Source organism: Salvelinus namaycush, chromosome 3, assembly GCF_016432855.1.
Source record: "Salvelinus namaycush isolate Seneca chromosome 3, SaNama_1.0, whole genome shotgun sequence".
Lineage (NCBI taxonomy): Eukaryota > Metazoa > Chordata > Actinopteri > Salmoniformes > Salmonidae > Salvelinus > Salvelinus namaycush.
In genome coordinates, this window is record NC_052309.1 from 16,009,593 (window position 1) to 16,153,771 (window position 144,179).

General features: G+C 43.9%; 2 protein-coding genes across 3 annotated transcripts; both read right to left on the bottom strand.

Moving 5' to 3' along the window:
* Window positions 1-7,082: 7,082 nt before the first annotated feature.
* Window positions 7,083-108,387, bottom strand: LOC120045008 (PDZ and LIM domain protein 7-like). Of its 2 annotated transcripts, XM_038989813.1 has the most exons (13): window positions 108,281-108,387; window positions 88,603-88,708; window positions 51,960-52,111; window positions 27,418-27,451; window positions 26,512-27,038; window positions 20,644-20,798; window positions 18,121-18,151; window positions 12,201-12,364; window positions 9,242-9,425; window positions 8,341-8,521; window positions 8,060-8,180; window positions 7,847-7,962; window positions 7,083-7,377 (listed from the first exon to the last, which is right to left on the bottom strand). In XM_038989813.1, the coding sequence occupies exons 2-13, from the start codon at window positions 88,699-88,701 to the stop codon at window positions 7,288-7,290; spliced, it is 1,854 nt and encodes a 617-aa protein (XP_038845741.1). In that variant the 5' UTR covers window positions 88,702-88,708; window positions 108,281-108,387; the 3' UTR covers window positions 7,083-7,287. The 2 variants fall into 2 exon arrangements, with proteins under 2 accessions (XP_038845741.1, XP_038845742.1); XM_038989814.1 differs by lacking the exons at window positions 12,201-12,364; window positions 18,121-18,151.
* Window positions 108,388-117,401: 9,014 nt separating this feature from the next.
* On the bottom strand, window positions 117,402-143,661 carry LOC120044822 (melanopsin-B-like). Its single transcript, XM_038989493.1, has 10 exons — window positions 143,525-143,661; window positions 133,878-134,011; window positions 133,451-133,654; window positions 132,878-133,049; window positions 124,717-124,878; window positions 122,500-122,607; window positions 121,868-122,042; window positions 118,706-118,829; window positions 117,762-117,795; window positions 117,402-117,600 (listed from the first exon to the last, which is right to left on the bottom strand). Exons 1-10 carry the CDS (start codon window positions 143,659-143,661, stop codon window positions 117,402-117,404), a joined length of 1,449 nt encoding a protein of 482 aa, XP_038845421.1.
* Between the last annotated feature and the right edge of the window lie 518 nt (window positions 143,662-144,179).

The following is a 144,179-nucleotide window of genomic DNA, read 5'->3' on the forward strand; positions in this document are numbered from 1 at the left end:
CAAATTCGCCACTGGCGCCCTGTGCTCTTCACAGATGAAAGCAGGTTCACACTGAGCACATGTGACAGACGTGACAGAGTCTGGAGACGCCGTGGAGAACGTTCTGCTGCCTGCAACATCCTCCAGCATGACCGGTTTGGCAGGTGGGTCAGTCATGGTGTGGGGTGGCATTTCTTTGGGGGGCCGCACAGCCCTCCATGTGCTCGCCAGAGGTAGCCTGACTGCCATTAGGTACCGAGATGAGATCCTCAGACCCCTTGTGAGACCATATGCTGGTGCGGTTGGCCCAGGGTTCCTCCTAATGCAAGACAATGCTAGACCTCATGTGGCTGGAGTGTGTCAGCAGTTCCTGCAAGAGGAAGGCATTGATTCTATGGACTGGCCCGCCCGTTCCCCAGACCTGAATCCAATTGAGCACATCTGGGACATCATGTCTCGCTCCATCCACCAAAGACACGTTGCACCACAAACTGTCCAGGATTTGGCGGATGCTTTAGTCAAGGTTTGGGAGGAGATCCCTCAGAAGATCATCCGCCACCTCATCAGGAGCATGCCCAGGCGTTGTAGGGAGGTCATACAGGCACGTGGAGGCCACACACACTACTGAGCCTCATTTTGACTTGTTTTAAGGACATTACATCAAAGTTGGATCAGCCTGTAGTGTGGTTTTCCACTTTAATTTTGAGTGTGACTCCAAATCCAGACCTCCATGGGTTGATAAATTTGATTTCCATTGATAATTTGTGTGTGATTTTGTTGTCAGCACATTCAACTATGTAAAGAAAAAAGTATTTAATAAGAATATTTCATTCATTCAGATCTAGGATGTGTTATTTTAGTGTTCCCTTTACTTTTTTTTGAGCAGTGTATATATATATTTTATTTAACTAGGCAAGTCAGTTAAGAACAAATTATTATTTACAATGGCGGCCTACACCGGCCAAACCCGGACGACGCTGGGCCAATTGTGCGCCGCCCTATGGGACTCCCAATCACAGCCGTTTGTGATGCAGCCTGGATTCGAACCAGGGTGTCTGTAGTGACGCCTCTAGCACTGAGATGCAGTGCCTTAGACCGCTGCGCCACTCGATAGCCACAAGGGAGACGACCTTGAGGCATATGGGAGACGACAATCATTCACAGTGACAAACCAAATGTTTTGTTCAACAGATACCTGGCAGGTGCATTGTCATCACCTCTCTTCCCAATATCAATGTGTCTCATTTTCAACATCCTGGTTATTACCAGACTGCCCGTGTGGCCAGGCCTGTATCACACAGTCGTTTTCACACCGGAGACGAATACCTTTACACAACTACCATAACAAGACCCACACTCCGACGCCAGAAACACACAAACCTCAACAATGAAACACTCCCAGCCTCAGTCTGTGGTAGGTCACAAAAACACAGGCCTGCCAACCACCCTCCAGCCTCCCTCCACATCCCTGTAGGCTATGGTGTTGGTGTGTGTGTGTCTGTGGTGCTGCTGCCAATCCTGGGTGGAAGTGAGATCACTGTGTGTTTCATTCTTTACCACTCACTCAGGCTTCCATCAATGATCCTCTCTGTATTGAATAGGACTGCATGTTATATCCTAAATTAGAGGTCAACGGATTAATCGGAATGGCCGATTAATTAGGGCCGATTTCAAGTTTTCAAAACAACCTTTATTTAACTAGGCAAGTCAGTTAAGAACACATTCTTATTTTCAATGACGGCCTAGGAACGGTGGGTTAACTGCCTTGTTCAGGGGCAGAACGACAGATTTTTACCTTGTCAGCTCGGGGATTCAATCTTGCAACCTTTCGGTTACTAGTCCAATGCTCTAACCACCTGCTTTACATTGCACTCCACGAGGAGCCTGCCTGATACGCGAATGCAGTAAGAAGCCAGGGTAAGTTGCTAGCTAGCATTAAACTTATCTTATAAAAAATAATCAATCATAATCACTAGTTAACTACACATGGTTGATGATATTACTAGTTTATCTAGCGTGTCCTGTGTTGCATATAATCGATGCGGTGCGCATTCGCGAAAAAGGACTGTCGTTGCTCCAACATGTACCTAACCATAAACATCAATGCCTTTCTTAAAATCAATACACAAGTATATATTTTTAAACCTGCATATTTAGTTAATATTGCCTGCTAACATGAATTTCTTTTAACTAGGGAACATGTGTCACTTCTCTTGCAACAGAGTCAGGGTATATGCAGCAGTTTGGGCCGCCTGGCTCGTTGCGAACTGTGTGAAGACTATTTCTTCCTAACAAAGACAGCCAACTTCGCCAAACGGGGGATGATTTTAAAAAAGCGCATTTGCGAAAAAAGCACAATCGTTGCACGAGTACCTAACCATAAACATCAATGCCTTTCTTAAAATCAATACACAGAAGTATATATTTTTAAACCTGCATATGTAGCTAAAAGAAATCCAGGTTAGCAGGCAATATTAACCAGGTGAAATTGTGTCACTTCTCTTGCGTTCATTGCACGCAGAGTTCTGGGTATATGCAACAGTTTGGGCCGCCTGGCTCGTTGCGAACTAATTTGTTAGAATTTTACGTAATTATGACATAACATTGAAGTTTGTGCAATGTAACAGGAGTATTTAGACTTATGGATGCCACCCGTTAGATAAAATACGGAACGGTTCTGTATTTCACTGAAAGAATAAACGTTTTGTTTTCGAGATGATAGTTTCTGGATTCGACCATATTAATGACCTAAGGCTCGTATTTCTGTGTGGTATTATGTTATAATTAAGTCTATGATTTGATAGAGCAGTCTGACTGAGCGGTGGTAGGCAGCAGCAGGCTTGTAAGCATTCATTCAAACAGCACTTTCCTGTGTTTTGCCAGCAGCTCTTCGCAATGATTCAAGCATTGCGCTGTTTATGACTTCAAGCCTATCAACTCCCGAGATTAGGCTGGTGTAACCGATGTGAAATGACTAGCTAGTTAGCGGGGTGCGTGCTAATAGCGTTTCAAACGTCACTCACTCTGAGACTCGGAGTAGTTGTTCCCCTTGCTCTGCATGAGTAACGCTGCTTCAAGGGTGGCTGTTGTCGATGTGTTCCTGGTTCGAGCCCAGGTAGGAGCGAGGAGAGGGACGGAAGCTATACTGTTACACTGGCAATACTAAAATGCCCACCCCAAAAAAATAAAAAATAAAAAATAAAAATAAAATACTAAAATGCCTATAAGACATCCAATAGTCAAAGGTATATGAAATACAAATCGTATAGAGAGAAATAGTCCTATAATTCCTATAATAACTACAACCTAAAACTTCTTACCTGGGAATATTGAAGACTCATGTTAAAAGGAACCACCAGCTTTCATATGTTCTCATGTTCTGAGCAAGGAACTTAAACGTTAGCTTTCTTACATGGCACATATTGCACTTTTACTTTCTTCTCCAACACTTTGTTTTTGCATTATTTAAACCAAATTGAACATGTTTCATTATTTATTTGAGGCTAAATTGATTATATTGATGTATTATATTAAGTTAAAATAAGTGTTTATTCAGTATTGTTGTAATTGTCATTATTACAAATAAAAAAATATTTTTTTTAAAATCGGCCGATTAATCGGTATTGTTTTTTTTTGGTCATCCAATAAATCGGTATCGGCGTTGAAAAATCATACTTTGTCGACCTCTATCCTAAATGGCACCCTATATAGTGCACTACTTTTGACCAGACACCTATGGGACTTGGTCAAAAGTAGTGCACTACATAGGGAATAAGGTCCCATTTGACACAACCTCAGTCTCCAAGGTGAAGACTAGTATAAAATATAAGGCTGTGCACGGATGGTTGCTCTTGGGGTTCTGGCCTGGCCTAACTTCAGGAGCTGGAGGCCAGTGATGTTTTTGGTGGTCTACTGCAATGGCCGTGGGGCTGTTGACTTGAGACCCCATCAACTGGTGTATAGTGGCATGGGGTCAAGGGTAATATTTGATTGGACTGAAACCCCATTTAAAGACAGTCATGCCACGCCACAATGCTTTGTTCTGTTCACCAGTCTATCATAGAATTCCACTAGACCAGAGAGAGACACATATTTACACACATGCACCCAGTGTGATAAAACAGTACAGTAGGCCAATCTCTTGTACTGAACCCAGGTCCACTCTGTGTTAATGTGTGAGTATACTACAGTATATCTTCCTACTGAATATAAAATGCAATCTCCCCCCAGGCGCTGAGAAGACTGTACATACTGTGCGTCTTCCACAGCTTGGTTAATGGGGATCCTAATAAAAAATACAAAATAATAATAATGAGCAGTATCAATCCAGGACTCTGCCAGAGGCTGTATTTCAACATCACACAGAGTTCATTATTAAGAGACACTTTCAATGAGATAGCTAGCAAGGGGTGTAAGGTCATACTGGGACTATATTAATAGACAGTAAACAAGACTTCACAGGTACACCAAAAACACTCATACCCCTCTAGTCATAATTGGTAACATTTCTTGTATCATCAAGAGGAAGCATTATAAAGGATAATTTTCTATGATTACTCTCATAATATTGAAAATCAGAGTTGATCAAGTCTTACGGTATTGTGAAAGTAGACTTTTGCAAATGTATCCAAATATTAAGCTAAAATCTTAGGCTATTTGAGAAAAAAGTTTAATACGTTTATCATAGTTGTACGTTTGAGGTGTATTTTCTAGGGCTTTAGCCTACAGTAAATCACTTGATCTAAAGTGGCATTTGGAGATTTATTGTGTGGCGATAATTGCTAATTGCTAAATGCTGATAAACATCAACGCCAGCTACTGAAATCTCGGAACCAGAGCAGAGGAAGCAGGCGAATCAGAGTCGGTTGTTGATAGTTCAGGGGATGCTAATTTAATCCATCACCGCCGTCAAAACCTGTGTATCATGACTGAATTACATGACTCGCAAACAACACAATACCACCACTTTTACAATCTGACAGAAGTAAGGATACAAGCTAGCGACCAGAATTGATGCAAGCTAAAACTTCGCGCTTGCTATGAAAACACCTGGTTTTCTAAACAAACGTACCTTTTCCTCGCGTAGAATAGGATTCCGTTATGATGGTTTGGTCACAATTATTTTGAGAATTTCGTCTAGGCTTCTTCGTTTTTCTATGTTTGTGTTGTGTCGGATTTCTAACTTCTCCAAGTGAACGGGCTCTACATAACATTAGCTCCGTTTTCGCCGCCCGGTATAGGGCTCCCACCTCCGACGTCTTGGAGAAGTACAGTCCCCCGCTGCTCCAAGTGTCCCTTTCGTTTCACTTTATCTACGGATGGAAATCTTTATTGCATAATATGCAACCACTTGACATTTTCCCCTATAACTTTTTTCAGTCATTGTTTATTCAAAAGGTACATAATAGTCTGCACTTTTGTAGTGTCATAATGTCATCATTAATTTGAGGCAAGACAGGAGACTTGAGAGAAACGTTATCTCCCGTTTCCTTGGAGATCGCCTAGGTGAGCGTGTGAGGGGACTCAGTGCCTGTCTGTATGGCCTCACCTGACACTGAACAATATTGTTATATTGCTGCATCATGTCTGTGTAGCAAAGAAAGGTTGGTTTATTGAACACCAATCCTAATATAAATTGGCATAAAAGCTGTACAAACGTTTTGAGCTTCATCATCACGCTGTTGGCTACATATGGGGTATTAATGGAATCAACCAGTCATATTTAGACGTTTTGATCTGGGATCTCTATAGTGACACTATGACAAACAATGATAAACCATAAACATAAAAACACAAACAAAAACACACACATTACTGAATCCTTATTACTTTCAAAGACTTTATATGAAATTGTAGTTTTATTTTTACAAATAGAAGACCAATACACTTGAATTAATGTACTGTATTTCTCAATAAAATGGTGTTCTTCCCACAAAGGTCTAATACAAATCACAATAACACTGACATTGTAGAGATGTAGAGAACAATTGTAGCCTTTTTTGTTCTGTCGTTCGGATGAGTAACATCATGGAAAATACGATTGGTAATGGAATGAATTACACCAATACACACCACATAGACAAGCATTCATCAGTGGCAGCAAAAGAAAAATGGTGTCTAAGTTTAGGTTAAAAATGTATGAAAATTTAATCCATAAAAATACTTAGAAAAATCAATACAACAATAAACTGAGAAAACCCCTACTGCTAATAAAATAACAGCTGTCTGTCCTGATCGTCTGACTTTGTCAGTAAACCACTCTATGTGCAACTGACCCTAGAAAGCCCAAAATACAGTACATTCCTACATCCCCAATAAATATACTACCAGGATAAATACAGATCTGTCTACAGATTCAACCAGACCAGCAGACAGAGAGACAGACAGAGACAGATGAGGGGAGAGAGGGGGGGGGGGGGGGGGGGGGGGTGATAATTAAAGTGATAATTGATTTGAATATGTCCACTGATTAATATTAATTTGATAAGGTCCTCATTATATACTAAAATAAGACTTTAATTAGACTAACTACATACATGCTAAAGGATCATATGTAGTGGATTTTCATTTATGAAATAAATTCATGTTGAGGGCTTCAAGAAATGTCATGATGAGCCAGATATGGCCCCGGGCCGCTACTTGAGTATCACTACCTTATGTGTTCACCTAACTACAGTATATTCTTGTACTGTATGTAAAGAACATTTCAATCAGATATTTCATGAAAAATCATACCTCCCTTCAAGTCAACATACTTTCTCCCATCATGCACTTTGTCTGACTTCAACAAATCTCCAAATAACTAATGAATCTAAATCGGTAGAAAAGACACTAGGTACTTTTTCATACCTTCATTTTAGCAAAATATTTTCCCCTTTTATATGGCACAAGCGGTGAATGGTAAACTATACACACACACACCCACACCGCACGCACGCACGCACGCACACGCGCGCGCGCACACACACACACACACACACACACACACACACACACACACACACACACACACACACACACACACACACACACACACACACACACACACACACACACAGTTCCATTAACACACACACACACACACACACACACACACACACACACACACACACACACACACACACACACACACACACACACACACACACACACACACACACACACACACACAGATACATCAGAGAAGATGAAATAAAGCTTAAATCCCCATAACCAAACATCTCTTAATAAAAGTCATAATCAGATAAATCAATCTTTTAAAACTACCAAAAAATATCAACAACTCTGTTCTTCACTCCTGAGGGTGGGTCAGATCTTGACTGTATTGGCATGTTTCTTGCACAGAGCCTTGTCCTTTTTAGAGAAGAAGGCTTGGCCCTCCAAACTGGTGTTGCAGACCTAGAAATAGACAGACAGAGTACAGTAGTGTCAGTGCTACAACCCTTCTATTTTATCTACTCCTCTCTCTCTCTCCATGCCCCCTTCTCTCTCCATCCCCCCCTCTCTCGCCATGCCCCCCCCTCTCTCTCACCATGCCCCCCTCTCTCTCACCATGCCCCCCTCTCTCTCACCATGCCCCCCTCTCTCTCCATGCCTCCCTCTCTCTCTCTCCATGCCTCCCTCTCTCTCTCTCCATGCCTCCCTCTTTCTCTCTCCATGCCTCCCTCTCTCTCACCATGCCCCCCTCTCTCTCCATGCCTCCCTCTCTCTCTCTCCATGCCTCCCTCTTTCTCTCTCCATGCCTCCCTCTCTCTCTCCATGCCTCCCTCTCTCTCTCCATGCCCCCCCCCCTCTCTCTCTCTCTCCATGCCTCCCTCTCTCTCTCTCTCCATTTCTCCCTCTATTGCTCCATGGGAGACTGACTTACTGCACACACGAAGCAGGTATCATGCCAGGTGAATCCCAACGCCTCCAGAAACTTGTCTCCTGCCTCGATAGGAAAGTCGCAACCATGGCAACTGGTACCAAAGAGTTGATAGTAGTCTGAATGGGAGAGGGTCAGTATAATGTTACTTTCATGACGCAAATCATTTCACAGTGCCGTTCATTCCCTAAGACCTTGCTTGCTGTGACCTCTCACCTCTTTCACAGTATGGCAGCCCGTCCTCCAGGTGGAAGGTGTTGTTTCTGATTGGCTGCTGGCAGGACGCACACAGGAAGCAGTACACATGCCATGTCTGCTTCAGGGCATTGATGACTTCCTGTAAAAAAAAATACAAGGGATTATAGGGAATGATATTACTGTCATAATGCCATAACTTGATTTCAATATGTGTCTGTGCATTAGAAGAGGAAGCTAAGATAGTTGAGCAAGGTGGACAAGCCAAGATACTATACTGTCTCCTAAAGTATGTCACTCACCCCCAGGACCTTCTGCTGGCAGCTGGTGCAGGTAGGGGCGAAGAACTTCTCATAGCAGTGAGCACAGTACACTGTTCCCCTCTCCTCCACAAAGCCAGACTCCACCAGAGACGCGTGGCAGTGGGAACAGTTAAACTCCTCAGGGTGCCAGGACATGCCCATGGCCACCAGGAAAGGACCTCTGTGGAAGATAGGAAGTGGTCAGAGGTCAGGGTAACAAGACAAAAAGAGAGGTTGACTTTTTTGGTAAAATTAACTTTAAACACCACTTTATCAATTTCAGATGTATTTGAAAGGGACTAAACTAATCAGACGTAAACCCTTAGGATTAGGCTGTGTCCAAAATTCTAATATAGTGCACCACTTTTTTTTTTTTTTTTTTTTTTTATATCCCATTTTCTCCCCAATTTTCGTGGTATCCAATCGCTAGTAATTACTATCTTGTCTCATCGCTACAACTCCCGTACGGGCTCGGGAGAGACGATGGTCGAAAGCCATGCGTCCTCCGAAGCACAACCCAACCAAGCCGCACTGCTTCTTAACACAGCGCGCCTCCAACCCGGAAGCCGCACCAATGTGTCGGAGGAAACACCGTGTACCTGGCCCCCTCGGTTAGCGCGCACTGCGCCCGGTCCGCCACAGGACTCGCTGGAGCGCGATGAGACAAGGATATCCCTACCGGCCAAACCCTCCCTAACCCGGACGACGCTATGCCAATTGTGCGTCGCCCCACGGACCTCCCGGTCGCGGCCGGCTGCGACAGAGCCTGGGCGCGAACCCAGAGACGCTGGTGGCGCAGCTAGCACTGCGATGCAGTGCCCTAGACCACTGCGCCAGTATAGTGCACTACTTTTGACCATAAGTCAACACGTGGCTTCCCATACTGACTGTTGGTACTGACCTGATGACCTTGTCACAGTGGCCACACATGGGGGTGCGTGTTCCCGCTGCGATGTGTTCGGCCCGCTGTACCAGGGAGTTCTGGTCCTTGGGGTGCGCCTGGGGGGCGGGGCGGTCAGAAACTTTGGGTACTGTGGGTACTGGTGCAGTGTTGCTGACCCGCCCAGCGCCACCCTTAGAGAAACCTAAAGCAACAGAAAATACACCATGGGCCAGTTGTTTCAATCACACCATACAGAGATAAACAAAAAATCACATCCATTTGAGCTATATAAAAACATTCACAAACTGCTGTATCATGTAATCAAAACACTAACAACGTACTGCAGACAGGCAGAGCAGTACAGTAGCTATATTTACATGGCTGTGTGCATTGCTAGCTAAACCTAAAAACATCTTAGCTTAGGAGTGGGTGGGCAGGTGTGATCAGGTATGAATGAGTATGCTGCTTGCTGCTTGCTGACAGAATGTATTAGATCTAGCTGTGACCTCCCTGTCTTTAGCATGGGCCAGCTGTGTCGGGCAGATCCACTCCACACCACCCAAACAATGGATCAATCTTCCCCACCGGGGTGAAGAAACAACATTACCATAGCCAGAGGAGACACCTGACAAAACACCCCCAGCCCCTCAGAACGCGGAGTGGCGAAGAAGAGACAATTCTCCCCTTCTCGCCATTCTTCCCTCTCTCCTCTCTCTCTGGCTGCATAGAGACATCCAGGCTGAGATCAAAGATGTCTGCCCTCGGTGGGGTGAGGGGTGGAGAGCTACAGACTCTGGGGTGGGGTGAGGGGTGGAGGGATACAGAGACTCTATTGAAAAGGAGAACCCAATCAAAGAGCGGTGGACTGGGGGGTCAGAGAGCAAGTGCCCCCTCGATTTTCTCATAGTGGAGAGCAAACGAGCTGAATAAACATGACTGGGGACTGGCAGAGAAGGGAGAAGAGCGGAGAGGAGAGGACATCCATGGGAAAGACAGAGAGAGAGAGTTGGGGGGAGCCAGAGGGAATGAGAGAGAGACAGAGAGAGTGATGCGGGCGCCAGAGAGTGGATGAGAGAGATAGAGGAAAAGAAAGAGAGAGATGAGAGAGAGAGAGAGAGAGAGAGAGAGAGAGAGAGAGAGAGAGAGAGAGAGAGAGAGAGAGAGATGAGAGAGAGAGAGAGAGAGAGAGAGAGAGAGAGAGAGAGAGACAGAGAGAGAGAGAGAGAGAGAGAGAGAGCATAAACTGTATATGACATTGTCACTGTATGTTGGCTCTATGCTCTAACTAACCCCTGAAGAGGCTTTGGGCAGGCTGTAAGGGAACACTGGAGATTTTTATCTCTGTTTCACTGATCTCCACAGCAGGGCTGCAAAACCCCCTGGTCCAAACCATTGGTCCAGGTCCATCAAACTACCTCTTCAACCACATCTGGTTAAGTTGGTCTTTTAAATGTCCTGTTGAGTGACCGTTTAGAGGCAGCAGTGTCTAGCCCAGTCCCAGGGCTTAGGGGACATGTTCTTGGTTGACACAATGACAGGAGGGCATGGTGGCAGGGAGGGAGGGAGCAATGGAAGGAGGGAGGTGAGGGATGCTGGATAGATGAGTTTTTAAGACCACACTCATCTCTCAACACTCATCTGGGAGATGTATCACCTTCTGTCATCAATGCTGCCTGGCTTTTACACAGATGGCGGACAGAGGGCATAGTGCTCTCTCACACGAACAGTAACACACACACACAGACCCATGGAACACACCACAACACCTTCCTGGCCTGCCCAGTGGAGGCTACTGAGGGGAGAGCGACTCACAATAATGTCCGGAACAGAGCGAATGGAATGGCATCAAACACCTGGAAACCATGTGTTTAATGTATTCGATACCATTCCACTGATTCCGCTCCAGTCATTAGAACGAGATGGTTCTTCCCAATTCAGGTGCCACCAACCTCCTGTGGTCCTGCCTGCTGCTATGAAAATTGCCATGAAAAACATTACATATTTAGCACTAGCAGGGGGAATGGTAGAATCACACATAACACACCATGCATCTGGCCTGGTTCCACACAGTCAGTATGAGGTATGTGTTTGTGAACACAAGGTCATGTAAGCGTAAATCTGATACATACTCTATCTAACAGAGAGGTATCTGTGGTCTCTCATACACCCCCTTTCAGCAACTCTCACTTAAGAGGTCCCCAGGGAGGCAGTAGGTAAGCATAGGACCTCTCTCGCCTCACACAGCTCTGTAAAGGCCATATATTGTATATTCCTATTATGTATGAGAACATACTGCAATAGTAATCTTAGTAATAATGACTCCTAATGACTTCTACAGAGAAAACTACAGTTCTCACAGACCCTGAATCTTCTCTGTTTATTAAAGAGCAGAACATCTAATATATAATTCGACGTTTTCACTCAGGAATTGTGGAAAGGAGCCTATAATTTGAGCTCATTAGCTGAATACAGCTCGTTTTATAGAGCTTTATGCTGCTCTAATAAAAGCACTGATTCAATGGTCAGGGTTTCCAGTAACAGCACAGGTCTGCCCCCTGCAGGTCAAGAGAAGCTGCTACATGACGTAACAGTTACTGAGTACTGTTGCCTGTGAGTCTATGCAGCCATGGCATTTAAAGCCAGTGCCAATGGTTAATAAAGCTACTAGATGACCTCACATTTCAGTCATATACATAAACATTCTTCTCCTAAATAAATGTTTGAGTAAAGGGCAGAGCTCTCAACTTAGAAAAATACATATATATATTAGCATTTCTGACTCATCCATGTTCAACAAAGGCTGTAATATAACCCAGCTTCAAGCGAAGACGTTGTTTTATCTTAGCAGCAGGACACACACAATAACAGAAACATCATCAGAATGTGTAAACACAGCCAGGTGAGTGAACCTAAGCACAGAATCCTCTGGAGACAGTCAGGAGAACACCATAGTGGTAGTGTCATGGTGTTACAGTACCTGCTGAGCCTCCAGCTGGCCAGGAGGGTTTGACCTGGGCAGAGGGGGTCTTCAAGGCGGGTGGGGGGACACTGTTGCCATTCCTGGGGGCTCCTGGGACTTTGGTCATGGTCTTCACTGATGTTGTGATGTGGACACTGGGCGGGGCATTCTCAACAACTTTACTGGAGAACAGAAAAGTACTGCTTATAGGTCATTGTTCATGGACACACATGAACACCTTTGAACGCACACACACACACGCTTGTTTTACTATCCGTGTGGGGACCAAACAATTGATTTCCCTAACCCCGAACCCTAACCGTTAACCAGTGGAGGCTGCTGAGGGGAGGACGGCTCATAATAATGGCTGGAACAGAGCGAATGGAATGGCATCAAACACCTGGAAACCATGGAAACCATGTGTTTGATGTATTTGATACCATTCCACCTATTCCGCCCAGCCATTACCATGAGCCCGTCCTCCCCAAATAAGGTGCCACCAACCTCCTGTGCCATTAACCTAATCCTAACCTTAACTCTAAACTTAACCCTAACCTTAACTCAAAACCCTAACCCTAATTGTGACCCTAACTCTAAACCTAACCCCTAAGCCTAAAATAGCCTTTTTCCTGCGAAATGACCCAACTTGTCCAAATTGTCCTTGTTTTAATATCCTTGTGAGGACTTCTGGTCCCCACAAGGATAGTAAAACCGAAAAACCTACACACATACACACACACAAATATAAATACACACATACACACACTCAGACACTCCATCATACTTCAGAAATGCTTTTCCTTTATAGTATTCAAGGTTCCCAGGTTCTGGTAGGGTTGGTGTTGTTTATTCAGGACTATTCACATCACCAGGCTGTGCCAACTGAGGCCTGTCAGTCTCTCCCTCGGGCCCAGGCCATGTTTGTTATGGCAACCTCAGCCATGGTTACAGTACAGTATGAGTTTAATCCAGGACTCAGAACACCTCTCAGCTGTTAGAATGTCATTCCATTACAACACGCCTCCCCACTAAAAACTATGCAGACTTACTTCATTATTTTCGGCGTTAGTAAAACTCCCACATTCTGCATCCTCTCCTACCCCCAATATAAAATATGTGGTTCTCTTCTTGTTCAAGTGCATGTTTATGTGAAACAATGTGCAGACCATGCCCAAAAATAACGAAATAGTTGTTGGAAATAGAAGTGCATTGGAAGAGCTGTTTTGAAGACAAAAAAAACCCTGGGCTCATTATGTGAGAGTCACATCCAGCCCAGGCACTAATCATTACAATTCATTAGCATGAAGAGACACACTCAACCATCAGGCCAATTAAGAGGAGAGATGATTGGATTAAAAGCTGTGTCTGATGAAAACCATGGTCAGTATATCCAATAAGGATACATGATACAACCCAGTGTCCAGATGGCGCATCAATAAGGATACATGATACAACCCAGTGTCCAGATGGCACATCAATAAGGATACATGATACAACCCAGTGTCCAGATGGCACATCAATAAGGATACATGATACAACCCAGTGTCCAGATGGCGCATCAATAAGGATACATGATACAACCCAGTGTCCAGATGGCACATCAATAAGGATACATGATACAACCCAGTGTCCAGATGGCACATCAATAAGGATACATGATACAACCCAGTGTCCAGATGGCGCATCAATAAGGATACATGATACAACCCAGTGTCCAGATGGCGCATCAATAAGGATACATGATACAACCTAGTGTCCAGATGGCACATCAATAAGGATACATGATACAACCCAGTGTCCAGATGGCACATCAATAAGGATACATGATACAACCCAGTGTCCAGATGGCACATCAATAAGGATACATGATACAACCCAGTGTCCAGATGGCACATCAATAAGGATACATGATACAACCCAGTGTCCAGATGGCACATCAATAAGGATACATGATACAACCCAGTGTTCAGATGGCACATCAATAAGGATACACGATACAACCCAGTGTCCAGATGGCGCATCAATAAGGATACATGATACAACCCAGTGTCCAGATGGCACATCAATAAGGATACATGATACAACCCAGTGTCCAGATGGCACATCAATAAGGATACATGATACAACCCAGTGTCCAGATGGCGCATCAATAAGGATACATGATACAACCCAGTGTCCAGATGGCACATCAATAAGGATACATGATACAACCCAGTGTCCAGATGGCGCATCAATAAGGATACATGATACAACCCAGTGTCCAGATGGCGCATCAATAAGGATACATGATACAACCCAGTGTCCAGATGGCGCATCAATAAGGATACATGATACAACCCAGTGTCCAGATGGCGCATCAATAAGGATACATGATACAACCCAGTGTCCAGATGGCACATCAATAAGGATACATGATACAACCCAGTGTCCAGATGGCACATCAATAAGGATACATGATACAACCCAGTGTCCAGATGGCACATCAATAAGGATACATGATACAACCCAGTGTCCAGATGGCACATCAATAAGGATACATGATACAACCCAGTGTCCAGATGGCACATCAATAAGGATACATGATACAACCCAGTGTCCAGATGGCACATCAATAAGGATACATGATACAACCCAGTGTCCAGATGGCACATCAATAAGGATACATGATACAACCCAGTGTCCAGATGGCACATCAATAAGGATACACGATACAACCCAGTGTCCAGATGGCGCATCAATAAGGATACACGATACAACCCAGTGTCCAGATGGCACATCAATAAGGATACATGATACAACCCAGTGTCCAGATGGCACATCAATAAGGATACACGATACAACCCAGTGTCCAGATGGCGCATCAATAAGGATACACGATACAACCCAGTATCCAGATGGCACATCAATAAGGATACACGATACAACCCAGTGTCCAGATGGCGCATCAATAAGGATACATGATACAACCCAGTGTCCAGATGGCGCATCAATAAGGATACATGATACAACCCAGTGTCCAGATGGCACATCAATAAGGATACACGATACAACCCAGTGTCCAGATGGCGCATCAATAAGGATACATGATACAACCCAGTGTCCAGATGGCGCATCAATAAGGATACATGATACAACCCAGTATCCAGATGGCACATCAATAAGGATACATGATACAACCCAGTGTCCAGATGGCGCATCAATAAGGATACATGATACAACCCAGTGTCCAGATGGCGCATCAATAAGGAAAACAGGAACACAATTAGAGTTGGCATGGTCTCTATCTCTCTCTTTCTCTCTTTCTCTCCATCCTTACTCTCTTTCAGTGACATAATGTATGCAGTGGAGCTGCTCATAACAACACAATTGTCTTGTTCTTTCAGACTCTGCAACGTTGCCCTCCATGACATTGACGGTTCTATAAATAATGCTTATCTCTAGTGCCTGAACCACCATGGTTAGGTCTGTACTAGTAGTGGTGTTCAGACAATGTTTGGAGCAAGCACGCTCAGTATGGGCAAGCTGTATCCAAAACGTAGCTGGTTCGAATCCCAGGTGAGAAAGACTTGCCCTTAGGCAAAAGCTCATATTGAGTTGTCTGAATGTAAAATTGGTCAGCTACGCTGTCATTTAAATATGTCTTGAGGATACTGCCCTCTACAGATGATAAGGATCCATTGCTATAGACCAAGCATTTTTTAGCAAATGCTCTTATTCAGTGCTACTTACAGTAGTGAGTGCATTCATTTTCATACTTTTTTGTACTGGTCCAGTGTGGTAATCGAACCCACAACCCTGGCTTTGCATGTGCCATGCTCTACCAACTGAGCACCTACTGCACAGTCAAGTGTTTAGATACTGTACTTCATAGCAGAAGAAGAAACAGAAAAGGAAGCTCAAGGGAAACGGAGAAGGGGACAGGAAATGAAGAACAGCTGAGAAAAGGATACAACTTTATTGATATATAAGCAGTTACAATCCTCAAGCAAAATGAATATGGTTAGTGTATAAAATGAAACAAAATGAAGATAAAATACAAAGATACACACAAAGTATCAGAATGAAGTTGGAGGATAGTGAAGTTGGAACAGAAGTAGAAACAAACAGAATAAACACAAAAAGTTGTATATTACAGATGATAATGTGCAGATTTCATCTCAATATTCAAGATACACTCAGTGGCCCGTTTATTAGGTACACCCATGTAGCCAGGTCGCACCCCCATTTGACCCCAGAACAGCCTGCATTCTTCGGGGCATGAACACATTGCTCAATTTGTATTACGGGACTCAACATGTGCCAGGAAAATATTCCCCACACCATTACACCACTGCCACTAGCCTGTACCGTTGACACCAGGCAGGATGTGTCCATGGACTCATGCTGCTTACACTGACTCTGCCATCAGCATTACGCAACAGGAAGCGGGATTTGTCAGACCAGGCAATGTTTTTCCACTCCTCAATTGTCCAGTGTTGGCCTACACGATTCTTGCCATTCTACTTTGACCTCTCTCATCAACAAGCTGTTGTATGTTTTTTGTTTGTCGCACCATTCTCGGTAAACCCTAGACACTGGCGAGCGTGAAAAGCGCCTGGCACCAACGATCATACTACTCTCAAAGTCACTTAGGTCACTTGTTTTGCCAAATCTAATCCAACAGTTATTGAATGCCTCAATGCCTGTCTGCCTGCAATATATAGCAAGCCATGGTCACGTGCCAACGGCGTGGTACCTAATAACCTGGCCATTGTGTGTATGTACTAAGGCAAGGTAAACTAAGGGAGAGTTTTTAACTCAAACACACACACACTCACTCACACACTCACTCTCACACTCCCCTAACACACCAACAGGCTCACTGTACACACACAGACACAGCAACGTACTAACTAATTCCAGTAACTACTTAAAGGGATGTGGTATAGGACAAGGCACAGGTGGTGAGGTATAATGTGAAATCTCAGACTGCTATAATGTGAGATCTGAGACTGTCTTTCTAGTTAACTACAGGCTGATTGAAATGAATAAAACACAGGCAGAGAGATGTTACTGGGCACAGCAAACTACAGTCTACTGCACGTTGAGTGTGCGTGCCGAAACACTGTGGTGCCAGTCTCTCAGCTTGTTGTACTGTTGTCCCACAACCTTTGGATCCGGTTTGTTCACCCTAACACACCCCAAGACACAGGAAAGGAGGGGAGATGGAGGGAAGGAAGGAGGAAGAAAGGAGAGGACACAGGAGAGCAGACAGGAAGAAAGGAAATAAAGACATTGTAAAGAAAAAGAAATAGACAAGAAATGTAGAGGGAAAAACAAGACAATGTAGGAAATAAATGAAAAATAAAGAAAGAGTCAGATTTGCCAGTGGTTGTACTTCCTGACAGGAGAGCTCTGTCTGAAGGATGCTGTCTGTAAACCACATCTCTCTAAGAAGGAGAGATTGGAAGTCTCCTCCTGGCAGGCCCTGATTACCCACAATCCCACTTAATTACCCACAATCCATCTTCGTGACATGCTGATTGGCCGGGGCTTTGGTTGGGAGAGCAGCAGGGTGCATTTACTGCAGATGAAGATGAATAGGGGCAGAACACAGACCTGAGAACCCCCAGAACCCCCAGCTCTAAAGGGCTATGAGGGTTGGCCAGCCCAGCTAACCCTGCTTGAGCAGTTTCCACTAGGGTTTCCTCTGATGTGGCTTCCTGTAATGAAGCCTTAAACTAAGCGTGATACTGAGCGTCTCATGGATAAGGAAGTATGGGCTAAACTCGGAATCCCAATAATGAGAAGCTCCTGTGGCATGCAGGATGAGACATGGAGTGCCAGAAAGCTCTGATCAACCCAACATAGTAACAGTAACAACAACAGCATCAGCCTCACACCAGGAAACTACCCTCAGATCACATGGGATCAGACTGACATACCACCACCTACTCACTTCTTTCCAGCACTGTTCTCCTGGGCTTGGTCTGTGAACAGAGGAGGAAAGAAACTCATGAACATAAAAACAGAGAATGTCAAATGTGCATGTAGACTTGTGTGTCTTATAATAGAAAATTATAACAAATTCTTATTTACGGCCTACCCCGGCCAAACCCGGACGACGCTGGGCCGATTGTGCGCCACCCTATGGGACTCCCAATCACGGCCGGTTGTGAAACATGCCTGGAATCGAACCAGGGTCTGTAAGACACTGCTGAGATACAGTGTCTTAGACCGCTGGCCACTCGGGAGGCCATGTGGTGACCAGACAAAAAGAGAGTAGTGCTACTGCTTTTTAAATGCTCATTTTAATCAAGTAGATATTGATAAAAAAATATACTATCATTTAATTAATTACATTTATTATTTATTTATTATTTACTACTATTTTTAAAAAAAATCTGTGACTCATGATTTGTGTAAGCCAGCTCTGGCCCAACCCATCAGCATTCTCAAATCCAAACTTATCGTGGAGAAAAAATGTTAGTGGGTGTGGCATTTGGCCGGACAGATGTGGATGGGTAGCCAGGCAAGAACAAACCACTCTCCAGCACTCATTTGCATCAACAGCCTTGCACATATTAAACATTCTATAAGTAACCTCAGCCTATGTGTGGAATAGAGAATGACTTCTAATGCACTGCTCCTTGTCAGCTCCATGTCAGTTTGTTTCAGCAGAGCAGGTCTAACACACACAGGGCTGGGGTGATGACAGAGAGATGGATGCTGAGGCCCAGAGACAGAGCTGCGCCAGGGGGACCAGAACACAGTGACAGAGTTGCGCCAGGGGGACCAATACACAGACAGAGCTGTGCCAGGGGGAACAGAACACAGAGACAGAGCTGTGCAAGGGGACCAGAACACAGAGAAAGAGCTGTGCCAGGGGGACCAGAACACACAGACAGAGCTGTGCCAGGGGGACCAGAACACACAGACAGAGCTGTGCCAGCGGGACCAGAACACAGACAGAGCTTTGCCAGGGGGACCAGAACACACAGACAGAGCTGCGCCAGGGGGACCAGAACACACAGACAGAGCTGAGCCAGGGGGAGCAGAACACACAGACAGAGCTGTGCCAGGGGGACCAGAACACACAGACAGAGCTGTGCCAGGGTGACCAGAACACAGAGACAGAGCTGTGCCAGGGGGACCAGAACACAGTGACAGATCTGTGCCAGGAGGACGAGAACACAGTGACAGGGCTGTGCCAGGGGGACCAGAACACACAGACAGAGCTGTGCCAGGGGGAACAGAACACAGAGACAGAGCTGTGCCAGGGGGACCAGAACACAGTGACAGAGCTGCGCCAGGGGGACCAGAACACAGAGACAGAGCTGTGCCAGGGGGACCAGAACACAAAGAAAGAGCTGTGCCAGGGGGACCAGAACACACAGACAGAGCTGTGCAAGGGGGACCAGAACACACAGACAGAGCTGTGCCAGGGAGACCAGAACACACAGACAGAGCTGTGCCAGGGGGACCAGAACACACAGACAGAGCTGTGCAAGGGGGACCAGAACACACAGACAGAGCTGTGCCAGGGGAACAGAACACAGAGACAGAGCTGTGCCAGGGGGACCAGAACACACAGACAGAGCTGTGCCAGGGGGACCAGAACACAGTGACAGAGCTGTGCCAGGGGGACCAGAACACACAGACAGAGCTGTGCCAGGGGGACCAGAACACACAGACAGAGCTGTGCCAGGGGGACCAGAACACACAGACAGAGCTGTGCCAGGGGGACCAGAACACAGACAGAGCTGTGCCAGGGGGACCAGAACACACAGACAGAGCTGTGCCAGGGGGACCAGAACACAGACAGAGCTGTGCCAGGGGGACCAGAACACACAGACAGAGTTGTGCCAGGGGGACCAGAACACAGACAGAGCTGTGCCAGGGGGACCAGAACACACAGACAGAGCTGTGCCAGGGGGACCAGAACACAGAGCTACACTACCAGGGTGGGAAATGGCTGGTGGATGCCCTAATTTCAAATAATTAAGCTAAATTACAGAAAACACTGTACCCAACCCGCTTTCACCACTGTAGCTTTGAGATTTCCTTTTCCAGAGCTGACAAACACACACATTATGTATTGTGGGATTTGGATTCTTTTTTTTATGCTCCCAAATGCTCTCTGCGACCATCCGTCAATGTGGCTGGTAAGAATAGATATTCTACCAGCCAATGCTCAAATCTACCAGCATTTTGCTGATGGCTTGTGTTAATTTCCCACCCTGTGCACTACAGGGACGAACATGCAGCACTGTTGTAATCTGTACTACAGTCTACTTATGTAACCTTTCCCTTAGGGGAAAAGGCAAAGCCGAAATGGTCACTTCAGAGGGATACTACTGTAAGATCACAATGATCTAGTTAGGATGGATTTATATTTCCTAGTCCCATTGTGCCAGGTTATCCAGTAACTAGGGTGTCTCAGGGTATTGGGGTAAGGGGAGGGTGCAAAAGGGGTACCCACCTTTCTCTGTGCCGGTGATCTGAGCCAGGATTCTGAAGGACCTGGATTGGGAGGTTCCGGTGCGAGGATGCCAGTCCTCTGTGTCCTCGATCAGACGCTTCTTACTGGCCTCGCTGAGGGGCGAGGCGTGGGTCAACTCTGGTTCAACTCTGTTCCTGAGACCACACACAGAATAAAGTCATCATCATCATTAACATTCATTTACAATTATCATTACCACTCAGCATTCATAAAAATCACTCTTAATAATTACTTAATTATTCCCTAATTATTCAGATTCATTTATCACATTCATTAATGTTTTTATATAGTAGCATAACACAAGTACAACATTTGTTCTCGTTCACACACTGGTACAGACAAATACACTCGTACTCCCAATGTATACTACAGGTATACTTAGACAAGACAAACATACACACATTCACTGAGTGTCCACGGCTAGATGTTCCATTACTGTACCTCCTAGGGGCTGTCTTTGGGGGGACTCTGCACACGGACATTGAGAAGGTGGTAAGAAAGGAAAATAGAAGAAGAAAACTTGAAAGATAGAATATTGTTTGATAGAATAAACCATATGTAAAACTCTTTGGATCTAAAGTATCAGTTTTGCTGTTTTGTTTTTTAATTTGTATTTATTTAACTAGGCCATTCTTATTTACAATGGCGGCCTACCGGAGAATAGTGGGTTAACTGCCTTGTTCAGGGGCAGAACGACAGATTTTTTCCTTGTCAGCTCAGGGATTCGATCCAGCTACCGTTCAGTTACTGCTGTTACAGGCTATACTTACTTAAGAATTCCCAGAGGCCCACTATCAGAACCAGCAGTTACACTAGAAATAGCAGAGCACTAGTCAGCTGACTATCGATTCAAACTAACTGCAATGACCAGCTCTAAAACCCTTATGAAGATGACGTGACACACATGACCTGATTCAGCCCACATACAGTACATCATGGCACTAACTCAGAGATAAACATATCATAACATGACAATGGTTTTAGTAGTAGGGGGAAATATGCTTTATGGATTATTGATCAGCTGAATAAACTGGTGATGTAGTTTGTATTTTGGGGAATTGATTTAAAACTATTAAATAGTGATATTGTATGTATAATACAGTTAGAAACCCAGGTAAAAGTTACCATCTCTCGCCACAAGGGGGAACCACTGAGCCTCACGTTACATTGAGCTCAGGACCAGAACGGATACATTGTTTGTATTCCTGTCCTGAATTATATCATGTTTAGACACACATCTCAAGATGTCTGTTTATTACATTACAAGTGGATTTCTGCGCTGGGGGCAAGTCAAGTGTGTCTGAGTGTTCTGGGTGCGAGCTGTGTGCTATTCGACTGTGTGTCTCTCTGAGTGTATTCTAAGTGAATGGGGCGAAAGGGGTCAGATTGTGACGGTCCTGGCTGGTAATTAATGAATGGCCTTGGGTAAACAGAGTGTCACGGTGGCAGACGGAGAGGGACAGATGCAGGGACAGGGTACAGAAGCCCTGCTGAGTGGTGACAGGTCAGCCTACAGGGCTCTGGGTTGCAGTCTGGAGCCTGGTGGTGGGTCGGGTGGGGATGCATCACCTTTTATAGAGCCTATAGAGCCTATGGGCTCCGGTCAAAGGTAGTGCACTATAAAGAGAATGGGGTGGCATTTGAAACACAGTCTGGGTGTAAATACACTGGTTCTCCCACACGGACCGGGCCGGGATGCCATTACACACACAGAGCATGAATGAACAGAATGAACTGGCCTCAGTGGACCACAAGGCTTATTATGGCTTATGGCTGTGTGTTATTTACAGGGTGGCTTTGCAGGTTGTTTTGTGTTGTGAAATGAGTGTGTAAAGCGCCTGTCATAGTCCAAAACGTGTACACGTACACACAGCAGTGTTCTAGAATATTAGACCGTTGGTTTTCATAGTTTGTCAGCGCAGGTCAAGCAATTTCTCCAACTGTCAACACATTCAAATGAATAGAGGACGCGTACCGGAGCCGCGTTGGTTGAGAATTGTGGGGAGGTGAGCAGAGGGCTGTGCTTCCCTGTGGTGGTCTCAGAGCCATGTAGCTATGTCACAATAGGACGCTGGACTATCACGCCTCAGCGGCTGTGGACTATGGTTTAGGCTTTAGACAGTAAGTATATGAGGGAGGTTTATGAGGGTTATGGCAGAGGCGCCAGCATGTCTACTGTACTAATCTAACTGTACTGCAGTCATCATGTGTAGCAGGATAGCACTGATAATCACATCCCACAGTCAAAGAGCTAGCAGACAGTGTCACTGTTACAACACTAACTTGGTCTCTTCCTCCGCCCCCTCCTGCGGAAAGAGAAAAGAGAGGAGAAGAGGATGAACAAAGTAAAGGAGCAGGAAAAGAGAAAAAGAGAAGAGCAGTGATTCAACTGGGTCCTAAAACCACATGGACCATTCTGAGACGATGTGCGAGCAGACACCCAGAGAGAAACACACACACAGGATGCGGCTGAACACACATGCTTCTACTATACCTGTAACCTGTACAAGCAGACGGGGCAGTCTAGGGGGTTTTGGTGGTCATGGCTAGATGGGATACAGTTTATGTGTCAAATTGTCGTTCCTCAAACTTTTTGTGCATTTTACCTAAACATTTTCCTAACCTTAAACTAATTCTCCTAACCTGCTACGTTAATTGTACTAACCTGCTGCATAAGGTCTAACTTGCTACAAATAGTAAATTCTGACTGTAACCCTTCTAGCCAAAACCGTTTTAGAAGGGAGGAAGGTCAAAGATCATATAATAACTCAGAGAAGGTATTACAGTATGCAGTACAGACTGAGATGACAACCAAAGTGACTAGAGGTAAGTGGCATAAAGTCTCTATGATACTCTATTATAACCCCTCCTGTCTCAGCCTCCAGTATTTATGCTGCAGTAGTTTATGTGTCGGGGGGCTAGGGTCAGTCTGTTATATCTGGAGTACTTCTCCTGTCTTATCTGGTGTCCCGTGTGAATTTAAGTATGCTCTCTCTAATTCTCTCTCTCTCTCTTTATTTCTCTCTTTCTCTCTTTCTTTCTCTCTCTCGGAGGACCTGAGCCCTAGGACCATGCCTCAGGACTACCTGGCCTGATGACTCCTTGCTGTCCCCAGTCCACCTGGCCGTGCTGCTGCTTTAGTTTCAACTGTTCTGCCTGCGGCTATGGAACCCTGAGCCGTTCACCGGACGTGCTACCTGTCCCAGACCTGCTGTTTTCAACTCTCTAGAGACAGCAGGAGCGGTAGAGATACTCTGAATGATCGGCTATGAAAAGCCAACTGACATTTACTCCTGAGGTGCTGACCTGTTGCACCCTCGACAACCACTGTGATTATTATTAGTTGACCCTGCTGGTCATCTATGAACATTTGAACATCTTGGCCATGTTCTGTTATAATCTCCCCCCGGCACAGCCAGAAGAGGACTGGCCACCCCTCACAGCCTGGTTCCTCTCTAGGTTTCTTCCTAGGTTCTGGCCTTTCTAGGGAGTTTTTCCTAGCCACCGTGCTTCTACACCTGCATTGGTTGCTGTTTGGGGTTTTAGGCTGGGTTTCTGTACAGCACTTTGAGATATCAGCTGATGTAAGAAGGGCTTTATAAATAAATTTGATTTGATTATTCAGCTGCGAAACATAACTAATACCATTTGCATCAGTGGACTACATTGGTAGACTATTCTAAAACACATGTTACTAGCACATGTCCTATCCTCTGGCCTGAGAACCACCCCAATAAAGAGCTGCTCCAGCCCAGAGCTGCCAGTACGCTGGGATAATTAGAAAACAAGCGTCTAATTCAACACAACAACAAGACGTCAGACAGAATCAGAGCCAGACTACTGGGTGTTTGGCAAAGCTATAAACTCTATTATCAATTAAAGGCAGGCAGGGTGGGCTAGGCTGGGCTGGGCTGGGTTAAGCTGGGTTGGGCTAGGCTGGGTTGGGTTGGGCTAGGCTGGTTTGGACTAAGCTGGGTTGGCCTAGGCTGGGTTAAGCTAGGCTGGTTTGAACTAGGCTGGGTTGGACTAGGCTGGGGTTAGGCTGGGGTTGGGCTAGGCTGGTTTGGTCTGAGCTGGGCTAGGCTGGGTTGGACTAGGCTGGGGTTGGGCTAGGCTGGTTTGGCCTAGGCTGGTTTGGTCTGAGCTGGGCTAGGCTGGGGTGGCCTAGGCTGGTTTGGACTGAGCTAGTCTGGTTTGGGATGGGTTGGACTAGGCTGATGTGGCCTAGGCTGGTTTGGGCTGAGCTAGGCTGGGCTAGGCTGAGCTAGGCTAGGCTGGGTTAGGCTGGGTTGGGTTGGGCTGGGCTGGGTTGGGCTGAGCTGAGCTAAGCTAGGCTGATTTGGCCTGGGTTGGGCTGGGTTGGGCTGGTTTAAGCTGGGCTAGGCTGGGTTGGCCTAGGCTGGTTTGGGCTAGTTTGGCTTGGGTTTATCTAGGGTAGGCTGGGTTGGGCTAGGCTAGGCTGGGTTTGTCTGAGCTAGGCTGGATTGGGCTAGGCTGGATTGGGCTAGGTTGGTTTGGATAGGCTGGGTTACGCTAGGCAGGGTTAGGCTAGGCTGGGTTAGGCTGGCCTTGGCTGGGCTAGGCTGGGCTAGGTTAGGCTGGGTTGGGCTATGCTGGGCTAGGTTGGGTTAGGCTGGGTTGGGTTAGGCTGGGCTGGATTGGGCTGGGCTAGGCTATGCTGGGTTGGGCTATGCTGGGCTGGGTTGGGTTAGACTGGGCTGGATTGAGCTGGGCTAGGTTAGGCTGGGTTGGGCTATGCTGGGCTGGGCTATGCTGGGTTGGGTTAGGCTGGGCTGGGTTGGGTTGGGTTAGGATGGTCTGGGTTGGGTTGGGTTAGGCTGGGCTGGGTTGGGTTGGGTTAGGATGGGCTGGGTTGGGTTATGATGGGCTGTGTTGGGTTGGGTTAGGCTGGGCTGGGTTGGGTTGGGTTAGGCTGTGCTGGGTTGGGTTAGGCTGGGTTGGGTTGGGTTAGGATGGTCTGGGTTGGGTTGGGTTAGGTTAGGTTAGGTTAGGCTGGGCTGGGTTGGGTTGGGTTAGGATGGGCTGGGTTGGGTTAGGATGGGCTGGGTTGGGTTGGGTTGGGTTAGGATGGGCTGGGTTGGGTTAGGATGGGTTGGGTTGGGTTGGGTTGGGTTGGGTTGGGTTGGGTTGGGTTGGGTTGGGTTAGGTTAGGATGGGCTGGGTTGGTTAGGATGGGCTGGGCTGGGTTGGGTTAGGCTGGTCTGGGTTTTGCGGTAGCAGGAGTGAGTTTAACATGTTGTCGGTTGCTGCTGCCCTTTTCTTCTGTTTCCAGTCCCCTTCAACATACTGGGACAAGATGTGCTGCTGCACTCAATGTGGCTATTTACAGAGTTGGGGTATAAACACCATCCTAGTTGCTCTACAAACAGCTAAGTAGACTATGTAGGAGAAACTGATGGAAGATTTACAACAAAGTATGTCCTCTCTCAGGTAGTCTGTTGTTATTACATGGTTGGTTAACAGCTACTTGTGGCCTCAAACATCATCCAGACAGGCAGCAAAGAGAACTACATCTCTCTGTAAACCTGACAGCAACACACAGGATTTATGGGATGTGAGACAGAAACATGTTCACTTCCCATTACAGCCTTCCTGCTGCACTACACCAGTCCAGGTGGTCATACCTAACATAGCCATGGTGGTCTTTTGAGCTACAAAGTCAAATGGTCCATGGTAATAACTTCAAACCACCTACCTACCCACAGTTGATCTTCTTGGAAAGTGAAAGGAAGCAAAAGGAGAATATGAGGGGTTTGGTTAGATAGAGAAAGTAACAGGAGAGGAGGAGAAGAGGTGAGAGGAGGGTTTGAGGTTCGTGCCACTCACCCATTAAACTGTTCTTTGATCTGGTCGACCACCACACCCTGGGCTTCCAACAGGCCCCGCCTCTGTCCTATGGCCACCTCACAGGCGTTGGTATTGGAGTACAGGTTTATTGGCGTGTTATAGCAAGAGGACTGCGGAGCACCGGGATTGGAGGAGGGGGCTGTCACTCTGGCCGGGGAAGATGAGGAAGAAGAGGAGGAAGTGGAGGTGAAGGGGGAACGGCCAGAGCCGGGTCTGGGGGGTGGGGCTGAGCTAGGTGGGGCGGGGGAGCAGGAGCGGCTAGCTAGTGGGAAGGGAGGCTGGGGCTGCTGGGAAGAGGGGGCGGCGGGGGTGAAAGCAGACGATGCAGAGGGGATGGAGGCCACCTTTGGGGCGGTTAGGGAGGAAGTGACTGCACCCACATTGCTGCCCCCGCCAAAGGGGCGGGCCGTCTTGTTGTAGGCAACACTGGGTTGGGGGGAGGGGCTGGTGAAGGCTGGAGCTGGATGGGTGATTGGCACGGGCTTAATGATCTCCAGTGGCTCATCCTATAGTGGGGTGAGGACACACACGCACGACACTCACACACTGCAAACCACACAGCAAACTCATACAGCAAACTCATACAGAAAACTCATTCAGCAAACCACACAGCAAACTCCTACAGAAAACCCCTACAGGGAAATGCTCCCCAGCAGTATGGTATGTGCCTCAGAGCTATCAGCAGCATATTATTCCCTAGCGTTGCATAATGCCCATAACAGCCAATCACAACGTGCTGTAACATCACAGTGAGCATGCTCAAACAAATGATCCTGGTAACTGGAAATATACCCATTAAAAACGAATAATCATTATCAGAATCCATTCATCCTAAATAATAAATGTGACTGTTTATATCTGATTCATTCACTGGAGTGTACTTACCTTTGGTGCATCAGCCTTGGGAACACTGGAAGCTCTGTGAAGACAGAAAATGCATCATGAGGAAACGTATCTTCCTCTGTAGGAACAAGGTAAACAAGTAAAGGAGCATGCACACCATCACAGTATATGGCCCATCCATTAAGATGTGTGTATCTATGTAAACACTAGCTACTGTATAGTCTCCCTGACAACCAAGTGTCACAACAAACCCCAATGTCTCTCCTTATGGACAGTAACTCTCTCCTTATGGACAGTAACCCTCTCCTTATGCACAGTAACCCTCTCCTTATGCACAGTAACCCTCTCCTTATGGACAGTAACCCTCTCCTTATGGACAGTAACTCTCTCCTTATGGACAGTAACTCTCTCCTTATGGACAGTAACTCTCTCCTTATGGACAGTACCCTCTCCTTATGGACAGTAACTCTCTCCTTATGGACAGTAACTCTCTCCTTATGGACAGTAACCCTCTCCTTATGGACAGTAACTCTCTCCTTATGGACAGTAACCCTCTCCTTATGGACAGTAACCCTCTCCTTATGCACAGTAACCCTCTCCTTATGCACAGTAACCCTCTCCTTATGGACAGTAACCCTCTCCTTATGGACAGTAACTATCTCCTTATGGACAGTAACCCTCTCCTTATGGACAGTAACCCTCTCCTTATGGACAGTAACTCTCTCCTTATGGACAGTAACCCTCTCCTTATGGACAGTAACCCTCTCCTTATGGACAGTAACCCTCTCCTTATGGACAGTAACCCTCTCCTTATGGACAGTAACTCTCTCCTTATGCACAGTAACCCTCTCCTTATGCACAGTAACCCTCTCCTTATGGACAGTAACCCTCTCCTTATGGACAGTAACTCTCTCCTTATGGACAGTAACCCTCTCCTTATGGACAGTAACTCTCTCCTTATGCACAGTAACCCTCTCCTTATGCACAGTAACCCTCTCCTTATGGACAGTAACCCTCTCCTTATGGACAGTAACTATCTCCTTATGGACAGTAACCCTCTCCTTATGGACAGTAACCCTCTCCTTATGGACAGTAACCCTCTCCTTATGGACAGTAACTCTCTCCTTATGGACAGTAACCCTCTCCTTATGCACAGTAACCCTCTCCTTATGCACAGTAACCCTCTCCTTATGGACAGTAACCCTCTCCTTATGGACAGTAACCCTCTCCTTATGGACAGTAACTCTCTCCTTATGGACAGTAACCCTCTCCTTATGGACAGTAACCCTCTCCTTATGCACAGTAACCCTCTCCTTATGGACAGTAACCCTCTCCTTATGGACAGTAACCCTCTCCTTATGGACAGTAACCCTCTCCTTATGGACAGTAACCCTCTCCTTATGGACAGTAACTCTCTCCTTATGGACAGTAACCCTCTCCTTATGGACAGTAACCCTCTCCTTATGGACAGTAACCCTCTCCTTATGGACAGTAACCCTCTCCTTATGGACAGTAACTCTCTCCTTATGGACAGTAACCCTCTCCTTATGGACAGTAACTCTCTCCTTATGGACAGTAACCCTCTCCTTATGGACAGTAACCCTCTCCTTATGGACAGTAACCCTCTCCTTATGGACAGTAACCCTCTCCTTATGGACAGTAACTCTCTCCTTATGGACAGTAACCCTCTCCTTATGGACAGTAACCCTCTCCTTATGGACAGTAACTCTCTCCTTATGCACAGTAACCCTCTCCTTATGCACAGTAACCCTCTCCTTATGGACAGTAACTCTCTCCTTATGCACAGTAACCCTCTCCTTATGGACAGTAACCCTCTCCTTATGGACAGTAACCCTCTCCTTATGGACAGTAACTCTCTCCTTATGGACAGTAACCCTCTCCTTATGCACAGTAACCCTCTCCTTATGCACAGTAACCCTCTCCTTATGGACAGTAACCCTCTCCTTATGGACAGTAACCCTCTCCTTATGGACAGTAACCCTCTCCTTATGGACAGTAACCCTCTCCTTATGGACAGTAACTCTCTCCTTATGGACAGTAACCCTCTCCTTATGGACAGTAACCCTCTCCTTATGGACAGTAACCCTCTCCTTATGGACAGTAACCCTCTCCTTATGGACAGTAACTCTCTCCTTATGGACAGTAACCCTCTCCTTATGGACAGTAACTCTCTCCTTATGGACAGTAACCCTCTCCTTATGGACAGTAACCCTCTCCTTATGGACAGTAACCCTCTCCTTATGGACAGTAACCCTCTCCTTATGGACAGTAACTCTCTCCTTATGGACAGTAACCCTCTCCTTATGGACAGTAACTATCTCCTTATGGACAGTAACCCTCTCCTTATGGACAGTAACCCTCTCCTTATGGACAGTAACCCTCTCCTTATGGACAGTAACTCTCTCCTTATGGACAGTAACCCTCTCCTTATGGACAGTAACTCTCTCCTTATGGACAGTAACTCTCTCCTTATGGACAGTAACTCTCTCCTTATGGACAGTAACTCTCTCCTTATGGACAGTAACCCTCTCCTTATGGACAGTAACTCTCTCCTTATGGACAGTAACTCTCTCCTTATGGACAGTAACTCTCTCCTTATGGACAGTAACTCTCTCCTTATGGAGGAGCATCTTAGAGAGAGGGAGCAGGAGATAGAACAAGAGAGAGGGGATGGGAAGAGAGGGAGAGAGGGAACTAACCACACCAGAGTAAAACCTGTAAATAGAGTGAATATTGAGATTAGACACACTATCAAAGACTGCTGCTACTGGCTCCACTACAACGCCTGTCTGTATTTGGCCCATAGCTCAATTCCACAGAGGCAGCCAGCCATAGAGCAGCATGGCGGTAGAGACATGTGGGAAAACATATGATGCTATATTACTCTGTTTTGTTTCCCTAACGCCTGCTAGATTTACTAAGGATCCTTATTTTCACTCACTCATCCACTCATCCACTCAGCAGTCCAAGACACTATCTCTCCTCTGTGTGAGTCTCCATCTCTGTGTACAGGGCTACAGGCCCAAACAGTGTAGAAGACCTCAGATTTATACTCATGATCAAACCAGCTGCAGGACTTTTTTCGCCTCAGGAAAAGGAAGGTAGTCCTGTTGTTCATACTGCTGCAAACAAACACACTGTACAGGGGACGGGACTTCCAGTGGCTACCAGGAAGTGAACCAAAAACAATCTCCTCTCTCTATCCACAAGGACTATCTGTATATTCCTTCCATATTCTGTCTCTCTGAGGAGCAGAGAGAATGTAGCCTAATGAAGGAAAACAACATGCATATCAACTATGCAGAACATAATGTGAGATGTGAGAATGCTCTTCATTGACTACAGCTCAGCGTTCAACACCATAGTGCCCTCAAAGCTCATCACTAAGCTAAGGACCCTGGGACCAAACACCTCCCTCTGCAACTGGATCCTGGACTTCCTGACGGGCTGCCCCCAGGTGGTGAGGGTAGGTAGCAACACATCTGCCACGCTGATCCTCAACACTGGAGCACCCCAGGGGTGCGTGCTCAGTCCCCTCCTGTACTCCCTGTTCACCCATGACTGCATGGCCAGGCATGACTCCAACACCATCATTAAGTTTGCAGATGACACAACAGTGGTAGCCCTGATCCCCGACAACGACGAGACAGCCTATAGGGAGGAAGTCAGAGACCTGGCCGGGTGGTGCCAGAATAGCAACCTATCCCTCAACGTAACCAAGACTAAGGAGATTATTGTGGACTACAGGAAAAGGAGGACCGAGCACGCCCCCATTCTCATCGACGGGGCTGCAGTGGAGCAGGTTGAGAGCTTCAAGTTCCTTGGTGTCCACATCAACAACAAACTAGAATGGTCCAAACACACCAAGACAGTCGTGAAGAGGGCACGACAAAGCCTATTCCCCAGGAAACTAAAAATATTTGGCATGGGTCCTGAGATCCTCAAAATGTTCTACAGCTGCAACATCGAGAGCATCCTGACCGGTTGCATCACTGCCTGGTACGGCAATTGCTCGTCCTCTGACCGCAAGGCACTACAGAGGGTAGTGCATATGGCCCAGTACATCACTGGGGCTAAGCTGCCTGCCATCCAGGACCTCTACACCAGGCGGTGTCAGAGGAAGGCCCTAAAAATTGTCAAAGACCCCAGCCACCCCAGTCATAGACTGTTCTCTCTACTACCGCATGGCAAGCGGTACCGGAGTGCCAAGTCTAGGACAAAAAGGCTTCTCAACAGTTTTTACCCCCAAGCCATAAGACTCCTGAACAGGTAATTAAATGGCTACCCGGACTATTTGCATTGTGTGCCCCCCCCCCCCCACCCCTCTTTTTACGCATTCATGTACATACTACCTCAATTGGGCCGACCAACCAGTGCTCCCGCACATTGGCTAACCGGCCTATCTGCATTGTGTCCCACCCACCACACGCCAACCCCTCTTTTACGCTACTGCTACTCCCTGTTCATCATATATGCATAGTCACTTTAACCATATCTACATGTACATACTACCTCAATCAGCCTGACTAACCGGTGTCTGTATGTAGCCTCACTACTTTTATAGCCTCGCTACTGTATATAGCCTGTCTTTTTACTGTTGTTTTATCTTTTTTCTTTTTTTTCTTCTTTACTTACCTATTGTTCACCTAATACCTTTTTTGCACTATTGGTTAAAGCCTGTAAGTAAGCATTTCACTGTAAGGTCTACACCTGTTGTATTCAGCGCACGTGACAAATAAACTTTGATTTGATTTCATTAATTCCAAGAAAAGTAAGCACTCTCTCTCTTGCCCTCTCTTTCTCCTTCCTCTTTCCCTCCCTATCTTTCTCCTTCCTCTCTCCCTCCCTCTCTTTCTCCTCCATCTCTCTCCCTCTCCCTCCTTCTCTTTCTCCTTCCTCTCTCCCTCCTCAATCCCTCTTTCTCTCCTCCAGCTGTTTCTTGTCCTTCATCCATGGCATGGGCCCTTCATAACCTTAGTCTGCTGGACACAGTCAGTCTAGACTCAGACTGGTTCATGTTTTCTCATTAATGTCCATTAAGTCTCAGTCCCAGCCTCTCATCTGGCTTCATAAACAACTGTGTTCTCAGCCTCTGACAGCCTCTGACAGCCTAGGACAGCCAGACAATGTGTTCCTTCTTCCTCATTAAGCCAAAGTGACTCAGCAGAACAGAATGGTCTCTTCCAGAACATGCCCCATGTTCTCTGGCATTCTGTCTGTCACATTCTTCCATATTAGGAAGGGTTTAGGACAGTCTCACGGTCCTGTTCCTCACTGAGTTGAAGCTGACCGACTAAGAGCATGCTCACTGGGGGAGTATCCAGCCCCACCCTGCCACATATGTATGCAATTCATATTTTGAAAAATACTATACCCACACTGGCGGCTGAATATTTTCCGATGTACATATGAGCATATTTTCCAATGTACATATGAACATATTTTCCAAAGCATCACACTTACAAAGGCCCAGGCAAACATCACAGGATAGGGATGGGCTTATAGATCAAACAGTCTGTGCCTTTACAAACCAAATATAGTCCATAACACTGTGTATCCGCCATCGGTAAGCCTGAGAGAGGCTCCAGGGTGAAACCCTGAACCTCCGTTCTCTGTGTCTCTGTTCCCAGAGCTGACAGAACAAACACAGGCGAGGTGGAACCCCCAACCTCCGTTCTCTGTGTCTCTGTTCCCAGAGCTGACAGAACAAACACAGGCGAGGTGGAACCCCCAACCCCTGTTCTCTGTGTCCCTGTTCCCAGAGCTGACAGAACAAACACAGGCCAGGTGGAACCCCCAACCCCCGTTCTCTGTGTCCCTGTTCCCAGAGCTGACAGAACAAACACAGGCCAGGTGGAACCCCCAACCCCTGTTCTCTGTGTCCCTGTTCCCAGAGCTGACAGAACAAACACAGGCCAGGTGGAACCCCCAACCCCCGTTCTCTGTGTCCCTGTTCCCAGAGCTGACAGAACAAACACAGGCCAGGTGTAACCCCCAACCCCCGTTCTCTGTGTCCCTGATCCCAGAGCTGACAGAACAAACACAGGCCAGGTGGAACCCCCAACCTCCGTTCTCTGTGTCCCTGTTCCCAGAGCTGACAGAACAAACACAGGCCAGGTGGAACCCCCAACCTCCGTTCTCTGTGTCTCTGTTCCCAGAGCTGACAGAACAAACACAGGCCAGGTGGAACCCCCAACCTCCTTCTCTGTGTATCTGTTCCAAGAGCTGACAGAACAAACACAGGCCAGGTGGAACCCCCAACCTCCGTTCTCTGTGTCCCTGTTCCCAGAGCTGACAGAACAAACACAGGCCAGGTGGAACCCCCAACCTCCGTTCTCTGTGTCTCTGTTCCCAGAGCTGACAGAACAAACACAGGCCAGGTGGAACCCCCAACCTCCGTTCTCTGTGTCTCTGTTCCCAGAGCTGACAGAACAAACACAGGCCAGGTGGAACCCCCAACCCCCGTTCTCTGTGTCCCTGATCCCAGAGCTGACAGAACAAACACAGGCCAGGTGGAACCCCCAACCCCCGTTCTCTGTGTCCCTGATCCCAGAGCTGACAGAACAAACACAGGCCAGGTGGAACCCCCAACCCCCGTTCTCTGTGTCCCTGATCCCAGAGCTGACAGAACAAACACAGGCCAGGTGGAACCCCCAACCTCCGTTCTCTGTGTCTCTGTTCCCAGAGCTGACAGAACAAACACAGGCCAGGTGGAACCCCCAACCCCCGTTCTCTGTGTCCCTGTTCCCAGAGCTGACAGAACAAACACAGGCCAGGTGGAACCCCCAACCCCCGTTCTCTGTGTCTCTGTTCCCAGAGCTGACAGAACAAACACAGGCCAGGTGGAACCCCGAACCTCCGTTCTCTGTGTCTCTGTTCCCAGAGCTGACAGAACAAACACAGGCCAGGTGGAACCCCCAACCTCCGTTCTCTGTGTCTCTGTTCCCAGAGCTGACAGAACAAACACAGGCCAGGTGGAACCCCGAACCTCCGTTCTCTGTGTCTCTGTTCCCAGAGCTGACAGAACAAACACAGGCCAGGTGGAACTCCCAACCCCCGTTCTCTGTGTCTCTGTTCCCAGAGCTGACAGAACAAACACAGGCCAGGTGGAACCCCCAACCCCCGTTCTCTGTGTCTCTGTCCCCAGAGCTGACAGAACAAACACAGGCCAGGTGGAACCCCGAACCTCCGTTCTCTGTGTCTCTGTTCCCAGAGCTGACAGAACAAACACAGGCCAGGTGGAACCCCGAACCTCCGTTCTCTGTGTCTCTGTTCCCAGAGCTGACAGAACAAACACAGGCCAGGGTGGTCTTGTAAACATCTGTGTAGCCCTCTGCCCTCTGTCCTCTCTCTGAAGCCAGATCACCTGCTGGGCTGTGCTGTTCAGACAGACAGTGTGTGTGTGGCGTGTGTGTGTGTGTTTGTGTACTTGTTTTCCTACATTTAAGGACCCCAATGTCCTAACAATTCACCCAAATGTCCTGAAAAGGTAGGTGGGGAAATACGGGTTTTTGGGGTTATGGTTAGGGTGATTTTTACACTCCAAAATGTCCTGAAATGTCACGAAATCTAAGCTGTTTGTGTGTGTGTGTGTGTGTGTGTGTGTGTGTGTGTGTGTGTGTGTGTGTGTGTGTGTGTGTGTGTGTGTGTGTGTGTGTGTGTGTGTGTGTGTGTGTGTGTGTGTGTGTGTGTGTGTGTGTGTGTGTGTGTGTGTGGTGGATAGCTGCATCTGGAAGAATGGGGGGATTCTGAGTATCATTGCAGTGTGGTATGGTCTGGGGGTAGGCCTGAAAGACAGGCTCTGAGGAAACTGAGTAGCATGGCAGTGTGGTATGGTCTGGGGGTAGGCCTGAAAGACAGGCTCTGAGGAAACTGAGTAGCATGGCAGTGTGGTATGGTCTGGGGGTAGGCCTGAAAGACAGGCTCTGAGGAAACTGAGTAGCATGGCAGTGTGGTATGGTCTGGGGGTAGGCCTGAAAGACAGGCTCTGAGGAAACTGAGTAGCATGGCAGTGTGGTATGGTCTGGGGGTAGGCCTGAAAGACAGGCTCTGAGGAAACTGAGTAGCATGGCAGTGTGGTATGGTCTGGGGGTAGGCCTAAAAGACAGACTGAGGATTCTGAATGAGTCAGCCTGCTGTTGTCCAGGACCTGAATTCATTCATTCTACACATATCCTGTAAGTAACTTCAGTAGCGTGATCAAACTTCACAGATTGATGATATACAGTGTATTCGGAAACTATTCCGACCCCTTGACTTTTCCCACATGTTGTTACGTTACAGCCTTATTCTAAAATGGACATTAAAAAAAACGGCATCAATGTTAAAAAAGCAAAACCAGGTTTTTAGAAATGTGTGCTAATTTATAACAAATGTCATTCTGAAATATCGCATTTACATAAGTATTCAGACCCTTTACTCAGTACTTTATTGAAGCACCTTTGGTAGCGATTACAGCCTCGAGTCTTCGTGGGTATGACGCTACAAGCTTGGCACACCTGTATTTGGGGAGTTTCTCCCATTCTTCTCTGCAGATCCTCTCAAGCTCTGTCAGGTTGGATGGGGAGCGTTGCTGCACACCTACTTTCAGGTCTCTCCAGAGATGTTGGATCGGGTTCAAGTCCGGGCTCTGGCTGGGCCACTCAAGGACATTCAGAGACTTGTCCCGAAGCCACTCCTGCGTTGTCTTGGCTGTGTGCTTAAGGTCGTTGTCCTGTTGGAAGGTGAACCTTCACCCCAGTCTGAGGTCCTGAGCTCTCTGGAGCCGGTTTTCATCAAGGATCTCTGTACTTTGCTCTGTTCATCTTTCCCTCGATCCTGACTAGTCTCCCAGTCCCTGCCACTGAAAAACATCCTCACAGCATGATGCTGCCACCACCATGCTTCCCCGTAGGGATGGTGCCAGGTTTCCTCCAGACGTGACACTTGGCATTCAGGCCAAAGAGTTCAATATTGGTTTCATCAGACCAGAGAATCTTCTTTCTCATGGTCTGAGAGTCTTTAGGTGCCTTTTGGCAAACTCCATGCGGGCTCTCATGTGCCTTTTACTGAGGAGTGGCTTCCGTCTGGCCACTCTACCATAAAGGCCTGATTGGTGGAGTGCTGCAGAGATGGTTGTCCTTCTGGAAGGTTCTCCCATCTCCACAAAGGAACTCTGGAGCTCTGTAAGAGTGACCATCGGGTTCTTGGTCACCTCCCTGACCAAGACTCTTCTCCCTCGATTGATCAGGTTGACCGGGCGGCCAGCTCTACGAAGAGTCTTGGTGATTCCAAACCTTTTCCATTTGAGAATGATGGAGGCCACTGTGTTCTTGGTGACCTTCAATGCTGCAGACATTGTTTGGTACCCTTCCCTTGATCTGTGCCTCAACACAATCCTGTCTCGGAGCTCTACGGACAATTCCTTCGACCTCATGGCTTGGTTTTTGCTCTGACATGAGGTCGACTGTGGGACCTTAGATAGACAGGTGTGTGCCTTTCCAAATCATGTCCAATCAATTTAATTTACAACAGGTGGACTCCAATCAAGTTGTAGAAACATCTCAAGGACGATCAATGGAAACAGGATGCACCTGAACTCAATTTTGAGTCTCATAGCAAAGGGTCTGAATACTTATGTAAATAAGGTATTTACGATTTTTACTTTTTATACATTTGCAAAAATGTCAAAAACCTGTTTTCACTTTGTCATTATGCGGTATTGTGAGTAGATTGACGGGGAAAAATGTGTATATAATCATTTTAAGGCTGTAACGTAACAAAATGTGGAAAAAGTCAAGGGGTCTGAATACTTTCCGAAGGCACTGCATGTAATCCATCAAGTCACATTGACATATGTTATGACTCAAGGAGCCATGCATTTCTGATTCATTGGGATCTTTTCCAGAAAAGTCTAGACATTCACAGAAAATATGAAACTGTGTTTTTCTGAATCAAATCCTCGAGGACTATCCTTTAAAAGTCATGTCACTGAGGCTTCAAAAGTCAATCGGTCATTGAGAAAAACGACCGTTCAAATAACAAAATAAATTCCTGTTAAATTCAAGGTGTGTGAGATCCAGTTTTGTCTGCTGATATAGCACATAACTACAATAGAGGTCTATCCGGTCTTTAGTCAGTAAGGATGACTTCCCCCTGCTGAGAGGAGCATGGTTGTAATCAGACAGAGAAGGCCCTTAGTTGTCCTCTCCCTGCTCACATAGAGAGCCTCATTCAGCCTGCCTGCATCCCTGTTCCACTCGCATGAACACAATTTAGTCCAGGAATCCACCTCTCAATGTATTCCACCCAATGTAATCAGGATGCTTCGTCTCATTTGATTCCAGCCAGTGGTTTAAGTCATGTTAAATAGTACGTTAACGGTCACAATGATTTGGTATGTTGACGGTTAATGAGCATAAAAAAACTATTTCGAAGAGGAAAGCCGTTCAGCTTTTGTGACTCCCTCAGCTCATCAAGGTCACATTAGCTTAATCATAAGGGTGTGATTCAAACGAGACGTTGTTTACATACTACTAAAGCTAATGTAGTTTAGTATGGTGCTTTATTCTTTGCAGGCTGAGAAAGAGAGAAAGGGAGACAGCGAGGTCTGTGAATGAATAGGCTGGTAGGAAACTGGAACACACACACACTCCTGCAGGATAAGGAGATTGGAAGAACGAGCCTGAGGGCAAAGTAGACTGACACATTTCCCCCCTGTCAGTCTTTCTGTCTGTCTGTCTGAGCCAAGAGCAACAGTCTGGCACATGGCATCTGACTGAGTGATGGAGAGACTGCTAACACAAGGCCCAGCACTCTCAGCACCAGGACACAATGTGACCTCACACACACACACACACACACACACACACACACACACACACACACACACACACACACACACTACAACTGTGTGTACCGCACTTAGCTAGATATACAGGTGAGAATGACATTATGACATTTTAAGGACACCAACACAGTCGTGAAGAGGGCACGACCACGCCTCTTCCACCTCAGGAGGCTGAAAAGATTTGACATGGGCCCTCAAAAGTTCTACAACTGCACTATTGAGAGATGGAGAGAAAGGTGGCAAGAGATGGAGAGAGAAAGAGAGAGAGGGAGAGAGATGGAGAGACAGAGAGAAAGAGACACAGAGACACAGAGAGAGAGAAATAGAGTGATCCACTCTAGGTACATTGAGGAGAGAGAGCTCTAATCTTATGTAAAGAGAGGAGAGGTGAGGATAGAGGGTTTATTTTTGGTGTGAAAGCTTGTTTCCATTGTCAGTAACACACATGATGTGTGTGTGTAATGATTAGTCCCCAGTCCTCTCAGCAGCATGCATGTGTCAAGGAGGGGTGGGGGACATTAACAGCCAGGGAATTACGTCATAAGCATGAGGAGAAGACCCTAAGTCCCATCACGCATGAAATATCATTATTTTCTTGTCTTTTTTATTATTATTTGTGTACTGTTTGGCATTTCACTGCATTGTGAGGAGCTAGTAACATTTCACCCGCTATAACAACTGCTAAACTGTGTACGCAACCAATACACTTTGATTTGATTTAGATGTGTTTCCTCTGTCACACACACTCTTCCTTCCACCACACACACACACACACACACACACACACACACACACACACACACACACACACACACACACACACACACACACACACACACACACACACACACACACACACACACACACACACACACACACAAACAGATGTTTCATAATATCTCTTCCAGACTATCCTGCATCAATCTGTTCCCCTGAATGACAGCCGGCCAAAGAACAGGATCATTCATACCATACTAGTAGTCACACACGCGCCGGGCAAACATACGCATGCACGCACACACAGACGCTCAAGCACACACATTGTGGACAGGAGATAATTAATCCCATACGAAAAGGTAATCTGGACCAGTAACTGTAATTTAATATAAGACAAACTCTCACTTCCGGCGCATTAGAAGCAATCGCATCCATTACACAGACAACTTGGACCGCTCCGATGTCATGTGGGGTTCCACAGTCAGTCCGTTTACACCTGACAGTTTACAACAGAGACAGATAACTAACTACCTGTAATAAATACAACATTTCCAGGCCGAAACATAGACTTCCAGGTTAATTATCAGGAGAATAAAGATTAAGCAGCAAAAAAAGAGATGGTTTCATATAATTGAATATGATTGCACAATAAGACATGCTCGATATACATTATGAGGTTTATTAAGGAGTTTGTAACGGTCCTCATGCCTGAATGCTCCCAGCTGGAAACTAACTATATGAACATGATGTTATCAGAAACACTCAAAGGTCAACATGACTTTTAAAGATTAAGAGGAAAAGCACGGCCATGGAAGAGAAACTCTGAAAAGTAAAAGTATGGAAAATACTGTCTCTCTCAAAATGTTCTTTCTAGAAATAGACATCATTTCCTCAGTTCAAGTTATATGAGTCTCATTTCAGAGTGGGACCATGTCCAAAGTAGTGAACAACCCCAGCAGACTGACCCCTCTCACCCTCTCCCTCCTCCACTCAACATCTGGCCACGGCCAGGCATAAAAGCATGAGCTCCGTATTATATTATAATGTCCTTTCCCTCAACCCCTACCCCCTCACCCACTACCCCCTTCACACAGCAGCTTCAGTCTACCAAGGAAACAATGGCCGTCTGTGTCTGGTTCGGAGCGAGGCTTCCTCTCTTCTCCCCCTGTCTAATAGAGCTGCTAGCTAGCGTATGGCTGACTGGCTGCTATGTAAACAGCAGGCCTGACTATACTGTACACTGTGACAGTGGACAAGCTGTACCAGCGGAGGAGAGCAGCACAGCAGGTGGACATGTGCTACATGACGCTGGAGGTCGCAGAAGATTTACACACAAAACTGAAAGGCTGATTGGCCAGTCAAAAGGTATTCTGTACATTAAAAGAGAGGCCACAGAGGCCCTATCTAACTTCATAGATGAGAGGACAAGACAAAGAGGCCCTAACTAACTTCATAGATGAGAGGACAAGACACAGAGGCCCTATCTAACTTCATAGATGAGAGGACAAGACACAGAGGCCCTATCTAACTTCATAGATGAGAGGACAAGACACAGAGGCCCTATCTAACTTCATAGATGAGGACAAGACACAGAGGCCCTATCTAACTTCATAGATGAGGACAAGACACAGAGGCCCTATCTAACTTCATAGATGAGGACAAGACAAAGAGGCCCTATCTAACTTCATAGATGAAAGGACGAGACACAGAGGCCCTATCTAACTTCATAGATGAAAGGACAAGACACAGAGGCCCTATCTAACTTCACAGATGAGAGGACAAGACACAGAGGCCCTATCTAACTTCATAGATGAGAGGACAAGACACAGAGGCCCTATCTAACATCATAGATGAGAGGACAAGACACAGAGGCCTAGTCTACCACAGTAAAGTATAAGCCAACTGACAGAGACACAAAGATTTGGTCCCATTGCTGCCGATTACTCCTCTATTCATCTTTTTTCGGGATTTAACTAACATCTGAGCTCAAGGAGCACAAAAAGAGAGAGAGAAAAGAGGCATGCGTGTATCTGAACCAAACAGACAGCATGTAGACAGGTAAAAGACAAGCTGTGTGCTTTGACATCTTTCATATGTTGAAACTGTTGGTAAATGCCATTTCCACTTGACTGTTTCTCTGTGTTGTGTTGTGAGCTACAGTGAGCTGATGAGAGAGTGAAAGGCCAGTCTGTACTGATAGGCCTGAGAGCAGACTGGGATTGAAACTGACAGAGAAACACAGGGGTTATACACTGAAGCATTTCAAAACGCTCCTAACACACAGCACTGTCAAAACACAGCCCCAAAGCTTTAAGGTTCCAAATTGTGAAATGATTTGTGCACACTGACATATATACTCTCTCTCTCTCTCTCTCTCTCTCTCTCTCTCTCTCATCCCTTTAGAGAACATGAGAGGATCTGACTTCTTTGTGGTTTTGGATCCAGGTGCACCAGCCACATTATCAGGAGGAGCAGTGTTTTACTGCGCTGTGTTGCATATTTCCATGACAATAAATAAACATCAATTATCATAGTTTCCTCATGCTCCCTTCCACACTCTCCTTGCACAACTCACTGTGTCAGCTCTCTCTCAACCCTAAGAAGACATTTCTATATTTTTATTTTTATTTATTTAACCTTTATTTAACTAGGCAAGTCAGTTAAGAGCAAATTCTTATTTACAATGACGGCCTACCAAAAGGCAAAAGGCCTCCTGCGGGGACGGGGGCCTGGGATAAAAAAAAAAAAATGAATACAATATAAATATAGGACAAAACACACATCACAACAAGAGAGACAACACTACATAAAGAGAGACCTAAGACAACAACATAGCAAGGCAGCAACACATGACAACACAGCATGGTAGCAACACAACATAACAGCAACATGGTAGCAACACAAAAACATGGTACAAACATTATTGGGCACAGAACAGCACAAAGGGCAAGAAGGTAGAGACAACAATACATCACGCAAAACAGCCACAACCGTCAGTAAGAGTGTCCATGATTGAGTCTTTGAATGAAGAGATTGAGATAAGACTGTCCAGTTTGAGTGTTTGTTGCAGCTCGTTCCAGTCACTAGCTACAGCGAACTGAAAAGACGAGTGACCCAGGGATGTGCGCGCTTTGGGGACCTTCAACAGAATGTGACTGGCAGAACGGTAGTTGTATGTAGAGGATGAGGGCTGCAATCTCAGATAGGGGGGAGAGGCCTAAGAGGGTTTTATAAATAAGCATCAACCAGTGGGTCTTGCGACGGGTATACAGAGATGACCAGTTTACAGAGGAGTATAGAGTGCAGTGATGTGTCCTATAAGGAGCATTGGTGGCAAATCTGATGGCCGAATGGTAAAGATATATACAAGCGAAGCAGAATGAGATGTGTTGTAAAGTGACAGGTTGCCATTACAATCAAGCACACAGTCTTGATCGGCCAGTTTGTGTTTATGAATATGTTCTCAGCTTTTAAAAGCCCAAACTCGGTCAGTCTTCCACAAACCGTATTTAGCCTATTGTGGGTTGTGAAATCCTTGATCTCATCAAAACAGGAAAGGGCAATGACATCAACAGTGCCATTATTGCAGACAGTAGATGTTACTGTATATCGGCACAGTACAGTTATACAGCATACAACACATGCTACTTAACTGACAAGTAGAGTAACGTACGAGAAATAAGACGCAAAGCACCTATTGTTTCATACATGCTTCAGATATATACCATCCCCATATAAGGTGTTTCAGAGGGGTGATATTATAGACCAGTCTACCCTTCCCCCTTATCCCTATGTCATTAAACTTTCAGCCAGACCATTAGTGTCAGGGCCCACCCCTTCTACTCTTCCTTTTTCTTTCACACTGAGCCAGAGTAGTGTCTGTCTGTCTGTCTGTCTGTCTGTCTGTCTGTCTGTCTGTCTGTCTGTCTGTCTGTCGGTCTGTCGGTCTGTCGGTCGGTCGGTCGGTCGGTCGGTCGGTCGGTCGGTCGGTCGGTCGGTCGGTCGGTCGGTCTGTCTGTCTGTCTGTCTGTCTGTCTGTTTGTCACATCCACCTCCAGAGTAGTGTCTGTCTGTCTGTCTGTCTGTCTGTCTGTCTGTCTGTCTGTCTGTCTGTCTGTCTGTCTGTCTGTCTGTCTGTCTGTCCATCACATCCACCTCCAGAGTAGTGTCTGTCTGTCCATCAAATCCACCTCCAGGTTTATCCCTCTCTTGCCCTCCCTCTCTCCCTCCCTTTCTACTGCTGAGAGATTTCTATAACAATCCCTCTCACTAATTCTCTCTCTCTCTCTCTCTCTCTCTCTCTCTCTCTCTCTCTCTCTCTCTCTCTCTCTCTCTCTCTCTCTCTCTCTCTCTCTCTCTCTCTCTCTCTCTCTCTCTCTCTCTCTCTCTCTCTCTCTCTCTCTCTCTCTCTCTCTCTCTCTCTCTCTCTCTCTCTCTCCCTCTCAATCTGTGGCAATAAATAAACATAAATTATCTCCTGGCAGAACTCATTGTGTTAGTTCTCTCTCTCAACCCTGGGAAGACATTTCCATACAAGCGAAGCAGACAGAGATGTGTTGTAAAGTGACTGGTTGTCATTACGATCATAACACACATTAGGCTTGATCGGCCAGTTTGTGCTTATGAATATGTTCTCAGTTTTTAACAGCCCAAGCCTGGATAGAAAACCTGTTTTTCTTTTCTGAGGAATTTCTGAGAGAGAAGGTCACAGCAACTTGAGCAGAAACCTACTAATCGGGTGGTCTCCAAATCATGCATAATCTTACTGTAGCTTACTTAGAAATACCCTCACAGTCGAACTAGAGCTAGGTCTGTGCATGCTCTCCATCACTCTGCTGATACGTGGAAATACTCTCTCTCCAACCCTCGAGCCATGGACATGAACTGCTAGCATGAGACAAGAGATTAAAGCCTTCTTGGATACCCAGTTGCTATCACCTCGTAAAGTCTGCTAATCAAAGTGGCATGCTAGCCTAGCTCCTAGCCTCCCTAGTTAGTGTTAGCGTGTGCTGCTCTGTGGCTCAGGGGGTGTGGGGAGGCTGGTAAGCAGCTGAAGTGCCAAAGGGGAGGCGTTGAGTGATGGAAAGAATACATCTGGCAGAGGATAACTGATGGATATAAAGTTGTGGTTTCTCCAGCATGGGATGAACACAGCAGTGTGGATGATACTGGTTTCTCTCTCAGAAGAAAAAGGGGCTAACCTCTATGTCCTCATCCAACCAGCCTTTATCATCCAGTCAGATCTGAGCTGCCTGAAATAGATAATAAGATGATAGTTGGAGCTGTATTATTAGATTTCAGTGCAGCCTTTGATGTTATTGATCATTATGTGTCATTGAAAAAACTCTGATATGGCTTTACATCACCTGCCAACAGACGGTTGGAGAGTTATTTATCAAATAGAACTCAGAGAGTATTCTTCAATGGAAGTTTCTCTAACAACAGATATGTACAGTGCGGTGTCCATCAGGGCAGTTGCCTTGGACCATTACTCTTCTCTATTTTTACAAATTATTTGCCACTTATCTTACAAGAAGACTCGAGGCTGTAATCGCTGCCAAAGGTGCTTCAACAAAGTACTGAGTAAAGGGTCTGAATACTAATGTAAATGTTATATATTTTTTATTTTGAATACATTTGCTAAAATTTCTATAAACCTGGCTTTGGTTTGTCATTATGGGGTATTGTGTGTAGATTGATGAGGGGGAAAAAACGATTGAATACATTTTAGAATAAGACTGTAACGTAACAAAATGTGGAAAAAGTGAAGGGGTCTGAATACTTTCCGAATGCACTGTATTTGTACGTTTTATGTGGACCCCAGGAAGAGTAACTGCTGCATGTGCAGTAGCTAATGGGGATCCTAATAAACTAAACTAAGCCTTCTTCGATCAATGGTAGAACAACACATTGGATGACAAAGAAAGAACTGTAAACCCAAGAATCTGTCCCCTTGCTATAACATGTTTTTCTAAAGTAGACTCATTCATACAGCCCTGAACCATAAATGTTGATGACCTTGTGTGAATTTTCTGCTCACAGAATATCAAACATGACCGTATGAGATGACAGTACGTCACCATGTGATGTCACATGCTGGCCTGGTTTGACTCACAGTAATTAATCCTAGGGCATCGCCGCTGTTATGTTGTCAAAACTACAACCAATCCATAATACTCTTGTCACATCAGTCAACAGTATAAAAATGATAAATCACCCAGATATGTGTAAAACGTTGTGTTGACAGATCTAGAACTGGACCCTAGAACTGGACCCTAGAACTGAACCCTAGAACTGGATCCTAGAACTGGATCCTAGAACTGGACCCTAGAACTGGACCCTAGAACTGGACCCTAGAACTGGATCCTAGAACTGGACCCTAGAACTGGATCCTAGAACTGGACCCTAGAACTGGATCCTAGAACTGGACCCTAGAACTGAACCCTAGAACTGAACCCTAGAACTGGACCCTAGAACTGAACCCTAGAACTGGACCCTAGAACTGGATCCTAGAACTGGACCCTAGAACTGGATCCTAGAACTGGACCCTAGAACTGGATCCTAGAACTGGACCCTAGAACTGGACTCTAGAACTGAACCCTAGAACTGGACCCTAGAACTGGACCCTAGAACTGAACCCTAGAACTGGACTCTAGAACTGAACCCTAGAACTAGACCCTAGAACTGGACCCTAGAACTGAACCCTAGAACTGGATCCTAGAACTGGACCCTAGAACTGGACCCTAGAACTGGATCCTAGAACTGGACCCTAGAACTGAACCCTAGAACTGGACCCTAGAACTGGACCCTAGAACTGAACCCTAGAACTGGACCCTAGAACTGGATCCTAGAACTGGACCCTAGAACTGGATCCTAGAACTGGACCCTAGAACTGGACCCTAGAACTGAACCCTAGAACTGAACCCTAGAACTGGACCCTAGAACTGGATACTAGAACTGGACCCTAGAACTGGACCCTAGAACTGGGGCAGTTCCGCTCACTAAGACTGACATTACAAACAGAGCGAAGCACTTAGGAAATGCAAGGGGTGCCTTTCAAATTGTAAACAACCTAAAAGTGAGTAACTGTAAACCTATCCTCCTGAACCAATCCTCTGGCACCATTCTCAACTGAGTTTGTAAGCAAAGGCAGTCCTTCCAATATTAAGAAAATATGGTCAGGAAGGGAATGCGGTCAGAAATTATTGGATGGAAATCGTTGCATTCTTTTCACATTGCTGAATTGACAAGAAAATGTACAGATGGTGGTTTTGGCAACAGGGGGGAGGAGAATGAAGATGGTCAGGGAGAGATGGAATTATGGGTCCTTGGTTCCACACTGCCAGAGAGAGCACATATTGTACCATGATTAGGTATTTGGTATTTTATTAGGATCCCCATTAGCTGTTGCAAAAGCAGCAGCTACTCTTCTTGGGGTCCACACAAAACATGAAACATAATACAGAATGACATAATACAGAACATCATTAGACAAGAACAGCTCAAAGACAAGGCACACGTAGCCTACCTATCAACGCATACACACAAACTATCTAGGTCCAATACACACAAACTATCTAGGTCAAATACACACAAACTATCTTGGTCAAATATGGGAGAGGCGTTGTGCCGCGAGGTGTTGCTTTATCTGTTTTTTGAAACCAGGTTTGCTTTTTATTTGAGCAATATGAGATGGAAGGAAGTTCCATGCAATAAGGGCTCTATATAATACTGTACGCTTTGTTGAATTTGTTCTGGATTTGGGGACTGTGAAAAGACCCCTGGTGGCATGTCTGGTGGGGTAGTGTGTGTGTCAGAGCTGTGTGTAAATTGACTATGCAAACAATTTGGGATTTTCAACACATGAATATTTCTTACAAAAAGAAGAAGTGATGCAGTCAGTCTCTCCTCAACTCTTAGCCAAGAGAGACTGGCATGCATAGTATTTATATCAGCCCTCTGATTACAATTAAGAGCAAAGGGTGATGCTCTGTTCTGGGCCAGCTGCAGCTCAACCAGGTCTTTCCTTGCAGCACTGGACCACATGACTGGACAATAATCAAGACAACATTGGTGACAGCCCCACCTCTTGAACTGCCTTGCTGTCTACAGTATCTAAATAAGGAAAACAGAAACCTGGCTCCCTTTACTTTCACCACTTTACCAGTAATGATGTATTCCCAGAAGATGCTATCCCCTAAGACTTAAATTAGCCATGTACTTAGATGTATTATTTCAGATCACGAAACACATGTCTTCACCAGTACATGTATGAAGAATGAGTGTTTGCTACATCGCTGGATCTCATGTGTATCATCATCGTCTAACATGGCCTGAGTGTTTGATATTTCCTTGTTCCCTTATTACACTTGCTAGATTACAGACAGCTGTGAGATGGGGTCTATTTTCCTTTTCATTCGAGTTAAAAGACTCCGTAATGTAGCGTTGTGGTGACAGAATGAGAGGACACGTGAACCAGGCGCTGTGCTGCTCTTTCAACAACTTTTACAGCTCGGGCGGTGTAGCATGGCGGACGTGTGGAAGTGTTTCCCCTACATCTGTCATGTAGCTGTAGGACTATGATACTCACAGCTATGGAACACACTGGAACAGTGGCATTGAGCTTTCCGCAACCAAGCAATAAGGCCTCTCCGCTCAGCAGCTTCACAGCTTTTCCTATATGGGGCGACTATACTGTAGCACCAGAGGTTTGGTTATTTTTACTACTTTTCTTATTCAAACAGAACTGATTCTATATGACCCAAGTGAATGGTTCTGAGAGGGCTAAATTAATAATCTTTAAAGATTGACTGAAGTGGTCTCTGATGTCTTTAACTTATTAAATGAAAGCCAAGCATACAAATCATTTCTTCACATTTATGGAAATTCTTTGGAATTTCCAATACACAATTCCGCCTCCACCTATTAGGGACAGTGTTTTAATCACGGATGACAAGGTACCCATTGGCCTCCTTGCAAATAAAGCCTAAAAAGTGTTTGAGCAGCACTTAATTGCTGTAACAGCTCTCCAAAGAACTGATTCATGTCCAGTATTCCTGTTTCCGTTGAAGGTCGTATCAATGTACAGGGTATTTTAAGAGCTTTTCATTCAAAGCTTTCATCACAGGGGTTCACTTCAACCTAAGCAGAGCCAGCCTAGGCAAAAGCAGGTCTGTGTTAAATGAAATGTATTGACTGTGTCACTCCTCCTCAGAATGCACAGCTCAGTATAGTCATGTTCTGGGTGGATTACTGTGGTTACAGTTATAACAGAGCTAAAGTATCACAGAGGGACCTCTCTCTCCTCCCCCTCAATACTCATGTTCAACATCAACCTGGGAATGGATTGGGTTTGACAACAGACAGACGTCTGATCTGATGAGTTCTGCACATTTCCATTCAAAACTGCTGAACAGCATTTGCCACGGTCCAGATCCTTCACTATACTGCACACTACTTCCATACCATGCCAATTCAAGGCTTTTTCACACCCATGGGCATTTAGTGAGTAACTAAATAAGAGGTAGTCTTTTAGTTTGATGTAAACGTCTTGACTGGACCCATATTGACTGGGGGTTAAAGGTCAGGGTCTCATTGGGTGTCCCTGAGCAGAACAAACTGCTTCTAACGCCTATAACCTTGGTGAGATGAATGTCCCTAATACTCCCTAATTGTCACTGAGACACAGGGGGTTTTCCTCTCAACCCCACTCTAGTGTCTTTATGTCCATCCAGGGCCACTGTATTGTGTTTCTGACCAAACCTTTTCCCCAACTGTGTATGTAGTACTTCACACACTGCATCAAATTATACTGTGCTTGACGAGACACACATACAAATAGATATATAACGTGCAAACTAAACAAGCCAGAGTGATAAATCATTCATAACGTCCCTGCATTCCTGAGAAGGCCCCAGGGACAATGACAGGGCAGTTATGTATAGCATAAACAGAGCAGGCCAAACTCAGAGACCGTTTAAAGTACTACCAGGTTCATCGGCTCTCAACCATGAAAAACTATACTTGTTTATTTATTCGGAGCATAGAGAAATAAACTTTTCTGACAAGGCAATGACTCGTAACTGCTAAATGCAAGTGGTGTTTCATTTGGGTAATGGTCCAGGAGGAAATGTGTTTTTCCGTAAGGCATTCACGTAATCGTTTAATATTTCCCTGAAATGTGCCTTAAATACAGAGTTTCAGACAGAATCAACGAAGTCACATGCAAACTCTGTGATCCTTAAAAAAGACACACTAGAGCACTTCTGTCGTGGCCTTAAATCAACTAGCAGAGTACCCCGTACAGTAAAACCCACAGGAAGGAGTCATACAGCAGTCTGTAGCAGCACTTCTGTCGTGGCCTTACGTTAACTAGCAGAGTACCCCGTACAGTAAAACCCACAGGAAGGAGTCATACAGCAGTCTGTAGCAGCACTTCTGTCGTGGCCTTACGTTAACTAGCAGAGTACCCCGTACAGTAAAACCCACAGGAAGGAGTCATACAGCAGTCTGTAGCAGCACTTCTGTCGTGGCCTTACGTTAACTAGCAGAGTACCCCGTACAGTAAAACCCACAGGAAGGAGTCATACAGCAGTCTGTAGCAGCACTTCTGTCGTGGCCTTACGTTAACTAGCAGAGTACCCCGTACAGTAAAACCCACAGGAAGGAGTCATACAGCAGTCTGTAGCAGCACTTCTGTCGTGGCCTTACGTTAACTAGCAGAGTACCCCGTACAGTAAAACCCACAGGAAGGAGTCATACAGCAGTCTGTAGCAGCACTTCTGTCGTGGCCTTACGTTAACTAGCAGAGTACCCCGTACAGTAAAACCCACAGGAAGGAGTCATACAGCAGTCTGTAGCAGCACTCAGTTCTACTCTGTGTTGTTAAACTACTGCTGTTTGATTCATAGATTTTTATCCCCATTAACTGTTAAAGAAAATACAGATCACTAACGGACAAGAACATTACCTATATCTAAACTAATAACACTACGACTAATTTTTTTTTAGACTATTTTAAAAATAATAAGAAAGAGAAAATAAATAATATTAAAAAATGAATAATATTAATCTCAAACATTCAAGAACAATGTGTGTGTGTGTTTGTGTGTGTGTGTGTGTGTCTTCACAGTCCACGTTATTTCTTGAGGTGTTGTTTTATCCATTTTTTAAAAACTGATTTTATTGTTTGCCTGAGTTACCTGAGGTGGAAGAGAATTCCATGTAGTCGTTGCTCTATGTAGTACTGCGTGTCTCCAAGCCTCTGTTCTGGACTTGGGGACTCTGAAAAGACCCCTGATTGTGTGTCTTGTTGGGTTTTTGAGCTGTATGATAACTGGCTGAACAGACAAGACAATACTTCTTATAATGGTTGAATGTCCTAAGTAGCAGTTCATTCTTAAATTGTCCTTTATTTTTAAAGAAATGAATTTGTTCAAAACTGTTCAACTGTTGTCTTTCACACTTTGTGTCAACTACTCACTACATTTTATGAACAGCAATGCTAGCTACCTGTAGCTTATGGTTTCAGAACTAGATTCATTCTCTGATCCTTTGGGTGGACAACATGTCAGTTCATGCTGCAAGAGCTCTGATAGGTTGGAGGACATCCTCCAGAAGGAGTCATAATTACTGTGCAAGTCTATGGAAGGGGGTGAGAACCACAAGCCTCCTAGGTTTTTTATTGAAGTCAATGTACCCAGAGGAGGACGGAAGCTAGCTGTCTTCCGGCTACACCATGGTGCTACCGTACAGAATGCTGCTAAGGTGTTTTAGTCAATTATTTGGTGATGTGAATATATTTAGTATAGTTTTATCTTAAAAGGAAAACATTTCAATGTTTCACTATTTTGATTTTGGTCCACCCTTTCCTCCTCTGAGGAGCCTCCACTGTTCCTTATTCAACATGTCAGAGAAGCATGTTTGTTCTAAAAAGCATATTCCTGGACTCATGAGTGGCGCAGCGGTCTAAGGCACTGCATCTCAGTGCTTGAGGCTTCACTACATGCCCGGGTTTGATCCCAGGCTGTGTCACAACTGGCTTCTGGGTTAAGCGGGTGGGTGTCATTTGGTGGGCTTGGCGGGTCATGTTTCAGAAGACACATGAATTGACCTTTGCCTCTCCTGAGCCTGTTGGGGAGTTGCAGTGATGAGACAAGATTGCAATTGGATATCACGAAAAAGGGGGTAAAATACAAATAATTATATAAAATAAAAAGTATATTGCTATCTGAATGTTCCAATGCATGATAGAAAGTAAAAAACGTAGAGCCGATATTATAGGTCATATCTTTTGAATGCTAAGGGCTAGAATCAAGCTGTGTTCTCTGAGGAAAAGAGGGAGACTTGGCTACGTTGCCTACAGAACATGGCTATGAAATTCAGTGGGGAAAGTGGGAGGGTTGAGCGGGACTATAAATTCAAAGACAGACTACTTTTCTATACTGAAAGAAGAGAAGAACATAGCTAGACTTTTGTTTTACTATTAAACTCAATGTTATTGTTTCTAATTTCATAAAGCAGCTTGTGTTTTTTAATCAGGAAAAGGGTAGCTAACTAGAATGCTGGTGGTGACGGGTTAGCTACGGGGAAGCAAGAGAATCGCCTGTGCAACGTGTATAATCGGAGGCGGAGCTAGAGCCGAGCCTGTCTGCCCACACCGCTTGCTCCTCCGCAGCTCACCAGCTGATGTAGGCTGTGTGCCGGGTGTGGCACGTCATTCCCACTGCTGAAGAGAACTGCGCTGTGCATCTGTGCTGTTCATATTAATTGTCCTTATCACTGAACATTTCTCAATCTCTCCAAAAACTATTTTCCAGTCCAGATTTTAGTCACAGAGATAATTTTGTCTCGTTTTAGTCAATTGATAATTTCCGTTTAGTTATAGTTTTTTCTGTAAATATTTAGTCAGTCGTCAATTGCCATTGAAAAATTGGTCTTTGACAAATATTTTTGTCACAATTTTTGATAACGAAATGAACACTGGTGTGTGTGTATGAGTTTGTGCGCTGCCTCTTACTTCTGCAGGGTGAGGTTGAGGTTGTCAGTGCAGGCTTTGATCTTGTTCTGGGCCTCCAGGTGGTTCATGCCGTTGGTGGCGATTCCATCGATAGACAGAACTACATCTCCCACACTCATTTTGGCTTTGGCTGCTTTGCCCCCATCGGTCAGCTGTAAAAACACACAAAACCAAACATACAGGTTGAAATAAAACTAAAATAAACATATACTGTACGCTTGCATTCATTTACTATAACACTATAAAATTACAGTAGTCCGTCACTATGCCAGGACTGAGACATTCTATGCTATATTGAGCATAGCTTAGTGTATTTAACCTCCATGCCCTGGAGACTCCCAGTGCCTCCTGTATCAGACTCTAAAGACTGATATACAGAATACTTCTCTTTTCTTTCATCCTCCTTAAAGCAACTTTCTTAAACAAACATTCAGTATGCATGAATTCATTTCAAACTGTGCATTCAACTCTATTTGTTCAGCTCTCTTACCACAGAAAACCTGACAAAAGGCTAAGAAGGCCTGATCAACCCTGCAATGCAAACCCCATGAATAAAAAACAGGAAATAATCGTTGTGAAATTATGAAACTACGCAATAAAATATTGATTTATTATTTTATATTGGCCAAGCAGCACTGTGTTCTCTCCCTGTGGTGTCGTATGTAACCTTGGTTATGTAACACAGGCCTTTTCTCTCTCTTTATGATGCTGGCCACTTATCAGCTGGGCCCAAAATAGACCAGGCAAACTCTCCTGGGACACACAGTCAGACAGACAGGCCCTTTACACATGCTGTGTGTACAGTCAAAGAGACAGACAGACAGACAGGCCCTTTACACATGCTGTGTGTACAGTCAAAGAGACAGACAGACAGACAGGCCCTCGCACATGCTGTGTGTACAGTCAAAGAGACAGACAGACAGACAGGCCCTCTCACATGCTGTGTGTACAGTCAAAGAGACAGACAGACAGACAGGCCCTCTCACATGCTGTGTGTACAGTCAAAGAGACAGACAGACAGACAGACAGGCCCTCTCACATGCTGTGTGTACAGTCAAAGAGACAGACAGACAGACAGACAGACAGACAGACAGACAGACAGACAGACAGACAGACAGACAGACAGACAGACAGACAGACAGACAGACAGACAGACAGACAGACAGACAGACAGACAGACAGACAGACAGACAGACAGACAGACAGACAGACAGACAGACAGACAGACAGACAGACAGACAGACAGACAGGCAGACAGACAGGCAGGCAGGCAGGCCCTCTTTGATCTGAGAAGGAGGGCAGCATGTCATATATCTGTCCAGACAGCTAATGATTTGACTATCTAGGTCCTAGGTGGCATGCATGTCTCTGACTTCTAAATCAAACAGTGGATTGAAGAAGAACACATTCCAACACATTCCACTAGGGACTAATGCACTCTATGTTCTTCTAACCCACTTGGCTTTGATTTAGAAAGAAAGGTATCCTCAAGGTAAAGACAGGCCGAGGGCCATATGTTACCCATAACCTTTGATTAGAGGTGCTTATGATGAAGAGGTTCCCATGAAGTTACTATCTCCTGACAAAGCCCCAGTTTACTGTAACGGCCTAAAGCAGGGGTGTAATGGCGTTAAAGCAGGGGTGTTAACGGCCTAAAGCAGGGGTGTAATGGCCTTAAAGCAGGGGTGTTAACAACCTAAAGCAGGGGTGTAATGGCCTAAAGCAGGGGTGTAACGGCCTAAAGCAGGGGTGTAATGGCCTAAAGCAGGGGGGTAACGGCCTAAAGCAGGGGGGTAACGGCCTAAAGCAGGGGTGTAATGGCCTAAAGAAGGGGTGTAATGGCCTAAAGCAGGGGTGTAACGGCCTAAAGCAGTGGTGTAACGGCCTAAAGCAGGGGTATAACGGCCTAAAGCAGGGGTGTACAGCCTAAAGCAGGGGTGGGCAAACTTCTTAGCTCGAGAGCCAAATCTGGATTTTGAAATTTAACAGAGAACCGCACATAAACTCAGCAAAATAAGAAACGGCCCTTTTTCAGGACCCTGTCTTTCAAAGATAATTCGTAAAAATCCAAATAACTTCACAGATTTTCTTTGTAAAGGGTTTAAACACTGTTTCCCATGCTTGTTCAATGAATCATAAACAATTAATGAACATGCACCTGTGGAATGGTCGTTAACTTCTCTGGGATATGTGGGACGGTAGCGTCCCACTTGGCCAAAAGCCAGAAAAAATGTAGCGCGCCAAATTCAAATATATTACTATAAAAATCAATCTTTCATGAAATCACACATGAAAGACACCAAATTAAAGCTACACATGTTGTGAATCCAGCCAACATGTCTGATTTCAAAAAGGCGAAAGCACACCAAATGATTATGTTAGCTCAGTACATAGCCACAGAAAAACACAGCCATTTTCCCAGCAAAAGATAGTAGTCACAAAAAGCAGAAATAGAGATAAAATTAATCACTAACCTTTGATGATCTTCATCAGATGACACTCATAGGACATCATGTTACACAATACATTTATGTTTTGTTCGATAATGTGCATATTTATATCCACAAATCTCGGTTTACATTGGCGCCATGTTCAGAAATGCCTCCAAAATATCCGGAGAAATTGCAGAGAGCCACGTCAAATAACAGAAATACTCATCATAAACTTTGATGAAAGATACATGTTTTACATATGATTAAAGATACACTTGTTCTTAATGCAACCGCTGTGTCAGATTTCAAAAAAACTTTACGTAAAAAGCACACCATGCAATAATCTGAGACGGCGCTCAAACATAACAACATTTCTCCGCCATGTTGGAGTCAACAGAAATATGAAATTACATCATAAATATTCCCTTACCTTTGATCATCTTCATCAGAATGCACTCCCAGGAATCCTAGTTCCACAATAAATCATTGTTTTGTTCGATAATGTCCATTACTTATGTCTAAGTAGCTACTTTTGCTAGCATGTTTGGTGCACATGTCCTAACGCTCGCGCAAATGCAGGCGAACTCGGACGAAAACTTCAAAAAGTTATATAACAGGTCGAATAAACTGGTCAAACTAAGTAGAGAATCAATCTTCAGGATGTTGTTATCATATATATCCAATAACGTTCCAACCGGAGCATTACTTCATGTCTGTAGAAGTTATGGAACGCAAGGCGATATCATGAGGAAAGCGCATGACCAGGAACTGGCATTCTGCCAGACCAATGACTGAAACACCTCCCATCCGGCCCCATATCACACTAGAGGCTTCATTCCACGTTCTACGGACTGTTGACATCTAGTGGAAGGCGTAGGAAGTGCAAACAGATCCATATCTTACAGGGAATTGAATCGGCGATGAGTTGAACATTGACCAGTCTCAGAATTCTCACTTCCTGTTTGTTTTTTTCTCAGGTTTTTGCCTGCCATATGAGTTCTGTTATACTCACAGACATCATTCAAACAGTTTTACAAACTTCAGAGTGTTTTATATCCAATAGTAATAATAATGCATATATTATGCATATATTAGCATCTGGGACAGAGTAGGAGGCAGTTCACTATGGGCACGCAATTCATCCAAAAGTGAAAATGCTGCCCCCTATCATAAAGAAGTTAAGACACTAACAGCTTACAGACGGTAGGCAATTAAGGTCACAGTTATGAACACTTAGGACACTAGAGGCTTTTCTACTGACTCTGAAAAACACCAAAAGAAAGACGCCCAGGATCCCTGCTCATCTGCGTGAACGTGCCTTAGGCATGCTGCAAGGAGGCATGAGGACTGCAGATGTGGCCAGGGCAATAAATTGCAATGTCCGTACTGTGAGACGCCTAAGACAGCACTACAGGGAGACAGGACGGACAGCTGATCGTCCTCGCAGTGGCAGACCACGTGTAACAACACCTGCACAGGATAGGTACATCCGAACATCACACCTGCGGGACAGGTACAGGATGGCAACAACAACTGTCCGGGAACGCACAATCCCTCCATCAGTGCTCAGACTGTCCGCAATAGGCTGAAAGAGGCTGGACTGAGGGCTTGTAGCCCTTTTGTAAGGCTAGTCCTCACCAGACAGCACCGGCAACAGCATCGCCTATGGGCACAAACCCACCGTCGCTGGACCAGACAGGACTGGCAAAAAGTGCTCTTAACTGACGAGTCGCGGTTTTGTCTCACCAGGGTGATGGTCGGATTCGCGTTTACCGTCGAAGGAATGAGCGTTACACCGAGGCCTGCACTCTGGAGCGGGATTGATTTGGAGGTTCGTCATCATCGGACTGAGCTTGTTGTCATTGCAGGCAATCTCAACGCTGTGTGTTACAGGGAAGACATCCTCCTCCCTCATGTGGTACCCTTACTGCAGGCTCATCCTGACATGACCCTCCAGCATGACAATGCCACCAGCCATATTGCTCGTTCTGTGCGTGATTTCCTGAAAGACAGGAATGTCAGTGTTCTGCCATGGCCAGCAAAGAGCCCGGATATCAATCCCATTGAGCACGTCTGGGACCTGTTGGATCGGAGGGTGAGGGCTAGGGCCATTCTCCCCAGAAATGTCCGGGAACTTGCAGGTGCCTTGGTGGAAGAGTGGGGTAACATCTCACAGCAAGAACTGGCAAATCTGGTGCAATCCATGAGAAGGAGATGCACTGCAGTACTTAACGCAGCTGGTGGCCACACCAGATACTGACTGTTATTTTTTATTTTGACCCCCCTTTGTTCTGGGCCGTAGTTTGCCCAACCCTGGCCTAAAGGCTAGACATATGACTGTATAATCTAATGTACTCTATCTACGGTATGTACTCTATCTACGGTCAAGGTCAGACTGAGGTAGACAGTAATCTGCTATGTACTGAGAAAAAATAGTGTTAAATACTACTGTTTGCTTGATCAGGTCATCAGTGATAAGTTGTGATGTAGGGCCTGAGAAACGATGAGGAGGGTTGTTGCTCTTGGAGGAAGGATGTGATCTTATCTGAGCTCCAGTAATGACTTTAGCTGACTGCCTGGTCTGTTGTGTTGTGAAGGAGAGGAGAGGAACGGCTGGGGGACATAGAAACGGGTACAGTAGATCATAGTTTCAGTCTGTGTTGTTATCTATGAAAGTACAAAGCGATAAGCACTAATCGCCTAATATCACCTTAGATCTATGTTCATTATGATGAGGGCCTGTGGGGAAGGTTTCAGAAGTGCAGACTATTTAGAACAGGAACAGAGATTTTAAATACTTTTTGTATTTAAAAAAAAATCTCAGTCATGAGATATACAGTAGCTTGAGAGTTTTAGGACTTACAGTAAATCGTAAACTATAAAAACGATTAAAAAAACAAATAATGTACATTCCTGACAAATGCAACACTTTTTCCCTTCCTTTTGCAATACTATCCATTAGACCCTAATACACAACAAACCCACATGAGTAAAGTACCACCCGTTTGTTTGACCCTGGCCAGGCGACCAGCCAGCCTGAAGCTGTATGCTGGCGCTAACACAGTAACACAGGATATGTCCTGACAGGAAGCAGCCTGACGAAACCACGACAACGGGGATGACTATCTCCCAGGTGTGGCGGGCGGCGATTACACAAGCCTGCCTGGCGTTCAGCTCGTCAATCACTCAACACTTCCCCTGTACACTCAACACCCGTGGAGACATTACACTGGACCAAACAGAGCTCAGAACCGCCTGTTCAGAACCACCTGCTCAGAACCACCTGCATCCATAAAATAACATGGGTAGCTTTATTATGCAAGGAACCTCACCTCTCACAGTTATGTTATATGGGTCTAAATTCCTGTGGTTTAGAAGGCACACCAATGCTAGACATACACTGAGTGCACAAAACATTAGGAACACCTTCCTAATATTAAGTTGAACCCCCTTTTGCTCTAAGAACAGGGCATTGTCTCTACGAGGTGTCGAAAGCGTTCCACAGGGATGCTGGCCCATGTTGACTCCAATGCTTCCCACAGTTGTGTCAAGTTGGCTGGATGTCCTTTGGGTGGTGGACCATTCTTGATACACACGGGAAACGGTTGAGCGTAAAAAACCCTGCAGCGTTGCAATTCTCGACACAAACCGGTGCGCCTGGCACCTACTGTCTCCTCACATTCATCTACACTGATTGTAGTGGATTTAACAGGTGACATCAATACATCGTTCACCTGGAATGACCTGGTCAGTCTATGTCATGGAAAGAGCATAATGATTTGTACACTCAGTGTATTAACTTGACATACAGTGTAGTGTCTGTGGGAGACCTGCAGCCCATTATGCTGAAGCATGCCGAGACAGACAGAAGCAACATTTTATAGAGGGTGGACCTCTCTTCTCTATCTGTCACTATTATTATAGTAAAGGTATAGTGTATCGGGTCTTAATATAGGTGGGCTAAGCTTCCTCAATTTGTGATTACATCACCAGAGATGGAGGATACCTCTCGTTCCACAGCAACAGCAGCTGTTGGTGTTTTCAGGCCACCTCATCACAGAGTCTCTGAGTCACATTAGTGATTATTCAGCCAGAGGAGAGCCTCAGCCTAGACTGTCAATGAAGCAACTATTCACTCAATTCACTGCATTGTGTGCAAGGCGGCATAAAGGCTGCAGGTTGAGCAGCATGACGCTGTGAAGACCTGAACGCACAGGATGTTCTCTCCCTCTCTGGCTCCGCTGCCCAGGAATCCCTCTGATCCAGGAAGTTAGATAACCTCAGTAGGTAGAAACAAAGGAATCAAGAGCAGACTGTTCTGTGCTGTACTGCCTGGAAGTCAGAAGTGCTATAGCGTAGGCTTCATTATGAGAGAGAAAAAGAGAGAGAGAGAGAGAGAGAGAGAGAGAGAGAGACAGACAGACAGACAGACAGAGAGAGAGAGAGAGAGAGAGAGAGAGAGAGAGAGAGAGAGAGAGAGAGAGAGAGAGAGAGAGAGAGAGAGAGAGAGAGAGAGAGAGAGAGAGAGAGAGACAGGGGGGGGGGGCAGAGGGGGAACCCCATGACACATTTTCCTAGTTTCCTTGTTCTTTGTTGCAGTTTCTTTTATCAAGGAAATCAGAATGTAAAACCTGCAGGAAGTACAGGAAGCATAGCTCAGGCATACTGTATGCATACCGTAAATTCACAGGCATACTATATTTTTATTAAGTAGACCGGCACACACTTATGCACACACACAGCACAGTAGCCCAGTAAAACCCACAAAGCCTCGACCCATTTCTCTTTAAGACTGTTAAGTGAAACTACTTCAACTGCTCTCTGGGGTGTAATTGGTGGCCAATCTGAGGCTTGGTAAATACAGTACAAACTCTATTACAGTGAGTCTAAGCATCCCTGGAGAACAGCTAGTCCAGGCTCCATTCCCCAGGCCCAGACAAGGCCCAGACAAGACCTAGACCACGCCAAGACCAGACCAGACCAGACGAGAGCCAGCTGACCCAGTCTGACCAACACAAAACAGCCCTTCTCAGTCCCTCCAGTGCCCTGGGGTCAATGACAGTGTCAACAGTAGGGTTATGGGAGGGAGCACAGCTCAGTCTAAGCACCCAACAGGATTGCAGTGTGTGGGTTATGGTCAGGGAAATGTGCATGTGTGCTTGAGTAGAACAACCACGTGAAGTGCAGCGGCAGGGGTGAAATATTTCAGTTTGGGACAGCCTTACCCTTTAGCCATCTAGAATCCCTCCATGAAGGAAGAAAACAATGTGACATACCTTAGTCTATATTTGGTATGATAAATTCTCATCATCATCTCCAGAAACAGTGCTTTTAAGACAGAGGCTATGCTTCACTTTTCTTCCTTTTAAAGCTCTGATAAAAGTATACTGTCTGTGTGCTTTACTTAAGCAATAAGGCCTGAGGGTAGAGGTCGACCGATTAATCGGAATGACCGATTAATCGGGGCCGATTTCAAGTTTTCATGACAATCGGAAATCGGTATTTTTGGGCGCCGATTTGCCGATTTATTTGTTTATTTAAAAAAAAAAATGTACACCTTTATTTAATCTTTATTTAACTAGGCAAGTCAGTTAAGAACACATTCTTATTTTCAATGACGGCCTAGGAACGTTCTGCCTCGTTCAGGGGGATCCAATCAGCTCGGGGGATCCAATCTTGCAACCTTACAGTTAACTAGTCCAATGCTCTAACACCTGATTACATTGCACTCCACGAGGAGCCTGCCTGTTACGCGAATGCAGTAAGCTAAGGTAAGTTGCTAGCTAGCATTAAACTTATCTTATAAAAAACAATCAATCAATGACTGTCATTGCTCCAATGTGTACTTAACCATAAACATCAATGCCTTTCTTAAAATCAATACACAAGTATATATTTTTAAACCTGCATATTTAGCTAAAAGAAATCCAGGTTAGCAGGCAATATTAACCAGGTGAAATTGTGTCATTTCTCTTGCGTTCATTGCACGCAGAGTCAGGGTATATGCAACAGTTTGGGCCGCCTGGCTCTTTGCGAACTAATTGTAATTATGACAACATTGAAGGTTGTGCAATGTAACAGGAATATTTAGACTCATGGATGCCACCCGTTAGATAAAATACGGAACGGAATAAACGTTTTGTTTTCGAGGTGATAGTTTCCAGAATTAGTCAAAGGTATATGGTTTAGAGAGAAATAGTTATAATTCCTAATTCCTGTAATAACTTGCAGCTGAATTTGAAAGGGGTTCCTTCGTTATTTTACCGTTCTTGTCTTCCATAGAGAATGTCTTGATCTACTTCAAATAAGGTCTGTGTTTCGTGCAGGCTTAAACCGCCTCAACGTTTTGATACCCGTGTAAATCTCACTAGGATAAGGTAACGTTTGTCAACATATTTTCATAAATCCACTCTACAATTTTTTTTATCTTCGCTTATATTTAGCCAATATTGATCAGAGTTACCTTGTCCTATGGATATCTACAGTTATAAAATTGGCACGGTGATGTAAGCCTACACGAAACACAGACCTTATTTTAAGTGAATCTAAAAATATCCTATGGAATAAATGAAGGAACCGCTTTTCAGATTTTGCTAGGTGTCATGGGAATTATGACTCGCACTTTGGTTGTCAATTCTTACCATGCCCATTATTAAAATAGGATTTCCTGCATATAGAAATTCAAGTTTTTGTTTTCAACATTCATCACAGGTAACTTAAACTCTATTTTTATTCAAACAGTTGAAAGTATTTGTCTCCTAAGCAGACTCTTCAGTATCATTGTCACTTCAGAGCTGTGTGCGTGTGTGTGTATTTATGTATTATATTAAGTTAAAATAAAAGTGTTCATTGTTCATTCAGTATTGTTGCAATTGTCATTATTACAAAAATATGTGTGTGTGTATGATATATATATTATTATTAGATTAATCGGTATCGGCTTTTTTTGTCTTCCAATAATCGGTATCGGTATCGGCATTGAAAAATCATAATCGGTCGACCTCTACCTGAGGGGGTGTGGTATATGGCCAATATACCACGGCAAAGGGCTGTTCTTATGCACAACGCAACTCGGAGTGCCTGGATACAGCCCTTAGAGGTGGTATTTGTTAAATGTTTTATTTATTTCACCTTTCTTTAACCAGGTCGGTCAGTTGAGAACAAGTTCTCATTTACAACTGCGACCTGGCCAAGATAAAGCAAAGCAGTGCGACAAAAACAACAACACAGAGTTACACATAAACAATATTTAACTAAGCAAGTCAGTTAAGAACAATTTCTTATTTACAATGACAACCTAGGAACAGTGGGTCAACTGCCTTGTTCAGAACAGACAGATTTTTTACCATGTCAGCTCTGGGATTCAATCTAGTAACCTATCGGTTACTGGCCCAATGCTCTAACCACTAGGCTACCTTCCAGCCCACTCATTCAGACACCCATTGTGAACAGTCACATTATTATTTTATATAATGAGCGGCTAACAATCTATCTTGCTATGTAATATCGTAATAGTGAAATCCTAAAAGAGCTTAGCTCCTCATATGAAATAAATATGACTGACAGACCTCCATTCCCCGTCCACTCAACAACAGCACAAAAGACAAACATTATTCTGTTTCAGAAGAGGCACCAGAATGCTTCTCATTACATGTGTTTGACAGATGAGAGCAAGGCAGCCGTCCCAATGGTTGACATATCTTCCATATTTCCCTCCTCTTTGAATGTGATCTAACCACATGCTGCTGGTTGCTGGTGTGTGGCGCTGGTTTCAGCACAGTACTGCCTCCTCTATTACTGGCTAGTTACGGGTAATGAATGAATGTTCCCCCAGGATGACACTAGAGTTCTGAGCGTTTCCGTTTACAGATGAACAAGTCCTCCAGCTCTCTCTGTGAGCTAGTGACTGAACCTGAACAGGGCCACTGGGCCAGGGTCAGTTAGTAGTTAGCGGTTGGAATCAATAACAGATGAGGTTGAAGTGGTATTACCAAGTTAACCCGAGGAAATGCTCTTCCCTCTGGTCTAATGAGAGGAACCTTATTTGCATTCTATCTAGATGAAATCATCTCTGGTATTGGCTTTAAGAGTAGTGCCCCTTTCACAGAGGACAAATATACATCTCTACTAAGCTGTGGTTTCTGACACAGTCTTCACAACGGTGCTAATTAAGAGTTTTAATGAAAATGTATGATGTGAGAGCGGTATCTCTTTATCTACACTGTGACTCACCATACAGAGAGAGTACACCAGGACATCTTTCCTCCCCTTCAATAACCACTGATTGTATCCATGCGCATCCCATCTGTCTTTTACAAGACAATTAGCCCTTGTAATCAGATAATCAAATAATGACAACATTATCATATAAATCTAATTCAAAACTAATAAACTGCTTGAATTAAAACGTTTACTGATCAATGCTCATATTATTATGAGGGTGATTGTTAGATTAGGCAAGCATGATAAAATAATCATGGAATAGGAACCAACAGCAGATGACTTGTTATTCTCAGAACCAGATGACAGGGGGATGGGGGTTTGGACGGAGAGTGAGTGAGGAAGATGAGTGGAGCTTTAGGAGAGCTTTGATGTGCAGAACAAAGTTTCTCACGAAGACAAAGAGCAGCAGTTGTAGATGTAGTGGTATTATTCCTTGAGTTATTTCTCTAGAAATCCTGCCAGAAACATTGTAGCTACAGTTGGCTTCCCCTGTCCGGTGTGTAGAATTCTAGCAATCCAGATCATGTCAGAATATATTGATCAAATAATTGATTTAAACTAACTGTTAAAAAGGGGCAATATTATAAAACTCATGAAGGATGTTGTAGTTGATCTGATATGGTATCTTTTATCCCAACATTGTTATACATGACATTTGAATCTTGTGTACCAACTGAACTCAGCAGTTAGCCTAGTGGTTAAGAGTGTTGGGCCAGTAACCGAGAGGTCGCTGGTTTGTATTCCCGAACCAACTAGGTGAAAAATCTGTCGATGTGCCCTTGAGCAAGGCACTTAACCCTAATTGCTCTGGATAAGAGCATCTGCTAAATGATGTAAATGTATAAATCAACAAGTTTAATATACACACCTACACCAGATTAACAAGTTAGGCAGAGTGTCTGTGGTTGTAGCATTAAGGAGTCAAATTAGAGGAAGTGACTTGTGAGTGCTTGGGAAAGGGATGTGATGTCTGAGGCAGTATGAGGGCCTTATATGGAGTTGTTACTACAGATGTAGGATCTTAATTTGAGACAGTTTGCTATAGCAGGAAAATAATCCTGCAGGAAATGTGGATTATAATTATTGGACATTTTTGTAAGGGTTGCTATATTTTTCGTAAGGGAATATCACGTCTGAAATTTCAAAGTGGAAATTACAAACTCCAGAAGCCTTTTTAATCCTGAAATACACTACACGTTTTATATTTCCTGCATAGCAGGAATGTTCTCCTGCAACATGGTGATCACATTAACATCCTACATCTGTATCAGCTAATAGAGACAATGCAGTCTGTGACTGACAACCCCATGTCCTCAAACAGAAAACGATATATTGCAAACACTGATCAACACTGGCTGTTTTAAAACATCCACTGGGTCAGATCCCTCACGTTCATTTACCTTCACACAAACACTCTTCTACAGAGCAGCTTACAGTAGTGAGTGTCTAGGACAAATGGCCCAGAAAGAACATGGTGTGGTAGAGAGCTGAGGTGCAGGTGGCGTCTTGCCTTTTATACAGCACACCTGTTACAGCCTGCACAGAATGTTCTGTGGGAAAGAATACGAGAACAGGAAAAAAGAGTAGAGAAGAGAGGATAGAGGAGAGAAGAGAAGAAAGAAGAGAGGAGAAAAGAGAGGAGAGAAGAGAGCAGAGGAAGAGGTACAGTAGAGGACGATATAAAAGAAGAGAAGAGAGAAGAGAGGAGAAAAGAGAGGAGAGATGAGAGAAGAGGAAGAGGTACAGTAGAGGACGATATAAAAGAAGAGAAGAGAGAAGAGAGGAGAAAAGAGAGAATAGAGGAGAGAAGAGAAGAGAGGAGAAAAGAGAGGAGAGAAGAGACGAGAAAAGAGAGGAGAGATGAGAGGAGAGAAGAGAGGAGAAAAGAGAGGAGAAAAGAGAGGAGAGATGAGAGGAGAGAAGAGAGGAGAGAGGCGAGGAGAGAAGAGAGGAGAGAAGAGAGGAGAAAAGAGAGGAGAGAGGAGAGGAGAGAAGAGAGGAGAGAAGAGAGGAGAAAAGAGAGGAGAGAAGAGAGGAGAGAAGAGAGGAGAGAGGAGAGGAGAGAAGAGAGGAGAGAAGAGAGGAGAGGAGAGAAGAGAGGAGAGAGGAGAGGAGAGAAGAGAGGAGAGAAGAGAGGAGAGAAGAGAGGAGAAAAGAGAGGAGAAAAGAGAGGAGAGAAGAGAGCAGAGGAAGAGGAAGAGGTACAGTAGAGGACGATATAAAAGAAGAGAAGAGAGGAGAGGATGAAAAGCAAGTGTTCTTTTCCTTTGAGGAAAACATCTTATTAACAGCCACTTGAACAGGGCAGGCTCTTGTCCATCCGTGTCTTTGGCTGGGTTGTCATGGTCTGGTTCCAGCCATTACCTCCTGCAATCACACTGCTGCTGAAAGCTGAAAGCCAGGACCCAGGAGATAAGCTGCCGCTGGCCCAAGGCTGGCACTTTCACGACTAATGCCATGAAAACACAAACAAAACATTCCAAAAGCAAGACCAGTACTTCAGACTGAATACTGAATGCCCTACTTTGCCCTGAAACAAAATGCCATCGCGGAGGGGTGATATTAATAAATCAATTAATGATGGCAATCACCTGATTACCATATGTCACTCACAAAACAACAAATTAATAACTACAGCTGTATGTGTGCATGCGTGTGTGTGTGTGTTGGTGTAAATGTGTCCTCTTCATAAAACTGAAAACTGTCACACAGGAAATGGCAGTTTAACTCTGATTTCAGACATATTAAGCAGTATGTGTGAAACTGAATGCCTGCTGGTGCAGCTCATGCAGACCTCAATTGGCCACGGTAAGCAGGATGCATGGTTGGTTCGTGTGTAATAATACTGAGAGAGCTGCTTCCACCAGCTCTGAAGCAAAAAGACACGGGGAGAGTTCCTGAGTACAATCCTATCAAGTCCCAACCGATAGAGAGACAAAGCCGATTCTGTGTAGTGTTACTTGATAACCATTAAACCAGGGATGGGCAACTGGCGACCCCCTTTAGAAGGCCCTCGGATATATATATATTTTTAACTCAGTCGGGGTCTCAACATACTGTTGCAAGTTAGAATAGTAGAACACACAGGGTGCAATTTCAAAATGTGGTTGTGCATCAGCAGTTTTTCTCTTGTTATGTCACTCACTTATAGACGCTCAATTAGCCCGTGTCAGCTAACCATTTTAGAGACTCGTAAGTTAGTCTAGTGGCCAGCTATCTAAACTTAGTAATCATCGACCCTCATGATGACTTCAGATTTTTGTGGGCCTCACCCCCATTAAAGTTGCCCATCCCTGCATCAAACAAGCCTCAAAATATGTCAGCCATTTACTGTACTGTGTTCATATCACTTGAAAATGAAGTTTAAACATATGATTAACTTTATATTAGAAACACATAAAACATACAAGGTTTTATGAAAGAGTTGGCTGACATCTTCTCTCAGTTCTTGTGGTGTTAGGTAGTTGTGTGGTGTTAGGTAGTTGTGTGGTGTTAGGTAGTGTGAGTTGTGTGGTGTTAGGTAGTTGTGTGATGTTAGGTAGTTGTGTGGTGTTAGGTAGTGTGAGTTGTGTGGTGTTAGGTAGTTGTGTGGTGTTAGGTAGTTGTGTGGTGTTAGGTAGTGTGAGTTGTGTGGTGTTAGGTAGTTGTGTGATGTTAGGTAGTTGTGTGGTGTTAGGTAGTTGTGTGGTGTTAGGTAGTTGTGTGGTGTTAGGTAGTTGTGTGGTGTTAGGTAGTGTGAGTTGTGTGGTGTTAGGTAGTGTGAGTTGTGTGGTGTTAGGTAGTGTGAGTTGTGTGGTGTTAGGTAGTGTGAGTTGTCTGGTGTTAGGTAGTTGTGTGATGTTAGGTAGTTGTGTGGTGTTAAGTAGTGTGAGTTGTGTGGTGTTAGGTAGTTGTGTGATGTTAGGTAGTTGTGTGGTGTTAGGTAGTGTGAGTTGTGTGGTGTTAGGTAGTGTGAGTTGTCTGGTGTTAGGTAGTGTGAGTTGTCTGGTGTTAGGTAGTTGTGTGATGTTAGGTAGTTGTGTGGTGTTAGGTAGTGTGAGTTGTGTGGTGTTAGGTAGTTGTGTGGTGTTAGGTAGTGTGAGTTGTCTGGTGTTAGGTAGTTGTGTGATGTTAGGTAGTTGTGTGATGTTAGGTAGTTGTGTGATGTTAGGTAGTTGTGTGGTGTTAGGTAGTTGTGTGGTGTTAGGTAGTGTGAGTTGTGTGGTGTTAGGTAGTTGTGTGGTGTTAGGTAGTGTGAGTTGTCTGGTGTTAGGTAGTTGTGTGATGTTAGGTAGTTGTGTGGTGTTAGGTAGTGTGAGTTGTGTGGTGTTAGGTAGTTGTGTGGTGTTAGGTAGTGTGAGTTGTGTGGTGTTAGGTAGTTGTGTGATGTTAGGTAGTTGTGTGGTGTTAGGTAGTGTGAGTTGTGTGGTGTTAGGTAGTGTGAGTTGTGTGGTGTTAGGTAGTGTGAGTTGTAATAAAAGTCAACTGTTCAAATGGTTCAAATTCAGATTCAGATCACAGACCAACTGATTTCTCCAGAGCAGACATTCCTGTCGCCCTGCCGTCTCGTTTGTCTTCCTGGCCAATGACTTGATCTCAAACGTTTAAAATTTTTCAACAAACCAAGAAGCAAAAGCAGTGGAGTGAAATAAATCAAAATGGAGTGATAAGTTACTGGAACCATAGATAGAATTGTTTTATTTCGCCATGCCATCAGGGTAGATTGGAAGCAGCTGCCTGACTACACACTACTCAGACTCACTGACCAAACAGATCTGGGCTGAAAAATGCATTGCATTGCTATGAAACCCACAGTTCTATTGATCTATGCATTTTGTAGATCAGAAGACTAATAGGCATATTAAACATTGTTATGTCTGAAAGATGTGTGAATCTGAATTAAAGCTGGATTAATTGATGTAGATCAGGATGTCACACCTAGTCAGCCCGTTAACAACCCTTTCCCTCCCAACACAGTACTTTATTATCCACTCTTTTTTCCATCGTGATTGACTGACTGCCATTTCCATTCCATCTGTCATTCATCCTCAGACACTGAGTGGACGTGTTGATGTGTTTCTGGCTCAGTATTCTGGCCTGTTAAAGTAGCAGCTTTAAACATGAAATACCGTAACGTCTGCTCTCACTCAGCTCTCTGCTGCTGATACCCTCCTGCCAGTTCCAGGGATGGTTAGGATTTTGGGGAAATAAAAATAAAAAGATATGATTAGGTTCTCGTTTTATGAGGAACACAGGACTTCAAGGCAGTCTGGTGCTATTGACAAGATCAAAGATGGACTGGCCATCACTGGTTTCACAGGGTCATGAGACAGCTCCATAGAAGGACAACAGAGAAGAGGAAAGGAGACTGAAACCTACTGTAAACAGTGAAATATGGGTCTGATCCAAGAAAACAAATCTCAGTCTCAAGTTAAAATGAAAAAAAAATCCTGTTATCATGATGCATTTCAGTTTAATCTAGAGAGTACTAATATTAAACACACCACCTAAACCCACAGTGATGAGATCAAATCATTAGGGATGCAAAATCCCAGCAACTTTCAATAAATTCCCTGGTTTCCACACAATCCCAGTTGGAGGATTCCCAGAATCAGGAGGGAGTAAGCAGGAAACCCGGATCCTCCAACCAGGATAAAAAAAAAAAAAAAAGGGAATATATTGAAAGTTCCCGGAATTTTGCAACCCTACAAACCATAAACTAGCTCCATGGGCGCATGTGGGATTCATGCAGGAAGACCAGACCAAGCTATTGCCTAAGGCTAGTTAAATGAGGGGTGTAAATATCACTGAGGCAGACCTAAAGACCCACTGTAGATGTGTTTCATAGGGTATATATTATATCCATCCGCTGTGTGTGTTGATGACGTACTGTTAGTGTCCATTAGTATCTGAATGGGTAGAAATGTAACCACACACACTATTTAACAAAGCCACAAACCACTAGACCTTAAATATGAACAATTTGGACTTTTTTTACTGACTTCCCACTGCGCTTCCAATCGCAATAAATCACCATCTTCCAAGTCTCGCTCTCTCTCTCTCTCTCTCTCTCTCTCTCTCTCTCTCTCTCTCTCTCTCTCGCTCTCGCATCCACACCCTGATTGGGTCCATATGACATATGCTGTACTATCAGTTTAAGGACTTGTGAAGTCTTCCATTTCTAAGTCTTATTCTTCTTGTAGAGATTGTATTAACACGATATTACTGGAGACAGATAACGGATAGAGAATCATTATTTATCAACTTTTTACATTTGGGCTGTATGTCATTTGGTCTCTCTACTACGCAAACCATGATCTGTCTTTATGGTTTCCTGAAATACCAGAGGGTGTTTTGGTGTTTTTAATTTATTTTGTCTGGACTGGGATTCTGGTGAAGGCTCAGTTCTATGTCAAACAAGGGCAGGGCTGAAGACCAGACAGCTCTCCACCATTTGAGTAAAGTTAACTTTATTCCCATTAATCTAAAATAAACCTGAAAATAGTTTAGTTACTAAATGACCCAGGAACCCACATTAGCTATGCTCTGTGTAGAGTAGTTGGCATTCAATCTCTCTGCAATGATAATTCTCATGTTTTGGGGCTCAGGGTTCTAGAATGAATCCCATGCACAATCCTGAACCAGTATAACTCACACTAATGATCAGTGTTCTATAAAAGTACTACTACACTCAAGGAAGTACAAATTCAGAGCAACATGAACTGTATGTTTAATAACAGACTGAGTCTATAAAGTCTATAAAGAAGAATGTCTATAAAGAAGATTGACCAGACAGAATATACTGTAAATGTTTACTGATGTAGATTTCTGTGAGAAATGATCCAGACCAAACTGCTTTGGGGGGGGGGGGGGGGGGGGGGGGGGGGGTGGAGAGAGAGAGAGAGAAGAAGAAAACATAGTGTGTCAGTGTGCTGATCCTCGTCTAACCTACAGTAAACAGTGAGCAGGCATGTAAATCAATCTCGCCGTCGTTTAGCCTGCAGGAGAAACAAGAGTTCTGGACCCTCCTCCCTCTGTGACTGGATTAATGATCCATATGCTCAATGGATGTGGTCATTGAATGAATGCTGATGTTACCTAAAAAGGAGTGCTGTAGCAGCAGAATTCACAGATTAGTGACACCGACACTCAGACACCAAGAATACTGTACTGTTCCCTTTCTCTGCTAATCACGAATGGAACACTTACTTTGACAGCATACTTGCCAGCATCATATTCAGTTGCATACCGTTATTCAGTACACACTGTACAGTGCATTTGGAAAGTATTCAGACCCATTTTTCCACATTTTGTTACGTTACAGCCTTATTCTAAAATTGAATAAACGTATGTTTTTCCTCATCAATCTACACACAATACCCCATAATGACAAAAGCGAAAACAGGTTTTAGAAATGTTTGCAAATGTATTAAAACTTTAAAACAGAACTACCTTATTTACATAAGTATTCAGACCCTTTGCTATGAGACTCAAAATTGAGCTCAGGTGCATCCTGTTTCCATTGATCACCCTTGAGATATTTCTACAACTTGATTGGAATCCATCTGTGGTAAATTCAATTGATTGGACAGGATTTGGAAAGGTCCCACAGTTGATAGTGCATGTCAGAGCAAAAGCAAGCCATAAGGTCGAAGGAATTGTCTGTAGAGAGCAGAGGCAGGATTGTGTCAAAGCACAGATCTGGGGAAGGGTACCAAAACATTTCTGCATCATTGAAGGTCCCCAAGAACACAGTGGCCTCCATTATTCTTAAATTAATAAAGTTTGGAACCACCAAGACTCTTCGTAGAGCTGGCCGTCTGGCCAAACTGAGCAATCGGGGGAAAAGGGCCTTGGTCAGGGAGGTGACCAAGAACCCGGTGGTAACTCTGACAGAGCTCCAGAGTTCCTCTGTGGAGATGGGAGAACCTTCAAGAAGGACAACCATCTCTGCAGCACTCCACCTATCAGGACTTTATGGTAGAGTGGCCAGACGGAAGCCACTCCTCAGTAAAAGGCACATGACAGCCCATTTGGAGTTTGCCAAAAGCCACCTAAAGGACTCTCAGACCATGAGAAACAAGATTCTCTTGTCTGATGAAACCAAGATTGAACTCTTTGGCCTGAATGCCAAGCGTCACATCTGGAGGAAATCTGGAACCATCCCTACGGGGAAGCATGGTGGTGGCAGCATCATGCTGTGGGTATGTTTTTCAGCGGCAGGGACTGGGAGACTAGTCAGGATCGAGGGACAGATGAACGGAGCAAAGTACAGAGAGATCCTTCATGAAAACCGGCTCCAGAGTGCTTAAAACCTCAGACTGGGGCGAACTTTTACCTTCCAACAGGACAACAACCTTAAGCACACGGCCAAAACAAAGCAGGAGTGGTTTCGGGACAAGTCTCTGAATGTCCTTGAGTGGCCCAGCCAGAGCCCGGACTTGAACCCTGAAAACAGCTGTGCAGCGACGCTCCCCATCCAACCTGACAGAGCTTGAGAGGATCCGCAGAGAAGAATGGAAGAAACTCCCCAAATACAGGTGTGCCAAGCTTGTAGCGTCGTACCCACGAAGACTCGAGGCTGTAATCGCTGCCAAAGGTCCTTCAACAAAGTACTGAGTAACGGGTCTGAATACTTATGTAAATGTGATTTTTCAGTGTTTTTTTTTTTATACATGTGCAACAATTTCAAGAAATCTTATTTACCTTTATCATTATGAGGTATTGTGTGTAGATTGATGAGGAACATTTTATTTAATACATTTTAGAATAAGGCTTTAACGTAACAAAATGTGGAAAAGTCAAGGGATCTGAAAACTTTCTGAATGCACTGTACATACCATATTCAGTTACATACAGTTACATACATGCTAAACACACAGACCAGCGGGCTACACTAATACAGTCATTTCCTGGTCTAACATGTACTTTCCCTAACGCTACCCCTTCTGGACATCATCTCAGACCAGACGTCAGCTCACATTTCAACTGGAGTGCTCAACTCATAACTCGAAATGGGACCATTTTTGTCCACAGTGTAGTTCAATTTAAAAGAAAAGTCTTGCCATTTCACATCCCCATCCATATATATTTCACATGACAATGCAGATGATGTAAACATGTCTTTACTCTACATCTGATACAGACTCAATGATCAGATCAGAATCACTTTTAAAGGCCCAATGCAGCTGTTTTTATCTCAATATCAAATCATTTCTGGGTAACAATTAAGTACCTTACTGTGATTGTTTTCAATTAAAATGGTCAAAAAGAAACAAAAATAGTTTCTCAGCAAAGAGCAATTTCTTAAGCAAAAAGTTTGCTAGGACTGTCTGGGAGGGGAAAACTGAGTGGGGAGGGGAAAACTGAAAACTAGCTGTTATTGGCAGAGAGGTTTGGAACTCACTTTCTTATTGGTTATCAACTAATTTACCACCTGGCTGTAACGCTTGTCTGATGAAGAAGGAGTGGACCAAAGCGCAGCGTGGTACATGTTCATGATATTTATTTAAATCTGAACACTAGAACAAAAATAACAAAGCGAGAAACGAACAGTTCTGTAAGGTAACTAAAGCTACACAGAAAACAACTACCCACAAACACAGGTGGGGAAAAAGCTACCTAAGTATGATTCTCAATCAGAGACAACGATAGACAGCTGCCTCTGATTGAGAACCACACCCGGCCAAACACAAAGAAATAGAAACATAGAAATAAAGAAACTAGAATGCCCACCCTAGTCACACCCTGGCCTAACCAAAATAGAGAATAAAAGCCTCTCTATGGCCAGGGCGTGACACTGGCAGGTGAAAACTCCATCCCACCAAAACAGGCTGAAATTTCAGGCGGCCTTTTCAAACAGCTCTTACACTAAAATTACATTATCATAATTTTCACAATTTCACAGTATTATTCCAACCTCATAGTTTGGAAATATATATAAACCACAGGAAAATCAAATTTTTGACTGCACTGGGATTTTAAGGAATAACTCCAAACTCTGTGGTTGTGTAATAACCCCGTAGCGTCACCATGCTCCATTCCATCTCTGTTTGATTTATTACTCAGGTTCCTCCTCCTGCTTTGTACTGTGTTATTAGAAAGCCAAAGCTATGTCCTGGTTCTATTGAGATCACAGAAACAAGCTACAACATCTCCCTGTCAACCTCCTAACTCTAATCAAAATATATCATGTGGCCAGTAGAACATCTAGATTAAACAAACTACAAGCACAGTAGCTAGCAGACTACAGGTCAGACTCAAATGTCAAACCGATGCTGTACTTAAGCTAGCCACTTCCAATTGTAGTCCTAAAATCGAGTGTGATTTTCGCAGTCTATTAATAGAGAAACTACTGGAGCCATGGCTAGACTGTTGACAGATGTTGTAGTAGAGAAGTAGAAAAAGGGCTTGTTTGCCAAAATCTTGCACTATCCCTTTAAAAGCGCTTCAAGGCAGAAATATATATTTCTGGGAGTGGCGGCAACAATTTAGCAGCGGCGGGGCTTAATGAATATACAGACAGACGTTTCCATACGAGTGGCTTGTAATGGTTGACTTTCCTGCTGTACTGTATGTACAGACAGTCAGTCAAAATGGTTCCAAAATGTTGCCCTGACAGATCTGGACACCTGACTTCTATTCTGGTACTGAATATGTTGAATGATGATATAAACATGCTTAAACTTTGTTTTACCAATCAAACAGCTATAAAGAGGTGGTTGGAACAAGCTCCCCGTTGGATACAGTCTTGGCAAAGGGGTAAAAAACAAAGGTAAACAGATTACAGCTGTAGTCACAACAGCTAGGATGGAATGGGCCTTTGGTATGATAACTGTTGTTCAGCACTTACAGCTAGTCTGTCTCCAGGCGGACCAGAGTGAGAGAGCAATGGGAGAGTTAGACAGGTTTGTCAGTTGTGTGTAGAGAGAGGGCCCATCAGTGGAATTACAGACAACTTTAAGGTACCAGCAGCCAGCATTATGTTTGTTTTAAATAGTTGATTTACACTAACATTCCTCAGCTGAGAGTGGGAGAGCGAGAGAAGATTGGGCTGGGTAACAGAGGGTTCAAAGAGAGAGAGTCAGTCCTGTCTGAGAGGAAAGGAAAGGCCGATATCCATCACAAAAACTGTAATGTACTGCTACAGGGGCCCAGAGATTTTTGATGTAGGATGATTGTGAAGGTCACTTCTAGTAACTTTTTAAAAGGACATTTTAATCCAAAATGCATGAAAATGTAATTATGTTGACACGATCTGAAATAAAATGTATGCGTGCCACTGCATTATTGGGAGATCAATCAATCAATCAAATGTATTTATAAAGACCTTTTAACATCAGCCGATGTCACAAAGTGCTATACAGAAACCCAGCCAAAAATCCCAAACAGCAAGCAATGCAGATGTAGAAGTACGGTGGCTAGGAAAAACTCCCTAGAAAGGCAGGAACCCAGCAAGAAACCTAGACAGGAACCAGGTTCTGAGGGGTGTCCACATACCTTTGGCAATGCAATGATGAGGAGCAAGCGGTGGCTCTTTGCCCGTGGCTCTTATTCGTGCCAATGCTCGCTCTGTTTGCTACAAATATACACTACATTGCCAAAAGTATGAGAACACCCATTCAAATTAGTTGATTTGGCTATTTCAGCCACACCTGTTGCTGACAGGTGTATAAAATAATGTCCATAGACAGACACTGGCAGTAGAATGGCCCGGACTGAAGAGCTCAGTGACTTTCAACGTGGATGCCACCTTTCCAACAAGTCAGTTAGTCAAATTTCTGCCCTGGTAGAGCTGCCCAGGTCAACTGTATGTGCTGTTATTATGACATGAAAGCGTCTAGGAGCAACAACGGCTCACCCGCGAAGTGGTAGGCCACACAAGCTCACAAAACGGGACAGCCGAGTGCTGAAGCGTGTAGCGCATAAAAATTGTCTGTCCTCGGTTGCAACACTCACTACTGAGTTCCAAACTGCCTCTGGAAGCAACATCAGCACAATAACTGTTCTTTGGGAGCTTCATTAAATGGGTTTCCATGGCCGAGCAGCCAAACACCAGCCTAAGATAACCATGCGCAATGCCAAGTGTCGGCTGGAGTGGTGTAAAGCTCACCGCCATTGTACTCTGGAGCAGTGGAAACGCGTTCTCTGGAGTGATGAATCCCGATTCACCGTCTGGAAGTCCGACAGACCAATCTGGTTTTAGCGGATGCCAGGAGAACGCTACATATGCCTGCCCCAATGCGTGTCAACTGAAAGTTTGGTGGAGGAGGAATAATGGTCTGGGCTGTTTTTCATAGTTCGGGCTAGGCCCTTAGTTCAGTGAAGGGAAATATTAACACTACAGCATACAATGACATTCTAGACAACTCTGTGATTTCAACTTTGTGACAACAGTTTGGGGAAGGCCCTTTCCTGTTTCAGCATGACAGTGCCCCATGCACAAAGCAAGGTACATACAGAAATGGTTTGTCGAGATCGGTGTGGAAGAACTTTACAAGCCTGCACAGAACTCTGACCTCAACCCTATCGAATAGGCCTAATCGCCCAACATCAATGCCCGACTTCACTAATGCTCTTGTGACTGAATGGAAGCAAGTCCCCGTAGCAATGTTCCAACATCTAGTGGAAAGCCTTCCCAGAAGAGTGGAGGCTGTTATAGGAGCAGAGGGGGGACCAACTCCATATTAATGCCCATGATTTTGGAATGAATTGTTCGACGAGCAGTTGTTCACATACTTTTGGCTATGTAGTGTACGTTGTAACTTGTCACTCAGATCTTAAAAGGATAGTGCGAGATTTGGACAATTATGCCATTTTTCTACTTACCCACAGTCAGATGAACTCGTGGATGCCATTTTTAGTTTCTGGATGCAGAGAAATAAAAATGGTACGCATCAGTTCATCTTTCTTTGTAAGTAGAAAAGGGGCTTAATTGCAAAACATCTCACACTATCCTTTTAAAAGTGCTTCTAGGCAACAATTTTGTAGCGACGGGGCTAAGTGAATAAAGAGGAACCACTAAATCCCTCTCGCTTCAACATCTCTGTCCCAACATCTGGTGAAATAGAAGAGAAAGCCTTGGTATGTTGGATGAAACATTCAGTGTTTTTCATTTGCTTTCAAGAAAGAGGGCCAACAGAAGACGATACCAAGACAGCTAAACCAATCATCATCAAGCCTTTCTTTCCCTAATACATACCACTTTTAGAGTAAAACCTCATCTTCATCTGTGGGACACAAAGGGAACGCTGTCCCCCCATCTCGTACATATTTTGAAACATGGATGTATCAACTTCACACCAGCGCTCCAAAAGAAACAGCAGCAGTTTCAAGCTGCGTATGTTGGCCCCTGCCGCTGCTCTTTGTCAAAATGACATTTCCAGTCAGTGGGCCGAGTGTGGACCAGCACATACAGACCTGGGCCCATTCCTTCTGGTCCTCATGTCTGGAGGCAGGCCTGGAAACATGACACATTGATGCCACCACGTGTCTCTCATCATGTGATGGTGGAAATATACCCCAGGAATGTCACTCTCTGACCAATGAAGTGTACACTGGTCACGATGGAAAAATGACAGGGCAGTTTTTTTTATTGTCACATACACCGGATAGGTGCAGTGAAATGTGTGTTTTTACAGGGTTAGCCATAGTAAAGCGGTGTCCATGGAGAAAAGTAGGGTTAAGTGGCTTGCTCAAGGGCACATAAACAGATTTTGACCTTGTCCGCTCGGATATTCGGAGCAAAGCCCTTTCGGTTACTGGCCCAACGCTCTAACCGCTAGGCTACCTGCCGCCCAAAGCTTGTGGCTTTGCTCACCAATCCTGTGGTGTTAGTTCTGACCAGTGACTTAATAAAAGCCTTTTCATTCAGGTCATGACGCTCACAGGAGGTATACTGTGGAAAAGCTACCAAATAACACATAACAATAACCCACAGAAGTACTAAAAATACATATTTCACAGTGGCTGAACTTGGTGATTTTATTGCCGTTCACGGCTCTGTAACATCGGTTTTGACCCTGAAACATTATGAGTGCTGTCGTGTTCCAGAGGCTTTATTTTTACTGGAGGAGACAACATGTTCTAGCTTCACCATTTTAAAGAGTAAATTAGCCATTGTTTTCACTGAAAACACATTAATATCTGGTTCTAGTGTGTAAGCCAGGTAACAAAAGAAAACGAGTTACTTCTTATTGTCTCCTAACATTTAACTGCCAAGTAGATTGTGGTTAATGGTTAAAGAGTCTCTGGGAGATTACATACTAGAGATGCAGCATAATTCAAAAATACTTATTTTCAAATGGATGGTTGTTCAAAACCTATTGTTTCATACACACAGAATATATAAAGGGTCTTTCTATAAACTAGGGTACCACCGAGGAGTTCCTACACTGGACAACTTGTTCCAGCTGTTGACAAGTCATTGATAATACTTGTTTTCATGTCATTACATTAAGATATAAGGGGGACATAGCTACATATATTCAATAACATTCACGTGTTTAACCCTTTCTTATGGTTGGTGTCTTGACTGATTGGTCAAAAATCTTCTGAGATAAAACATACATTTTATGTCCTTGCATTATGGAAGTGTAAGTTGTCATTTTATCATATATTAAGCAGTTAAATTAGACATTGAACTTGAACCCTGTAAGAATCCTGGATCTAGCTGTCACACCCTGATCTGTTTCACCTGACTTGTGCTTGTCTCCACCCCCCACCAGGTGTCTCTCATTTTCCCCATTATCCCCTGTGTACTTATACCTGCGTTTTCTGTTGGTCTGTTGCCAGTTTGTCTTGTCAAGTCTTACCAGCGTGTGTTCCCGGTTTCCAGTAGCTTTAGTTTCTGTTTTCTAGTCGTTCTGGTTCTGACCATTCTTCCTGTCCTGACCCTGCCTGCCGTTCTGTCCCTGATTGACACTGCCTTGGATTACTGATCTCTGCCTACCTTTGACCTGCCATTTGCCTGCCCCCTGTTTTGTAATAAACATCTGAGATTCGAACTGTCTGCATCTGTGTCTTATCCTGAGTCGTGTTACTAGCTGCGAGACAGTTTTTTGTATAGATCTCAGAAATGCAGTGTAACTACGTAACATTTTGTATCTCCTTATGTGGAGTGAAAACTGTTTTCATGGGCACACAAATCCCAAAATAATCTAAGTAATTTCGAAATCAAATGCACTAACTGAAAGAGTCACCTTACCTTGACAATTAAAACCTAAGTTGATACTGTCATTAAAGTGGTTCTAAAATAATTATGCATAATACTGGATGCGCATTTGGTGTCGAGCTGTTTAATTGCACCATGATATTTTCATAATTTGATCCAGGAAGAAATTTTCCTTGCTGGAAAAAGGTTGTTCACACGTCTCATTTGTTATGCCGGTGAAGACAGTTGGGCCTGGATCCACGTTAGATCTAATATCCCTAGCGAATATTGATGTTGATCATCTGTTGTTGTCTGCTTGATTTACAGCCGGGTCTTGTTAGATTAACAGAGAAAACATCAAGATAATGAGTTCATGTTTTCATTTGTTTTTGTGCCTTGGGTTATACACTGAGTCTACACCCACCGCTATTCCTATTCATTATTCTGGATATAATGACAACACATTAAACTGAAAACTAGCTGTTACTGGCAGAGAGGTTTGGAACTCGCTTTCTTATTGGTCTATCAACTAATTTACCGCCTGGCTGTAACGCTCATCTGATGAAGAAGGAGTGGACCAAAGCGCAGCGTGGTACATGTTCATGATATTTATTTAAATCTGAACACTAGAACAAAAATAACAAAGCGAGAAACGAACAGTTCTGTAAGGTAACTAAAACTATACAGAAAACAACTACCCACAATCACAGGTGGGGAAAAAAGGCTGCCTAAGTATGATTCTCAATCAGAGACAATGATAGACAGCTGCCTCTGATTGAGAACCACACCCGGCCAAACACAAAGAAATAGAAAACATAGAAATAAAGAAACTAGAATGCCCACCCTAGTCACACCCTGGCCTAACCAAAATAGAGAATAAAAGCCTCTCTATGGCCCGGGCGTGACACATTACGTAGCCTAGTGGGCTTATTGACGACATGATCTGATAATGAAATAACATGACAAATACATTTTGGTTTCCATGTTACACCTGCAATTCTAAACAATATAAAATATACAATATTTTCTTCAATTAGGTGCTTGGAAATTCCTTGTAATTATTTCTAAGGTCTCATGCTCCTTATAATTATCAGTGATTTCTTTCTGATCAGATTTTGTGAGAGATGTGGCCACTCGTTTCTTGCTGCTTCAATTGAAGGGTGTTGCTCTACTCTGTTGCAGTAAAACCACATGCGGTTATTATGAGTACAACAACATCTAATGTTGGCTTCAACTTTGCTTTCCATACAAATCATTCAATTACAAAAATAACCAGGTTTTTGGTCGCTGTTTTTGGTGAGATTCAAATGGCGATGGTGAGATTAACGCTACAGCAGTTCATGGTCATAGGCTTTATTATTGTTTGTGCCTGTGTCGGCCATATAGGCTACAGAAAAATCGGCATGCATGCACCCAATATATTTAGTCAGGCAATGTCCACATTACTCTCACATATTTTAGAATTTAAAAATAATGTGAATATCGATGCATTCTCAAGGCCAAATATTAGGCCCTATATGTACAATTATATAAATTATACAATTGTATAACATTGAGGTCCTTGAAAATTACAATGAAGTGCTTGAAAAAGTCCCTGAAAGTTCTTGAATTTGACTTGCCAATGTCTGTATGAATCCTGCTTAAAAGATGTATAGTCCTAGTCCTATGTTGTTGTATAGCTGGAGTTATGGGCCTATTTGCATATTTTCACTTGTATTCCTTTAAGTACACATGTGGATCTACATTTTTGTTTCAAAACATTTTGAAATGTTGATCCCAATGTCACACATTGGGTCCATTATTTATAGAAAAACCCATAAGATATTTCAGAGGTGTGATATCATATGCCAATCTACCCCCCCATTAAACTTTCAGCCAGACCATTAGTGTCAGGGCCCACCCCTTCTACTCTCCCTTTTTCTTTCATACTGAGCCAGAGTAGTGTATGTCTGTCTGTCTGTCTGTCTGTCAGTCACATCCACCTCCAGAGTAATCTGTCTGTCTGTCTGTCTGTCTGTCTGTCTGTCTGTCTGTCTGTCTGTCTGTCTGTCTGTCTGTCTGTTTGTATGTCACATCCACCTCCAGAGTAGTGTATGTCTGTCTGTCACATCCACCTCCAGAGTAATCTGTCTGTCTGTCTGTCTGTCTGTCTGTCTGTCTGTCTGTCTGTCTGTCTGTCTGTCTGTCTGTCTGTCTGTCTGTCTGTCTGTCTGTCTGTCTGTCTGTCTGTCTGTCACATCCACCTCCAGAGTAGTGTATGTCTGTCTGTCACATCCACCTCCAGAGTAATCTGTCTGTCTGTCTGTCTGTCTGTCTGTCTGTCTGTCTGTCTGTCTGTCTGTCTGTCTGTCTGTCTGTCTGTCTGTCTGTCTGTCTGTCTGTCTGTTTGTCACATCCACCTCCAGAGTAGTGTCTGTCTGTCTGTCACATCCACCTCCAGAGTAGTGTCTGTCTGTCTGTCTGTCTGTCTGTCTGTCTGTCTGTCTGTCTGTCTGTCACATCCACCTCCAGAGTAGTGTCTGTCTGTCTGTCTGTCTGTCTGTCTGTCTGTCTGTCTGTCTGTCTGTCTGTCTGTCACATCCACCTCCAGAGTAGTGTCTGTCTGTCTGTCTGTCTGTCTGTCTGTCTGTCTGTCTGTCTGTCTGTCTGTCTGTCTGTCTGTCTGTCTGTCTGTCTGTCTGTCTGTCACATCCACCTCCAGAGTAGTGTCTGTCTGTCTGTCATATCCACCTCCAGAGTAGTGTCTGTCTGTCTGTCACATCCACCTTCAGAGTAGTGTCTGTCTGTCTGTCTGTCTGTCTGTCTGTCTGTCTGTCTGTCTGTCTGTCTGTCACATCCACCTGCAGAGTAGTGTCTGTCTGTCTGTCACATCCACCTCCAGAGAAGTGTCTGTCTATTCGTCACATCCATTAAACTTTCAGCCAGACCATTAGTGTCAGGGCCCACCCCTGCTACTCTCCCTTTTTCTTTCACACTGAGCCAGAGTAGTGTCTGTCTGTCTGTCTGTCTGTCTGTCTGTCTGTCTGTCTGTCTGTCTGTCTGTCTGTCTGTCTGTCTGTCTGTCTGTCTGTCTGTCTGTCACATCCACCTGCAGAGTAGTGTCTGTCTGTCTGTCTGTCACATCCACCTCCAGAGTAGTGTCTGTCTGTTGTCGTGTCTTTGGCTATGCCGGATTAAGTGATATGACATGCTATTCTATAAAATCCTTTCTCTGTAATTAATATTACCTGATTGAGCTACTCATGTAAATGTAATTAACTAGAAAGTTGGGGCACCACGAAATAATATTTATAGAGCAGTTATCTTCTGAATAAACTCTTAAAGACCTAGTAATATTTTACATCAATAGCAGTCAATATTAATCGTCACCTTATTTCAGTCTCATCTGAAAGTTGTAAATTCTTGGCTATCTTCATGAACCCTGGCTAACAAGTTGAATCAGCCAAACAAAATTGGGTTGAATTATTTATTTACTAAATACCTAACTAATCACACAGAATTACATATACACAGAATGAACCATACATTGATTACAAATTACGTCATAAAGGAAAACGTCCCTAGCGGACAGAACAGATATGACAGCTGGTTACACAAAGAACGGGGGTTGGGTTTGAGTGAAAGAGCGGGAAGACTGAAGAACAAAGGGAGAAGCGATGTCTCTATCCGGCCGTAGGCAGCTACTCTATCGTAAATACAGAATCTTATGCATTCTAAATTACCGCCCATTTGGAAAAGGAAAATGCAATAAATATTTACTCTGAGCTGCGCTTCAATAAGTTGGTGGTAGATGGAGAGGCCGTGTTGCCCAACAGAGTCCTTTGTCCTTTGAAGAGTGTCTCTGGTGGTGAACTGGAAACGTTGTAGTCTCGTCGTTGTGTGGTAGACGGGATACTCTATCTGTCCTCTCCTAGCCCACGTTTACAGCGGCCGCTGCTAACTCAACGGCTAGGAGGTATCACTTCTGTAGCGAATAAGAGTTCAAAGTTCATACCATTCGCAACCAAAGCTCTCGCTGAGGTTGGCTTCGTTCTGTAGTTATTATCTAAATCCTTCTGACATCGGACCGTGATCCTAATGTACCCAGAACAGAAGGTTATATTTTCGTCAAGGGCTTATATAGTGGAGGGAGAAGGGTGCGTTTCATAGTTTATAACCCATGTCTCTTCACAGGGGCAGGCCACTGATTGAGCAGAGCCCTAACCTTATGAAAACCCAAATCTCTCATTTGGAAGCTAAAATTACATTTAATCTTTTCACAAATAATTTTATACTTAAACATTTGAATTGCACAACAATTCCATGTGAATCTGATAACTATAATGTGTAGACTTTCCCAGATACAGTTTAGGTCGTCCTGTCATCAGTCATAATGTCTCAGATGACAACCGAACTGACATCATATTCATTAAGTACCAACGCATATTTTCAACTGGTTCTATTACCGAAATATGGTTCCTTTCCCTCCACTTGTTTGATGTTCCCAGACTCTCTATGTTTAACAAAGGCTATTCAAGAGTCCCTCTGTAGAGTCAAGAGAGAGGGAAGGGAGAAAGGTATTTATGTGGGGGGTCATAAACCTTACCCACAGGCCAACGTCATGACACTGTGCATCACATCCACCTCCAGAGTAGTGTCTGTCTGTCCATCACATCCACCTCCAGAGTAGTGTCTGTCTGTCTGTCTGTCTGTCACATCCACCTCCAGAGTAGTGTCTGTCCGTCTGTCACATCCACCTGCAGAGTAGTGGCTGTCTGTCCATCACATCCACCTCCAGAGTAGTGTCTGTCTGTCTGTCACATCCACCTCCAGAGTAGTGTCTGTCTGTCCATCACATCCACCTCCAGAGTAGTGTCTGTCTGACTATCACATCCACCTCCAGATTTCTCCCTCTCTTGCCCTCCACATCCCTCCCTCTCTTTCTAATGCTGAGAGATTGCAATAACAATCCTCTTCCTCTGATAGGAAGAGCCATTATCTCCCAGAAGGTGGTGGGTCACTGACCTGAGTGACTGACTGTGTCCTTCAACGTGTCCCTGGACTAGCCTGGACAATACAGGGCACAGGGCAGGGAGACCTGGTCCAGGGCACTGAGCTACTTCACATGAAGCACCGCCACCACCCGCCGAACCACTTAAAATGACTAGGGCCAGCTGAGCAGCTAGCTAGTACTCAGTGTGTCATGGACATTTTGTTAGAAACATCACAACGCTGTGTGCCTCCTGCAGGCTAAACTGGGCCACATGATCAAGGGTCCACACAGGCCCTTAGAACAGCCCTCAGTATACGTTTATAAGCCTATAAATACCCCAGGAGAGAAGGAGAGCAGACTCTCTCAGGTCCTGCTTAGGGCCCATCAAGGACACCTCTCAGACAGTCGGCCTCTCAGCTGGACAGGCCATCTGAGATTTGGGACCGAGACTGACCGCCCTGCTGCCTTGTAAAGACTTCAGACAGTTCATAGCATCTAAGTAGAGATAGTCTATATCTAGTGCACATTAAAAAAGAGTCCAAAAACGATGTAATTCTGAAAAGGAAGAAGCATGACTTACGGTGTGTACTTGTAGTGTAGAGATGCACTACAGTAGAGGTCTTCACAGATCCACCTGTACCCGAAAACTCGAGAACCGATTGTTGCTGGCCAATCATAAGTCATCAAAGGGGCAATAGGCTACAGTCATAGAGCCTCCGTGTGAGGCAAAAGTTAGGAGATATCTAATCAATGGAAGATGAAATTAAAATGATGGAATTACAAGTTAAAGGAGAAGGACGGGCTACAACCCCCAAGAGCCAACAGCTAGGCTGCTACTTTATATTCTGAATGGAGTTGCTGTTGTTAGTAACTGTGTAGGTCGAGAAAGCACATGCTGCCTCAATTAGCCTATCGAGCTAGCTAGCTTAACTAGCTTCTCTTGACTTGATAACGTCAAGACGGGTATTACGTAATCATATTGGATGATAAATAACCTAGCTATAGCAGCTATTAGTCTACTATAGTGCAAGTCGGCTTGGTTGGTTGCTATCTCTCGTCTCTCCCTCCCTCCTCCCTTTTCCCGTGTCACTCGCTCACACTCACAGAAGCCGTCTCTCCCTCCTCTGGGTACTTCAATACAAAACCTAGGAGGCTCACGGTTCGCACCCCTTTCCAAAGACTTACACAGTAATTATGACAACTTCCAGAGGACGTCCTCCAACCTCATTAAGCTCGGGTCCCTGGGTCTGAACCCCGCCCTGTGCAACTGGGTCCTGGACTTCCTGATGGGCTGCCCCCAGGTGGTGAAGGTAGGAAACAACATCTCCACTTCGCTGATCCTCAACACAGGGGCCCCACAAGGGTGCGTGCTCAGCACCCTCCTGTACTCCCTGTTCACACATGACTGCGTGGCCACACACGCCTCCAACTCAATCATCAAGTTTGCAGATGACACAAACATAGTAGGCCTTATTACCAACAATGACGAGACAGCCTACAGGCAGGAGGCGAGGGCCCTGGCGGCATGGTGCCAGGAAAATAACCTTTCCCTCAACGTCAACAAAACAAAGGAGCTGATCGTGGACTTCAGGAAACAGCATAGGGAACACGCCCCTATCCACATCGACGGGACGTATTCCACAATAACGCCGCTAAATATGTGCATGTGACCAATACAATTTGATTTGATCCTATCCGAGGGCTAGGCGTCCCGTCAGCGGGACACCTGCCGCCAATTTCCGGTGAAATTGGAGGGCGCACAATTCAAATAAATAATCGTAAAAATGATGGATATTAAACATCAAGGTACATACAAGTGTCTTATCGGTTAAAAGCTTAAATTCTTGTTCATCTAACTGTATTGTCAGATTTACAATAGGCTTTACAGTGAAAGCATACTATGCGATTGTTTGAGGACGGCGCCCCACATCAACATATTTTTCAATCAGCACAGGCTTCATAAAATCACAAATAGCGATGAAATAATCACTTACTTTTTGAAAATATTCCTCTGATTTGCAATCCACCGTGAAGGCCTCTACATTACAGTACAAATGCTTTGCATGTGTTTCTGTATCATTGTGTGTGTGGGTTGGGGCAGAGGCAGGGCAGGGTTATGTTGTGTTGTTGAGTACGCCCTGGGTGGGTATAGAGTCATGTTTTCCCTCCCTGTCCCCATGTTATCTCTTGACATGTGCCGTGGGCATATGGAGAGATCAGAACAGTACAGCCAGTTTCCACTGGGCCTATTGAAGCTGACTCCCTTAAAAGGACCCCAGCCAGCTGAACACAGCTACAGGGCGAGTGGCTGTGGATATGTGTTCATGTGGTTAGAACATGGGTGAAAACAAAGCCTTTTACAGACACAGAGTGATACTGTGGGTATCTCTGGCTGGGCGGCCAGGCCACCACCACCACCCAGTGATTATAGTCTATTTAATTCTCTACAATGGCTCTGTTTATCCCCACTGCATGTATTCCATGCGCAAAACTTCCTCCAGATGTGAACATCCTGAGTGAGCTCCCGAGTGGCGCAGTGGTCTAAGGCACTACATCTCAGTGCTAGAGGTGTCACTACAGACCCTGGTTCGATCCTGGGCTGTATCACAACCGGCTGTGATCGGGAGTCCAATAGGGTGGCGCACAATTGGCCCAGCGTCGTCCAGGTTAGGGGAGGGTTTGGCCAGGGTAGGCCTTTATTGTAAAATAAGAATAGGTTCTTAAACTGACTTGCCTAGTTAAATAAAGGTAAAATAAAACATTCTGTAGAGTACTGTATTTCTCTCAAAACAAATGCTTCACAATGTGCTTCTCAGAGGGAGGAAATCATATGTACTGTATTTCAAAACCTTTATGGACTTGGCATACCCTTTAAGAAGTCTAGAGCAGTATCAAAATTGAGAAATGAATGCCCATTAGATCCAGCCAGACATTCACTACGGGCATATAACTTCCTTTTATGTACATTTATGGAATTGTCTGTGAAGTGGATGATCATATTGCTCAGTTCATACTTAGGCAGACTTTGGTTTTGACAAAGCAGCATTCTGAGAGAGTTGGACAATGCCCAAAGTTAGACAAACCCAATGCTGCCAAACCACTAAACTCAAAGCTGACATTTTGGATTTGCAGACACATTCTCAGAGGATTTCTTCCCACCTGATTTATTCCAATGTCTGCTGAAGTAGATATTTAAAGCTCTCAAGCACTGAAAATTCCATAAACAATGTATTTTGTGGCTCAGATATAATCCCTTTACTAATCTGTGTGTCTTACTGTAATTACAGGGATATTGTGGGGGTTTGTTATTTATCCTTATAGACCTAATTCAACTGTCTGAAAACAGAATATTGCATTTCAAAAGTTATGTTCATATTTAGTTCTGGCAGTTGCATGTCCAGATATGTCAGTAACATTAAACTTAATGAACCGATACAAGCATGGTTACGACCATATTTATCTTCATAGTTCATATCTTTTGTTTTAGGATTCCTTCCAAGGAAACTCTCCTGAGCAATCTCCAAAACCAACATGGAGCTCCAGTCAAAGCAAACTGTCTCAATCATCAACATCGGTAACACGTCTGAGGGGCAGAGTACTGAGCAAATACTAGCTAAAATACTGTACAAGACATCGTAATTCTGCTGTGCTATTGACAGAGGCACTTCAACAGAAATTATAAATGGATAATTGTGGGTCATACACTGCAGAGCTGTGCTTGTCTATTAGAGAAGCATAGTCACGATCAATTCACAATCAGTGTTGGAGAGAATCTCCTCTTTCTCACAGCAGCAACACAAACAGCGTTATGGAGAGAATCTCCTCTTTCTCACAGCAGCAACACAAACAGCGTTATGGAGAGAATCTCCTCTTTCTCACAGCAGCAACACAAACAGCGTTATGGAGAGAATCTCCTCTTTCTCACAGCAGCAACACAAACAGTGTTATGGAGAGAATCCAAAACAGTGTATAACTACGGTGATGCAGCAGAGCAGCAGTTCACAACCATTCATCACTAGCAGTAGCAGAGTCCTTCTTCACACAGCAGGCCTGGCACCACTACTGCTTCTCAGACCCAGACCCAGCCCAGACCCAGACAAGACCCAGGCCAGAGACCCATGACCCAGACAGATATTAAAGAACCGCAGGAGTTCCTGCCCTGGCCTCCGTAGACAGACAGGTTAATCTAGTGCTCTGGGACTGGGAGGAACACCCAACTGAGTACGAACCCAGAGCCAGAGACATGTGGAGACCCAGTGTAAAGAGTCATCAGACTGAAGAGCAAAGCCTACACCTTTGTAGTCTCTGTAGTCTTCACATAGATTCTGGAAATTTCTGGGGATAGTTAATACTGTGATTGTTATTTAGATATGTCAGATAAAAATGGCATGAGAAGCACAAAGATAGAGACAGAGGGAGATTGGCAGAGGCCATGAGCAGTCAAAGGGGACTTTGTGGTAAAAGCTGCCAAAGGAAAGGTTGTGTGGTTGAAAGCAGCGGTAAGTGTCATAATGAATCTATAGCACAGGCCCTTTAATCACCATGGAGCCAGATGGCATAGTGAGCATGGCCCTTTAATCACCATGGAGTCAGATGGCATAGTGAGCATGGCCCTTTAATCACCATGGAGCCAGATGGCATAGTGAGCATGGCCCTTTAATCACCATGGAGCCAGATGGCATAGTGAGCATGGCCCTTTAATCACCATGGAGTCAGATGGCATAGTGAGCATGGCCCTTTAATCACCATGGAGCCAGATGGCATAGTGAGCATGGCCCTTTAATCACCATGGAGCTAGAAGGCATAGTGAGCATGGCCCTTTAATCACCATGGAGCCAGATGGCATAGTGAGCATGGCCCTTTAATCACCGTAGAGCCAGATGGCATAGTGAGCATGGCCCTTTAATCACCATGGAGCTAGAAGGCATAGTGAGCATGGCCCTTTAATCACCATGGAGCCAGATGGCATAGTGAGCATGGCCCTTTAATCACCATGGAGCCAGAAGGCATAGTGAGTATGGCCCTTTAATCACCATGGAGCCAGAAGGCATAGTGAGCATGGCCCTTTAATCACCGTGGAGCTAGAAGGCATAGTGAGCATGGCCCTTTAATCACCATGGAGCCAGAAGCCATAGTGAGCATGGCCCTTTAATCACCATGGAGCCAGAAGGCATAGTGAGTATGGCCCGTTAATCACCATGGAGCCAGATGGCATAGTGAGCATGGCCCTTTAATCACCATGGAGTCAGATGGCATAGTTAGCATGGCCCTTTAATCACCATGGAGCCATATGGCATAGTGAGCATGGCCCTTTAATCACCATGGAGCCAGATGGCATAGTGAGCATGGCCCTTTAATCACCATGGAGCCAGATGGCATAGTGAGCATGGCCCTTTAATCACCATGGAGCCAGATGGCATAGTGAGCATGGCCCTTTCATCACCATAGAGCCAGATGGCATAGTGAGCATGGCCCTTTCATCACCATAGAGCCAGATGGCATAGTGAGCATGACCCTTTAATCACCATGGAGCCAGGTGGCATACTGAGCATGGCCCTTTAATCACCATGGAGCCAGAAGGCATAGTGAGCATGGCCCTTTCATCACCATAGAGCCAGATGGCATAGTGAGCATGGCCCTTTAATCACCATGGAGCCAGATGGCATAGTGAGCATGAATGCCATTACTGTTTGGTGAGTGTCATGGCTGAGAGGATGCGTGTCTGTGAGTGTGAGCGTGCGTGATATGTTATTTTGGGGGGGGGGGGGGGGGGGGCAGAACATGTGTGTGTGTGTGTGTATGAGAGAGAAACAGAGAGAGGAACATAAAGAGTGAGAGACAGAAAGAGAGAGAGAGAAAGAAAGAGAGAGAGAGAGAGAGACTCACCCGTGAGATAGTGAGGGGCAGACAGAAGTCCTTTCCTCCCTGCAGTCTGAAGCCCCAGGGGGCGGGGCCACCCAGGGAGACGCTGTAGTTGCTGTTCATGATTCTCCTGCAGAAACAAAAACATATTGAGGCAAAACATTAATAAGCTGGTCCTTTATAGCTTATACAGAAGAAGACAAGGCACTCCTACACTCCCATCTACAATATTCTAATATTGAATAAGAAACATAAAACATCAGCAAAAACAAACTAGTACCAGCTGTTCTCAGTGGGTCACTGAAGAGTAGGGCTGTGACAATACCTGCAACAATACCAGTGTTTCCATTGAAACATTTAAAACACGAAGCAGACCAAACTCTTTGGTCCTTTACAAACCTGCTGTATGTAAATTATTGTGTGCTATAGTTTTGGAAAATAAATAAATGTGACGTTTGTTTCCAACATTAGGGTTGTTTTCCTAAAGATGTTAAATCCGCTTTGTGTTTTGTTTCCTTTCTAACGAGTATAGTGATACTGGTATCATCCCGGCCCCACTGAAAAGGAGAACTACAAAGCCTAAACCATAGTCCACAGCCGCTGAGGCGTGATAGTCCAGCGTCCTATTGTGACATAGCTACATGGCTCTGAGACCACCATCCGCGGGGGAAGCACAGCTGCCGACAATTCAAAAACCAGCGCGGCTCCGGTACGTGTTCTCTATTCATTTGAATGAGTTGATAGTTTGAGACATTTCTTGAACTGCGCTGAGAATTTGTAAAGTATGAAAGCCAATGGTCCAATATTCTAGAACATTGCTGTGCGTAAGCTTAAGACCAAAGTCTGCCAAGCTCCAAATATCTGCAGTGTCACAAAATCCTTCACTTAGCTGATTCCATGGAGCCGGATGGGCTAAAAGTTAGGGCTTCTTTTATAACAGTATTGTTATTAGTCTGTTAAATACTTTTTGAAAGATAACACATGGTTACAGTGCCTTCAGAAAGTATTCATACCACTTGACTTATTCTACATTTTGTTGTGTTACAGCCTGAATTCAAAATGGATTAAATTGCCTGTAATTAGCGCCATTCATTTTTCCCTCTATCCTTAGCAGTCTGCCAGTCCCTGGCGTGAAAAGTGTCCCCACAGCATGCTGCCATCAACATGCTTCACGGTAGGGATGGTGTTAGACAGGTGATGAGCTGTGCCTGGTTTACTCCAGACATAGCGCTTTGCATTCAGGCCAAAGAGTTACATTTGATGTCTCATCAGACCACAGACTTTTGCCTTATGCTCTCAGTCTTTCACGTGCCATTTTGCAAACTCCAGGCATACTGTCATGTCTGGCCACTCTCCCATAAAACCAAGATATGTGAAGTGCTGTAGATACTGTTGTCCTTCTTGCAGGTTCTCCCAACTCAGCCAATGAACTCTGCAGTTCTGTCAGAGTGGCCATTGGGCTCATGGGCACCCCCCTGACCATAAATTGGCCACAGATGGACTCCAATCAAGTTGTAGTGACAAGGATGATCAAAGGAAAGTGGATGCACCTGAGCTCAATTTGGAGTGTCATATCTAAGGGGTGTGAATACTTACAGTACCAGTCAAAAGTTTGGACATACCTACTCATTCCAGGGTTTTTCTTTATTTTTCCTATTGTCTATATTGTAGAATAATAGTGAATACATCAAAGCTATGAAATTACACATATGAATCATGTAGTACCCAAAAAAGTGTTAAACAAATTCTTCAAAGTAGCCACCCTTTGCCTTGATGACAGCATGATGTAGTCACCTGGAATGCATTTCAATTAACAGGTGTGCATTGTTCAAGTCCATATTACGGCAAGAACAGCTCAAATAAGCAAAGAGAAACAACAGTCCATCATTACTTCAAGGCATGAAGGTCAGTCAATACGGAAAATGTCAAGAATTTTGAAAGTTCCTTTAAGTGCAGTCACGAAAACCATCATGCGCTATGATGAAACTGGTTCTCACGAGGACCGCCACAGGAAAGGAAGACCCAGAGTTACTCTGCTGCAGAGGATAAGTTCATTAGAGTTACCAGCCTCAGAAATTGCAGCCCAAATAAATGTTTCACAGAGTTCAAATAACAGACACATCTCAACATCAACTGTTCAAAGGTGACTGCGTGAATCAGGCCTTCATGGTCGAATGGCTGCTAAGAAAGCACTACTAAAGGACACCAATAATAAGAAGAGACTTGCTTGGGCCAAGAAAAAAAAGCAATAGGCATTAGACCGGTGGAAATCCAAATTTGGGATTTTTAGTTCCAACCTCCGTGTCTTTGTGAGACGCAGAGTAGGTGAACGGATGATCTCTGCATGTGTGGTTCCTACCGTGAAGCATGGAGGAGGTGGTGTGATGGTGTGGGGGTGCTTTGCTGGTGAGACTGTTTGTGATTTATTTAGAATTCAATGTACACTTAACCAGCATGGCTACCACAGCATTCTGCAGCGATACGCCATCCCATCTGGTTTGAGCTTAGTTGGACTATCATTTGTTTTTCAACAGGACAATGACACCAACACATCTCCAGGTTGTGTAAGGACTATTTGACCAAGAAGGAGAGTGATGGAGTGCTGCATCAGATGACCTGGCCTCCACAATCACCCGACATCAACCCAATTGAGATGGTTTGGGATGAGTTGGACCACAGAGTGAAGAAAAAGCAGCCAACAAGTGCTCAGCATATGTGAGAACTCTTTCTAGACTGTTGGAAAAGCATTCCAGGTTAAGCTGGTTGAGAGAATGCCAAGAGTGTGCAAAGCTGTCATCAAGGCAAAGGGTCGCTACCCTGAAGAATCTAAAAGATAAAATATATTTTGATTTGTTTAACACTTTTTTTGGTTACTACATGATTCCATGTTTTATTTCATAGTTTTTATGTCTTCACTATTATTGCACAATGTATAAAATAGTAAAAATAAAGAAAAACCCTTTTGACTGGTACTGTATAAATTTACAAAACATTATATGTGGGATTGGAAATTATGCAGACAATTACATTGATGGAATCTACAATCTATCTGCGATATTAAAGCTGATCTACCCCCTAAATAAAGTAAACAATGAAATGAAAAGAAGAATATGAGCAAAGTAACCATTCTATGCAGCATTCTATCAAACAGTGAACAGTGTGAAGTCAATATGTGTTGTATTGAGTAGAAGTGTGAATATCAGTGATAGGTTTTTGGTGTAGCACATGCGCATAACATTTCGAAAAGGGGAACAAGCATTGCTGGGACGGGGCGAACAGGACACTATGCCACTCTGAATTTGTCCCCCATACTACTGGTATTGTGACAACACTAACCAAAACTGTTCTTGTATAAAGTGTTTCAGCACAGAGATATGGAGTCATGCCAGCATTACACCTCACTGACACAACAGGCTACCACACACTTAGGAAGTGACATTGATACTATACACCCAGGAAGTGGCACAGCTACTACACACCCAGGAAGTGGCATAGCTACTACACATCCAGGAAGTGGCATAGCTACTACACACCCAGGAAGTGACCTAGCTACTACACATCCAGGAAGTGACAAAGTGATGAGAGGGCCAAACATAGAGAGTGAGGCCAGACTTAAGATGGTGGACAAATGAAGATGTCTTACTCAGGCTGTTTACCATTGAAAAAAATTGTCCCAGTTCCGGTGTGCTTATTAAGGGGTGGCTCCCTCATAGACACCAATGCGATAGCAGCTTGGTCTGGTCTGCTTAGATCATTGACTATATATGATCCAGAAAAAAATAGGTAGTGGGATGTCCCGCTTCCTCTTCCGTCTCTGTCTAGACCACACATAAACATACGCAAACAGTAAATAAGAGATATGAAAGAAAACAAAAACAATCCAGCGGAAGATATTGCTTAATTCATGTCTGTCATCATAATCGACAGCACCAGGCCTCTTTAACGTCTTTCAACTGATAGGCCTCTGTACGGCCTATTAGGTGTTTTTGCTATAAAAAGTGTTTCATAACCGCCAGCTCATCTCTGGGTTTAAGGCTAAGCTGAGGTGATTAATGTATTGAACAGTCGTGGCCAAAAGTTTTGAGAATGACACAAATATTAATTTTCACAAAGTCTGCTACCTCAGATTGTATGATGGCAATTTGCATATACTCCAGAATGTTATGAAGAGTGATCAGATGAATTGCAATTAATTGCAAAGTCCCTCTTTGCCATGCAAATGAACTGAATCCCCCAAAAAACATTTCCACTGCATTTCAGCCCTGCCACAAAAGGACCAGCTGACATCATGTCAGTGATTCTCTCGTTAACACAGGTGTGAGTGTTGACGAGGACAAGGTTGGAGATCACTCTGCCATGCTGATTGAGTTCGAATAACATACTGGAAGCTTCAAAAGGAGGGTGGTGCTTGGAATCATTGTTCTTCCTCTGCCAACCATGGTTACCTGCAAGGAAACACGTGCCGTCATCATTGCTTTGCACAAAAAGGGCTTCACAGGCAAGGATATTGCTGCCAGTAAGATTGCACCTAAATCAACCATTTATCAGATCATCAAGAACTTCAAGGACAGCGGTTCAATTGTTGTGAAGAAGGCTTCAGGGGGCCAAAGAAATTCCAGCAAGCGCCAGGACCGTCTCCTAGTTGATTCAGCTGTGGGATCGGGGCACTACCAGTACAGAGCTTGCTCAGGAATGGCAGCAGGCAGGTGTGAGTGCATCTGCACACACAGTGAGGCAAAGACATTTGGAGGATGGCCTGGTGTCAAGAAGGGCAGCAAAGAAGCCACTTCTCTCCAGGAAAAACATCAGGGACAGACTGATATTCTGCAAAAGGTACAGGGATTGGACTGCTGAGGACTGGGGTAAAGTCAAATGACTTTACATTCATCTCTGATGAATCCCCTTTCCGATTGTTTGGGGCATCCAGAAAAAAGCTTGTCCGGAGAAGACAAGGTCAGCACTACCATCAGTCCTGTGTCATGCCAACAGTAAAGCATCCTGAGATCATTCATGAGTGGGGTTGCTTCTCAGCCAAGGGAGTGGGCTCACTCACATTTTTGCCTAAGAACACAGCCATGAATAAAGAATGGTACCAACACATCCTCCGAGAGCAACTTCTCCCAACCATCCAGGAACAGTTTGGGGACGAACAATGCCTTTTCCAGCATGATGGAGCACCTTGCCATAAGGCAAAAGTGATAACTAAGTGGCTCGGGGAACAAAACATCGATATTTTGGGTCCATGGCCAGGAAACTCCCCAGACCTTAATCCCATTGAGAACTTGTGGTCAATCCTCAAGAAGCGGGTGGACAAAAAAAAAAACACAAATTCTGACAAACTCCAAGCATTGATTATGCAAGAATGGGCTGCCATCAGTCAGGATGTGGCCTAGAAGTTAATTGACAGCATGCCAGGGCGGATTGCAGAGGTCTTGAAAAAGAAGGTTCAACACTGCAAATATTGACTCTTTGCATCAACTTCATGTAATTGTCAATAAAAGCCTTTCAGTTATGAAATGCTTGTAATTATACTTCAGTATTCCATAGTAACATTTGACAAAAGTATCTATAAAGACACTGAAGCAGCAAACTTGGTGGAAATTAATATTTGTGTCATTCTCAAAACTTTTGGCCACGACTGTACAGTGATTACCAACTATTTCCATCAACTAGTGAATCCCCAGTGTGAATGCTGGCATGTCTTCAGACGTATCTGTCTATAGGGTTTAGAACTGTAGGCTGGTAATGGGGCTGATGCCACCGTGCTTGGTGAGGACAGAGCCAGAGACACACCCTAGAAGACCAGGGACGCGCTGGAACCTTGTGAGGAGAGAGTAGCAGAGCCAGGCAGAGCGAGAGACACACCCTGGAATACCAGGGACGCGCTGGAACCTTGTGAGGAGAGAGTAGCAGAGCCAGGCAGAGCGAGAGACACACCCTGGAATACCAGGGACGCGCTGGAACCTTGTGAGGAGGGAGTAGCAGAGCCAGGCAGAGCGAGAGACACACCCTGAAATACCAGGGACGCGCTGGAACCTTGTGAGGAGAGAGTAGCAGAGCCAGGCAGAGCAAGAGACACACCCTGGAATACCAGGGACGCGCTGGAACCTTGTGAGGAGGGAGTAGCAGAGCCAGGCAGAGCGAGAGACACACCCTGGAATACCAGGGACGCGCTGGAACCTTGTGAGGAGAGAGTAGCAGAGCCAGGCAGAGCGAGAGACACACCCTGGAATACCAGGGACGCGCTGGAACCTTGTGAGGAGGGAGTAGCAGAGCCAGGCAGAGCGAGAGACACACCCTGGAATACCAGGGACGCGCTGGAACCTTGTGAGGAGGGAGTAGCAGAGCCAGGCAGAGCGAGAGACACACCCTGGAATACCAGGGACGCGCTGGAACCTTGTGAGGAGAGAGTAGCAGAGCCAGGCAGAGCGAGAGACACACCCTGGAATACCAGGGACGCGCTGGAACCTTGTGAGGAGAGAGTAGCAGAGCCAGGCAGAGCGAGATACACACCCTGGAATACCAGGGACGCGCTGGAACCTTGTGAGGAGGGAGTAGCAGAGCCAGGCAGAGCGAGAGACACACCCTGGAATACCAGGGACGCGCTGGAACCTTGTGAGGAGAGAGTAGCAGAGCCAGGCAGAGCGAGAGACACACCCTGGAATACCAGGGACGCGCTGGAACCTTGTGAGGAGAGAGTAGCAGAGCCAGGCAGAGCGAGAGACACACCCTGGAATACCAGGGACGTGCTGGAACCTTGTGAGGAGAGAGTAGCAGAGCGAGAGACACACCCTGGAATACCAGGGACGCGCTGGAACCTTGTGAGGAGAGAGTAGCAGAGCCAGGCAGAGCGAGAGACACACCCTGGAATACCAGGGACGCGCTGGAACCTTGTGAGGAGAGAGTAGCAGAGCCAGGCAGAGCGAGATACACACCCTGGAATACCAGGGACGCGCTGGAACCTTGTGAGGAGGGAGTAGCAGAGCCAGGCAGAGCGAGATACACACCCTGGAATACCAGGGACGCGCTGGAACCTTGTGAGGAGAGAGTAGCAGAGCCAGGCAGAGCGAGAGACACACCCTGGAATACCAGGGACGCGCTGGAACCTTGTGAGGAGAGAGTAGCAGAGCCAGGCAGAGCGAGAGACACACCCTGGAATACCAGGGACGCGCTGGAACCTTGTGAGGAGAGAGTAGCAGAGCCAGGCAGAGCGAGAGACACACCCTGGAATACCAGGGACGCGCTGGAACCTTGTGAGGAGAGAGTAGCAGAGCCAGGCAGAGCGAGAGACACACCCTGGAATACCAGGGACGCGCTGGAACCTTGTGAGGAGAGAGTAGCAGAGCCAGGCAGAGCGAGAGACACACCCTGGAATACCAGGGATGCGTTCGAACTAAACCCAACACCAATGCCAATCACTGGAAGCCCGAGGGCTTGACTGACACATTTCTCAACCACCTGGCAAGAATGTGCCATACTGCAGGGCAGGGATGGGCTACTTTGATAAAACAAATCTTAACTCATCATGAGGGGCTGCAGTGTTACAACTAATTTCCTGCAATTCTACACATTTTGTTATAGGGTGGAGAGAAATGTTTGCAGCTATTAAGTGACTAACAAAATCAATGGGGGACCCCCGGTAGGTGATTCAACCATGATTAGGCCTATTACAGGCTGGCCGCTTGACTTACCAAAGTAAGTTAGTCTGTGGCATGTGACCCCTCTTTTGAAGGCCCTTGGATACATTTTCTAACAATTCTAATGATATATTTATATATTTTTATTGGGGAGGAGCCCGTCGGGGTTAGAATAGTAGAACACACAGGGTGCAATTTCAAAATGTGGTTGTGCATCAGCAGTTTTTCTCTTGTTATGTCACTCACTTATAGACGCTCAATTAGGCCGTGTTAGCTAACAATTTTAGATTGGTAAGTTAGTGGCAAACAAGTGTTTTTTCCCCAATGTCTGATGGGCTTTGGAGGGGGGGGGGGGGGGGGGGGTACAGGACAAGACTAACAGTGTGTCCTACTGACCCCAATGTTGCTTTGTCTAAAATGACTATACCAACAGTCACAGACATACCGTATAGCATGCATGGTGCAGGCAAGCCATTCATGCTCTGTTGAAATTCATTAGTTTGACATTAGTATTTTTCGTCCAATTATGATTTTTTAACGCCGATACCGATACCGATTATTGGAGGACCAAAAAAAGCCCGATACCGATTAATCGGACTATTTTTATATATATAATTGTAATAATGACAATTACAGCAATACTGAATGAACAATGAACACTTTTATTTTAACTCAATATAATACATAAATAAAATCTATTTAATCTCAAATAAATAATGAAACATGCTCAATTTGGATTAAATAATGCAAAAACACAGTGTTGGAGAAGAAAGTAAAAGTGCAATATGTGCCATGTAAAAAAGCTAACGTTTAAGTTCCTTGCTCAGAACATATGAAAGCTGGTGGTTCAATATTCCCAGTTCTTCAATATTCCTAGTTAAGAAGTTTTAGGTTGTAGTTATTAGAGGAATTATGACACGTCGACTATTTCTCTCTATACCATTTGTATTTCATATACTGTACCTTTGAATATTGGATGTTCTAATAGGCACTTTGGTATTGCCAGCCTAATCTCAGGAGTTGATAGGCTTGAAGTCATAAACCGCGCTGTGCCTCAAGCATTGCTAAGAGCTGCTGGCAAACGCAGTAAAGTTTGAATGAACGCTTACGAGCCTGCTGCTGCCTACCACCGCTCAGTCAGACTGCTGTATCAAATATCAAATCATAGACTTAAATATTATATAATAAACACAGAAATACGAGCCTTTGGTCATTAATATGGTCAAATCCGGAAACTATCATTTCGAAAACAAAACGTTTATTCTTTCAGTGAAATATGGAACCGTTCCGTATTTTATCGAACGGGTGGCAACCCTAAGTCTAAATATTGCTGTTACATTGCACAACCTTCAATGTTATGTCATAATTATGTAAAACTCTGGCAAATTAGTTCGCAACGAGCCAGGCGGCCCAAACTGTTGCATATACCCTGACTATGCTTGCACTGAGAAGTGACACAATTTCCCTAGTTAGTATTGCCTGCTAACATGAATTTCGTTTAACTAAATATGCAGGTTTAAAAATATATACTTCTGTGTATTGATTTTAAGAAAGGCATTGATGTTTATGGTTAGGTACATTTGTGCAAAGATTGTGCTTTTTTCAGCAATACCCTTTTGTTAAATCATCACCCGTTTGACGAAGTTGAAGTAGGCTGTGATTCGATGATAAATGAACAGCCACCACATTGATTATATGCAACGCAAGACAAGCTAGTTAACCTAGTAATATCATCAACTATGTGTAGTTAACTAGTGATTATGTGAAGATTGATTGTTTTTTACAAGATACGTTTAATGCTAGCTAGCAACTTACCTTGGCTCCTTGCTGCACTCGCGTAACAGGTGGTCAGCCTGACACGCAGTTTCCTAGTGGATTGTAAAGTAATCGGCCATAATCGGCGTCCAAAAATGCCGATTATCGATTGATATGAAAACTTGAAATCGGCCCTAATTAATCGGCCATGACGATTAATCGGCCGACCTCAAATTTTTTACATTCCTTTTCCATTGAAAATGAGCAGAATTGTTAGTACAGAACAACTAAATCATTGTTAGTTGAGTTGTGACACAGGAGTGAGTGAGATAGCAGAAGTCCAGACTCAAACTGAGTTTTCATGTCCAGGAAGTACTACATAGAGTTTCTGAAGGAGTTAGCCAAAACTCTGACTGGAGAAGAGAGAGCTCAAGTACATCTCTACACACACCTCTGTAGGGGTAAACATGCTTTCAAATGGTTGGACTAAGGGGGTCATTCTCACGAAACTGACATTTGGCTAACAAATTCTCAAGTGTAATTTTTCCAAAAGTGTCCTCATGGATCACTGAGATTACCACAATTTCCATAAAATCCCAAAAAGTTATAAACAAATCCATGGCTAATATTTTGTAACATTGCTCTCCTAATTAAAAGGCCTGAGTTAAACATAACACATAAAATTAAAATATTTCAGATTAGAACATTTGAACAAAATGTAATTTGATTTTTCCCCAATTTTACCTTTTAAGCCTTTCGATAATGAGACGTCTATGTGGGGAAAGGGGGGTGTTTGAGAATAAAAACCTCATTCTGAAGGCATATAAGCAAATAAATTAACTTAACTTCAACTACCCCTCTATATGATGCATCATGGGTGAATAAATCTTTATTTCAAAACTGATTGGAGTTTTTACAGGAACTTGAAAAAATGTTACGTTAATGAAACACGTCCACACACACTGTGTTTGTACGTAATAAATATTATAGTTTAATGTAAACTTCAACTAGTATTTCATGGTTCCTATTGGAATGTGCGTAGATGTTAGCTTTGTTAGCATAGCCGCCTGGGAGATCAGTAAACACCATAAAAGATAACAGGCTGATGGTGACGTGGACCACAATGATTCAGCTACTAAAACAGACATTGCCAAAACTTTTTTTCTGACAGGGCCTCTTATTTCAGTTTAAAAAGGAGAAAACAAATGTTTATGACTGTGGGGTGTATTTCATGAGTAATACCTGCCTTGTCATCCTAAAACATGATATTTCAGTGCTGTAAGTCATGCCGTCGGTCACAAATCCACACTGTGACCTGGGTAGTAAATGGTCTACTCTGAGGGCCAGAGCGCCACCTGCTCCAGCATGTCACCTGACCCCTACGTCACACTCCTCCCATCCCCTCTCCTCCCCCAGTGTGTCAGACTTCATGCCCCCTGGCTATCTGACTGTCTTGATCACACCTGGAGCAGGTATGGCTGTAGAGGGCTCTTTAACAGCTCTTTAACACTGGTGGTAGTGAACCACCAGCAGCCAGGGGAGGGGAGGGAGGGGGATAGAGGGAGAGGGTCACACACCTGATGGACAACAGGACACAAGACCCATTACTCCTCCACCTCCACACACACACACACATGTACACATGGCATGAGGTAGTCATATAAGGCACCCTTCTCTCCTCTCCAGTGTGACCCAGGGCTGAGGTGAGCTAAATACATCTAGGGTTCAGGGGTAATTACAAGCCCAACAGCACCAACCTAGAGTTCACCAAGAGGATAACATGGTACTAACCATCTGGTAATCAACATGTTTTCAGAGTATATCCAATCGGATGGATAGTGGATACTAATTATATGGGACTTACTAAGAAAAAACCCCCAGCAAAGATGGGGACCAACCTTTAACTTTGACTTCCTTCCCAACCTCTCCAAATGTGCAAATCACCTAATCAATAACAGTGGGTCAAGGATCAAATCTTTCACACTGCATATCTGAGTATAGGTAAAGGTCTGCAGGTTCAGATCAGTTTGCACAGCTGATGCATGGATTATTTTCGAAGCACGCCACACATGAACACGATGAACTGTTATTATAACTACAAATGGTCCTGTGGTAATTTCTATGGCTTCAGGACGTTTTCCTCAGATGTTGAAAAACAAGCCGGTCGCCACTGAACAGAAGTACATCAACAGAAAGTCCAAGACAAATGTCAGCTTCACAAGACACAGATTCCCTCTATTATACTGTATACTAACTCCACAGCAGCTTCATGTCTGAGTCCACCATAAGACTGCTTATAACTGCTTATGACAAAAGGACATACAGGTCGACTGTATGAACACCAATCACCTGATTTTAAAAAAGCTTTAAAATTTCTCTCTGACCTTCACTGAATAGACATTTGATAAAAGCTCCTGTAACTACAGATATTATTATGTGAACAGAACCTCACCCAAAATGGACTAGAGACACATGACAACGTTTTAGGAAGGGATCCTTGGCAATATTCAAGATACACTATGCTCAGTTTAATATTGAACAAAGCATTACTTCATGCCCATGCATGCGTGTCTTACACACCCTATTATGGTACAACGCACAGGGCAGGAAAGACCTTTCACAATTTTCACACAGATCTCAACACGTTCCCTTTCCTTGCCAAGTATAAGGCTACACTGCAATACTAACTCGGCTACTGCCCATAAAATACATTAGAACAATACAAAAATAAGTACACAAGTAGTAGCCCACATGAATTCCAATTTCAGATTCTCTCTCTCTGTAGTAGTGTAATAAATACCATTTAAAATAACACAAGCATATTGCTATTACATTGTTATAACTAACTTCTTTCTAAGCAGGGTTTCTCACACACTTATAAACAGATACAGAGACAGACACACACACACCCAAGGACAGAGGGCTGACGTAAACCTTTCATAAACACTGATAAGGAAAGGCTTTGATCAAAAGAGTGCTTGGGTCCGCATTTCACGAAATAATGAGACACACACACATAACCAAGGACAGAGGGCTGACTACGCACACACAAAATCTCCTGCTTAGCTGAACATTTGATAACAAAGAACTTTTGCTATAAGACTCAGAAGGATGACGCCCAGCTCATCAGGACCAATCTGAGAAGACAACAACCTGTCCAGAACCAACCAAAGGACCAGAACTTCCAGACTCAACCTACTTTCTGTGTTGTATAAAATGTCTATGCATTTCTGTTATCTGGGCTTTTTCTGGAGGTTCTCTATGAGCCGAAGGAACGAGACCGTATACGCTTGTACCAGATATCTTCACTCTGAATAAAACTGTCACTTGTCATACAATTTACCACCTTGTCCGAATCGATCCTTGACCGGCTCACCCTTCTCAATATCCAATTATCAACAGAAACATGGTAAGCAGAGGATGGTTATCTAGATACCCGGTCCAGAGTGGTTGATGTGGATGTGAGGGGGCGAGTTGGTGGAAGGACGGTTCGCGGAGGACAGGTGAAATCTTTGGGGGGAGGTCAACAATTCTGCTCAGCTCGGGGAACTGATCTTCTGGTCGACCAATAAACAAGGTAAGCAAGACCTGTTAAATCAAACTTTGCATATTGTCGTATAGTCTATCCAAATTTTGATCAGTACTACCGAGTGTGAGTATGGATTCTTGAGTAAATTTACATATATAAATGACATGTGAACGACAGTGAAGTGAACATATGTGGGAATAATTTGTAAGTATTAAGATCTATTCATATAGTCCGGCTGTGACCGGTGAGGAATAGGCTTAATTTGTGATAAAAAGAACTATTCGTATAGTCCGGCTGTGTCCGGTGAGGAATATAGTAAGCACTATTCAATAGTCCGGCTATTCAGTCGGTGAAGGGTAGGCTTAAAATTGGGATAGGGATTATTCAATAGTCCGGCTATTCAGCCGGTGAAGGATAGGCTTGTTCCATCCCCATCCATATAGTCCGGCTGTGACCGGTGAGGAGTGGGGTAAAGTTTGTCAAGACCTATTCATATAGTCCGGCTGTGACCGGTGAGGAGTAGGCTAGACTTATTCAATAGTCCGGGCGATTGTCCGGTGAAGAATAGTCTATTTTTGTGTTAAAAGTGCTATTCATATAGTTCGGCTGTGACCGATGAGGAATAGGCTTAATTTGTGTTAAAAGTGCTATTCATATAGTTCGGCTGTGACCGATGAGGAATAGGCTTAATTTGTGATAAAAAGAACTATTCGTATAGTCCGGCTGTGTCCGGTGAGGAATATAGTAAGCACTATTCAATAGTCCGGCTATTCAGTCGGTGAAGGGTAGGCTTAAAATTGGGATAGGGATTATTCAATAGTCCGGCTATTCAGCCGGTGAAGGATAGGCTTGTTCCATCCCCATCCATATAGTCCGGCTGTGACCGGTGAGGAGTGGGGTAAAGTTTGTCAAGACCTATTCATATAGTCCGGCTGTGACCGGTGAGGAGTAGGCTAGACTTATTCAATAGTCCGGGCGATTGTCCGGTGAAGAATAGTCTATTTGTGTTTGTAGGCGCCAGGTTGAAAAATGTTCAATGTTTAAGTGTAATGTTTCCAATGTCTAAAGTCTAAGTGTTCAACGTCTAAAGGGTAATGTTCATAGTGGGAAAAATGTAAATGTTTAATGTATACATGTAAAAAAAAATTGGATTCTGGATTTTATCCAGTGACGGGCTAAGTACAGTCGGATAGTCAAACATATACACTGATATACGCACACACATTACCAAAACTATTCTGTACTAAATTCCACTGCATTAAAATAAAATATGACGACCCCAAATACTCCAAAGCTAAAATTTAACGATTTTCTAGATCAGAAGATACAAGACAAGTAAGGGGGAAAAGAACAAGACTGGAAGAGTGGCACCCCAGTTCTTTTGGTATGTCTAGATATGGCATGGAACACGAATGTAGGTGTAACCTTTTGACCTATTTTCATTGCATTTTCATGTGGTTTGATCACCCACAGGGAAATGTAGTGAGGATAATGAAATCGTGGTCATTTGGAATACTAATTTTGAGATAATAGAGTTTATAACTCTTGACCATAATTGCAATTAACCACAGAGGAGTCAGGTTTCTGGTTTTAAACATTGGCTATGACGGTTTTGAATGGGCTGTTATTGAATTGGTTTGAACAGGAGATATTTTAAGCCTATAGGGCATGGAAATAAAAGTGATAGAGAGCTTATTAGTAAAGAAAGGAATTTATATGGTTAGCATTTGTTTTGGCCATAAGAAGATAGAGATAGGTTTATTAAGGTTATGTAAGGACTTTAGAGATTGACACTATAAGACATGTTGTTATTTTAAATCCATTTGGGATAGATAAAGTCAAAACAGTGAGACACTTAGTTAATATTGCAAAAGAACACATAGTTGTTATTGACTATTATTAGAAAAAGGCAGACAGATGGGTCTACCCCACACTGTTGAGACCTTGAAGGTTTGAGAGTAGAGTGGGGAGGGTGGACCAGGAAATGAGCAAGGTAGGCTGTGAAATAAGATAGGACAGAAGGGGGTTAACACATATAAGCAGCACAGATACATTTTAAAGTAGATAAGTCACTTGACAGAGAATTGGAAAAGAATAGATATGAATGTACGCCCAAGGGAGAATTGGATTTCTATATTATAATGTACTAAGTCATGAGTAGGTAAGGTTGATACCTGGCCAGAGCCAGGTATCAAACGGGGGAGGGGTACATTGTGGTCTAGGATAGGATGGGGCCTATTGGATAATAAACTAATTTTAAAAAATTCTAGCTAATAAATAGGCATAGAAGTTAAATATATAATCAGATAGAACAAATGACAAACTGTTTATTAACCAAACCTGTATGTCCAAGATTTTATGCATTACAGGTGAATTAAAGGAGAAGGTGATTCACCCGACCTGGGGGCATATCGCACTTGGAGGGTGAGACACACTGACACTGCCGAATGATCACAGAGTTAAGGAGAAGAACCGTTACTAATAGAGTTCGGGGATCAACTCCTTAATGAAGAATTTCCTTTTCCCGACCTTTCCTCACTGTGTTTGTTCATAGAAGTGAAAATGTTGCTTGATCTCTGGCTGATGATGTGTTCTCTGGGAGAAGAGGGGGCTTTACAGGACTGCTTGTGGTCCTGAGTTGTCTGTTTAGGATACGATGGGGATGTTACCATCACAGTACTGCCAGAACCACCACCAGTTCCAACGGACCAGGTTCAGCCGGCCTCCTCCACCACTTCAAGACCAAGTCCTACGCCATCACCTGAACTCTACAATCTGGTATAGGTAATAAATGTAAAAGACATCTCAGATAGTGACCAATTGGGGACTGAAACCGGTTATGAGAAAAGGGAGAATATGTGGTTGACCTACAAAACACTTAATAAAAAGGACTGTGTCGTATGTGGACATGCCAGACCTATTCTGGCTGCTCACCCATTTGCCCTAAGTAAGGGGGAAGGTTGGATGTGCATATTGGAAAGTTTAAGTCAAATTCAACCCTGTGTAAAACTCTGAGTCTTGTGTTCCCAGAAGTCCGTCCCCAGAAGACACCATGGGGGGTTAAGGCATATGGGGGATATTACAGCTGTAACACTGGTACAGGTAGAGGTATGGACTATGGGAGGTTCCCTACTGCTGCCTGCATCACTAATGTCACTATTAACTAGAGGTGTTGCTGATGTATGGTGGATGTGTGGACCTGCCAGGCGGTTGACCACATTTTGAAAGGAGATTATCAGGGAACATGTGTTTTGGCCAGTCTGATAAACACCATTGCCTATTATTGAGGTTACAGCTAACCAACTTTTGGGAGCTGCACATGACAGAGGCTTGGGACCAATCCAGGAGACGGCAGAAACGTGACGCTCCTTGGTCCGAGGGAACAGATAACATTCACACCAACCTGTTGGGGGTCCCAATAGGGGTCCCCCACGAATTCCAGACATTAAACAGGAATGATGGCCTGTGGCATCTGATGCCCATCATTGGCCCAGCTATTGTTGATGCTAAGCATAATGCCTGGATCAATTATATCTACTATAATTAATAATGATTTGTTAAATACACCCACACAGCACTTACGGGAATGGCTGAACAATTGGATGCTACCTCTCAAACCAGTAGACAAAATAGACTAGCACTGGACATGATTCTGGCCATCCAGGGAGGCGTATGTAAAATGTTTGGAGAACAGTGTTGCACGTTTGTCCCTAACAATACTAGTTCGGATGGGAGCATTTCAAAAGCTCTGAGTGGGTTGGCAAGGTTATCAGTGGAGATGAAGGGTCTTGCAGGTGTGGAGGAGACTGGACTGGTCCCTTGGCTGGGTGGTTGGTTTGGTAAGTACACTGCAATGATGATTACTGAATTTCTGACATTAGTTGTTGTTTTTCATTTCTGTGCTGCCTGTATCATACCTTGTTTGAAGAAGTCTGTTACAGATGTGGCAAGGGCCTCTGGTATGATGCCGCTGCTTGATGCTCCAGTAGGAGAGGCTGATACGGAATCAAGCTTTCGCAGGAGAGTGGGCCTGACAGAGGAAGACCCTTGGTTCGCTGTAGTTGATGTTGTCGAATGAATAAAAAAGTGATGTTTGTCCTCCCTGTTGTGAAGGTTTGAAGTTCCCGGGTGGCGACGAGCCCACCTGGTACAGGTTGTATAGAGGGATGGACCTGAGGGTTTAACATATTCTCGTTTTTTGGTTACTAATGTGTGATTGGCCACTCCAGGTGTAGTTATTGGAGTGGTCTCCTTTTGGTCCTTGCTCATCCTTATTGGTGACTGAGGAGGCTGGAAAGGCCACCCACCAGAGCTGTGTGGTATGTATGGGGGCCCGTCCACTCCTTCGCATTGTACCGGCTACCCTACCTGACGTATGTCTTCTTCCTGTTATGAAACATGACAACCCAACTGCCAACTGCTCCGTAGGGGACAAGTTTTACCCTATTGTTAAAAGTACTAGAAAGGGCCCGATGTTTTCTTCTCGGGTTGCCAGGGCTAATTTTACTTGTATAAATATGTCCCTTGGCCCTCCAATGCTGGGAGCACTACCTTATGAATGGTGCAATAACACCTATAATCCTAATGCCCCTTTCCAACCTGTGTCTAGAGCTGATGTCTGGTGGTGGTGTGGAGGAAATCATCTATATGACCGCCTGCCAGGGAATGCCACTGGTCTTTGTGCTCTTGTCTCTCTGCTTCTTCCTGTTTCAGTGTATCCTATGGAAGTAAAGGACCTGATGGCCCGTGTAGAGAGGGACGGGGATTTATCCCGGTCCAAAAGATCAACAGGAGTGGATCCTGGAGACCCCACCTATATTGACGCCATAGGAGTCCCTAGGGGGGTGCCAGATAAGTATAAACTCGTAGACCAGGTTGCAGCGGGTTTTGAATCATCATTTTGCTGGTGGTGTACAGTTAATAAAAATGTGGACCGAATCAATTACATTAATTTTAATGTCCAGAAACTGGACAATTGGACTCAACAAGGCTTCGAGGCGGTCCATGGCCAATTGGAAGCTACTTCCCTGATGGCATTCCAAAATAGAATCGCGGTGGATATGTTGTTGGCTGAACGCGGAGGTGTTTGTGCCATGTTCGGAGAGCAATGTTGTACTTTCATTCCCAATAACACAGCAACTGATGGTAGTCTTACTGTTGCCTTAGAAGGTCTTCGTACACTTAATGAGAAGATGAAGCACCACTCCGGGGTTGACACCTCTATGTGGGACTCTTGGATGGATGCGTTTGGGAAATATAAGATGCTTGTTTCCTCCATACTGGTATCTATATCTGTCTTCACTGCGATACTGGTGCTTTGTGGATGCTGCTGCATTCCATGTATTCGAACGCTGACCACTAGGATCATAACTACTGCTATTGATCCCAACCAGGCAGAGAAGGGACAGATGTTTCCTATGCTTGCCCTGGAGGATGCTGAGCCAGGCTATTGGACTGATGACTAATTAAACGCCATTCATAGTTTATGTCACGTCTCTTTGGAGACGTGAAGAGAGGGAATCAAAACTTTCTCTCTGAGAAAGTTTCCCTGGTTGTTTACTTTTGCTTTTCTTACTTTTACCTAGTTTATGTCACGTCTCTTTGGAGACGTGAAGAGAGGGAATCAAAACTTTCTCTCTGAGAAAGTTTCCCTGGTTGTTTACTTTTGCTTTTCTTACTTTTACCTAGTTTATGTCACGTCTCTTTGGAGACGTGAAGAGAGGGAATCAAAACTTTCTCTCTGAGAAAGTTTCCCTGGTTGTTTACTTTTGCTTTTCTTACTTTTACCTAGTTTATGTCACGTCTCTTTGGAGACGTGAAGAGAGGGATTTGTAATAAATACCATTTAAAATAACACAAGCATATTGCTATTACATTGTTATAACTAACTTCTTTCTAAGCAGGGTTTCTCACACACTTATAAACAGATACAGAGACAGACACACACACACCCAAGGACAGAGGGCTGACGTAAACCTTTCATAAACACTGATAAGGAAAGGCTTTGATCAAAAGAGTGCTTGGGTCCGCATTTCACGAAATAATGAGACACACACACATAACCAAGGACAGAGGGCTGACTACGCACACACAAAATCTCCTGCTTAGCTGAACATTTGATAACAAAGAACTTTTGCTATAAGACTCAGAAGGATGACGCCCAGCTCATCAGGACCAATCTGAGAAGACAACAACCTGTCCAGAACCAACCAAAGGACCAGAACTTCCAGACTCAACCTACTTTCTGTGTTGTATAAAATGTCTATGCATTTCTGTTATCTGGGCTTTTTCTGGAGGTTCTCTATGAGCCGAAGGAACGAGACCGTATACGCTTGTACCAGATATCTTCACTCTGAATAAAACTGTCACTTGTCATACAATTTACCACCTTGTCCGAATCGATCCTTGACCGGCTCACCCTTCTCAATATCCAATTATCAACAGTAGTTAGTTATTGAGTCACTGGTGGCATACCAACACCATAACATGTGATATCAACCTGTAAACTGTCTATAAATGACAAATGACTTCAAACACACCTTTTTATGACTATATGACAAACTTGGCTACAATTACGTATCAGCCACCCTCCATATGGCGTGTTGTAGGTGGGTGAGTGTGGTGTGACTACAAGTTGTTGCTTATTCTTGCCTCGCGCACTTGCTCGTATCTCCTTTAATTAAACTAAAATAAAAGTAGCCTAACAATACCTATCCATTTAATCTCGAATAGCTTTCCTATTCAATTAGTGTCTGTCCCCCTGTGTACCAATTGTACTCACCTTTTTGTGGATGAGGCACAGACGGTTTAGTCGAGGTGTTGCGATGTGAAAGCGTGTGACTGTTCTACCGCTACCACAAATTTCAGACTAAACGGAATAAACTGAAGTTAACGGAACTATGACTTCCGCATCGCCCTATATGTCGTCTGACTGGAGCATGGTAGGCGGTGAATACCGGTTACTTCAGTCAACTCGACAATGTTGCAAAATGTAAAAGTAAAATGTATCAATTTTACTTTCAAGATGGTTACATTTGTACCCACTTGCTAAGAATATTGGTCCAATTTTAAATGAAGAAAAACTTACAGAAGATTCAAGCACAGCCTATGCCTAGTCTTTATGCTTGACAAATCAAAGTGATACTAAATAAAGGGCGACGTAAAAGGCCATTGATAAAAGGTAATTGAATCAAAATATCGTACAGAAGTTTAGAGTAAAGTGTATTGTTATCATGTAGCCTATTACACATCGAATTTCCAGTTGTATTCATTTCAATGTGGTTTAATTTCAATGTGTCTGGATGAGTCTTGATAAACAGAATGAACAGGCTTTTTCCTCAAGTGGACGAGATTGAAAGGGAACAAGGAAGTGAAAGGGGAGGGCAGAGGGGGGATTAAGAAGACACAATTAAGTAAAGGGATGAGGGCTAGAAAAGGGAGAGGAACAAAGGAGGAGAATAATTGGTTGGATTGCAATGTCTCTGTCAGTGATGGCTTTATTTATTGTAATTATGGTGGTTATTTGGCTGGTCTGGTCTAGATAGGAGTGTGTGTTAAAGTTGACTGCTGGTCCACTGTCCTGTACTATCATTATTCAAATGAGGTTTGACTCAACTGAGCATCGGTCAACTTTAGTAATTATCTCTGATCTCTGATCTTTTTTAATTTCATGTTCATTTTATTTATTTTTATTTTTTGGGGGGCCTATCCACCACCTTCAGAGGACAAAAATAACTTTGTTTTCACACCTTTTCCTTTTCTGTTACATGTACATTCTACATATACAACACTTTTTTACACAGTAGTTACATAGCAAAATATACTTATAAATATATACACCACATCTGGCGGGTAGGAGCGATGTGCCAGTAACCGAAAGGTTGCTGGATCGAATCCCCGAGCTGACAAGGTAAAAATCTGCTGCTATGCCCCTGAGCAAGGCAGTTAAACCACTGTTCCCCAGACACCGAAGACGTGGATGTCGATTAAGGCAGCCCTCCGCACCTCTCTGATTCAGAGGGGTTGGGTTAATGCGGAAGACACATTTCAGTTGAATGCATTCCGTTGTACAACTGGCAAGGCATTCCCCTTACCCTTTCCCATCTGGATAGATAGTACTTAAACACATCCAGTACACATGAGTGTTTTCAGTCATAACTATTATAGATCAAACATTCATTTGATTCTTAATTGGTGCTCATTAGTTTGAGTGCTCATAATGATTATACAATGAGAATTTTGTTGTCTCCAGTTGAAAGTGTCCAAAAGCCAAGGTACAGTAGGTTTTGATGGTGTACAGAAACTAAACACAGCATGAGTGAATCAACTGGTTGATTTGCATCAGTGGGTGCTGATGTCATTCTTTCCTTTGCAGGCCTCTGGCCTACAGGGGAGCGAGAGGCTCATGCCAGCAGATAGCTAGAGGTTTATTTGAACCACAATGGAAATAGTAGCATCTGTCTTGTCTGAAGAAGTAAAAATATACCAGGAATGATGTTTAAAGCAGGACTGGTGTGTGTTTTGCATGTGAGATACCCTTGCTTTGTTCAGTACACCTAAGTATAGTGTTGCATGACAAAATTGTGTTATTTTTGTCAATTGGGCCTATTCTTTGCAATAATTTTCAGCTGGCAATCAATGAGTACTCAAGTAACTAAAATTGTTAATTGTCAAATTTTTCTAGTCAGAAATTGACACAGTTCCTAACCAAAAATTAGGCCTATCACATTGGCTTGTGTACGTTTCCTCTTGCCATTTGTTGAGAACGTAGTCGAGAGCTGTATTATATGCTCAGATTAGGTGTGCCCTCTAGTGGTTAAATAGAAAACTGTAAATGATTCGTCTTTCTTCACAGCCCTGATTGTAGGTCAGGCTCCAATATCAACGCCGCAAATTAACCAACAAGGATCCCAGTAGTCTTAAAGCCAGAGAAGCCATTGTGGTCTTACAGTTGAAGTCGGAAGTTTACATACACTTAGGTTGGAGTCATTAAAACTCGTTTTTCAACCACTACACAAATTTCTTGTTAACAAACTATAGTTTTGGCAAGTCGGTTAGGACATCTACTTTGTGCATGACACAAGTCATTTTTCCAACAATTGTTCACAGACATATTATTTCACTTATAATTCACTGTATCACAATTCCAGTGGGTCAGAAATTTACATACACTAAGTTGACTGTGCCTTTAAACAGCTTGGAAAATTCCAGACAATTATGTCATTGCTTTAGAAGCTTCTGATAGGCTAATTGACATCATTGGAGTCAATTGGAGGTGTACCTGTGGATTTACTTCCCGGCCTACCTTCAAACTCAGTGCCTCTTTCCTTGACATCATGGGAAAATCAAAAGAAATCAGCCAATGTAACCGATGTGAAATGGCTAGCTAGTTAGCGGTGGTGCGCACTAATAGCCTTTCAAACGGTGACGTCACTCGCTTTGAGACCTTGAAGTAGTGGTTCCCCTTGCTCTGCAAGGGCCGTGGCCTTTGTGGAGCGATGGGTAACGATGCTTCGTGGGTGACTGTTGTTGGTGTGTGCAGAAGGTCCCTGGTTCGCGGTCGGGGTGAGGGGACGGTCTAAAGTTATACTGTTACATTGATGCTGTTGACCCGGATCACTGGTTGCTGCGGAAAAGGAGGAGGTCGAAAGGGGGGTGAATGTAACCGATGTGAAATGGCTAGCTAGTTAGCGGTGGTGCGCGCTTTGTGGAGCGATGGGTAGCGACGCTTCGTTGGTGTCAGTTGTTGATGTGTGCAGAGGGTCCCTGGTTCGCGCCCGGTTATGGGCGAGGGGACGGACGTAAAGTTAAACTGTTACACCAAGACCTCAGAAAACAAATTGTAGACCTCCACAAGTCTGGTTCATCCTTGGGAGCAATTTCCAAATGCCTGAAGGTATCACGTTCATCTGTACAAACAATAGTACGCAAGTATAAACACCATGGGACCGCGCAGCCGTCATACCTCTCAGGGAGGAGATGCGTTCTGTCTCCTAGAAATGAAAGTACTTTGGTGCGAAAAGCGCAAATCAATCCCAGAACAACAGCAAAGGACCTTGTGAAGATGTTGGAGGAAACAGGTACAAAAGTATCTATATCCACAATAAAACGAGTCCTATATTCAAATCAAATCAAATCAAAGTTTATTTGTCACGTACGCTGAATACAACAGGTCACCTTACAGTGAAATGCTTACTTACGGGCTCTAATCGATAGTGCAAAAAAGGTATTAGGTGAACAATTGGTAGGTAAAGAAATAAAACAACAGTAAAAAGACAGGCTATATACAGTAGCGAGGCTATAAAAGTAGCGAGGCTACATACAGACACCGGTTAGTCAGGCTGATTGAGGTAGTATGTACATGTAGATATGGTTAAAGTGACTATGCATATATGATGAACAGAGAGTACCAGTAGCGTAAAAGAGGAGTTGGCGTGTGGTGGGTTCGACACAATGCAGATAGGCCGGTTAGCCAATGTGCGGGAGCACTGGTTGGTTGGCCCAATTGAGGTAGTATGTACATGAATGTATAGTTAAAGTGACAATGCATATATGATAAACAGAGAGTAGCAGCAGCGTAAAAAGAGGGGTTGGGGGGGGGGGGCGCACAATGCAAATAGTCCGGGTAGCCATTTGATTACCTGTTCAGGAGTCTTATGGCTTGGGGGTAAAAACTGTTGAGAAGCCTTTTTGTCCTAGACTTGGCACTCTGGTACCGCTTGCCATGCGGTAGTAGAGAGAACAGTCTATGACTGGGGTGGCTGGGGTCTTTGACAATTTTTAGGGCCTTCCTCTGACACCGCCTGGTGTAGAGGTCCTGGATGGCAGGCAGCTTAGCCCCAGTGATGTACTGGGCAGTACACACTACCCTCTGTAGTGCCTTGCGTTCAGAGGCCGAGCAATTGCCGTACCAGGCGGTGATGCAACCAGTCAGGATGCTCTCGATGTTGCAGCTGTAGAACCTTTTGAGGATCTCAGGACCCATGCCAAATCTTTTTGGTTTCCTGAGGGGGAATAGGCTTTGTCGTTCCCTCTTCATGACTGTCTTGGTGTGTTTGGACCATTCTAGTTTGTTGTTGATGTGGACACCAAGGAACTTGAAGCTCTCAACCTGCTCCACTACAGCCCCGTCGATGAGAATGGGGGCGTGCTCGGTCCTCCTTTTCCTGTAGTCCACAATAATCTCCTTAGTCTTGGTTACGTTGAGGGATAGGTTGTTATTCTGGCACCACCTGGCCAGGTCTCTGACTTCCTCCGTCTAGGGAGATATAACCTGAAAGGCCGCTCAGCAAGGAGAAGCCACTGCTCCAAAACCGCCATAAAAAAGCCAGACTACGGTTTGCAACTGCACATGGGGACAAAGATCGTACTTTTTGGAGAACTGTCCTCTTGTCTGATGAAAAAAAATAGAACTGTTTGGCCATAATGACCATTGTTATGTTTGGAGGAAAAAGGGGGAGGCTTGCAAGCCGAAGAACACAATCCCAACCGTGAAACACGGGGGTGGCAGCATCATGTTGTGGGGGTGCTTTGCTGCAGGAGGGACTGGTGCACTTCACAAAATAGATGGCATCAGGATGAAAGAAAATTATGTGGATATATTGAAGCAACATGTCAAGACATCAGTCAGGAAGTTAAAGCTTGATCGCTGTAACGACCGGGGTGTAGTGGGTGAGAAGTCAGGCACAGGAAGCAGAGAGTTCAGGTTAGTGCTATACTTTTTAATGCACAAAAAACGAATGAACATAAGCCAACCCCACGAACCAAAAGGCGCACACCAAAACAAATGCCCCAAACACGGGTAGGTTAAACAGTCCAGCAAAACCCAATAAAAATGGGACACCCGTAACACACACATGTGTACACCAAACAATCCCGCACAACCAGTAGGCGGGCCTGCTGGTAAATAAAGCCTGACTAATCAGCCTAAAACACAAACAGGTGAAACCAATAAACAGAAAGGGGAAAAAGGGATCAGTGGCAGCTAGTAGGCCGGTGACGACGACCGCCGAGCGCCACCCGAACAGGAAGGGGAGCCACCTTCGGTAGGAGTCGTGACAATCGCAAATGGGTCTTCCAAATGGACAATGACCCCAAGCATGCTTCCAAAGTTGTGGCAAAATGGCTTAAGGACAACAAAGTCTAAATATTGGAGTGGCTATCACAAAGCCCTGACCTCAATCCCATAGAAAATGTGTGGGCAGAACTGAAAAAACATGTGCGAGCAAGGTGGCCTTGCCTGACTCAGTTACACCAGCTCTGTCAGGAGGAATGGGCAAAAATTCACCAAACTTCTTGTGGGAGGCTTGTGGAAGGCTACCCGAAACGTTTGACCCAAGTTAAACAATTTAAAGGCAATGCTACCAAATACTAATTGAGTGTATGTAAACTTCTGACCCACTGGGAATGTGATGAAAGAAATAAAAGCTGAAATAAATCATTCTCTCTACTATTATTCTGACATTTTAGATTCTTAAAATAAAGTGGTGATCCTAACTGAACTAAGACAAGGAATTTTTACTCTGATTAAATGTCAGGAAAACTGAGTTTAAATGTATTTGGCTAAGGTGTATGTAAACGTCCGACTTCAACTGTAGTTACTCTGATTGATGAGTTATGCAGCAATGCCAACTGCCTATATAGTTTATCCCCACACAGCAATGCCAACAATACCCTGAACTGTACAAGCTTAAAGGAGGGAGATGCACACACTCTGATCCTGGTAAGTGACAGACTACTTTATATATATCAACTCTTGTTAAAGACCAGAACCATACAACTTGTGTATGACAAGGACACAAAAATAAGTGGCTTGTGAGGCTCAATAGAGCAGGACTTGTTGTTTTCCCCTTATTGTACTTTCAATGTGCCTTCCTACTTTGCTTCTTTGCTCCAAATAATGTATTTCTCTGCACCTGTGAAGGGATTTAAAAAACACTTTGTTACACAAGCAATGAAGACCACCACCTTCTGATAGTACTTCTTATACCCTTAGAGATACTCAACACCAGTGCTTTGACTGTAGTAGAATAATAATAAATATAGACTAGTTTTGTTGTCTTAAAATATAATTCAGTAAGTTCTAGGTATTTCAAGAGCTTGCCATCAAGTCAAACTACAAGGCACACCACGAAAGGAAATTGAGATCCAAAATGAAACATGTATAGGAAGAGTTCCAGTAGGATCTTCAAAGAGGCTAATGGAGTGGAGCTGAGAGCTGGAGATTATCTGGTCGCACCAGAAGGGTAACAGGGGAAGATTGTGGAGGCGATGTACGCTGAAACAAGAGGAGCTGCTGCCCAGGAGTCAGAGGTGGTATACAGGGGATTATGTACTTTTATGAGTTGAGATCATTAGCTGATAAAGTCATGTTTTAACCTCAACGAGTGTCTGACATCAGTTGATAAGGGTAGCATTTTTGTATTTCTCTGCTGATTGCTCCTACAGCATGTTCTGTTTTAAACTGATCAATGACATTCAGTGGAGAGACAGACGGTTCACTCACCTGGTCCTGGTCCAAAACAGCAACAAGCTACTGTATATGTTAAGAAAGAGAAATTAGTCACACAAAAAAATGCAATGGATGGATTTATAGTTCAACCTCATGAAGACATCCAAATCTACAGAGTCATATACCCTCATAACCATCAAGCTGTACCCTCAATAAAGATCTGGACAGAGAGTAGCAACAGGCACACTTACAGTATACATGCCATAACACAGTAATACCTGAAAATAAAATGCAATTTAGGTGTTACATCATTTTTATGGTAGAGGTGCATTAGCATCACAACAACTGTTTCAGGTGAAGTGTTACCTAGATAATTGTGCTCAATCCTGGAGATGAGAAATGATCACTGAGCACACAACTTGACATTTAATTGATATTGCTCAGCAGTGATTCACGTTTATCGAATATGATTCAAGGAATGGGTGCGTCTATGCCACTAAATGCATGCATGCTTGAATGAACTGAACTAACTAAGCATAACAAAGAGCTCTGCTGTCTTTAAATCTAGTCAGTGGTCAATTTCTACCACCACAAAAGCTTATACCTTTTCCAAGATCAGCTAACATAACACTCAAACCAATGTGGTTATTAAAAATGATTGAAAACATCAAAACCTATTACTGCACAAGATGTTAATCTCATATAGCTTTAGACACCCGTCAGGCTACATAAGGATATGATCACTAAATAGCAGCGTCATGTCGCCAAGCCTTCACACATTCAACACCTCCCACAGACAGACAGACAGACAGTACACACGCACACACGGTCACACACACAGACACACACACACACACACACACACACACACACACACACACACACACACACACACACACACACACACACACACACACACACACACACACACACACACACACACACACACACACACACAAGTAATCATGTGAGAAAAGCATGTTGTATGGTGGGCCTCCCTTAAACTCGTTGAGTCCACTGAGGTCAGAGAGGGCCTTGCATTCTGCTGCATGACGAGGTTGAGCTTCTCATTCTGATGCCTTTGTCCCTAAGCTGGAGCTATTGGTCTGCAGAAGTCATCCATGGTGGGAAGCTCTCATACATTTATATAACTGTATAAGCTGTAAAGTCCTCTGGATATTCTGGAGCAAAAATAAGTTCAAAGAGAATTTGGGTGAGAAAGGGTGAAGCAATTCCATTACTATAACTGTCTCGTTTTATCATGCCTCAAATTGGTAGGTCTACCTGAAAGAATTTCAAGGAAGCAGACACGGGTGCAATTTGAGTTTATGCAGTAAAAGTATTTCCTCATCTGAAATAACACATATCCCATAGGTAAAGAAACTTAACCAATATCACTCCGGCATCGAGTTCCCTTCCAAAATATGACTTTAGGTTCGATCAGGGTTATTCAGAGTTTGATATAGAAACTCCCATCCTTCTTCTCAAAGCGACACATAATATAAACCTGGTACCTACAGGAAATACTGTACATGTGCACATACAACAGAACATACAGTACTTGTGACAGATAATAAGGAAATGCTCCACAGTCCATGGGGATTCCAAACCCAGTAGTAGACAGTTGAAAAAACAAGTGGTAATCAAACCTTGTACAGTCACGCACAAAATACTCTAAACATTTCAGTAATTGTATGATTTAGTTTCCAAAGGTTAAATCATACGAAATTACTACATTTTCTATACTCATCCTTTACACAAAATGTCACCCTAAGGAAAGTGTATCGTATGTATAGTAACAGTGCTTGAGCCTTTCTAACTCTCTCTAGTCTAGATGTTTTGGATTTGGATTGGGCTGCATCATTTGGTTTGAATCAAGTGGATCTTGATTTCTGGTGAATCAGTTGGTCCTCATATTATGTGCTTCTTGGTTTTAGAATGCACACTTTCAGAAAGATCCTTCGACCTGCTGGGTTGATCCCAAAAAACAAGTCCATCCGAGTCTTTACAGTGTCCTTACGTCCTTGTGCGGTGATGGTAGATTCTACTCAGGCCTTAAAACAGGTATAGGACAACCTACTCAGTAGCCTGCTGTAGGAGACCAAAGGATTGTTTGTCATGAGATATTTGTTTGTCATTAAAACATAAGGCCATACATAAGACAAACACTGGACAGAAGTGTGTCAAGATCATACAGTAGATTACACATACTCTGACAGTTGTGAAAGCATTAGAAGCTGATTGGCTACACACAGAGAGTTGCGACTGAAGAACAGTAGTGATTAAAGGTGATTCTGTTTACAGCTGATTGTATTTAATATAAGTATAACCTTCTTGGACCATGACAATTGTCACTTGCTCTCTATCGTCTGTATTGTACAATATTGTGAGAGTACCACATCCACACATCATGCATACAGCAAAGCCTTCAGACAGCCTCCCCAGGGGGGTTTCAGGAGAGGAACTTTTCAACCAACTCCAGCAGTTCATTGGAGCAGTTTAAGCTCTGCAGGCCCAGTAGCATGTTCTCCTCACGGGTCTGTGCTCCATGCTCCTCCCCCTTATAGTGCCCTGTCGTCTCTGACGAGGGGCTGATGATGTGTGGAACTGCAGAGTCTCTGTGTTTGTTGTTGTTCAGGGTGCTGGGGGACCTGGGGGGTGAGGAGGCGCGGGGGGGGGGGGGGGGGGGGGGGGGCTCCTCCACCTCCTCCTGAGCTGACTGGCGGGGCTCTCTCCTGGGTCTTCTCCTCCTCCTGCCACCCCTCCCCAGCCTCCTCCCTGGTCACAGATTCAGACACCAGGTCGTGGTCACAGCTGCTCAGTGAGCCCCTCTCGGGGACGGCAGCCTGAGGGAGACAAACACTATTAGAGCACCAAATAAATGGGCAGTGAATGACATTTTTACCATCGTCATCACTTTTAATTAGCTAATATTTAGAAAGGTTCTAACCACCAACTCACTCCTGGCAAGAGAGGGCACGTTAAGAGGGCACGACAACACCTTTTCCCCCTCAGGAGACTGAAAAGATTTGTCATGGGTCCTCGGATCCTCAAAAAGTTCTACAGCTGCACCATCAAGAGCATTCTGACCTGTTGCATCACCGCCTGGTATGGCAACTGCTCGGCATCTGACCGTAAGGCACTACAGATGGTAGTGTGTACGGCACTGTACATCACTTGGGCCAAGCTTCCTGCCACCTAGGACCTATATACTAGGCGGTGCCAGAGGAAGGCCCAAAAACTTGTCAGAGACTCCAGTCAATCAAGTCATAGACTGTTTTCTCTGCTACCACACGACAAGTGGTACCGGAGCGCCAAGTCTAGGACCAAAAAGCTCCTTAACAGGTTCTACCCCCAAATCATAAGACTGCTGAACAATTAATTAAATGGCCACCGAACTATTTACATTGACCCCCCCCCTCTTTTGTACACTGCTGCTACTCTCTGTTTATTATCTATGCATAGTCACTTCACCCCTACCTTCATGTACAAATTACCTCAACTAACCTGTACCCCCGCACACTGACTCAGTACCTGTACCCCCTGTATATAACCTGGTTATTGTAATCTTATTGTGTTACTTTTTATAATTTTTTACTTTAGTTCATTTGCAAAATATTTTCTTAACTCTTTCTTGAACTGCACTGTTGGTTAAGGGCTTGTAAGTAAGCATTTCACGGTAAGGTCTACACTTGTTGTATTCGGCGCATGTGACAAATAAAGTTTGATTTGATTTGAATTGAACACGTATCTTACCTTTTTCTGCCTGCTGCTGGGCTGACTGTCTGCACTCCTTCACTCTCAGAGCTCCAGAGGAGTGGCTGATTCTCAGAGTCTGGTTCTGCTGGTCGAAGGGGTCCAGCTCCACGTCACTCCACACCTGCTGTGAAAGTTACACACAACACAGGTCCAAGTCAGCCAGGTCCAAGTCAGCCAAGTCATCCAGGTCCAAGTCAGCGACTGGTCAGTATATGTAATGTAGCTGTACATTCAGTTTCAAGAAAGTATGCCTAGATAACTGAAAACTCAAAAATTGGAAGGGGATTATTGGGTAAATCCTTTGTGTTTGGACACAACTGTAGGAGGTCCAGGATATGGACATCCTACTGTTTAGTTGTGTTTGTGTGGACTAAGCACTTGCAGAAGGTCTAAAATGGAACCGGCAGCCATAAAAGTGCTAAGCCTGCCCATGGCACGTGGGCCCTGCTACCCCTCCCTAGACCAGTAGACACTGGGCACACAGCTCTGAAAGGGCTCAGAGGTAATGTGAAGGGACACCTATTTCCCCTACAGATCTCTCCCCATGGGCCTCCCACATCAAACACACAGAACCTCGATAGAGAGATCATCAGACCAACAGCTCCTGGTGTGCTGCTGTGTGTTAGCCAGTTATTCACTCAGCAGCTGAGCTCTAATCCAGCATGTACACATAGTAAAGTTATTGCTGTGCTGCTGGACGCCTGTGTGTGACAGACAGTTAGCAAAGAGCCCTGGGATGTGTCAGGGAGTTTGTGTCTCAGCCCCAGAAGTTTTTTTTGTCTTTGTCCTCACTCAGCAGCTGATCTCCAATCCAGCATGTAAACACATAGTGAAGTTATTGTGTGTTATGCCCATAGGGGCACAGGGGCACGTGTCCCCTCAGATTTGTCCTTTTATTTATTTATTTTTTAACAATAAATAAATAAATAAATTGTTTGTTTTTTCTCTGTAATACTACTAGCCACTTAGCAACTTTGTCTTTAGCTAGCCCAGATAGGTTCCCAATCTCCCAATCTCATAACTAGCTACCAAAAGGCCATTTCAGGCTATCAATCAAGTTAGAGTAGCTAGCTTGTCTAACTATCTTAGCTGGCATGCCTGCTGGCAAGGTTGGTAAACTTGAGAAAAGCAAGCAACAACTTAATGTACTGAATAAGACTCACATGTCCTTCAATCTTTTACCCAGATTTTAGCAGAGATGCACAGAAGCATATTTATTTTATTTTTAAAAGAACCACCAGTCAGGAGGATACAAACAGGTCAAGAGGTATGCTTAGATATTCAGAAAAAAACAAATATATTTTTGACATAGAATTTAACATAATGATTATGGCTCTAGATTGCATGGAAAATCTGTTTCAGGTATAAAACAAAGCAACATTCTCCAACTTACAGACAAGGGGCCTAGCCCCACTCGCTAGCCATCCTCACGTATTTTGTGCCCCCTTATATTTGGGGGTGCATGACGCAACTGGTTATACCAACGATGCATAACACAAAGTCTTAAACAGATTTGGAGATCAGACTTAAATACTGCGACAACATATGGTATATGTCTTGTGATATTGTTAAAAAAGTTGTATACAGTATACACAGTACCAGTCAAAAGTTTGGACACACCTATTCATTCAAGACTTTTCTACATTGTAGAATAATAGTGAAGACATCAAAACTATGACATGACACACATGGAATCATGTAGTAACCAAAAAAGTGTTAAACAAATCAACATATATTTTATGTTTGAGATTCTTCAAAGTAGCCACCCTTTGCCTTGATGACAGCTTTGCACACTCTTGGCATTCTCTCAACCAGCTTCATGAGAAATGCTTTTCCAACAGTCTTGAAGGAGTTCCCACATATGCTGAGCACTTGTTGGCTGCTTTTCCTTCACTCTGCGGTCCAACTCATCCCAAACCATTTCAATTGGGTAGGTCAAGTGATTGTGGAGACCATATAATTTGATGCAGTACTCCATCACCCTCCTTCTTGGTCAAATAGCCCTTACACAGCCTGGAGGTGTGTTGGTTCATTGTCCTGTTGAAAAACAAATGATAGTCCAACTAAGCACAAACCAGATGGGATGGCATATCGCTGCAGAATGCTGTGGTAGCCATGCTGGTTAAGTGTGCCTTGAATTCTAAATAAATCACAAACAGTGTTACCAGCAAAGCACCCACACACCATCATACCTCCTCCTCCATGCTTCACGGTGGGAACTACACATAAGGAGATCATCCATTCACCTACTCTGCGTCTCACAAAGACACGATGGATGGTACCAAAAATCAAAGATTTGCACTCATCAAACTAAAGGACAGATTTTCACCGGTCTAATGTTTCTTGGCCCAAGCAAGTCTCTTCTTCTTATTGGTGTCCTTTAGTAGTGGTTTCTTTGCTGCAAATTGACCATGAAGGCCTGATTCACACAATCTCCTCTGAACAGTTGATGTTGAGATGTGTCTGTTCTCCTCTGAACTCTGTGAAGCATTTATTTGGGCTGCAATCTGAGGTGCAGTTAACTCTAATGAACGTATCCTCTGCAGCAGAAGTAACTCTGGGTCTTCCATTCCTGTGGCGGTCCTCATGAGAGCCAGTTTCATCATCATGCTTGATGGTTTTTGCGACTGCACTTGAGGAAACCTTTAAAGTTCTTGAAACGTTCCATATTGACTGACCTTCATGTCTTATAGTAATGATGGACTGTCATTTTTCCTTGCTTATTTAAGCTGTTCTTGCCATAATATGGACTTGGTCTTTTACCAAATAGGGTTATCTTCTATATACCACCCATACCTTGTCACAACACAACTGATTGGCTCAAACGCATTAAGAGGGAAAGAAAATCCACAAATTAACTTTTAACATGGCACCCCTGTTAATTGAAATGCATTCCAGGTGATTACCTCATGAAGCTGGTTGAGAGAATGCCAAGAGTGTGCAAAGCTGTCATCAAGTCAAAGGGTGGCTACTTTGAAGAATCTCAAATCTCAAATATATTTTTGGTTACTACATGATTCCATATGTGTTATTTCATAGTTTAGTTTTGATGTCTTCACTCTTATTCTACAATGTATAAAATAGTAAAAATTAAGAAAAACACTTGAATGAGTAGGTGTGTCCAAACTTTTGACTGGTACTGTAAGCACAACAACTCACTGTGTCTCTGGTGGACATGGAGGACACTTTATGGAACTTGGTCTTGGAGGTGGAGGACTGTCTGCTGAGCATAGGGTCCCTGAAGGAGGACTCGCTGTTGGACATAGAGATACAGCCATTCCTGTGGGGTTGGGCCAGGAAGTGCAGACAGGGAACCTTCTCTGCCAGAGTGTCTCTGTATGGGAGAGTCAACAAAGGAGAAAGGAAAGGGGAAGGAGGGATAGAATGTCAAGCATGCACCCTCCCTACTGTCATCATCACCTAAGTCAGTTGTAAGTTAACAAGTCAGTTGTTACAAGAGTCTCATCTGGATGGCCAAGCCCAATCACACCAAAGGAGCCCTGGGGGCAACTTGCCAAAATAAACCTTAGGTTATGACAGGTTAGGACAGTACATAACTAGGGGAGAATCTCAACTGCGTACTCCTTGCATCCTCTCTTCTCGCCTCCTTCTCAAAACCCATTGTATGAGAAAGCTAGAGGTCCCTCCCCTCTGACCTTCTACCTCCAAATCGTTTTGTGAATGAGGCGAGATGAGAGATGAAAAGACGCGAGGATTATGCAACTGAGATTCTTCCAAGATGTTTTGAGTTGTGCCCTAGTGGAGGGAGACATTGAGATGACTGTACTCACCTGTACTTAGAGTGGATGATGGCATAGATGAAAGGGTTATAGATGGCTGAGGCTTTGGCAATGACAGCAGGGACGGCCTTGGAGTAGGGGCTGAGGGCACGTCCATAGCTGAAAGGAGAGAGAACATGAATAGGACACTACAAGCCTCAAAGGTATGTCAAGTTATCTGAACCCTTCAGGTTTTACTGACACATGGCAGTATTCCATTCTGCTCTGTTTCCACCCTCTAACAATACGATTGGAGTCTTAACTGTATGTGTGTGTACAGTATGTCTGTGGATGGTCAGTCATGCGTTGGTCAGTCCCTGCCCGTCTGTGCCTTGGTCACTCTGTTTGCACTGCCTGCCTAGGTAGCTCCTGTGCAGCCTATTTGTATGGCTCGGCAGTGGCCCAAAAGTGTCGCAAAGTGAGCATGAGGAATCATATGCTTAATAATCCCTTTCTCTCCGACAGACTACACTTCATCTCTTCACATCCACTCTCCTGGAGGTGTGAGCAAGGCCTTAACAGTATACTCATGACCAAGCTGCTGCAGTACGTACAGGACGCTGCCAATAGACAACTCTCAAAACCATCTGTTTCAAACAGTCTCTGTTTGAAACAACGTTTTCGAAACTCCCAAAACAGTCTGTCTCAGACTCTCACCTCTTCGACAGACGTGCCTGCTATTCGGAACCAATCCCAGCCTTACTCTGAGGATTTGGAGTGAGTTTTGTAGAGAATGTATCACCGATTCTTCGGCATTACCCCAAAGTTCTGCAGTACAAAAATTCTCAGCTTCATATCTGAATCAACACAGTCAGATAAAACCCCTATTCATGCCTCCTGATCATTCATACCCAGATCACATGCCCTCGAACTATAATCATTGCCTAAGTGTCTCAACAAGTACACTACATGGCCAAAAGTATATGGTCACCCCTTCAAATTAGTGGATTCGGCTATTTCAGCCACACACGTTGCTGGCAGGTGTATAAAATCGAGCACACAGCCATTCAATCTCCATAGACAAACACTGGCAGTAGAATGGCCCGTACTGAAGAGCTCAGTGACTTTCAAAAAGACAGTTAATCAAATGTCTGCCCTGCTAGAGCTGCCCCGGTCAACTGTAAGTGCTGTTATTGTGAAGTGGAAATGTCTAGGAGTAACAACGGCTCAGACGCGAAGTGGTAGGCCACACAAGCTCACGGAACAGGTCCGGCAAGTGCTGAAGCGTGTAACTCGTAAAAATCATCTGTCCTCTGTTGCAACACTCACTACCAAGTTCCAAACTGCCTCTGGAAGCAACGTCAGCACAATAACTGTTCATGAAATGGGTTTCCATGGCCAAGCAGCCACACACATGCCTAAGATCACCATGCGAAATACCAAGCGTTGGCTGGAGTGGTGTAAAGCTCACTGCCATTGGACTCTGGAGCAGTAGAAATGCGTTCTCTGGAGTGATGAATTACGCTTCACCATCTGGCTGTCCGATGGACGAATCTGAGTTTTGCAGATGCCAGGAGAACGCTACCTGCCCGAATGCATAGTGCCAACTGTAAAGTTTGGTGGAGTAGGAATAATGGTCTGGGGATGTTTTTCATGATTAGGGCTAGGCAATTTATTTCCAGTGAAGGGAAATCTTATTGCTACAGAATAAAATGACATTCTAGACGACTCTGTGCTTCCAACTTTGTGGCAACAGTTTGGGGAAGGCCCTGAACAAAGCGAGGTCCAAACAGAAATGGTTTGTTGAGATCGGTGTGGAAGAACTTGACTGGACTCCACAGAGCCCCATCGAACACCTTTGGGATTAATTGGAACGCTGACTGCGAGCCAAGCCTAATCGCCCAACATCAGTTCCCAATCTCACTAATGCTCTTGTGGCTGAATGGAAGCAAGTCTCGCAGCAATGTTCCAACATCTAATGGAAAGTCTTCCCAGAAGAGTGGAGGCTGTTATAGCAGCGAAGGGGGGGACCAACTCCATATTAATGCCCATGACTTTGGAATGAGATGTTCAACGAGAAGGCGTCAACATACTTTTGGCCATGTAGTGTAGATCTTTGCGCGTAATTCATAAAGTTTTTCAGAGTACGAGTGCTGATCAAGGATCAGTTCCCCCATGTCCATGTAATCTTATTCAACATGATCTAAAAACAGGATAAACTTATCCTAGTTCAGCAATTCTACTGAAACGCTTTAAGAATATGGGAACTGAACCCCACTCCATAGTTACCCAGCCCAGGCGATGAGGGTGACGCAGGCGTAGGGAGACCAGGACATCACATAGACGATGATGACCACAAAGGCGATCTTGGCCAGCTTCCACTCTGTCTTGATGGACTGCTGCTGGATGAGGGTGGACTTCCTCACCTGACTGCCCAGTTTCTCCATGTCTCTGTGGGAGATGGAGAGAATGTCAGAGGAAGACAGACAGCCAGAGGGCCCCATCATCTGGATGTGTGTTTGATTGTGTGTGTGTGCATATGAGTGTGTGTGTGCGCGTGTGTGTATGTGTGTGTGTGTGTACCACTCAAAAGTTTGGACACACCTACTCATTCAAGGTTTTTCTTTATTTTTACTATTTAATAGTGATGACATCAAAACTATGAAATAACACATTGAATCATGTAGTAAGCAAAAAAGTGTTAAACAAATGCAAATATATTTTATATTTGAGATTCTTCAAAGTAACCACCCTTTGCCTTGATGACAGCTTTGCACACTCTTGGCATTCTCTCAACACTAATAATTTGAAGTACTACTTAAGTCGTTTTTTGGGGTATCTGTACTTTACTTTACTATTTTACTTCACTACATTCCTGAAGAAAATTATGAAGAAAATAATGAACTTTTTACTCCATACATTTACTTTTGATACTTAAATTTATAACCAAATACTTTTAGACTTTTACTTAAGTAGTGTTTTACTGGGTGAGTCATTTTCTATTAACCTCTACAGCAGGTATTCCCAAACTGGAGTACGCGCAATGCTGTCGTTTTTTTTTTAATCTTCACATTTTCAAACAGTACATTTATATTTTCCAACGGGGCTATACATTTGCATGAGTTTTTTTCTCTCGCCTGAGTAGCCTCGTTTCACTGCCCAAAATAAAATTAAACCATCTAGTGTTCAGCGAAATAACAACACAATGTCAAATACAGGTAGCCTAGTCAAATAATTAACATCCAATCACATTAACTGTTACTCTCTTGTGGGAAACCTTCACTCTTGTGCAGACATTTAGAAACGAAACATGACAAATTGAAAAATAAGCCACGGGAGTTGTTGGATCGAGAATAAAAATGACTTTTGAGTTGTAAGACATGTATAAAAGCAACAGATACCATTAATACAAAGGGTCCAGAAGCGTCTTATATGGTAAGCTACCGAGTGGCTAGGACAGGCAAGCCCAATTTTTTTAACATTTTTTTTAAATTTAACCTTTATTTAACCAGGTAGACCATTTGAGAACAAGTTCTCATTTACAACTGCGACCTGGCTAAGATAAAGCATAGCAGTGCGACACAAACAACAACACATGGAATAAACAAACGTACAGTCAATAACACAATAGAAAAAAATCTACAGTATATACAATGTGTGCAAATGAGGTAAGATTAGGGAGGTAAGGCAATAAATAGGCCATAGTGGCGAAGTAATTACAATTTAGCAATTAAACACTGGAGTGATAGACGTGCAGAAGATGAATGCGCAAGTAGAGATACTGGGGTGCAAAGGAGCAAAAAAAACTAAAACAATATGGGGATGAGGTAGTTGGATGGGCTATTTACAGATGGGCTATGTACAGGTGCAATGATCTGTGAGCTGTTCTGACAGCTGATGCTTAAAGTTAGCGATCCTCGACTTCATCTACAAAATAGCTTCCAACACTCTACTCAGCAAACTGGATGCAGTCTATCACAGTGCCATTCGTTTTGTTACCAAAGCCCCTTATACCACCCACCACTGCGACCTGCATGCTCTCGTCGGCTGGCCCTCGCTACATATTCGTCGCCAGACCCACTGGCTCCAGGTCATCTATAAGTCTATGATAGGTAAAGCTCCGACTTATCTCAGCTCACTGGTCACGATAACAACACCCACCCGTAGCACGCGCTCCAGCAGGTATATTCCACTGGTCATCCCCATAGCCAACACCTCCTTTGGCCGCCTTTCCTTCCAGTTCTCTGCTGCCAGTGACTGGAACGAATTGGAAAAATCGCTGAAGCTGGAGACTTATATTTCCCTCACTAACTTTAAACATCAGTTATCTGAGCAGCTAACCGATCGCTGCAGCTGTACATAGTCCATCTGTAAATAGCCCACCCAATCTACCTACCTCATCCCCATATTGTTTTTATTTACTTTTCTCCTCTTTTGCACACCAGTATCTCTACCTGCACATCATCATCTGCTCATGTATCACTCCAGTGTTAATCTGCTAAATTGTAATTACTTCGCTACTATGCCTACCTCCTCACGCCATTTGCACACACTGTATATAGACTTTCTTTTTTTCTATTGTGTTAGTGACTGTACGCTTGTTTATTCCATGTGTAACTCTGTGCTGTTGTTTGTGTCGCACTGCTTTGCTTTATCTTGGCCAGGTCGCAGTTGTAAATGAGAACTTGTTCTCAACTAGCTTACCTGGTTTAATAAAGATTAAGATTTTAAAAAATGAGTCTCCAGCTTCAGTGAAGCTATTGTGGAGGACTTAATTCTTCCTGCTGTCTCGGCTATGGCTGGGACAATGCTGGGAGAAAAGGCACAAAAACTATACATACAATGCCTTCATCAAACAACACTGTTTCACAATGCATCAGTGATATGGCAGGAGATGTTTTGAAACAATTACTGCTTCGCATACAAGCCAGTGAATTCTATGCGTTACAGCTGAATGAGTCAACAGACGTGGCGGGCCTGGCACAGCTCCTGGTATAGGTCCGTTACGTTTATGGGGGGTCAATTAAGACATCCTCTCTGCAAACCTCTGGAAACCAGGACAACATGAGAGGATATTTCTAAAGTACTGGACAGCTTTGTGACATCAAATGGACTTTGGTGGTCAAGATGTGTTGGTACCTGTAATGAAGGCACAAAAGCCATGACAGGAAGACATAGTGGAGTGGTAACGCGCATGCAAGCAGTTGCTCCCGATGCCACTTGGGTACATTGCAGCATCCACCGAGAGGCTCTTGCTGCCAAGGGAATGCCTGACAGCTTGAAAGGCGTTTTGGACACTACAGTGAAAATGGTTAACTTTGTTAAAGCAATGCCCCTGAACTCTCATGTATTTTCTGCATTATGCAATGATATGGGCATTATGAAATGATATGGACATACATATGTGTGCTGGTTATCAAGGGACAAAGTATTAAGTATAGCTTCAAGTTTCTCACATGACTGGCCTATCTGGGTGATGTTTTTCTCCCCTGAATGATCTAAATCTAGGATTACAGGGACTCTCCGCAACTATATTCAATGTGACGGAACAAAATTGTGGCAAAGATTAAGAAATTGGAGCTCTTCTCTATCTGCATTAACAAGGACAACACATAGGTCTTTCCATCATTGCACATTTTTTGTGTGCAAATGAACTCAAGCTTACGGACAATGTCAAATGTGATATAGCGAAGCACCTGAGTGAGCTTGGTGCGCAATTACACAGATGCTTTCCCGAAACAGACGACACTAACAACTGGATTTGTTATCCCTTTTATGCCCTGTCTCCGGTCCACTTACCGATGTCTGAACAAGAGAGCCTCATCGAAATTGCAACAAGCGGTTCTGTGAAATTCTTATTTAATCAGAAGTCACTGCCAGATTTCTGGATAGGGCTGCGCTCAGAGTTTCTTGCCTTGGCAAATTGCGCTGTTAAGACACTGATACCCTTTGCAACCACGTACCTATGCGAGAGTGGATTCTCGGCCCTCACTAGCATGAAAACTAAATACAGGCACAGACTTTGTGTGGACAATTATTTAAGACTGAGATGCTCTCCAATACAACCCAACATTGCAGAGTTATGTGCATCCTTTCAAGCAAACCCTTCTCATTAACCTGTGGTGAGTTATTCACAATTTTTTATTAATTTTATTAACAAATAAGGTTTTATATGTAACAAGAGCAAAATTATTCATTATTATTATTTGTGCCTTGGTCCTATAAGAGTTTTTTGTCACTTCCTACAAGCCAGGTTGTGACAATTCACACTCATTCTTATGTTTAATAAATCAAATGTGACTAAATGATATTAGTCACGTGCACCGAATACAACAGGTGTAGACCTTACAGTGAAATGCTTACTTACGAGTCCCTAACCAACAATGCCGTTAAAAAATACTGATAAGAATAAGAAATAAAAGTAACAAGTAATTAAGAGCAGCAGTAAATTAACAACAGCGAGACTATATACAAGGGGGTACCGGTACAGAGTCAATGTCCGGGGGCACCGGTTAGTTGAGGTAATATGTACACGTAGGTAGAGTTATTAAAGTGACTATGCATAGATGATAATAACAGAGAGTAGCAGCAGTGTAAAAGAGGGGGGGGGGACAATGCAAATAGTCTGAGTAGCCATTTGATCAGATGTTCAGGAGTCTTATGGCTTGGGGGTAGAAGCTGTTTAGTTGCCTCTTGGACCTAGACTTGGCGCTTCGGTACCTCTTGCCGTGCGGGAGCAGAGAAAACAGTCTATGACTAGGGTGGCTGGAGTATTTGACAATTTTTAGGGCCGTCCTCTGACACCGCCTGGTATAGAGGTACTGGATGGCAGGAAGCTTGAAACCAGTGATATACTGGGCCGTTTGCACTACCCTCTGTAGTGCCTTGCGGTCGGAGGCCGAGCAGTTGCCATTCCAGGCAGTGATGCAACCGGTCAGGATGCTCTCGATGGTGCAGGTGTAGAACCTTTTGTGGATCTGAGGACCCAAGCCAAATCTTTTCAGTCTCCTGAGAGGTAAATAGGTTTTGTCATGCCCTCTTCACGACTGTCTTGGTGTGCTTGGACAATGTTCGTCTGTTGGTGATGTGGACACCAAGAATCTTGAAGCTCTCAACCTGCTCCACTACAGCCCCGTCAATGAGAATGGGGGCATACTCGGTCCTCTTTTTCCTGGAGTCCACAATCATCTCCTTTGTCTTGATCACGTTGAAGGAGAGGTTTTTGTCCTGGCACCACATGGCCAGGTCTCTGACCACCTCCCTATAGGCTGTCTCGTTGTTGTCGGTGATCAGGCCTACCACTGTTGTGTCATCGGCAAACTTAATGAGGGTGTTGGAGTCGTGCCTGGCCACGCAGTCATGAGTGAACAGGGAGTACAGGAGAGGACTGAGCACGCACCCCTGAGGGGTCCCTGTGTTGAAGATCAGTGTGGCGGATGTGTTGTTACCTACCCTAACCACCTGGGGGCGGCTCTTCAGGAAGTCCAGGATCCAGTTGCAGAGGGAGGTGTTTAGTCCCAGGGTCCTTAGCTTATTGATGAGCTTTGAGGGCACTATTGTGTTAAACGCTGAGCTGTAGTCAATGAATAGCATTGTCACATAGGTGTTCCTTTTGTCCAGGTGGGAAAGGGCAGTGTGGAGTGCAATAGAGATTGCATCATCTGTGGATCTTTTGGGGCGGTATGCACATTGGAGTGGGTCTAGGGTTTCCAGGATAATGGTATTGATGTGAGCCATGACCAGCCTTTCAAAGCACTCATGGCTACAGACGTGAGTGTTACGGGTCGGTAGTCATTTAGGCATGTTACCTTAGTGTTCTTGGGCACAGGCACAATGGTGGTCTGCTTAAAACATGTTGTTTTACAAACTCAGAGAGAGAGAGGTTAAAAATGTCAGTGAAGATTGCATCTTAGTGCAAGAGGCGTCACTACAGTCCCTGGTCGAATCTAGGCTGTATCACATCCGGACATGATTGGGAGTCCCATAGGGTGGCACACAATTGGCCCAGCGTCGTCCAGGTTTGGCTGAGGTAGGCCTGGTGCTAGAGGGGGTACGCAGCTGGAGGTTGAATTTTTGGGACTATAAAAAATTTGGGAACCACTGCTCTACAGGATCGGTGGGTCCCCCACGGGATGGCTGAGCTAATATAGGCTAATGCGATTAGCATGAGGTTGTAAGTAACAAGAACATTTCCCAGGACATAGACATACAGTTGAAGTAGGAAGTTTACATACACCTTAGCCAAATACATTTAAACTCAGTTTTTCACAATTGCTGACATTTAATCCTAGTAAAAATTCCCTGTCTTAGTTCAGTTAGGATCACCACTTTATTTTAAGAATGTGAAATGTCAGATCAATAGGGTTGATTTATTTCAGCTTTTATTTCTTTCATCACATTCCCAGTGGGTCAGAAGTTTACATACACTCAATTAGTATTTGGTAGCATTGCCTTTCAATTGTTTAACTTGGGTGAAATGTTTTGGGTAGTCTTCCTTAAGCTTCCCACAATAAGTTGGGTGAATTTTGGCCCATTCCTGCTGACAGAGCTAGTGTAACCGAGTCAGGTTTGTAGGCCTCCTTGCTCACACACGCTTTTTCAGTTCTGCCCACAAATTCTCTATGGGATTGAGGTCAGGGCTTTGTGCTGGCCACTCCAATACCTTGACTGTGTTGTCCTTAAGCCATTTTGTCTTTGGAAGTTTGGAAGTATGCTTGGTGTCATTGTCCATTTGGAAGACCCATTTGCGACCAAGCTTTAACTTCCTGACTGATGTGAGATGTTGAGATGTTGCTTCAATATTTCCACATAATTTTCCTTTCCTCATGATGCCATCTATTTTGTGAAGTGCACCAGTCCCTCCTGCAGCAAAGCACCCCCACAACATGATGCTGCCACCCCCGTGCTTCACGGTTGGGATGGTGTTCTTCAGCTTGCAAGCATCCCCCTTGTACCTCCAAACATAACGATGGTCATTATGGCCAAACAGTTCCCTTTTTTTCATCAGACCAGATGACATTTTTCTAAAAAGTACAATCTTTGTCCCCATGTGCAGTTGCAAACCGTAGTCTGGCTTTTTTATGGCGGTTGTGGAGCAGTGGCTAATTCCTTGCTGAGGGGCCTTTCAGGTTGTGTCAATATAGAACTAATTTTACTGTGGATATAGATACTTCTGTACCCGTTTCCTCCAGTATCTTCACAAGGTCATTGGCTGTTGTTCTGGGATTGATTTGCACTTTTCGCACCAAAGTACGTTAATCTCTAGGAGACAGAACGCGTTTCCTTTCTGAGCGGTATGACGGCTGCGTGGACCCATGTTGTTTATACTTGCGTACGATTGTTTGTACAGATGAACGTGGTACCTTCAGGCGTTTGGAAATTGCTCCCAAGGATGAACCAGACTTGTGGAGGACTACAAGGTTTTTTCTGAGGTCTTGGCTGATTTCTTTTGATTTTCCTATGATGTCAAGCAAAGAGGCACTGAGTTTGAAGGTAGGTCTTGAAATACATCCACAGGTACACTCAAATGATGTCAATTAGCCTATCAGAAGCTTCTAAAGCCATAACATAATTTTGTGGAATTCTCCAAGCTGTTTAAAGGCACAGTCAACTTAGTGTATGTAAACTTTTGACCCACTGGAATTGTGATACAGTGAATTATAAGTGAAATAATCTGTCTGTGAACAATTATTGGGAAAATGACTTGTGTCATGCACAAAGTAGATGTCCTAACCGACTTGCCAAAACTATAGTTTGTTATTAACAAGAAATGTGTGGAGTGGTTGAAAAACGAGTTTTAATAACTCCAACCTAAGTGTATGTAAACTTCCGACTTCAACTGTATCTGATATTGGCAGAAAGCTTAAATTATTGTTAATTTAACTGCACTGTCCAATAAACATTAGCTATTACAGTGAAAGAATACCATGCTATTGTTTGAGGAGAGTGCACAGTTATGAACTTGAAAAGTTATTAATAAACCAATTAGGCACATTTGGGCAGTCTTGATACAACGTTTTGAACAGAAATGCAATGGTTCATTGGATCAGTCTAAAACGTTCCACATACACTGCTGCCATCCAGTGGCCAAAATCTAAATTACGCCTGGGCTGGATTAATACATTATGGCCTTTCTCTTGCATTTCAAAGACTATGGTACAAAAAAATACAAAGAAGCGCATGTTTTTTTATTTGTATTATCTTTTACCAGATCTAATGTGTTATATTATACTACATTCATTTTACATTTCCATAAACTTAAAAGTGTTATGCATATCCTTGCTTCAAATCCTGAGCTACAGGCAGTTAGAATTGGGTATGTCATTTTAGGCGAAAATTGAAAAAAGGGGCAGATCCTTAAGAGGTTTTTAAGGTATCTTTACTTTTACTCAAGTATGACAACTGAGTACTTTTTCCACCACTGCATGGTTGTGTGAATGTATCTGCTTACCTACTGGCAGTGCGTATGGCCAGGAACATGCAGAGGTAGCAGTAGGAGATGATGCCCAGTGGGATGAAGAACACAAAGATGCATAGCATCAGAGTGTAACTCCTATTGGCTGGTGTGGAGGTCACATAATCCCACGTACAGGAGGTCATCAGGCCCTCAGGGATATAAGAACCTGGTGAGGGACAATGGGTTAAGATTAGTGTTGGGGTTGGGGTTAGGGTTAAGGTTAGGGTCCCAGTTGGGGTTAGGGTTGGGATTAAGGCTGCGGTCAGGGTAAGTGTCAGGGTTGGAGATCAAGTGTTTGAGAAAGAGAGAGGAGATTATTGTATCATTGCACCTGTAGAGAGACGAAGAAGAGTGATGGGAAAGTGAGAGCGTTGTAGAGATAAGATAAAAGGATGGTAGTCTGGTCCGAGATCTGTTTGGACTCTTGCCAACTCTATTAGTGTCATTGTCTAGCAAATGTGTGAGTGTCTAGCACATGGCATGACTATTCCCTAACACATTGGCAAGAGAGCAGAAACAGTCAGAAAACTGGCACCCAAAAGGATGGCACTAGTGGAGGGAACTCACTCCAGCCAAAGAGAGGCGCCAGGCTCCAGGACAGCGAGTAGAGCCAGACAATGACGATGACAACGGAAGTGCGGCGTTTAGAGGTCCAGTGGAGGGCCTGTAGGGGCTTGGTGATGACGATGTAGCGGTCAATGGAGATAGCCAGCAGGTTGATCATGGAGGTGATCCCAAATAAGGCCCCACAGAAGGCGTACATCTTACACCCTGTACAGAAATCATTTAGAGATCTTACAAGCTGAGTAATCTCACAGGATAGAAAATTAGTGATGCAGAGAGATGGAATTTCCACAATTAATTTGATTTGTATTTTTTGTTCAGCATGGATAGCGTAATTCAGATCCAAATACCAAAGTAGCTGAAGCTTTCCATTAAGACAACTGATTTGATGCGGTATTTTACCCAAGTTATGGGATGAAGGTAAAAGTACCTGTTTCTCCAAAAACCCACTCCTTGTAGAGACAGTTGACAAAGAAGATAGGGGACTGTGTGATGGCCATGAGGAAGTCACTCACTGCCAGATTCATGATGAAATAGTTGGGAGGAGTCCGGAGCTTCTTGTTACTGAAATACAGAAGAAATATACAGTGTTTATGTTTTCAAAAAATAGATTCATTGTTATTAGCTTACTACTCACTTAAGATTTGACCTTTATCTTTATCACTAAAGCTTTAGCATTATAACAGAATAGCTTCTATCCAGGTAATGAAGTAAAGATTAGGTCAGAAGGCAAGGATGCGATGCTGTACTTTCACATTAGTCAAAAAGTGAAACCACTGGAACATGACCCCACACTCAGTTTGCTAACTACCTCGTGACCACACTCCCTTCTGTGATCTGAATTCCTTTAAGTGAATGTATCTCACTCTCTTGCCAACCATTCTAATTTAGGATGTAGAGTCTGAGTGGGTGAATTATCATTACATGAATCCATGACTGTTATTACAGTTGTCCATTAATCCCACCACAAACAAAATTCAGCATAAGTAATGCTCAGTGATCAGCCATCACCTGCTGACAACCAGCCACCTCCCCAGCCCCCTCCTCCTCCTCCTCCTCCTCCTCCTCACCATACCAATCCCTCGCTCTCGCCTCGCCCTGAGTCAATACACTCACCATTATCCCTCCTAGCAGCAGAGGTCATCCCCTACCTAGAAATACCTCCTGTTTTCCAAGAAACTAGACTGGCTCACAGCATCAGGGGAAATCAGACCGGCCCAATACAATTACAGAGTCAATTCAAGTTAGTATTTCAAGTCATTTCCAATGGCATGAAAATATCCCCTGATTTTGCTTGAGGGTGAGTGAATGGGTGAGAGAGTGCCCTCTGCCCTCCCCACTGTGAACATGGCCTGATTTCTGCTCGGAGTGTTTTGTGCTAAATAATGTTAATAACGTTTAGATAGAGAAGTGACATGTTGGATTAGTGGAGAGTGACGTGTTGCAGTTGTTGCCAGCTTCAGTAGGAGGAAGCAAAGTCACCATGCTCTCATGTGGATCTGGGATTTGATTTGCACAAATCAAAGAGGAGATGTGATGCAATGGTCTCAATGGTCTCCGGTCGTCTCTCTGAGATCCTTAACTAAACACGAAGGACTCCACGGCCTGTGGAGCTCTCACGCATTACTAACAGAGAGGAGAGGACGAGGAGTACAAGGAGGAGAGGGTGGTAATGAAGACAATGATTAAGAAGAGAGGACGAAGAAAGTAAGGGAGTGGGAAAGATAATGAGGAGAAGAAGGACTTTAGAAGGTGTTTTGTGTTTAGTGACGGAATGCCTGAGCAGGTTTAATCTGTGTCCAGGAAACCAGCCCACAGTGCTCCTCACATTGAACCATCTAGTAAATGTACAGTAACAGAATGTGTCTCCACATCACCAGCACTCTAATCACTGACCCAGATGGGGATCATTAAGCATGGGGATCACATAGGGACCCAGGATGAGCCAATCTATGGTCAGATTGAGTACCAATCTGGAACGCTACCCCCATGCTGGGTCTGTTTACGGTGGTGGAGGTCAGAGCTCATGCCTGATTCCGCCAAGCTGAGTAAACGTAGTTGGAAATCAGACTTTTGTAGAAAATCACTTCCTATTATGCTACTTCTCTGAATGCCATTTTGAGACTCATTTATAGACATGCCAGCGAGGGAGTGAGGGAAAGGAACATATACATTAAGTGTACACAAACTCATTTTCACGTGCCTGGAGTTGATGTTATTGCAAACCATAATAGGTATCTGGAGCCCTTTTCACTTTTCACTTTTCCCAGCAACATAATCTTTAACAACAACCATAGCAACGATGACCGCAAAATGATTCCCTTCATTCTTGTCAAAGTGAAACATATATTTTACGATTAGGACCTCAGGGCCCTTTGAAATGACAAAAAAGTATTCTTAAAGGGATACTTTGGGACTTTCCCCAGAGTCAGATGAACTTGTGGATACCAATTTTATGTTTCTGTGTCCAGTATGAAGGAAGTTAAAGGTTGTTTCACAAGCCAATGCTAACTAGGATTAGCACAATGACTGAAAGTCTATGGGTATCTACTAGCATGCTAAAATCCTGAAGTATCCCTTTAAACACAGAGCCTTTTAAATGTGTAAGTTAAAAAGAAACATACAGGACTGTATATGGAGTTACACACCCTGTCCACACAGAGCTGTCTTTGATGGCTGTCCTACATAACGTGTGCAATTCTTCCTGCGCACTGGACAAATCTGTGTCAGTGAGCATTAAAGAGCTGATGCCTCCCACGCTTTCTGCTTTGATGTCAAATGTCAAACAATTGCCTTTGCACATGCACACACATCATCACAGGGTAGCATATGGTCCAAGTTAATTAAGCTCAAATATTCACTGAGTTTGGAATTTGTTACGTAATGATTGCACTGGTACTGAAGCATTTTATTACTTTTATCATGACAATTATATAATATTATCATAAAACAAAAATTACTAAAACGGGTGTAAGGTGATATATAATTTAAATCACCATTGCTTTTAGGCTTAAAAAACATCCTTGTGTTTCTATAGTATAGTTATAACACAATGTGTGAGGATTGTGTTTCTATAGTATAGTTATAACACAATGTGTGAGGATTGTGTTTCTATAGTATAGTTATAACACAATGTGTGAGGATTGTGTTTCTATAGTATAGTTATAACACAATGTGTGAGGATTGTGTTTCTATAGTATAGTTATAACACAGTGTGTGTGGATTGTGTTTCTATACAATGTGTGGGGGTGAAGGGTAAAAATACATGTGTGGCTACAGCAGAGATTGAATGGTTGCAGGGGAGTACCGTGTCGCAGCATCAGTCAAGGATCTTCTTAATGCACAAAGCATGTCAGCAGCACACCCAGGGAACCTTGCCATCTCTACTGCCGTCTCCACTGCCGTGTGGAGTGAGCCACTGACAGCTAGCGGAATAAAGCCACTAGCTTGGAGTCAGTCACGCTCCTACCAGACGACCTAAACTGTAGCTATATGTACAACCTAGTGAGCTCTCCCAGCTCATATAGCGCAAGGGAACAGCAAACCTGGTTTCAGACAGAAATAAAGCAACACCTCACGGCACAACGCCTCTCCCCCATGTGACCTACTATTTGTGTGTATGCACTGACGTGTATGTTAACTGATAGATGGACACACGCACGCGCGCACACACACTCTAACACACACTGTACACACACTCACAAATTATTATTCTTTGGTTATATTGTTTTTGTGTTTCGTTTAAAAAACAATTTTTTTTGTGTCTTTGTATATGTACTGTGTATACTGAGTGTACAAAATATAAGGAACACCCTCCTACTTTTGCTCTCAGAACAGCCGCAATTCGTCAATGAATGGACTCCACAAGGTGTCGAAAGCTTTCCACAGGTATGCTGGCCCATGTTGAAGCCAATGCTTACACAGTTGTGTAAAGTTGGCTGGATGTCCTTTGGGTGGTGGATCATTCTTGATACACACGCGAAACAGTTGAGCGTGAAAAACCCAGCAGCGTTGCAGTTCTTGACACAAACCTGGCACCTACTACCATACCCCGTTCAAAGGCACTTAAATCTTTTGTCTTGCCCATTCACACTCTGAATGGCACACATACACAATCCATGTCTCAATTGTGTCAAGGCCTAAAAATCCTTCTTTAACCCGTCTCCTCCCCTTCATCTACACTGATTGAAGTGGATTTACCAAATGGGGTCAATAACGGATTATAGCTTTCACCTGGTTTCACCTGGTTTCACCTGGATTTACCTGGATTCACCTGGTTTCACCTGGATTCACCTGATTTCACCTGCTTTCACCTTTATTCACCTGGATTCACCTGGTTTCACCTGGATTCACCTGGTTTCACCTGGATTCACCTGGAAATATGAATGGAAAGAGCAGGTATTCTTAATGTTTTATATACACTGAATATACCAAACATTAGGAATGCCTTCCTAATATTGAGTTGCACCCCGCCCCAACCCCCCTTCTTCCCTCAGGCCAGCCTCAATTCGTCGGGGCATGGACTCTACAAGGTGTCGAAAACGTTCCATGTCTCAAGGCTTAAAAATCCTTCTTTAACTTGTCTTCTCCCCTTCATCTACACTGATTGAAGTGGATTTAACAAATTACATCAATAAGGGATCATAGATTTCACCTGGATTCACCTGGTCAGTCTATGTCATGGAAAGAGCAGTGTTCTAAATGTTTTGTATACTCGGTATATATATATATATATATATATACACAATATAACATGTAACATGTAAAGTGTTGGCCCCATGTTTCATGAGCTGAAATAAAAAATCCTAGACATTTTCCATATGCACAAAAAAAAAAAATTGGTTTACATCCCTGTTAGTGAGCATTTCTCCTTTGCCAAGATAATCCATCCACCTTTACAGGTGCACCTTGTGCTGGGGACAATAAAACACCACTTTAAAATGTACAGTTTTGTCACAATTCCACAGATTAAGTTTTGAGGGAGTGTGCAGGTGGCATGCTGACTGCAGAGCTGTTGCAAGATAATTTAATGTTAATTTCTCTACCATAAGCTGCCTCCAATGTCGTTTTAGAGAATTTTGCAGTACGTCTAACCAGCCTCTCAAACGCAGACCACGTGTAACCATACCAGCCAAGGACCGCTAGAATCCGTTATTGACGTAATTTGTTAAATACAGTACCTTCTGAAAGTATTCAGACCCCTTGATTTTTTCCAAATTTTGTTACGTTACAGCCTTATTCTAAAATGGATTTAAAAATCTTAGCAATCTACACACAATACCCCATAATGACTGTAACGGCTTTCTTCCTGGGATGAAGGAGAGGACCAAAATGCAGCGCAGTTAGTGTTCAACATGTTTAATTAAACAATAAACGATGAACATTAACAAATAACAAAATAACAAACGTGAAAGCCGAGACAGTCCTATCTGGTGCAGAACACAAACACAGAGACAGGAAACAACCACCCACAATCCCCAACACAAAACAAGCCACCTATATATGATTCTCAATCAGGGACAACGATTGACAGCTGTCTCTGATTGAGAACCATATTAGGCTGAACACAGAAACAGACGAACTAGACACACAACATAGAATACCCACCCCAACTCACGCCCTGACCAACTAAACACATACAAAACAACAGAAAACAGGTCAGGAATGTGACAATGACAAAGCGAAAACAGATTTTTAGACATTTTTGCAAATGTATAAAAAAAAAATGCTTAACTTCTGTTACCCAGCATTAGCAAGCCTCGCACTGCTGCTTCGAGCACCATCGAAAATACGTTTTTTTAAATGTCAAATTAGCAAACATTTCTAAAAACCTGTTTTTGCTTTGTCATTATGGGGTATTGTATGTAGATTGATGAGGGGGAAAAATGTTTTAATACATTTTAGAATAAGGCTGTCAAGTAACAAAATGTGGAAAAAGTCAAGGGGTCAGAATACTTTCCGAAGGCACTGTATATACGGTACTTTCGGAAAGTATTCAGACCCCTTCCATTTTCCACATTTTGTTACGTTATAGCCTTAATCTAAAATGGATTAAATAAACAAATTCCCCATCAATCTACACGCAATACCCCATAATGACAAAGCGAGTGCAGGTTATATATATAAAAATAAAAACAGAAATACCTTATTTACATAATTATTATTTACATATTATTCAGACCCTAGGCATTGAGACTCGAAATTGAGCTCAGACTCGAAATTGAGCTCAGGGGCATCCTATTTCAATTGATCATCCTTGAGATGTTTCTACAACTTGATTGGAGTCCACCTGTGATAAACACAATTGATTGGACATTATTTGGAAAGGCACACACCTGTCTATATAAGGTCCGACAGTTGACAGTGCATGTCAGAGCAAAAAAACAAGCCATGAGGTCGTAGGAATTGTCCGTAGAGCTCCGAGACAGGATTGTGTCGAGTCACAGATCAGGGGAAGAGTATCAAAAAATGTCTGCAGTGTTGAAGGTCCCAAAGAGCACAGTGGCCTCCATCATTCTTAAAATGGAAGAAGTTTGGAACCACCAAGACTCTTCCTAGAGCTGGCTGCCCGGCCAAACTGAGCAATCAGGGGAGAAGGGCCTTGGTCAGGGAGGTGACCAAGAACCTGATGTTCACTCTGACAGAGCTCCAGCGTTCCTCTTTGGAGATGGGAGAACCTTCCAGAAGTTCTACCATCTCTGCAGCACTCCACCAATCAGGTCTTTATGGTGGAGTGGCCAGACGTAAGCCACTCCTCAGTAAAAGGCACATGACAGCCCGCTTGGAGTTTGCCAAAAGGCACCTAAAGTACTCTAAGACTGAGAAACAAGATTCTCTGGTCTGATGAAACCAAGATTGAACTCTTTGGCCTGAATGCCAAGCATCACGTCTGGAGGAAACCTGGCACCATCCCTATGTTGAAGCATGGTGGTGACAGCATCAGTGACTGGGAGACTAGTCAGGATCGAGGCAAAGATAAACAGAGCAAAGTACAGATATCCTATATGGAAACCTGCTTTGTCATTATGGGGTATTGTGTGTAGATTGATGAGGAGAAAAAACAATTTAATTCATTTTAGTGTAATAAAATGTGGAAAAAGTCAAGGGGTCTGAATACTTTCTGAATGCATTGTATACAGTATACATTTGGAATGTCTACAACTTACATACATTTTAAAATATTAAGGAAATAGGGGGCGCCATTTTCACTTTTGGATAAAATGGTGCCCAAATTAAACGGCCTCGTACTCTGTCCTAGATCATATAATATGCATATTATTATTACTATTGGATAGGAAACACTCTGAAGTTTCTAAAACTGTTTGAATTATATCTGTGAGTAAAACAGAACTCATTTGGCAGGCAAACTTCCAAACAGGAAGTGAAAATTCTGAAATGGGTCTCTGTGAAAGGCATCGCCTATTCAATTGCCTTGTATTTATGGATCTGTATGCACTTCATACGCCTTCCACTAGATGTCAACAGGCAGTAGAACGTGGAATGAAGTGTCTAGCCTTATGTGGGACCGGATGAGAGTCTTTGGAGTGACAGGTCAGTCATATTGCCAGTTTTTGGCCACACACTTGGGTATGTCATATCTTTGTCTGCAAATCGTTAGATAGACACGAAGAAATGCTCCGTCTGGGACGTTATTGGATATATATGAGAAAAACATCCTGAAGATTGATTCTCAACTGAGTTTGACCAGTTTATTCGACTTTTATTATCACATTTAGAAGTTTTCGTTCATTGCGTCAAATCTTCATGGACACGTGAGCTACACATGCTAGCCAAAGTTGCTAATTCGACAGAAGAAATGGACATTCTAAAACAAAACAACGATTTATTGTGGAACTAGGATTCCTGGCACTGCATTCTGATGAAAGTTCATCAAAGGTAAGGGAATATTTATGATGTTATTTCGTATTTTTGTTGACTCTGTTGACTCCAACATGGCGGAGAATGGCTGAGCACTGTCTCAGATTATTGCATGCTGTGCTTTTTACTAAAGTTATTTTTTTAAATCTAACACAGCGGTTGCATTAAGAACCAGTGTATCTTTAATTATATGTACAACATGTATTTTTCATCAAAGTTTATGATGAGTTTTTCTGTTAGATTACGTGGCTCTCTAAAATTTCTCCGTATATTTTGGAGCCATTTCTGACCATGGCGCCAATGTAAAACCACGATTGTTAGCTATAAATATGCACATTTTTGAACAAAACATAAATGTATTGTATAACATGATGTCATAAGACTGTCATCTGATGAAGTTGTTCAAAGGTTAGTGATTAATTTTATCTCTATTTGTGGGTTTTGTGAAAGCTATCTTTGCGGTGAAAAAATGGCGTTGTGTTTTGGGCTATTGTGGTGAGCTAACATAAATATATGTTGTGTTTTCGCTGTAAAACATTTTAAAAATCGGACATGTTGGCTGGATTCACAAGATGTTTATCTTTCATTTGCTGTATTGGACTTGTGATTTCATGTATTTATATTATATGATATTCCCTGTTGCGCTAGGCTAGGCTATTCTAGTCAGCATTTCTGATGAGAATGATCCCGGATCCGGGATGGGTATTGAGTAGTTAACATGTAAAGCATTTTTTCGTCATGTGTCAGACCCCAGAAAGACTAGCTGTCGCCAATGGTGCTAATGGGGATACTAAATCAAATAAAATCAAAGCTCTCGGCTCAGGTAGAAATGAAACATATGTTAGAATGGGATATCGCTGTAGAACTGTGAACAAAACAAATTGGATCACACATGTTCAAGCAATCAGATAAGTGTGCATATGGTAATACCAAATCAAATCAAAATCAAATTAAATATCATAGGTATGCCATGCCTTAGTGGAAGAGAAAATGTCTCTGTGCTCTTAGATCAGATGCAGATATCAGTAATTGAATGTGCTTAGTTTTCTGTCAAAGCAGTAGTAGACCTAGCTTCTATGTTAGCTCTGTCAAAGGTCTGCTATGACCGAAAGCTAAGCACATGAAATTACCGGAATTAGCATTTTATCGAAGAGTGCAGAGACTTTCTTCACTGTGGTCTCTAATTTTCCTGCACCTCAGCTACTTTTACCGAATGGTACAATACGTACAGCAGATTTCACTAATGCCTTCCATGAAGGGGGTCTATGAAGGGTCATAGTGTCTAGAAGAATGTCTTCTCTCCAACTATGAAACACTTCATGATTTGAGAGTAGGGTTAACAAGCAAAATACAAGGTGGCCATCGAGATACCAACAGTTGAAAAACCCAGCCACATAACTCCTGTAATTAGTTGTTGTTGTGAATTACATGTAAAATAGACAGCTGTTTGCTTGGCATGCCATTCATTATTTCTATATCTGAGAGCTCCAGTTTGTTGTTCAACGTGAACTAAAAGTAAATCAGTTGTGTGTCACCACCGCACCAGACCAGCCAGCCGGACAATGTGTGACTTCTTTCTGTCACCCAGCATTAGCAAGCCTCGCTCTGTCGCTTCGAGCACCGTCGAAAATAAGTCTTAGTGTCAGAACAGTACCATGTCAAAACACATGACGCTCAAGATCACATTGTTAAATCAAACACATCATCCTGCTGCAACCTCTGAGGTTCACTTTCTCTCAGCTGGCCAATGATGAACCAGGGACAATGATTTATGAATAGTGACTACTCCATTACCGAAGACCTGAACATGAACAGTTTTTAGGAATTTTAAAGGATAGGATTCTGTAAAGAACAGGCAGATGAGGACAAATCACAGAGCTTAAGCCAAAGGGTGTGAAAATCCAGGAAAGATTAAATAGAAGATGTAGTTGAAATGTGAGGCATGCCTGTCCTCAAATCTCTCAAAGACCTTCAGAAATCCAAATATCCTCTTTAAATACCCTGCATGGAAAAATCTCTTCTGTAAACACTTCGAAATTACTTCGGTGAATCAAATAAAAACAGGTTTTCAGGGAAAAAAACTGAAACACATCAGCCTCAGTGCCATTCTGCAAGAGAGAATAAACAGACTGGCACCCAACCTAGAACCACTTGCCCTCTCTTCTCCAAATCCCCATTCCCTTAGGTACTGTGGCCTACCTGAAGAAGGCGTACATCACCAGGGCATTCCCACCGACCCCCACTGCTCCGATCACCACAACGAAGCAGGCCACGATGTAATGAGCTTGGTCTGGCACGTCTACCTTCCGGAAGAAACCTCGGTCCATGTTGTCCATGCCTGACATGCCTGGGACAGAGAGAGAAGCTCAGTCCATATGAACAACCTAATGCATCATACAACACTTTCACTAAAGCACTTTAACCATAGATCTCTCTCTCGCTCTCTTTCACAACATCTCTCTTGTGAAGCTCTCTCTCTCTCTCTCTCTCTCTCCATTTATGTTTCTCCTTTTTCTCTCTTTTCTCATTATATATGACTGTGCACCATAAGTATCCATTCAAATATCTGGGTGCTACAAATCAAACAAACCACCCAGTCCCCCTCTGCATATTCACTCATGTAAACCTTTGATGCTTTCCTTCAGTTCCTTCAGTCCAGAAACAGTTTCTCCCATTTCCTAATGTAACGTACTGTCATTTATTCAGACAGGCTGGCTTGCCTTCTCAAGCTCTGTTCAGCTGAAATGTCACACCCTATGTCTCATCATAGCAGTGGAACAATGCACAGAGTCTTTCAACATATTCATAAGGCATGTATACTAGGCCCTTCCTACTAGCGAGGACTGTGAAGAGA

Excerpts from the sequence above, each read along its gene's own strand:
- LOC120045008 (XM_038989813.1), bottom strand. The coding sequence starts at position 88,701 with ATGAACAGCAACTACAGCGTCTCCCTGGGTGGCCCCGCCCCCTGGGGC. Across the intron at positions 27,452-51,959 it reads CTCAACCTCACCCTGCAGAA|AGCTTCCAGTGTTCCCAAGG; the intron begins GTAAGAGGCAGC and ends CTGTCTTCACAG. Across the intron at positions 8,181-8,340 it reads GCCAGCAGAAGGTCCTGGGG|GAAGTCATCAATGCCCTGAA; the intron begins GTGAGTGACATA and ends TTTTTTTTACAG.
- LOC120044822 (XM_038989493.1), bottom strand. The coding sequence starts at position 143,661 with ATGGACAACATGGACCGAGGTTTCTTCCGGAAGGTAGACGTGCCAGAC. Across the intron at positions 133,050-133,450 it reads GGCGCCTCTCTTTGGCTGGA|GTTCTTATATCCCTGAGGGC; the intron begins GTGAGTTCCCTC and ends GTCCCTCACCAG. Across the intron at positions 122,043-122,499 it reads ATCATCCACTCTAAGTACAG|AGACACTCTGGCAGAGAAGG; the intron begins GTGAGTACAGTC and ends TCTCCCATACAG.